Source organism: Mesoplodon mirus (assembly GCF_964341445.2).
Source record: "Mesoplodon mirus genome assembly, chromosome: 13".
NCBI classification, from domain to species: Eukaryota; Metazoa; Chordata; class Mammalia; order Artiodactyla; family Ziphiidae; genus Mesoplodon; species Mesoplodon mirus.
The window spans coordinates 38,583,645-38,727,823 of NC_138989.1; the positions used below are offsets into that span (position 1 = coordinate 38,583,645).

General features: G+C 37.6%; 1 protein-coding gene across 1 annotated transcript; it reads left to right on the top strand.

Annotated features, from left to right (window-relative positions):
- Positions 1 to 1,758: 1,758 nt before the first annotated feature.
- Positions 1,759 to 112,568, top strand: MIB1 (MIB E3 ubiquitin protein ligase 1). Its single transcript, XM_082640413.1, has 21 exons — positions 1,759 to 2,077; positions 18,508 to 18,679; positions 20,481 to 20,610; positions 26,651 to 26,755; positions 28,879 to 28,945; positions 30,254 to 30,458; positions 37,058 to 37,241; positions 43,691 to 43,835; positions 45,466 to 45,599; positions 51,881 to 51,988; positions 63,187 to 63,384; positions 65,511 to 65,662; positions 89,583 to 89,715; positions 92,818 to 92,904; positions 94,644 to 94,805; positions 97,058 to 97,239; positions 98,646 to 98,838; positions 103,733 to 103,811; positions 107,529 to 107,642; positions 109,058 to 109,158; positions 111,655 to 112,568. The coding sequence occupies exons 1-21, from the start codon at positions 1,849 to 1,851 to the stop codon at positions 111,793 to 111,795; spliced, it is 3,021 nt and encodes a 1,006-aa protein (XP_082496539.1). The 5' UTR covers positions 1,759 to 1,848; the 3' UTR covers positions 111,796 to 112,568.
- The last annotated feature ends 31,611 nt before the right edge of the window (positions 112,569 to 144,179 follow it).

Consider the following 144,179-nt stretch of genomic DNA (forward strand, 5'->3'; position numbering starts at 1 on the left):
AACATTTATTTCACTACATAATCATTCAATGGTTACCCTTTTTTTTTTCCACTGGTTACTCTTTAACACCCCCTTTCTTTCCACTTGATTATTCGATCCTGCTGGAGTATTCCTTGCTCCCTTGACTCTCAGGAAAAGCAACAGTATGCTAACAATGCATCCGTGTGGGCTGTGAACCAATGATTTTAAATCCTACACACCATGATGTCATTTAAGTAATAGCAGCCAGAAACCACTCTGTGATTGGGGGCCGAATTATGTAATGGATGGGCAAGATGTTGTTAAATGGGCAATATGCTTGTAAAGTCTCGCTCATGAGCTTGTGCTGTTTGGAGTCTACTTACCACCTTGACTCCACATAAAGGCAAAACACACATCATTCAGTAACATTCTGCTCAGTTTAAAAACACATCACTACCCACTGTGGTCTGAAATACTTTCAATTTACATATACAGAAATACAGGTTGCCCTTAATCTGTGTCATAATCTGTCCTATTCCCCACTCCGTTAAAAAAGAAAACTACATAAACACACTACTATATATATAATAGGTAACTAATAAGGACCTACTGTTATAGTACAGGAAGCTCTACTCAATACTCTGTAATGGCCTATATGGGAAAAGAATCTAAAAAAGAGTAGATATATGTATATGTATATGTATAATAGATTCACTTTGCTGTACACCTGAAATTAACACATTGTAAATCAACTATACTCCAATAAAAATTAAAAACAAAAAGACTAAAACGTTATGTAATCCCAAATTTACACTTAGTACATCCAGGTACTCTAGAACTTGTTTAAAGACTGACCTCACCAGAGGTACCCGCTTTCAGCAGCCCAGACCACATCCGGATCCTCACTGTCTCCAGTCCCACCTAAAAATCGGCCAGACGCACTTCCTTGCCCCGCCTCTTCCCTCACAGCCAATGGGACGCGCGGCACAACTGGTCCGCAACAACTCCAGGGAACCGCCCCTCCATCGCCTCAGACTGGGTCTGGGCGTCTGCCCCTTAGCTTTTCCAGGACGTGCGCATGCGTACCCTTACAGGGCCTTGGCAAGGCGCTTAGGGAACGATTTTCCTCTGCCTTCTTTCTCCAGTCGTGCGGCTCTCCAAAATCCTTCCACCGTACTGTTACTGAGGAGCCCTGTCCTAGTCCCTCAGAGAACGTGCTGCTGCGGCCTTCGGTGCGCCAGTACCCGGATGTGGCGCCGCTCTCGCCCGGCGGAGACTCTGTTGCTGGGCGGAGCGCGGCGGCGTGCGCGGGGGCAGAGAGAAGGGGGCTCCTGGGCCCGGGCGCTCGCCGGACGCCGGCAGGTACCATCACTGTCCACGGGGGAGGAGGCGGTGCCGGCGCTCGGGCGTCCACCCCGGAGCGAGGGCCCGGGCGAGAAAATAGGCCGACAGTTAAGCTTGCTCTCGGCCGCCCGCGCCGTCTCCCCGGGGATAACCTCCCCCGGCCCCCTGTGCTCCCCGCGCTCCCGGTCGGGGGAGAGCGTGGTCTCCTGGCGGCCGTCGCTGTAGCCCGGCCGGGGAGCCCGGAGGAAGCGGGGGAGTCCCCGCCCACGGCCCCCTCCTCTCTGCCCGCCCGCCGCCGCCGCCTCGGAGCTGCTGCAGTCCGGCCTCCAAACCGAGCGGGGGGCGCGGCGGCGGCGGCGACGGCTGGGGAGCGGCTGTGGGCTCGGCGGGGACCGCGCCGCCGCCCCCGTGAGTTATTCTCACGTCCCCCGGGGCTCGCTGCCGCCCCCGCCGGCGCCGAGAGTCCGGCCCGGGCCCAACTCCCTCACGGGTCCCCCGGCGGCGGCGGCGGCGGCGGCGGCGGACCCCACCGCTCGGGCCCCGATGAGTAACTCCAGGAATAACCGGGTGATGGTGGAAGGGGTCGGGGCCCGAGTGGTGCGCGGCCCGGACTGGAAGTGGGGGAAGCAGGACGGCGGCGAGGGCCATGTGGGCACGGTCCGGAGCTTCGAGAGCCCTGAGGAGGTGGTGGTGGTGTGGGACAACGGCACCGCCGCCAACTACCGCTGCTCCGGGGCCTACGACCTGCGTATCCTGGACAGCGCGCCCACGGGTAAGCGGCGGCCACCTGGCCCGGGGCCTGTGCGCGTGGGGGCAGGGGCGAGGCGGGGTGCTGGGGCGTCGGGAGGCCTGGGAGAAGCCCGTGGTGGAACGCCTACCGTGCAGCGCCTGGCTGGAGGCAGCGGGGAAGGAGCCAAAAGGAATTTTAGGTTCAATACCTGGTAAACAAAAACTTACAAAAAAGACCCCTCTTCTCTTTCCTCCGTCCCATCCCCAAGGGAAATGATGGCTGCACCATCACGGGGATGCTTTCAAGCCTGGAAGGCACAAAGCACCGCGAAGACCGCAGACACTTCCCCTCCTCCTCCTCTAGGGAAGGAGTCTGGAGAGGCCTGTCTAATAAGCCATTGAAATTAATCAGCCACGGAGTGATGAGTGTCTGAAGGGAGGCTTGCCTTGCCATATGGTGTTTAGTTGACCGGTTACAATTGCCGACCGGTCGTTGGTACCTCGGATTTGTTGCGATACCCTTTTTTCCTCCTCATCTAACACATAGAAAGACTTGGAGTTCAGTAGCTGAATGCTGCTACTTAGTACCCTGTGGAATGATTTTTCATTTTAATTGTTTCGTTGTATATCTTTATACCAATAGAGGGAAAAACAGCCTAAGCTGTTGAACCCTTTCTTTGTGTTAAATACTCTTTTCAAGTGGAAGATAGGTATAGGGGACACCTGATATCTTTTAACATCTCAGTTCATTTGTAAGGTTATGTCAGAGACTTATCCATTAACACAGCAATGAGTCAGTGTCCTTCCTGATTCACCAAATTTCAGGGAACTTTTATATTGACTAGAATTTTTATATAATATGATAAACTGAAAGCTTGCTCTCAGAATAATTTAATTGAATTCATTTTCACATAGATTTATCCTTGGTACTCTGTTCAGTAGAAACTAGTTTCAAATTTAAAATTTGATAATTTTCAGAATGCTTAAATAAGCTATTTTTAAAGCTTTATGACTGAGTTTGGCAAAACCTAACAAATCCTGAAATTGTTATTGTTAGCACCAATAAAAAGGAAATTAACACAAGGCAGTTCAGTTTTTGAATAGATAATTCATAAAATTGTGTTTCTTTGCTGGCTTTTTAAACATTGCAGAGGATTTATGTGCAGGACCAACACAGTACAAAAAGGGGCCACCATTGTTACCAGTTTCTTGTGTGTTCTTACAGAATACTCATTGCAAGCATATGTATTAACGTATTGTAAATCTGCAACCCTTTTAAGGCACAGTGGTAATAAACTACTATATTCTTTTATGTACTTTTGCTTCTTAACTTAATAGTACCTATTAATGATTGTTCCATGTTAGCACATAGATGTCTGCCTTATTCTTTCATAGCTGCATAATATTACAGTGATTGAATGCAGTAATTTATTTAACCAGTGCTTTGTTGATGGGCATTTGTATTCTTTCAGGTTTTCTTATTTACAGTGATGCATTGAATGACTCCTTGTACGTATATCCTGTGCATGTGTACTGAGTACTTTGGAAGTGGAATTGCTGCATCAAAGAGTGCACATATTTAATATTTTGAGAGATGTTGACTGAATGCCTTGGGAAGACATTTTACCAATTTACCCTCCTACAACACTGTATGGGGCATATTCCTGTTTCTGCACACTCTTAAAATTTTATCCTGCTAGCTCAAGCTAAAGTTTGAGCTCAATAATTTGGAGGCATCTTGGGATCAGTAATTGTAGGTTTATGGGGAATTTTAAATATCTTTCCAGGGTAAAGGTAAAGTGTAACAAATCCTGTACTACAGCAATTTTTGAAGGGATATTCATGTTGTCTCTATGTTTTCTAGTATGGAGTATATCTGTCGTGTAAATAGTTTCGTTATCTTATGTAAAAACAGGTATTTTTCAGAGGTTTAAAAATCTTAGTTTACAGGATAATTTTACACATTAATTTGTTGGTATGTATCAATTCATCTTGTTCATCTGATTGTGTTAGCAAACGTTTTAAAAACACTTCTGGAGAAGATTAATGTTAAGCAAATAAAGCAAGAAAGTAAAGTTTCTTTAAAAAGAAAACGTATGGTATGTTAAAATGTAGAACAGTACTGTGTGTTGTTTAGGACAGGGTTTCTCAGTTTTGGCACTATTGCTGTTTTGGACTGATTAGATAATTCTTTGCTGGAGGGGGCTGTCCTGTGCACTGGGGCCAGCATCCCTGGCCTCTACCCACTGGTTGCAGTTATGATAACCCAACATTTTTCAGACATTGCCAGGTATGATTGCTGCGGGTTGGTACTCATTGGTTTGGGGATATGTACCTATGGGTAAAAGTATACCAAAAAATAATAATAAATGCCAAGTTCAAGGGAGTGGCTATCTTTACACTGAAGGAAGTGGAGTGTAGTAATTTTTTGGGTAAGTTTTATGTCTTAAACTGGGTGGTGGTACATAGGTGTGTGTTATATTTTTATGCCTTTTGTGTTCTTAAATTTCATAGTTAGCTTTAAAAAGTCTTGTAATATTTACCAGGACAACTGAGATTGTCTTTGATTATTCATTCTTTGTTCCTTACTTGTTACCCACATTATATGAACAGAAAATTTATTGCAGTCTGTTTGGGAATTAAGAAATGGGTAGCTTTTAAAATAAAATTCTGTGAAACTTTCCTGAGAATTAAGGATTCTGGAATGGTTGAGTCATTTTGAATCTTTCTGATATTTCTTTACTGTGTGTTGGAGATTTGGTCTGAGGGTTGTATGTGTGGTCTGTAACATTTTGGCACAGAAGCTTTGTTTTTTTTTTTCTTTCAGGTGACACATGATAAGTTTGAATTTATGGTCTAGGATAGTAAAACCTTGAGAAGAGGAGCATTTAGTATATATTTGAATGATATAACTTCTATTTTGTATCCAGATATATTTGGTTAATTTGTCGTGAGCAAGAAGATCGTGAAAATATATATGTTATTGGTGAATTAGTTTGGAGTTAATTTTGTGAAGTCTGTAATCAAGTAGGTATAGTTGACCTTTTATCAGTTAGGTACTGATTTTATAGGATTTGGGGAGAAATGTGTTTTTACTTAATGCTTGTTTTTTGGTCACTTGACTACAGTGTTGTATTGTTACCAGAGAAAGAGTGGAGAAAATAAATGTGGGTTTCCTATTAAAATTCTTTCTACCCTCCTGGGTATGGATAAAGAAAGTTAGGAGTATAGATGATTAGGTTTATTTAAAACTAGTTTCTGGTATTTTTGGTCTAGGCTGTTTGGGGGGCAGTTCTGTGTACTTTTCTTCCACTCCTAGCAAAGAGTGCTTCTTAGGTCATTTGTGGACCAGCTCCTTAGATGTCATTATTCAATCGAAGGTCTAGAAGTGCTGACCCTGGATAAAAAGTGAAACGGATTAATAACCCTCAGCGTTGCCTTTCTGAGGCCTCCTGTTTCTCTTCTGATCTGTTTCTAGAACTACAGGAGAAAAGAGTGTTATCAGGGGACAGAGTCTTAGGAAAAAACAGGACTTGTGTGAACAATGTTTGGGGAATAGGATGCCAGACCTGGAAAGGATGAGATTTTGTGAGAGGTTTTTTACTAATGGCATCTGTAAGGAAAACTTGATTTTCCTATAGATCCTATCTATTTTAAATACTTATGTAAAATGTCTTCTTTTTTATCTTCATCTGCTAAAACAATGTTTTAAGTGATGAAAGTCCATCTAGTTTTAATACTCCTTGTAAATTGCAGCTTGGTTGAACTGAGGACCTCAAGACATCAACTTCAAGATCTCAAGAAATAGTTATCCCTCTGTCAGTACTTCTCAAACAGACAGTAAGCATGCAGATTAACTGGGAACCTTTAAAAGTAGACATTCTCATTCAGTAGGTATGGGATTCAGCAAGAGTAGTTTAAAAGCACCCAGGTGATGCAAATGATGCTGGCTCATGGACACACTTTGAATAGCAGGATGCTAAGGGACTGCTTGTCTTTTGAGATGTCCAGGCTCTTTGTTGTTTCCTTTTCCCCTCAGCTGATTCCAAGCCTTCATTGTTTGTCAGTAATATATGTCTTCAGTTTTGGAGACTGACATTATTGGGCAGGAAGAAGGGGAGGAAATAAAGAAACATGAAACAGCTTTCTTTTTAAAAAAGAAAACCAAAAAACACTACTCCTTTTCTTTTTTTAACTACTCTTTTTTAAAAATTTATTTATTTTATTTTATTTATTTTTGGCTGTGTTGGGTCCTAGTTGCTGTGTGCAGGTTTGCTCTAGTTTCCGCGAGAGGGGGCTACTCTTCGTTGCGTTGCACGGGCTTGTTGCGGTGCACGGGCTTATTGCGGTGGCTTCTCTTGTTGAGGAGCATGGGCTCTAGGTGCGTGGGCTTCCGTAGTTGTGGCACCCGGGTTCAGTAGTTGTGGCTTGCGGGCTCTAGAGCGCAGGCTCAGTCGTTGGGATGCACAGGCTTAGCTGCTCCGCGGCATGTGGGATCTTCCCGGACCGGGGCACGAACCCGTGTCCCCTGCATCAGCAGGCGGACTCTCAACCACTGCGCCACCAGGGAAGCCCAAGGCAGGCAGATTCTTAACCACTGTGCCATGTAAGTCCCCGCCTCTTACATTTTAATAATACTGTTTTTCATTGTTTCCCCATTTTTAGAAGTGGTGTGGTTTCCTGTCTTCTGACTGGACCCGATTAATACAATGTGTTTACCAAATCTCAATCTTATTTTTCTATCCCATTTACCAGTTAAGTAAACATTTTTATTGAAATTTAGCTAGTAATTTTCCATCTTTTCTGATGCTGATCATTTCTAACAAACGAATTGGACAGTGTTTCACTTTTACATTGTGAATAAATAAATTCAAAATCCACTGAATTTAAAATGAAATAAAAGTGATTTTCCTTTATGGATGCAGATATTAGAGTTTATTGGTGATACACATTGTTTCAGCATTAAAGACCATATAATGATGGAAGTATCTCCACATGTCAGTTTTCACCGTGCTTACTCTAGTTTCTTTTGGATTGCGTTTATTTTCTTATTTATTGTCAGACATCACCTTTACCTGGAAGGGATAGATTAAATGGTATTATTTAAAAATATATGTATCTTCTAGGGAGCACACCGTTAACAACCACTTTTCATTCCAGAAAAGATGTGCAATTTGGGAATACTTATTTTATTAAAAAAAAAAGGAACTATTCTTAATTTTAACCCTCAAGCACTTTGTTGCAAGATAATCAACATGTTGTTTTGTATCATTAGGAGGTGCTCCACAAGACTGCTTAACTAGGCACAAAATAGGTGCAGCCCGTCTTAATGTGCAAGAAGTGAGCAACAGTGTTAGACCCCCCAGGCTGTCAAATTCCCACTCATTAGTACACCTTGTATTCCGTGTGTGATTTTTTTCTTTTTTTTTTGTGGAGACTCACTGAGGGTGCTAGTATCAGCTGAATAATGTACAATTAATAACCTAATTTCATTCATAGATTTTTAGCAAAATAGTAAATATAGGGAATTCCCTGGCAGTCCAGTGGTTGAGACTCCGAGCTTTCACTGCTGAGAGCCTGGTCAGGACCTAAGATCCCACAAGCTGTGTGGTGTGGCCAAAAAAAAAAAAAAAAAAGGAAAAAAGAAAAATAGTAAATATCGAAGTATTAATGGAGGTCCACAACCCTTTATTCAGAATGCTTGGGCCTGAATTTATAAACTTTTGTTAATGCCCACTTCCAGGTCCACAGCAGCACCCTGTCATCAGATACACCAATATTTCTGCAGGAAGCATATGAATGGTTATACTAAGGGGGTAAATAAAGACTACACAGCCTCTTGTTTGTTCAGATCAGGATTTACCACTGAGTGAGTTTCCTGCTCATTTACAAAAAACTTAAGAGTTTTGGGATTTTGGAACAGATAAGAGATTGTGGGCTTATCTCTTTAATTTCAGAGGATCATCTTTTTTATTTCCTGGGTCATATACTTCACTTTGAAAACCATTGCACTGTCACCAGGCAGGAGCTTATGCATTTTAACTATCTGTAGGAAAATGGCTTTTTTAGAGCACTTCTCATTCTCTTAAGCCCGTTTCTTTACTCTTATACTTTCATATGTCCCCGTACCAATTTAGCTTGCCTTTTTTTATCACCATGTTTGCATTACAGCGATTAAACCACCTCCTCAGATGGAATTAGGAACACAGGAACAATTTTGATCTTTGCCCATAGATTAGCTCTATGTAAATAAGTTCTTGTGAAATAGTCTAGTACCTAAGTTATCTTTAAAACTTTGTTTCTGAGGGAAAATGGTTCTGAAGTCTAAACAGCCAGCTTTTAAATGAACTTGTAGGACACAACTAAGATAAGGTGGGGTTTAAATTAATGGAGGAGTTAATGGAATGCAGCAGGTAGTCCAGACATTCATTTCTGGCTTTGGAGTGCCTTTGGGAGCATATTTACTTTTGTAGATGCTTGCTGTGGTTAGGGTTAGTTTATATTCTTTAAGCACACTCATGATAAGAGTATATAGCTTTCTCCTGGGATGGATTTATCTTCTTGATGATAATTTTGTTCTGAAAAAATCAAGAAATGGGGTAGAAACGTTTTGATATTAAAAAAAATCACTATTTGAATTTTGGGAGTTTTGCAGGGCTAGTGATAATAAATCATAAAAGCTTGAGATTGTAATATTTTACATTGTGGTGCCTTGCTCACCTCTCTTTCCCAGTCTCTTATCATGGAGTAGTGGAAAATGCACGAGCTTAGTAGGGAAGTCAAGGTACTTGTTCATTCTAGATTTTCTCATGTGGCCTTGTTAACTAGGGGAATGGACAAACATTTACTGAGCTCCCATCATGTGTCAGGAACTATGCTAAGCTTTTTATATACTTTATCTCATTTAATCCTCATAAAAGTGTTGTTTGATAGCCTTCATTTTACTTATGAGAAAACAGGCTATGAGAAATGAACTAATTTGCCCAAGATTTCATAAGTAATTGGTTGATGGTTGAGATTCAAATCTAGGTTTGTCAGTCTTTTTTTCCCCCTGCCTTATAACATTAGTCTCTTTAAAACTTTAATTCTTCACCTGTAAAATGAAGTTGGAGGAGGTCAAGGTACACAGGTGTTTTGCTTGTAAAATGAAAAAATGAATTTTTATCTGTTAGCAGGAAAAAAATAAAGTGGGTAAAATTCTTATTTTTGTTTGACCTCATTAATTTTCTACTCTTGTGTAACAAGTGCTAAAAATAACAAATATATCACTAAAATTGCCAGTTATATGCCTAATTTGACACCTTGTTTCTTTTGTTTGGACCGTGTAAGGCATGATTGTAATTTTATTATGCAAGCTTATAATAAAGTAGAGTAGCAGAGGCTGCAAAAATAGATGAGAGAAAAACTTGTCCAACAGAAAAGATATGAAAGAGTTGTAGATTTTGGGTGAGGCACTTTCAAAGACGTCTCCTTAACTCATAACAGGAGTTGGTTGGAAGTAGATGGTGTTTCACTCTACAACACTTGTGAAATTAACTAAGAAGTAGATAATCTTTTTAATTTTAAAAATGTATCTCTTTGAAATTTATTTGAATATTAGAATAGGATTTAATAACTTATATTTTGAGCGCAGAGGTTGAATGGGGAACATGATGCCCTAGATATGTAATTATTCTTCAAATAAAATCAGAGCTAAGTAGAGGGGAAAACCCTGGTAGGGTAAGCGCATAAGAGGCCAAGCTTTGTAATCAGACTCCTCACATGGGTTTGAATTTGAGCCCGCCACTTACTAACGTGTGCCTTCATATCCTCAATTTCTTCATCTATAAATGAGGATAATAATGCCTACCTTTTCGTATTGCTGGGAAAGTTAATAAAATATATGTGCAGCACCTAGCTTGGTACCGATTTACGTAGCGGTTAGTATTATTAATAATAACAATACTATTTTCACTAATTTACTGTTTCTCAAGAGTAAGGAATGTGGAGTGGCCTGCCACCAACCAGCTGGCAGGTCACAAAGGCCTCACCCTCAGTAGGAATTTTAATTACATTTCAGCCAGTTTCTAAACCATAAGTACTTTGACGGTTCAGGGAGAATAAGATGCATACTCAAGTTGGTTAACCCTCTTTAATCTCTGTAAACTTTTTGTCACATTGATTTGGGGTTAAAATTGAATGAATCCATAAATCAGAAATAGGAATTCTTGGTTGGTTGAGTGACATCAGCAAACGGTTATGCCACAACAAGTAATTGCTTTTAAACACTGGTTAATGACTTGTAAATTATTTTTTGAGGTTAGGTGAAATCTTTTAATTAGGGCAAAAGTTTAGAGGATTAACTAGGCACTATACTAGTCTACTAGGAATGCTTATTTTTTATTTTAAAAAAGTTTTTTTGCGGTACACGGGCCTTTCACCGCCGCGGCCCCTCCTGTTGCGGAGCACAGGCTCTGGATGTGCAGGCCCAGCGGGCACGGCCCACAGGCCCAGCCTCTCCGCGGCACATGGGATCCTCCTGGACCGGGGCTCGAACCCGCGTCCCCTGCATCGGCAGGCGGACTCCCAACCACTGTGCCACCAGGGAGGCCCTAAAAATGTTTTAAAATTTATTACATAGTATTTAAGATATCCAAGTGGATAAGTGATTAATAAATAACTGTGAACCTATCTAGAAATAAAGCATTTCTAATGTTTAAAACACTCTCTGTACTTCTTCCCAATTTCATTCCCTTCCTCTCCTAAAGTAACCACTGTGTAGAAATTAGTAATTCCCATGGGTTTCTTTACATTTACGCTGTGTTGTATATATCTGTAAACAGTGCATAGTACTTTATTTGCAACATTCTGTATTCTTGAATAATTTTAAAATTCAGCATTATGGTTGAAGGATTCATCCATGTTGAATTGTGTGGCTCTTGAGCGTTCATTTTAGGTATTCCATTGTATTACCTAATACATATCTTCACTCTCTTGTTAATGAATATTTACATTTTTTACTTTTTCTTTTGCTCTTATACAAAGTGATAATTCACATATTCTTGTTCCATGTTTAAGTGCTTCACATAATGAACTGCTTGTAGGGAGAACCTTCTCTCTCAATCATTTTTTCTCTCTAGAAATTTAACATTTTACTTAAATAAATCAGTGCTTTATGAATTTGAGCTGTTTTTCTTGGCTCTTTTAAGAACTTGTAGTTATTGATCTCGACCATAGTGTTTTACTGGTCTCATAAAATTTGCCAGCAAAAAGACTTAAGCTATGTAAATTCTCTAAGTTATTGAATTTAGGCGAGATGTCATTAAAATGTAGAGCAGATGGTCATTTGAGTATTAGAATGAGTCAAAAGCTATCATCAGGTGGTTCATTTAACGGTGGCAGATGTCTTCATAAAGCTTAGCAAAGGGAAAGAGTGTTAACTCTCTAGGGTGGTATGGTATTCTTTAGGAAGGAGAAAAAGCATTCATGGGTTTAGTTAGGGAATTAAATTTTATTGAATTTTTAAGGAATAACTCTTGCCAGGGCTAAGGAGGTTTAGAGTGGAAGGGAATGCTTTTAGTTGAGAATGAATTGGGTGGATGAAGTAAGGGGAAACAAAAAAGCTGCCAGAGTAAGAGACCAGTAAAATGTTGGCCTTGTTCATTTAATCCTTTTTCCTTTTTTATGTTTTCTTTAAATGTCATCTTTTGTTTTAAAGTCAATTAATTGCATTCTCATTAAAAATTCTGTACTGCTCATTTTGGTAGTGGAGTGGGTTGCTTTGTTTACTTTTTCCAATTCTCAGCCTTAGTCTGTTTCACAGCTGTTCAGTAGCTTTGTTGGCATTTGAACTGTGGGAACCAAGAAAGGATTTGGATGTGCTTTTGTGTGCATTAGTGGTTTTCCTGAAGTATTCTTTAAAACTGTGAATTGTAGAAGTTTTTAATTTTTTTTAAACCAGTTATCATTGTATGTTTAAATGGTTGCTTTTAAAGAAAGCCTGTACTCAGATTATGAGCTCATGAATGTTATTGTATTTTGGAGAAAATGAACTTAGAGATGAAAAATATGTAAATAGGGGAACAGCTGAAAACTGGGCTTTTACTTTTCTTGTCAAGTGAGGAGGTTGGGATACATTTTCCCTATGCCTTTCATCAGTCAGCACTCATTTGAAGAGCTGTGCAGATAAATTAGGATATACCTCTTAGTGTGTATTGGATACCCATTTGTTTAGTGTATTTGACTTTTTGTGATGGCATAGGAGACCTATTTTAGACCTGTTCAGAAACTTAACTACTGTGTGGACATTTACTGTTACTGCTATTTGTTGTTAATTAGGATGTTTTTGGTCATGATGCTTTCCTGTGGTAAGACAAATTAGACTCTTAAGGCACGTGGCAATAAGGAGTGTACTTATTAGCTATATATTTTCTTTTCATAAGCACAGAATAGCTCAGTTAGGGTAAGGGTTAAAAGATGTAAAAACGTCTGAGTAGCAGTGTACCACATTGCTAAAGTAACTGAAAGTTGGTTTCTGTAAATACTTGGAGTTCCTCATGTTTTTGTTTATTTTTAGCTTTTATTTATAAGTGACATATACCAGCATTTCTGATGCTTATACTGCATATTAAATGCCCCTTCTCGCCCAGCTGCTTCCTAGAATTAATACATACCCAGTGTAGAAAATTTGGAAAACCCCAAAGGGCGATCCCGTCAAGCACATTTTGGGGGTTATCCTTCTGGTTTTTCTGGGCACATGTATTATATGTATAATGTAATTTATGTACCAAAGTGCTCTATTGTAATTCTTTGCATACTGCTTTATAAAATAATAATATAGTTTACCATCTCAGTAGCATTTCTTCTACAACATGGTTTAATAACTGCATAGAATTTCTATGTATTACCTTAGTTTACACATAAATAGCCGCATCCCCATCTTTTCAACATGTTATGTTAAATTTTTATTTACTGCAAACAATTTAGTGTCACGAGATGTACCTTTAAAAAAATTTGAAGACAGGGTCAAAATCTTTTAAAGCATTTGAAACATTTTGCAAGTACCTTCCATAGAGATTGTATCAATTTCTGTTTCCTTCTCAACAGTATGACTGGCCCCCTTGACACCATCTTCATGTACACTGACATATTATTTTTAATCTGTTCCAATTTAAGAGGATAAAGTTGGTATCTCTTGTTTTGTATTTTCTTTTTAAAATTATGAAATTAATATACTTATAATAAAACTAAACAATTGAAAAGTGTATGTAATAAAGCTAAACAACTGAAAAGTGTATACAGAAAAAATGTGAAGGTGCCCTCTCCTTCCTCATCTGTGTATCCTCAACCACTGTCAGCAGTTTGGAGGAGTTTCCAGGTTTTCTCTATTTATACACTTCCTATATGTGTGTGTGACTTCTAGGTTTTGTGTCATGCTTAGAGAGACTTTATTCAGAATTGTAAAAGATGCTGTTCAACTATTTTTTCTAGCACTTTTATGGTTTTCTTTTTTTCATATTTAGCTCTTTAATTTATCCACATTTTTGCTATGCTGTACTGCAGGGAACTGTAATTTAATAAAGATTGTAACTTATTTTTAACTTGCTTTGTTCAAGTTGCAATGGTTACACAACAAATACCCCCAAACTTAGTGGTGTGAAACAGTTTATATGCTCAGGGCTTCTACCCCTCAGGGATTTGGAGAGGCTCAGTGGGGAATGGCTTACCTCTGCTCCACAGTATCTAGGCCCCCAGCTAGGAGAGTCAAACAGTGGAGGGGCTGCACAGCCAGGCTTCCTCGGGCATCTCCTTATACTATACCTCTTTATGGCCTCACCAAGTGGTCTCCTCTCTGTGGCAGCTTCAGGGTAGCCAGACCTAGTATGAAAGAACTGCCAAGGCATGTGGGGGCATGAATCCTCAGGGGGAGAGAGAGACATGGACAGACAGGTGGCACAGAAGTCATATGGTGTCACTTCTGCCACCTTCTATTAACCAAGGCAGTCGCAGATGTCCCCCTAGGATCAGTGGGGAGGAAAACAGACCCGCCTCTTGATGGCCACTTGTCATTCATTGTCCTCTTGTCAGAGGAGCACTTGGGGTGGATATAGATCGGTGAGGCTTTCTTTGGAAAATGCAATCTGCCACGCCTTTCCTCCATTTTAAGTATACACTCAGTTTTTCAGGAATGTGCCTGATATAAAATGCATAAATAAAGTAGGGGTGTACCTGTATTTCAGTATTTAAATTGATGAATTTAAAAAAACCTCATATTGTGATTCTTGCAATTTCTTATTAAAAAATGCAATTTTATGAAAATTTAAAGTTCATTTTAGTAGGATTGCATCAGACAATTATGACAGTTCTTCAAAAATCTTTGTCTGTTGATAGGTTTTAGAATTTACCTTAAAAAATATCTTTATGTGAGCTAGGATAATTTCTTTCTTAACTTTGTAGACTTTTGCTGTTTGTGTTGGGAGATAATATCAGGAATAATTACAAAATTATGTTTTCAAAGTGAACATTATAAGGAATGGTTATATATTGATTTAAAGCAAAATATAGCAAATTCTTAGTAACCCATGGGATGATTAGCCAGGTTATGGATTATTTGGTACTTAAAAAAAAATCCTTCTGTGATTGAAAAACACCAAACAAATCCTTTTCTGTGTATTCATTTATACACCCCAAAAGGAAGAATAGATTTGGCCTTTTGATTTATATTGTAAAAGACTGAAGCATGCATTACTAGTGAACGCTGGTAGCTCTGAGTTGTGCAGCTATAAATTTGTTTGTTTTTTTTAATTTGGTTTTTAATTTTAGTTTACAGTCTGTTAGACTAGAGTATAATTTCTTTTGGGCCTATGGCTGATGATAATTTTCATGATCGATGCAGTCAGAATTAGCCATAGGCTAGAATGAGAAGTGGTGGATGAACTACTCTTGTGTAGGACTGTCTCACATGGCAGTTGTGTCCTCTGTTGCTGTTCTGGAGTGAAAACAATTAAAGGAACAAAGAGGACAGGTACAGCTGCAGGGAAGCCACAAACTTTGGGGGAAAACCTGAGATAAAAGAGTAATTAGCAAATGGAGAGGGCGAGTAATTTGCTAAAATAAAATGGGGGTAATCCACACATGAATAATTTAATATTTTCTGTATGCAGTCTCTGGGAAATTGAGAAATTTATTGAGTTCTTTAATTTTTGTATAAGTATTGCTGAATTTGCCTGGGGTATGTGATGACTTTGATCATTAAATTATTTAAATAGATGACTAGTACATTTAATATATCTATATTAAGATTAAATTAATTGCAGTATAATTCTTTATACTTACCTTTTATCCTAATGCCTTTCAGAGTATGTTTACCTCTATTATATCACTTTAGCTTCACAGTGTCCCTTTCCATATTGTCTTAGTCTGCTTGGGATGCCATAACAATCTACCACAGACTGGGTGATTTAAACAATAGGAATTTATTTCTCACAGTTCTAGAGGCTGGATAGTCCAAGTTCAGGGGGGTGGCCACTTCGGTTCCCTATTGAGGGCTCTTTCCTTGGCTTGCAGATAGCTGCCTTCTTGCTTTGTTTTCACATGACAGAAAAAGAGAGAGAGAGACACTCTGGTCTCTCTTCCTCTCCTTAGATAGACACTAATCCCATCATGGGAGTCCCACCCTCATTGCCTCATCTAAACCTAATTACCTCCCAAAGGCCTTACCTCCAAATATCATCACGTTGGAGGTTAGGGATTGTGGGGGGAACCTCCCAGTCCATAACATCTATGAAAGGAAGTATTTTCTCAATTTATAGATGAGAATATTGGTCCCAGAGTAGTTTACAAAGCTTGATTCTGAACATTACCTAGCCAGTAAGTTATGTAAGTAGTTTCTGAAATCGCATACCTTTGTTTTCCCCATTTAATGCAACAATTTAAATATACAGATCAGAGATTATGTTTTATCTTATTATCTCCCAGCATGACTCTAAAATTTATCTCTAAGTCTCTGACTATATTTCATAATCCTGCCAAACAAATAAAGCTGCTCCTGGTTCATTGAACATACTCTGTGCTCTTCTGAGGTTTCTTTCTTCCTTTGAAAGGTTTACTCATGCACCATTTCTAAACAACGTTTCCTGATTTTTTTTTTTTGATTTAGTTTCTTGAATGAGTTTCTCAGTGGAGCCCTGAGCTTGCATTATTTGATAAGCATGTGCTTATGTATGTTTTTGTTGGCGGCTCCCTTTCTGGTTTCTAAGGGAGCAGTTCTAGGTTTCAGTTTATTGTGCTGTTTGTTCCTAAATATCTCTAATACTTACCTATTTGTATTCTCTTTAATGATCTTATTTATACTTTTTTTTTGTTTTTCTGTTACCTTCTACATCTTTTATTTTCTAACCCATAGCCACCAAGACCTAAATCTCTCTTGACTCTTTTTCTCTCCACTTCCACTATCGTCACCCTGGCTTAAACTACCGTTATCTCACCTGGACTACTGTGTAAGCTTCTCAGTACTTGACTTTGTTTTTCTAGCCCCTTTTACTTTCTTCCTTTCTGTTCTTCCTACCATAGCAAGAGTGAAATTTGAAAGCAGCAGAGGGCCTGCCCACAGTAGCAGTAAAGACATAGTTACTGAATGAATCAGTAGGTACTGATGTCTGCTGTCTTCTCTGTCTCTACAGCCAAGCATTTGTGTGGTAGGAGACTGCAGAATGATTGCATGCAAAACATACTTGGTGTTGGTGTCATGCTCTTTTGTAGTTTACTAGACATCCCAGCTTCCTTTCAGTGTTCATTCTTCCTCCTTCCCTCCCTCCCTTTTTTCTTCTTAACCATCTCAGCTAGGGTACTTTATTTAGAATCTGGTTTCCTTACTCATAGGGATTTTAAACCAGGATATAGAACATGAATTATGTAGGATTTTTCCCCTTACCGGGAAGTAGCAATAGTGTGTTAGTTCTTGCAGAGTTTAGCTACACTATTACTACTGTTGTATTCTAGTTCTTGCGTGTACTTCACATTCTCATTTTATTCTTAGAACATACCTTTCATTGAAAGAACATATTACCTCCTCCAAAGGAAGTTGAGGTTCTGAGAACTAAAATGACTCATTTCTTTTATTTAATTATTGAGCATCTCTAAACGTATACAAAATAGAGAATAGTATAATGAACCCCCATGTTACCTGTTACCCAACTTCAACACGAGCAATCTTGTTTCATCTAAACGCACCTTACTTCCCCTCCCTCTCCACCAATTATTTTGAAATAAATACTGTTGTTTTATATGTAAGTACTTCAGTTAAAATGACTTTTTCATGGACACAGAGATAGCTATTGACAGAGCCAGAACTTGATCTAGGGGAGTGTCAGTATTGTACAGACAACTTAGCCCTTGTTTGTAGTTCAGCATATGACCATACAGCATGTGTCATGAAATAGTGACACTGATGTTCACAGGCCACACATTGTTTTAAAAAAACTCCTAGTTTTAATTTATTGAATAAGTGATCTTAGTAGAATAGTAAAGGTACATTATTCCCCAGTCTTATTAGCCTATAATGTCAGTTATTTTCATTAATTTATAGTGGTACTTTTATAGTTCTAACATGTATCTCATCTATCCATGTGAACATTTTTAGTATAGGTTATATTACCAAGTGCTTGTTTTCTTTTTCTAGTGTTAATTTCTTCTTGTTCTTTAAGGAAAAAAGAAAACCCACGACAAACTCAAGTTTGTTTCCCAAACTGGGAAACTTGCTTGCTAATCATTGTCTAAAGTTTATTGTTGATGGGAAAAGGTTGTCAATACATAGGGATAAATGCTAAAGTTAATTGATAGTTTGTTTCTGATATCATGAGGATAAAACTGTCTTTTCTTTTGGAATTTTTACCTGGAGAATAGGTTCACATTCCTCAAAAGATTTTTGTGTGTTTGAAGTCTGAAACATCTACTTGGTGATAAAGGATTCTTCTTTCTTTCTCTGGATTGAACCTAAATTTCAGTTTGTGGACGAGAGCAAGGAAAGTGCTACTGAGAAGTGTTTTTTTTTTTTTTTCTTTTTGCGGTATGCGGGCCTCTCACTGTTGTGGCCTCTCCCGTTGCGGAGCACAGGCTCCGGATGCGCAGGCCCAGCGACCATGGCTCACGGGCCCAGCCGCTCCGCGGCATATGGGATCCTCCCAGACCGGGGCACGAACCCGTATCCCCTGCATCGGCAGGCGGACTCTCAACCACTGCGCCACCAGGGAGGCCCTGAGAAGTGTTTTTACTAATGAAAAAAGAAGGGATAGAAAATATTTAGTCTATAATTTGTACTGGTTAAAATATTTGCAATCTGTTATCTTGAAACTATATATGGTACATTTGAAATATTATTTCTTGCTTTATTGAACTATTTTATAAAATGCTGTGTTCTTATTTTTTCCCTTAGGGAATAATATTCAAATAAATAATACTAGTAATTAATGTAAGCGTGTATCCTTGTTTTAATAGGCATCAAGCATGATGGAACCATGTGTGATACCTGTCGCCAGCAACCAATCATTGGCATTCGATGGAAATGTGCGGAGTGTACAAATTATGATTTGTGCACAGTTTGTTATCATGGAGATAAACATCATTTAAGGCATCGCTTTTATAGAATTACTACACCAGGAAGTGAGCGGTATGGAAATCCATTTTTTTTTTCCAATTGCTATTCCTTGTTTCTATTGAATTTTTTATACCATTCAGCGTTAAAAATAGGATCAGGAAATAGCTTCTGACAGCTGGTTTAGTCAAGAAGTAGTAATTACCAGGCTAGATGTGGACCAGGCCTACCACATAGCGAGAAAAGAGCTCTGTGAAGATAGAGATACATGTATTTTTCCAGGATAATCTGAGCTGTTCTTTCTCTAGTGTAGAGACTTGGCACTGCTCAGTGTTTGGAAATGAAAGGGTGGCCCAAGGGAGGCTGATTGTTTTCTCTGTATGCATTCTATCTTGTGAACACTAGAGCCCAGTTATTGAATCAAGAGACATTTATTAAGACTAAAGAGCATTAAGACTATACTTGTGTAAATTTGAAGATTAATAAGACATGTTATTCTTAAGGAGTTTACGAATTAAGGTATTATTTGATCAACAGTGATTTTCATGTGATGTTTCAGTCTGTATATAGAGATGCGTATTAAGTGTCTTAGGAGCAAAGAGAGAAGGATGTTAATTGTGAATGGGTGCAGAGTTTCAGGTGATTGAGTATTCTCATGTAGCTATGACTAATGCATAGGAGCAAGAACCAAGTCAGTGACAAGGAGGCAGCAGGAGTAATAGGAAAATGGATTTTTGTGTCAGACTGTCCTGGTTCAGATCCTAGTCCTGCCATTTATTAAGTAAGTAACTTTCAACAGATTATTTATTTTTGTCTTTTGCTTACAATTTTTAAAGTTAGGGTGTAATAAAGATATTCTGAAAATGAATAGAATAATGAGATAAAAGCAGAGCAGAAGAAAAAACCCCGAATCTTTTTGATTTTTAGGAATGAGAAGGATGTAGAAGAATAAGGGATAGAAGGCCTTGGAAAACCATGCTTGTCTAGATAGTTGAGTATAGAATCTTTTTCAAGGTCTGTAGTCTCTTGTAGGTATACACTACTTTAGAGACAGTTTAGTGTAGGTCAAATCCAGGCCACAGATGTGTTTTACTTGACTTACACAGTGATCTAAATTTTTGAACAAACTTTTAAAACCGGGTGATTTCACAGAAAAGTCAGGTTTATGAATTCTCACCCTATTCTGTTCCCCCACGCTCCAAAGACTGTCAACACAGGTCCTGCATTTTTTCCTGGCAGCAGTTGGCTGAAGCACAGGAACACCTGTACCCTTTAGACAAATCACACTCTGGAGTTCACCAAAGTCCCTACCACTCCCTATTGTTTTCCCCAGCCTAAGGTCAAGTGCCATTTGCCATTTGTCATTGCTGTGGTGCTGTCTTTCTTAGGCCCTCATTTGTAGTACTTGCCTGACAGTTGTAGGGTTTTGAATTTGCCATCTCTAAAGTAGTGAAGAGTGTGGTGATACCCTGAAGTGGTTCAACTGGATTCATGTGTTGATTCCATTCCAATTTAACTTTTGTGACCTTGGGCAAATTACTTACCTCTTTGGGACTTAGTTTCCTCATTTGTAAAATGAATAATAATACGTTCACCTTAGGGGCTGTAACAGACTTTATACCTCTGTAGGTGCTTTTATGTATAGGAAAAGCTAAGTAAATATTAGCCGTTATTATTATTATTCCAACTACTAATGTCTTCATCATCATAACCTATGTAATGTGGAAAGTGTTCCTGTACCGTGCTGTTATGGTATTAATCAGAACAAAGAAAAATCTTTTATATTTTCAGAATAACCTTTTTTATAATCTTATTTTAAAAAATAAACTGCTGTTACCTATTTTTATATAAATTTGAAAATAAATAATTTTTTTAGGGTTCTGTTAGAGTCTCGTAGAAAATCTAAGAAGATTACAGCCAGAGGGATCTTTGCAGGTGCCAGAGTGGTACGAGGAGTGGACTGGCAGTGGGAAGATCAGGATGGAGGAAATGGACGTAGGGGAAAGGTAAAAATTGTTTTTGATTCATCATGTTATTCTGGAATATTGTATATTCAGTAGATTTTATAATTACTGTAGTTGAATTTCTTGGCCCATTTTTTTAATACCAATAACAATTTCTTAAGTTTTCATTTTTTTTCCCCCGGAAGAAAAAAGATTGTTCCTGCTCTGTTATACATATTGGCGTTCCATGAGAAGGTTGTAGGGTAGATTTTACCTCCACTTTTAGGCTTCATGTGGCCGTTTTGTTGCCCAGAATGCCTTTCTGAACATCCTGTTTGGGCTAGTCGTCCCTAAGCAGTATCTCATGCTCTTGATTTTCTTGTTATTAAAACTTCATTTGAATGTACTTGTTTTATATTCCATTCCCCCAAAGGTCTGTTTCTGAGGGGTAATAGACAGCTACTTTGTTATTCAGTCCACTTAACTCCTTACCCTTCTCAGGAGGCGTGTAGAGCTGTCTAGGGGTCAGTTATAGCAGTTATTCTGAAGGGAATTTTGTACAGCTTCTTTAACGGGCTGGGATAGCCAGAGATATTAGGGTGAATGGGTTGTTGGTTTTACTTATTTGGATTTCATGTTGCTTTTGCTGATGATGCATTCGTTGATTCAGTCAGTCACATGTTAAAAGTGTATTCTCTGTGTTTTGCTAATGTACTGAAATGAACAGCATTTCACATTTGAGATTTTGAAGTCAATTAATATCAGTTCTGTTATCTTCTTTAAAATATTGTTTTTAGCATTAAGGAATGATGATTTTAAAGTCTCTGTCATCTGAGGAACTCTTCCTAGGAACTAGAAAGCCTCTTTTGTACAACTTGGTGCTATATAGATTTTTTTTTTTTGCGGTACACGGGCCTCTTACTGTTGTGGTCTCTCCCGTTGCGGAGCACAGGCTCCAGATGCGCAGGCTCAGCGGCCATGGTTCACGGGCCCAGCCACTCCACAGCACGTGGGATCTTCCCGGACCGGGGCACAAACCCGTGTCCACTGCGTCGGCAGGCGGACTCTCAACCACTGCGCCACCAGGGAAGCCCTATATAGATTCTTTTGAATTTGAGATTTTTAAACATTTTGTCAAATAGATGTTTTCTAAATTCAGAGTATTGTTATATTGATTTAATTTCAAGTAATAAGGTCTAATTTTAATGTTTGGAAGTCGGACAGAAATATTTTGGCCTATATGTTTTAAGTACTTTGATTTTTATTAAGGAAGCCATGTTTTTTTTTTTAATTTAGTAAATATTTATTGAACACTTAGGTGAAGGATTCTGTTCCAAGCATGAGGGTTATGGGAATAAACAAAAGAGGCAAAGTTCCTACTCTTCTGAAACCTATATTCTAATTAGGGGAGATGGACAACCAGAAATATAAATCTAAATTCTGTGACTATAGTGTGGCCTGTTGACCAAGCAGCATTGGTGTCACCTGAAAGCTTGTTAGAAGTATAACAGGTAATAGTTACCCTTCCTCCTAGACTTTCTAAATTAGGATCTTCATTTTAACAAGAGTCCTAAGTCATTCAGGTGTACATTAAAGTTTGAGAAGCACATTTCTAAAAAGAAAAATAGACCAGTGTGAATTTGGGAAAGGCACCACCTCTGGATGGATGGAGTGATGTGGGGACATGCTTGGCAAGCCAGTGGTAGAGAAAAGGTACCCCTTTGAGCATGGACACAGGAACAGCCTTGTCCCTGTGCATAAGGTCTTGGTAAGTGGAGCTCAGGCTGGAGGTCAGCCTCTATTCTCCTCCTTGGCAAGGCCCTTTGTGCAGTTAACAACTACTGTAATCATTTATAGCAATCCTATGTCACATAGGATGTATAAAACGTATGTTAAAGCTTAAAGAATAGTAATAAAACTTGAAAAAGCAAACTTTTTTTCCTGCTATACAGATTAAAAAATAGAATGTTATGAATACCTTTAAAAGCCTTCTGTTTACCCTTTCCCAATTGCAAGCCCTGCAAGAACTCATTAGTGAGTCCTGGGAAACACAGGGCTCAGCACGGTCAGGACATCAGGCAAGGCAGAAGTATGGGCCAAGTGCAGGACACTGGACAGGAATATGGTCAGAGGACATGAGTTACTATGCATTTTTTGCTTCTAAGCTTACCATGGTCCACCTCAAAGTTTTAGGAGTGGGTCAAAGCAGAATATTCTGTGGGGTAAGATGAGAGACCTCAGTTGATTTAGGTGGCAGAGAATGGGAGGTGGAGGGGAGAGTGGGAACCTCATCATTACATAGTCCAACAAGCCAAGTACAGTGGAGAATTTGGGTCAGACTCACTCAGGCAGTGTGACCTTAGGTTGATAAAATGGTGCAATGGCAGTGGGCATCTGGGTGATAACAGCCTTCAGCATGTCTGGCCTGTGAATCACATGGCTACAGTTCAGACAGATTGCCCTTGATGCCTGGTACCCAGCAGTCATCCTGGCAGCTCCCTTTGATGGATCCCGTTGCCACTTTCCTGGCTGGATCCCATGTTTTCTTTTCTAAGCATTAAAAAATTTATTTATTTATTTATTTTATTTATTTTTGGCTACATTGGGTCTTTGTTGCTGCATGTGTGCTTTCTCTAGTTGTGGCAAGTGGGGGCTACTTTTCATTGTGGTGCACAGCCTTCTCATTGTGGTGGCTTCTCTTGTGGAGCTCGGGCTCTGGGCACATGGGCTTAAGTAGTTGTGGCACGCGGGCTTAGTAGTTGTGGCACGCAGGCTCAGTAGTTGTGGCTCGTGGGCTCTAGAGCACAGGCTCAGTAGTTGTGGTGCACGGGTTTAGTTGCTCCACAGCATGTGGGATCTTCCTGGACCAGGGCTCAAACCTGTGTCCCCTGCATTGGCAGGCAGATTCTTAATCACTACGCCACCAGGGAAACCCGGATCCCATGTTTTCTGTATCCCATTACATCATCTTACTTAGCTTACTCTTTCCTTTGGTGGTGTACACGTTCTGGTAATGTCTTTTGCAAGAGTGCACAAGAAGTAAATATTTTAATACTTTCATTCTAAAATTGTTTTTAACTTTATATTCTTCCTCACGCTTAATTTTATGGTCAGAGGGTTGGAAAAAATTTTTTTCATCGGCTTTTCAAAAGCAGTTGCAGCTAAAGTCTGAAGCCACATAAATGGAACTTTCTGGATTTTTGTTATATTGGCACTTCTTAGGGGGATGAAAAGTAGGCATTCTTGAAGCTTTGAGTCATCAGTATTACATTTTTGGTTTGTTATGATTTAATCCTTGTTACATTTTAAGAAGAAAATGAAACCATCTTACACATGTGACTCTAAGTGAGGGAACTTACTATAATAGGAAGTCTCCAGGGTAACATTATTTAAGCACATGTTTGAGATGAAATGTAATTTTTATCTGACTCTTTTTGACCATGTGTGTGAATGAAGAAAGTTTTTAAGCCTTCCTATGCTGGCCAGTCTTCAGTGCTGGCTGCTCTGTCCCAATCCTCTTTTCTTATCTTTTTTTCCCCTTGAGGTTCAAGGTTTCCACCCCATTCTCATAACTACATGTTCTAAACAATATGGCTAGTATGAGCCATATTAAGGGGTATAAACCAACCTAGGCTGATGTTGTAATACTGATACAACCTATGGCTTACCATGTGCCAACATGTACCATGGATTTTTGCTTTGCACCATGGCTTTGGCAAGCATGATACAAAGTCATCATGGAAGTGTGTAGTGTATTCTTAACTACCTACATTAGTATTTCAAGACTTTTCATTTTGCAAATGCTTTCGAATATATGTTGATTATTTCATACAGGTACGCTAGATATATTTTCTTCTTTTTAAAAAACTTTATTATGGAGAATTTCAAACATACACCAGATTAGAAAGAGTAGTATAACAAATTCCCATGCACCCAACATCCAACTTCAAAAATTATCAACATTTTAAAAAATGCCATTTATTTGTTGAAGAAATCAAGGTTCTTTGGATTTGGCTGATTGATTCTTTATGATATTCTTTAACTTCTTTCTCTGACCCTTGTATTCTTATAAACTAGGTGTTAGGTGTAGAGACATGATTAGATTCAGGTTCAGGTTTTTTTGTCAAGAGTTCCTCATCAGTTGTGTGTGTACTTCCATTGCATCACATCAGGAGGCACATAAAGTTTGATTATCCTACTATTGGTGACGTTAAGATTGATCAGTGCAGGTTTTGTCAGTTTGATCCTTTACAGAGTTTCTCAGCAACCTTTTACCTACTGGTTTTAGCAGCCATTCCGCACATATTTCTTAATCAGAATTGAAAGTATGAAATTAATGTAGTTATTTTCTTATGCCTTCCACTTTCTTCCTTGATTAACCAAATCATATTAACAAATGAAGGAATTTCATTTAGTGATTCAGAGCTTAAGTAATGAATTTGCTTATATCCCAAGTAATTTGAAATTTAGGATGAATTTGATTTAAAGTTTATAGTCTTTGTTTTTTAGTTGGTCACATGCTTTTTTGTCCCTCTCATAAAAACACAGAGTTATTTAATCTAGCATTGTATTTTTAAAAATGAATGAAATAGAATCTGACTATATTAGAATCAGAAGGGATTTTTTTTGCTAAAAATTGCATGTTTCACTTTAGAGTGTTAGAAACTCTTGCTTTGGAAGGTTATACAGTGGTTCATTGTGAAAATCAGAAAGCAAAGCATGGCAGTGATGGACTCTGCATTCTGTATGATAGTTACCTCTGTTGGAAGGCAGGAGGGTGGGATTGATGAGAGGCATGCAGGGGAATTGAAAAGTGCTGGTAATATTCTTTTTCTTAGTCTGATGTTCATTTTGTTTTTTATTATTCTTTAAAATTTACATATGATATATTTTTATAATGTATAATTTATTTTAAAATTAAAAAGAATAGGTACTCTCTGGCAGCCCAGTGGTTAAGACTCTACGCTCCCAGTGCAGGGGGTATGGGTTTGATCCCTGGTCGGGGAACTGAGATCCTGCATGCTGCACTGTTTGGCCTTTAAAAAAAAAAGAAAAATTAAAAAGAATAGATAGACTCATTTACTAACAATTAGAAATATTGCTCAAATATTTGATTAAATTTTAAGCATAAGAACTTTTTATCTCTACAGAAGCACCTTAAAATACGTAGTTTGCAAAACTATTTCTTTAGTACAGGGTGAAAATTAAATGGTCATTATGTATCTTATTTGAAATAGTCTGTTTTTAAGGGCATGCCTTAAAAATTACATTTAACATCAGCCTGGCATTCTAAGTAACTATGTAGCGTGGTTGATTATAAGTGTCAGGGTGTAGAAGAGTAATGAGTTGCGCATGTGCGACTTCCCATTCTGAGCTGTAGACTGGTTCACTTGAGAATACCCAAGTTTAGTGCTCGTTGTGCGTCAGTTTTGTGTAGTTGATTCTTGGCCCTTAAGCAATAGCAACTCCAGTATTTTTTTTTTTTAAGTATTAAACGCTCTTACTAATCAGCCTGCTGGCATGTGGGGCCTAGAGATTGTGTCTGAGTCTCCACTGCAGTCACGGTGTTTCAGCTTAGATGGCCTGCTTTTTGGGGCAACTGAGGGGTGCTGCTGGAGGAGCCAAGTCACTCAAGTCTTCTTTAAACTTGGCCTTTGAGCCTCATGCTTATCAGCGTTTAGCTGACCAGAGAGCGGGTTTACCTTGAATTTTTCAGGGTATTCGGTCAAAGATTTTAAATTTTGTATCAAAGAATAGGTTTAAAAGAATACACTGTTGTTAGAGGGAACCCTTTAAGAGTGAAGATTTTAAATTTTGTATTGAATTATGTATTTTCTGATAATCCATCACTGTAATAATCACTAAGCTTCTCTATTTAAAATTTCTACAGTGGTTTTAGAAATTACCTTATAATATTCTGGAAAATTGTCTGTATAATTCAGTTATATGTTAGAAGTGACATATATTTGGTAAATAAGTATTTTTCATGATCCTGTTACACAGGATTGTAGCTGAAATATTTTTAAAGATTTAAATATAATTAAAAGAACCAACTTCTCCTCTCCTCTTCAAAATTTTTTTTTTCCTCAAAAATTTCCCTTAGGTAACAGAAATCCAAGACTGGAGTGCATCAAGCCCACATAGCGCGGCCTACGTTCTCTGGGACAATGGTGCTAAGAACCTTTACAGAGTTGGCTTTGAGGGCATGGTAAGTGTAAGAACCACAAAAGATGAAAATATTGGACGGGTGAAAGAAGGGAAGTAAAAATAGCCCTTATTGTATTCTTCCATTTTTTCTTTTGTCATCTCCTTTTGTCAGAATACAGCCATCTGAATCATGAGTATGCAATTGGAGGGAACATCTGTAAAGTGAGAATTTAATACAATAGGTGTTAAAATTATTTTTTAAGGAGTTTTTTCCTCTGTATTTTTAAAGTGTAGTGTTGATGATTGAAAATGACTGAACTAGAAGCACTTTTTTTTTTTTTTTTTTTGCGATACGCGGGCCTCTCACGGTTGTGGCCTCTCCTGTTGCGGAGCACAGGCTCCAGATGCACAGGCTCAGCGGCCATGGCTCACAGGTCTAGCTGCTCCGCGGCATGTGGGATCTTCCCGGACCAGGGCACGAACCCGTGTCCCCTGCCTCGGCAGGCGGACTCTCAACCACTGTGCCACCAGGGAAGCCCTCCTAGAAGCACTTTGAATTACTTAAGTGCTTAAGGAGCATAATGGTAGTTTATTCAATGGATTGTCCTATATTTCTGCATGTCATGGATCATTGTTCAAATGTTGACCACAGCTATTTAATTTATAGAGTGTAATTAAATATTATATTAATGCTAAAATATTAATGCCTTTTATATCCTTTACACCTTGAATACATTTTTCATTCAAAGAATTCTTAAATTTCATTTTTTTTCCAACTCTTTTATGCTCATTAGGAGGGGAAAAAATATCCCACTGTCCCTTTGCTTTAATCTCTTCCTTTTATACATAAAAGTGAGCCTTGTGAATCTAGACAGGTAGTTTACTCGCCAATTTTTACAGTTGTATATAGCATTGGTCATTAGTTTTTCATTATTATCTTCATGCCTTTCCCTGTTTTTAAATTGGGAATTTTTGTAGAATTCCAACTGATTATTAACTTGCTTCAAATGAAGCTTTACATGCTGTGTGTGCTCAGGTACTTATTGAGTAGTATACATATAGATTGATCCCATTCTTTTTTGATGGCTGAGAAGTATTCCATTATATGGTTATGCCATTGTTTATATAATGAGATTTCTGTTGATGGGTATCTGGGTTTTTTTTTGTTTTTTTCATTGTTGCAAGCGGTGTTTCAGTAAGCATCCTTGGGCATATGTCTTTGTACGTTTATGGGTATATTTCCTTAAGATAGATTCCTAGAAGTGGAACCACTGGGTTAAAGTATCACATTAAAACTGCTTGACCCATGTCTCTTTGGCTAGGATTGAACTAAATGTGAGCTATAGTGGCAAAGGAGGCTGTAAAAGAGAGTTGGATTGGGGTGTGTTTGTGTGTGTATGTGTCTGTATAAAGGAGCTCCTTTCCTTAATATAGTATGTATATACTGATCACTTTATACATGTATATGGTACTGTTAGGCACTTTTAGGTAATCTATTTCTGAATTTTCAGTCACCCTCAAGGTTGCTCTTCTAAGTTCACATTTTCTGTACTTTTCATTATACCACAACTGCCTCCCCATTCAAATACTTAAATACTTTCTTATAAAAGCTAAGTGGGAAGGAACTTGAGTTAACGAAGTTATGGTAAAGTAAGGACTAAAAGTGATATAAATAGGAAATTAACTGGACAAGGAATCAAAAGACTGGATTTGGTTCTTTCCTTTTCTACTTTCTGACTATTTAGTTTTGGCTGATTTCCTTTATACAATACCTGCCTTGTATATATCATAAAATTGATTAGAAAGATCAAATGAGTTGAGCTCTTTTTTGGTAAAAATATCTTTAAAATGGAATATGTTATGTACTTTTGAAATACGAGATTTTTGTTTTAGTTCTTTTTTTCCAGCATGTGTTTTTGAAAGTATGATAATGGTAAAGATCCAGGCATTTTAATGTTGAAGTTTAAAAGAAATCTTAAAGTAAAGTGTGACCTATCTGAAGGTCAAGTTTATAGTTTTTGATGGGTGTTTTTGAAAGCAGTGTTCAGTGTGACTATTACCCGAGAGTTACTCTTCACTTCTGCTGAGGATATGTTCTGAATGAACATTTTTGCGTATTTTAGGTTTTAAGCTCTAGTTGAAGTTTTCAAGGGTGATTTTTCTGCTTTCTTTTCTTTTTCTTAGTCTGACCTGAAGTGTGTCCAGGATGCCAAAGGAGGTTCTTTCTACAGAGATCATTGTCCTGTGCTAGGTGAGTTAGCAGGCTAGAGAAAATTTCTAAGTAATGGGTCAGAGTTCATGGAATCAGAAAAGTGTTTAAATTGGGCTTTAAAAAAATTAGTTACCATTAAAGCTTTTTAAAGACATACTCTTTTGGTTTTATTTTGTTTTAAAGCATTTGTTCTTTTTAATTTATTTAAACTCTGAAAGAATTGTCATGATTTGATAATTGATATACCATTTATATAGCATACTATATTTGAAACTTTTGTCTTTTAACCATAAACTTATATTGTTGAAAAATTTTGTGTTATATGATCAATGTTATATCTCTTATACTACTGAGAATAGGACCTAACAATTTAATGCTTATAAATTCCTTAGAATTTCTGTAAAATTTCTTTGAAAATATAAGAACAGCTCTAAGATTAAGACAATATGATAAATATAATTTCATGTATCATTAAAATAAAAAAAGAACAAGAAAACCAAAACTAGTTTCATTTTATAGATTCTTCATTGTTGGCAAGATGAACATTTACCACATTCTTTTGATTAAACCTTTAGTCTCTGAATGCTTTCCTTTCTCATGTGAACGCTCTATTCCTCTTTCCAAATCATTTGATTTGCCTTATTGCCCAAAAGCGCTGTTCTCTTCCAGCATACATAATTTTTTAAAAAAGGAGAATGTAGAAGAAAATCTTACAGTTTTGAGGAGATCATCTCTTTCTCTTGCTTTCAGAAACTTTGTTTTGTATCTGGGCTTTACAAGGAAAGTGTAGAATCAGCATACCCATTTCAGATCCCTCAGCATAGTGTTTTATGATCATGAATCCTTTATCCCATAAGTAGTTTTCAAAATAATCTCAGAAATGGGCTTTGAAATATTTAAAAATGCTCTTTAGGCAAAAATCACAAGAACTATTTAGTAACTAATAACAGTAAGCTCTTCAGAGGAAAAAAAATTCCAGGGTTCTTTTTCATATACTTTAGTTAGTTATGTTGGCTCTTCAGCAAGTCATCCAGGCAGAAAGGTGAATATTGTCAATGCCCAGAACTTTGTGTTCTGATAGATGGTTGCCTAGTCTTCTGTAGATTCTGCCCTTGTTCAGTCATTGTTGTAAATCATTACATTATTTCTGGTTTTGAGTCTGTTTTCTTTTCTTTCTTTTTTTAAAGCTCTCTAATTCTAGAATTTGATACATAGTCTCAAAACATTTTAAGATTAGATAGTAACTAAAACTCAAATATCTTGGGCTTTTTCTTATTTAAAACAGTGCAGTTGCCTATTGTTGCTGTGATTTTCCTTTTCCTTTGTCAACTCCCTCTGCAATTATAGGTGAGCAGAATGGCAACAGGAATCCTGGTGGATTGCAGATTGGTGACCTGGTCAATATAGACCTTGACCTAGAAATTGTACAGTCTTTGCAGCACGGTCATGGAGGATGGACTGATGGCATGTTTGAGACTTTAACTACAACTGGAACTGTTTGTGGCATTGATGAAGATCATGACATTGTAGTACAGTATCCAAGTGGCAATAGGTTGGTTATATTTTTTAATTTTCAGTAATGGCAAATAAAGTTAGTATATAGAGGAAAGAGCCTTAAAGAAAGCAACTAATGTGATATAATAAAGACTTCTTACAGCTAACTCTTCAAGAATAGATGAAAATCCAGAATATGTTGGTAAAGTGGAGGGAAACAAGTAAGAACAGTGTGTATGTGTGTGTGTGTGTGTGTGTATGTGTATATATTTATATGAATATATTTATGATTCAATGTTCTGTGCACTTTTTTTTTTCCTTTAGGGGGCAGAATACATTGTATCAGTATTAGGTCCAAGTATAGCTAAAAAGTTCTGTGTTCTGTTGGACTGCATCAGTCTACCCTGAATGAACGGGATAACAGTAAAACTCCTCTGGCCCATATCTCCAGCGTCATCTCATGGTAACACAGCTCTCCCTTGCCACAGACACCTGTGCACACACTAATGCTTATCAGCCACACAGCACTGCGTGTGTTTCCTCACTTCTGTAACCTTTGCACACACCACTCCTTCCATGCAGAACACCCTTTCCTCCTTGTCTCCCTCCTTCTCTGAATTAACTCCTTTGCCTCCTATAAATATTGAACTTTTATGCTTACTTCCTCTCACCTTCCCCCCTCCCTGGTACATGCATACGCCATTTATCTGTTTAGGTCTCCTGTTATCTACTAAAATGGTTATTTATTTGGTCTCTGGGTTTCGTGTTTCTTGGAGACTGGGCCTGTGTCTTTTATTTATTTGTCCCTAGGGGCCAAAATATTTCCAGTTTACTAGTATGTTTACAGTTTTTTAAAGAAAAAATTCGGTAGTTAAATTGAATAATTGTCAAAGCTTTATTACTGACATGTACATAAAGAAACGAACTCTCTGAGATTCTTTAGGGGACGGATTATATATGAAATAAGAAAAATTAACATTAAGTTGTTAACCACATTATAGAATTAGCTCTAATTGTGTTTAAATCTTAAGGATACACATGATAATATCAAGAGATACACAAAAAGCATTTGCCAAAATCTAACATCCTTCATGATAAAAATACTAAATAAACTAGGAACTGAAGGGAACTTCTTCAGCTTGATAAAGGACATCGATGAAAAACCCACAGCTAACAATGTACTCAGTGGGAAAGACAATGCTTTCTCTTTTAAGATCAGGAACAAAACAAGAATGTCTGCTCTCCTCACTTTTATTCCATATTGTCCTAGAGGGTCTAGCTGGGGCAATTAGGCAAGAAAAAGAAATAAGAGAAAGGAAGAAGTTAAACCCTCTCTGTTCACAGGTGACATGAGCTTGTGTATAGAAAAATCTAAAGAATCCACAAAACTATTAGAACTAATAAATGAATTCAGCATAGTCACAGGATACAAGATCAGTATAGAAAAATCAGTTGTATTTCTGTATACTAGCAATGAACAATCTGAAAATGAAATTAAAAAAACAATTCCATTTTCAATATCATCACAAAGAATAAAATACTTAAGAATAAATTTAGCCCAATAAGTACAAGATTTGTATACCAAAAACTGTATAACATTGTTGAAAGAAATTAAAGATGACCTAAATGGAAAGACGTTTCCTGTTTATGGATCAGAAGATTTAATGTTGTTCAGATGGTATATTAGTTTCCTAGGGTTGCCATAACAAATTACCACAAACAGCAGCTTTACAACAGAAATTTATTCTTTCAAATTCTGGAGGCTAGAAGTCCAAAATGAAGATGTTGGCAAGACTGTTTTCTTCTGGAGATCTGAGGGAGAATCTCTTCTATGCCTCTCTCCTGGCTTCTGGCGGTTGTTGGCAATCCTTGGCTTTCCTTGGCTTGTTGATGCATCACTCATTTCTCTGCCTCTGTCTTCACACGGTCTTGTCCCCTATGAGTCTCTGTGCCCCTCTGTTGTCACATGACCTTTTTTTCTTCTGGGTACATAGTTTATTTTCAAATTCATTCAAGTCAGTCTCTGATTAGTCAAGTTCAGACAGTTGTAGGGAGATTATTTGATACCGAGAGCCACATCAGCAGTCCTCCAGCCTGCTATTTTATTTTCGTCAAGCCAACATTTGTACCTTAGCCATCCATAAGGAAAGAACCCTAAGGAGTCATAGAAGAAAGTTAATTGAGCTCATGGAAATTCTGGAGTCTTTTACATAGAAAATGATCAAAAGATGATTTTACCTGACCTTATAAAGACACCAGTCATTGGATTTAGGGCCCATCCTAATCCGATATGACCTCATTTTAACTTGATTACATCTGCAAACACTCTGTTTCTAAATATGCTCACATTCCGAGGTGTTGGGGATTAGCATTTCAGCATATCTTTTGGGGGAAATAATTCAACATTTAACATATGACAGTATTCTTGAAACTAATCAACAGATTCAGTGCAATCCCTATCAAAATCCTTGCCTTTTTTTTGTTTATACAGAAATTGGCAAACTGAACCTTAAATTCATATGGAAACTCAAGGGACCCAGAATAGCCAAAACAGTTTAAAAATGAAGAACAAAGTTGGAGGACTCACACTTCCCAATTTGAAAATTTACCACAAAGCTACAGTAATCAAGACAGTCTATTACTGACTTAAAAATAAGCATGTAGATTGATGGAGTAGAATTGAGTCCAGAAATAAGCCCTTGCATTTAAAGTCAGTTGATATTTGACAGGGGTTCAGCACAGTTCAATGGGGAAAGAACAGTCTTTTCAACAAATGGTGCCGACAGTATTTACAGACATTCAGTCATTGTGGTGTACATCTAATTTAATGTTAACTGATTTCATGTTATATGTCAAGTATACAACAATCTAAAATATAAAGCTACAATTAAAAAATAAAAAAGTGATGCTGAGTCAATTGGATATTGACATGCAAAAGAATGAAATTGGACCCCTGCTACACACCATGTACAAATATTAAGTCAAAATGGATCACAGATCTAAATGCAAGAGCTAAAACGATAGAAGTCTTAAAACATAGGCATAAATCTTCGTGACCTTGAATTAGACAGTGGTTTCTTAGATATGACCTCCAAAGTAGAAGCAACCAAAGAAAGAGTGAATAGACTTCATCAAAATTAAAACTTTTGTGTTTCAAAGGAAACTATCAAGAAAGTGAAGAGACAACCCATGGAATGGGAGAAGGTATTTGCAAATCATGTCTGATTAGGGACTTATATCTAGAATATAGTATAAAGAACTTTTAAAATTCAACAATAAAAGATAAATAATCTAATTGAAAAATGGGCAAAGGATTTGAACAGACATTTTTCCACAGAAGATATAGAGATGGCCAGTAAACTCATTGCATTAGTCTGCTAGGGCTGCCTTAACAAAATACCACAGACTTGGTGGCTTAAACAACAGAAGTTTATTTTTTTTACAGTTCTGGGGGCTGGAAGTCCAAGAACAACATGCCATCAGGGTTGGTTTCTGGTGAGACCTCTTCCTGGCTTGTAGAGGATTGCCTTCTCACATGGCACCCTACCTTTATGACGTCATTTAACCTTACTTATGTCCCTAAAGGCCCAGTCTCCAAATACAGTTCCATTAAGAGCTAGAGAGCTTTAACATATGAAATTTGGAGGGGCACAATTCATTTTATATCACCCTTGAAGAGATGCAGGACATTATTAGTTATTAGGGAAATGCAATTCAAAACCATTATGAGATACCACTTCACATGCTAGAATGGCTAGAATAAAAAGGATAATTACAAGTGTTGCTGACGGTATAGAGAAATTAGAACCAAACCGTCATACATTGATGGTAAGTACGGAAAGTGGTCTAGATGCTTTGGAAAACAGTTCAGTAGTTCCTCAAAATGCTATGTATAGAGTTACCGTATGACCCAGCATATCTACTTCCAGGTTCATACCCAAGAGAATTAAACCATGTGCCCATACAAAAATCTGTACATGTATGTTTGTAGAAGTATTATTCATAACTGCCAAAATGTGGAAATAACCCAAATGTCTATTAACTGATGAATGGATAAAATGTGATATATCCATCCAATGGAATATTATATTTGGCCATAAAAAGGGATGGAGTACTGACATATGCTGCAACATAGATAAATCTTGAAAACATTATGTTGAGTGAAAGAAGCCAGTCACAAAAGGTCACATATTATCTAATTTTATTTATACAGAATGTCCATAATAAGAAAATCCATAGAAACAGAAAGTATATTACTGGTTGTTAGGGGCGGGGGAGAGAGGGGTGAATTCAGAGTGACTGCTAATCGTTATGGGGGTATCTTTTTGTGGTAATGAAAATGAAATCAGGTAGTGGTGGTTGGTTTATACAACTGAATATACTAAAACCACTGAATTACATGCTTTAAATGAGAGAATTGTATGATATGTGAGCTACATCTCAATAAAGCTCTTAATAAAAAAGAAGGAAAAAATCTTACAATTTAAGTTCACAGTAGCATGTACTAGCATATTTTGTCTTAAATAGTATCTTGTTTGTTATTTGGAAATGTTAAGTTAACACAGATTAGGATTATTACTTGCAGAATTCTTGGTCAAAATTCTTTCTTGGGCAGTAGTGTTATTAGTAACATGACATTTGACTTCTAGAAAATAATCTTTTTTTATTCTTTATTCAACACCAATTTATTAAATACTTATCCTGTATTAGGCCCTGTGATTAGTGTTAGGATTACAAACAAGACATGGTCCTCTGCTTTGAAGGAGTTTCTCTATTAATGTGGATAGACAAAGTCAGAAATAGCTGTATTAAAATGTTTTAAGTAGTTATGATAGGTGAGTATTCAGGCTATTCTGAAGGTACAGAAGAAGAGTGGTCATTTCAGCTGGGCAAATCCGAGAAAACTTAAGCGAGCATGTTACATTAAGTAAGGTTGAAAGATTTGGTTTTCACCTGGGCAAGGAAGCGCTGTAGGCAGAAGGAACAACTTGAGTAGATACTACTGTTCGGGCACTACACAGGTTTGGTAGATTTTGGAACTTTGGGAGTGAGGTAAATAAAGGTCACCATGATGGATAAGACTGAAAAGAAAACTTTTTGTATTTGAGTTTTATTCTTTTTTTTTTTTTTTTTTTGTGGTACGCGGGCCTCTCACTGTTGTGGCCTCTCCCATTGCGGGGCACAGGCTCCAGATGTGCAGGCTCAGCGGCCATGGCTCACGGGCCTAGCCGCTCCGCGGCATGTGGGATCTTCCCGGACCGGGGCACGAACCCGTGTCCCCTGCATCGGCAGGCGGACTCTCAACCACTGCGCCACCAGGGAAGCCCTTGAGTTTTATTCTTAACTGATACGAGGCACTTCTTTCTCTTTGTGGTTGTTTTAGAAAGAAAGTTTACATGGTTATAGGAATTTAGTAAGCAGGGTTTTGTGTTGTGACCTCTCAGAGCCTTTTATATGCTAAGAACCATTAGAATAAGGAAAGGAGGGTATAATATGCCATATTGTAAAAGTTTATTTGACTAGGGAACCTTTTTTCCCTTGGAGTACCATATGGGACTAGGAGAAATGTGTTATACACTGTGGTACAACTTTTCGATGGGATATTAAGTAGTCAATAAAATGGTGGTTGTGCAGATGGTAGCAGCATAGAAAAATGCTTATGTATAGGAAAGAAGAAATCCGCGTCTGAATTTGTTTTGATACAGTGATTACGAGGATGTAAGATACCCATACATGGCAATTTAAAACTAGATAATATTTTTATCCATGAGATTGCAGTGGTATGGGGAAATAGTGTAGTCTTTGTAGAGCAGTTCGGCTCTATCAGAATTGTAGACAAATATATACTTTGATTAGGTGGTTCCTTTAAGAATCTCTAATGAAATACTGACCTCCATGTGCACAAAGTTGTACATACAGTGATGTTCTTTATAGGATTGTTTGTAATAATAGTGAAAATGTGGAATTACTTTAAATGATAGTCAATAGGAGAATCGCTAAGTACATTTGTGTATATTGGTGCTATGGAATACTCTGTAGCCATTAAATCAAAATAAATAGATCTATATCTGAAAAATAAATGTTCCAAGATGCATTCTCTGAGAAAGAAGAAGTCACAGAATAATATATGTATGAATATTATGATCCCATTTATGGAAAACAAAACAACTCTCTTATAACCATCACTCTGCATATTAATAGAATATTTGCAGGACTACGCAGTGGAATATTAGCTGTGGTGTCTAGTGGGGTGGGGAGTGGTGATCCAGGTGTGTTTGTGTGAAATGGAACGTTCACTTCTACTTTACATGTTTATGAAATGTTTTAATTTTTAACGAGTGTGTACTACTTGTTTTTTTGAGTATGTGTTACTTTTTTTAATAACAATTTTATAAGACATGCAAGTGCGAAAAAATCTAGACAGAAGTGCTAGACAGAAGTGTATCATATTAGGGTGGTGAGATTATGGATAACTCTTTTCCCAAATCTGTATAATAAAATCATAAAAAGAAATACAAATCATTCAGGATGTAATTGTAAAGGATTGCTTTACACTGTTGATGTGTTATAAAGCTTTTTTCCCTGTAATGGTTAACTAAGAATTTGTGCTAAAATTAAGTAAACTTACCCATGTTGAATTTTGGCTTTGATTTTTAGGTGGACCTTCAATCCTGCTGTTCTCACTAAAGCGAACATTGTCCGAAGTGGGGATGCCGCTCAGGGCGCAGAAGGAGGCCCCTCACAGTTCCAAGTGGGTGATCTTGTACAAGTTTGTTATGACCTGGAAAGAATTAAACTTCTACAGAGAGGACATGGAGAATGGGCTGAAGCTATGCTCCCAGTAAGTACATATGAAATAATTTGGGACTAGGAAATACACCATGTTTATGTAGTTCTTAAAAGTTTTTAAAACTTTGATTTTAGAAACTAAATCAGCATAATCCTTTGAGAATTGTAATCTTCATTGGCAGCTTAACATACGTATGCCTTTTATTTTCTAACTTATTTCAGTTAGATTAGCCTGGGAAGGTCCAAAGAAGAGCTATAGTTAATATTTTTTGATAGAGCTTTTAGTGGAGAATGTAATGTTGGGGTGAGGCAAAGAAGCTTCCTGATACTTCACCCCAGAACGAGAGCGACGTGCTCATCCAGTCACCAGCAGTGCTGGACCACCGCTGCTCTTCTCACCTGGGGGCATGCCTCTCTAAAACTTAAGACTGCAAGAGCAGCTCAGAACGTGTGCCTTCTGAGATAGCTTTGCTCCCAAAGAGCTACAGTTTAATTTTTTATTTAGTCATTCAATACATTTTTCATCAAATGTTCAACAGTAACAAAATAATTTGTTTGTTCTGCCCTCTTTTCATTCATCTTTCTCTTTCTCTATCTTTTCCTTGCTTCTGTCCTCCTGTCTCTTTCCTTCTGTACTACCTGTTCCATCCTGCCAACTGCCCTTACTGCCTTGCCCTGTATCCCATTCCTTTCCACCTTGCTGTATCTTCCTCTTCAGCCCTCCATTTTGCCCACTCCCTGCTCCTGTCTCATCCTGTTCCAAATCCTGTCTTCCCAAGTCCCATCCCATTTAAGCACCTCCTTCCTGTCCCATGTATACCTCCCCTCCCACCCCCTTCGTATGACATCCAACCCACCCTGGTGTGTTGTCCAGTCCCCTGTCCTGGTCAACACCTTTTTCTCTTCCTGTCCAGCCCCAACTCCTGCCCCATTTGCCCTCTGCCCTCTCCTATCCTGTCCAGTCCCCCTTTCCTATCCTTCATGATGTCCTGTCCCTCCATCAGTCCATTCCTCCTTCCTGCCTTAGTCCTTCAGCAGATGTTTTAGCAGAAGCAGTGTGCCTGTTAGCCTTCAGGGATGTAATAGTGAACACAACAGAAAAAAATAATCTCTGTTGTTGTGGTGCTTTCATTCAAAGACATTTCATAGTTTGCACATGATGCTGACATTTTTTATTGCTTTAGTTAGGTATTGAATAAGTGATAGTTGTATTTCAGGACTATATTTTAGAATCATTATTTTTCTCCACAAAGTTGAGTTCTGTATAATCCCTCTTTGTTTTGTTTGCTTTTGGTATTAAAGTTGGTTAAAAAAATGTATTAATATACTTCAGGCCTCACTATAGTGTGGTGTTACTTAAAATGTCATTTTTTGACGTGTTTTATAGGAGCTATATATACTATTTAAAATTATTTTATAGTCAAGATGTTTTTGTTTTTTCCCCTTATCAGTGACACCTTATAGCATCTTCCGTCTGTTGAGTGCCCAGTTATACTGAGCACTGTGCTGAATGATGTATACGTACATATGCAGCACATGCTATATATATGTTTACACATATATACATAAACATACAGACTTCATTTGTCTTAGGAATATTACAAGTAGGTGGTAGTATGACATCCTTATTTTAAATATGAGGAAATCAGAACTAAGATAATGAACTGGAATATGAACCCAAATCTATATTACTTCAAAGCCTGTCTCCCATATTAAGCTGCTGTATAAGCAAAACCTCTAGGTAATTTGTAGAGGGCAGTACTGGGATTCCAGTAGTGACGATGTAGATTTGAATCTTCTCAAATCCTCATGATAAAAACAGTCAACAACTAGATTAGTTAGCATAACCGAAAAAGCTACAAACATCTGTAACAAAGCCAGGTGATAGAATAGTCTTTTGAATCTTAAAATGTGAACGAGTAAAGATAAACCCTTGACAGCTACTGGGTCTGCATCTGTGTGGCAGCAGAGAGAATTAATGGAGCATCAGGTGGACCTGAGAAGGGGGAAACTCCAGAATAGCTAATGAGTATTCATTGGTTAGTGTGGTAGATTAATGTGATAACAACAGCCGAACCTGGAAGGGCTCTTGTAGACTCCAGTTTGGGATGAGAGCAATTGGTCCATGCTAAAGTCTGAAGGGACTGGAGTAGCCTGGGGCTATAAACTCTCCAAACCAACCAGCCAAATCTCCCTTCCAGGGCAGAGCCCTCCATTGAGGAGAAAATGCTGGGAATAGAAGCCAGATTGAGTAGGGTAGAGACAGTAGGCACAAAGGAAGGAGTAAATCCAGGCAAAAGTTGGAAGGGATCATGGTCGAATCCCTATGCACTGTTATTATTGAAAAAGGAGAATAAGCAATAGAATAACTTCTCCACAGACAGATGAAAGTACATTAGAAAGATATGCACAGAAAACTAAAATCTAATAATTCAAAATGAGCTAAAAAATTAGGAAAATGATAAAAGACATGAAAGGATGAAATAAGTCATAATTAGAAATGAGGTAGAACTTAGGAAAGAATTTTAAAAAATTCATTTCAGAAATGAAATAAGCTAGAAGCAACATAGAGCAAATAAATACAACCGATAATGCCTTAAGAGAAACAGAAGGTAAAAAGGAGGAAAAATTTTAAAATCAAAAAGATAAAATGTATTTGAGATAAAGTGACAGATATAGAATATCTGATATATGTGTATTAGGGAATCCTTGCAAAAAGGAAAAAACAGAAACCAAAGTAATGTAATATAACAAATGCTAAAATTTGTAATTCCAGGAAAGTTTACCTGAAATTGAAAGATTTGAAATTAAATATTAAAAGGGCGCATTGCATACCTGGGAAAACTAACCCAGAACACCAAACACAGAGCCATATTCAGGTAAAAGAATAGAATCTTCAAAAAAAGAAAAAATTCTTTGGGTATCTAGGAAAAAAGACCAAGTTACTTGTAAAGGAAAGAAAATCAGATTGTTGTTAAGAAAAAAAATGTGATCTCAATGTTTTATGCCAGAAAACAATGAAGTAACATTTATTTAAGGTGCTCAAGGAAAGAAAACGTAAGCTAAGGATTTTATATACAACCAAACCGACTTTCAAGTACTTAAAGGCTGTAGACTGCTGTGAAATGTAAGAATCCAGAGAATCGAGTCCCCATGAGCCTTTTCTGAGTAATCTATTAGAGAATTAGTTTTAGACAACCAAAATGACAGAAGAAATGTCAACTGAAGGACTGGTAGTGATCATTAAATAAATATTTATTTATTGAACTAAGATTAAATGATAGTTATAAAGGAAACGGTAGAGTTTATAATGGTTATATGCTCTAACAACATAAAGTATGACTGTCAGAAAATGGGCTGGGAATGCAGGGGGGATATGGAAAGTTTAATGAGCTGTTTGATTGCATTTTAGTTATTAATTGGGACTATATAAAGTTTAATATAAACTTTATATTTAAAAAAGCAAACAATGGAAGGATTAACCATAAAGTTAAAGAAAAGTTTTCATGTATAGAAAGGTAATATGATATGGGGGACAAAGGTAGAAGGGAAACATCTTTGAGTATGTCTTATTTTATAGATTTGGTTTGAAATCACATGTATTTTATACAATTAGAAAACAAAATTAAGTTCAAAAAGGAAACTCCCAAAAGTGGAGAATAAAATGAAACAACTGAACCTAAGTGTGTTTCCTGTTGGCATAATCATACAGAGAGGAAATTCCAAGTGATTTCCAAACACAGTAATTTGTCCTTATATCCTTATAGGAGGTCTGTGCCCTTAAGAACTGCATGAAAAAAAATTTAACAATTTTCATAAATTTATTGTTTGTGATAGTGTTGATATTGTTACTCTGAGACTGTTGTGTGTGTAATATGACAAAAAATCAAATGAGCAGTTATATGATAATTCTAGTTCTGTTATTCCCAGTGACCCTGAGGACCAGAATTATCAGAGAGGAAAAAAGGAGATGCTGATGTAGTATAGAAGAGGTTAAGTAAAGACCCTGTAGTCTGGAATTTGAATTGGGAGAGTGTTTAAACTCACGACTTATTTTATCTTTGTTTTAAAACACACTGCACCCCCCTCCATTTCCTAGCTGTCCATGAAAAAGGTGTGGAAACAGTGACCATTCCAGTAACAGTAACCAACCTTAGTGCCTAGATTATGGTCTCGAAATAGCCTTTCCCTCTGTGAAGAATCAGGGCTCTTTGGAGAAATGGCTAATTCTAGTTCTTTGGCAGGAAGTGAACAAGATGAGCCTCATACCAGATAGCAAGGAAGCTATCGAAGATTTCTAGGTGATGTTAAAAAGATCTAGCAGCCAATTCGAAGGGTTTCTCACCAAATGCAAAGACAGATGAATCTATTAAACTGCACCAATTAGTAAAATTAAGATTGGAGGAATCTCTATAAGACGAATAACCCTGTTTCTTCAACAAGTAATTTACAAAGAAAAAAAATATGTAGGTTTCGTTAGGAACTTGATTTAAACAAACTAAAAAAAATTGTCATTTGTGAGGCAATCGGAAATTTGAACACTGACTAGTAGTTTATTTTATTATAGTTATTGATAATTTGGGATAGGTTGATAATAGTATTGAAGTTATATTTTAAAAAAAAAGAGTTTACATGACAAAATAATACAGGAGGGGAGAATGGATAGGGAAAACAAGATTGACCATGAGCTGACAATTGTTAAAACTGGTTGATGGGTACATGAGGATTCAATATACAATTGTCTATTTTTGTGTGTTTGAGATTTTCCGTAAAGAACAGTTAAGGAGGAAAAAAAAAAAGAATGCAGCGTCAAAGAGTTTGAGATGACGGTGGAAAATTCCAGGTGAAAATGTCTAATGAGAAGTTAAAATTGGTGTGTGTTTTGGGGCGAGGAGATGGGTAAACACTGCTGGAGTAGTACATTTTGTAGTCTTTGGAAGTAAGACGACAGTTGTCAAGTGGATTAAATTTCCAAGAAAATAGAGTAAAAAGCAAGGAATAAAGTTTGGGAGAATGAACACACTTAGGAATCTGAAGAAGGAAAAGGAGCCAGTGAGTGGAAAAAGGGAAGGAACAGGCAGAAAGATTAGGCTGTCATCCAGAAATCAAGGGAATATTTTCAAGAAGTTGGAGTCAGATGCTGTGGAGAGGTCAAAAGAGAAAACAAGTTTAAGGGCAGTCTCCTCTGTGTTAGGAAATAGTCAGATATTATCACTACTCTTCACCAGTTTTCTAGTGTTGTTATTGGCTATTCTGTTGTGCATAAGAGAATGGGTTTTGGACCTGAGTTTGAAATGGGGCTAATAAGGTTACGTAGCTTTCAGGATTTTATGTATTAGGTGAGTTAATACGTATAAAGCTCTTAGAACAGTACCCACCACGTGAGGGCTGCTGCTTCTGGTTGTGTTCTGTACCTCTTCTTACTCCATATATTTAATAAGCATGTTACTTCTACATACTTCTGTTTTGAAATCAGGCTTGATTCCAAAAAGGATTTAAACATAGATGTAAGTTTTGAGCCCTTTTTGGTTTAAATTGCTTTTTTTAGAAATCAGATTTTCTTTTTTTAGGCTAGATTGATGATGGTTTTGGACCACTTGCGTTACAAGTTCTCAAGAAGTATCTTGTGAGGTTAAAAAAGGATTGGGGACTTCCCTGGTGGTGCAATGGTTAAGAATCTGCCTGCCAATGCAGGGGACACAAGATCCCACATGCCGTGGAGCAGGTAAGCCCATGTGCCACAACTGCTGAGCCTGTCTGTGCTCTAGAGCCCGCAAGCCACAACTACTGAGCCCACGTGCCACAACTACTGAAGCCTGCGCACCTAGAGCCTGTGCTCTGCAACAAGAGAAGCCACCGCAATGAGAAGCCCATGCACTGCAACAAAGAGTAGCCCCTGCTTGCTGCAACTAGAGAAAGCCCGTGCGCAGCAATGAAGACCCAACGCAGCCAACAATCAATCAATCAATAAATTTAAAAAATAAATTTACAACAAAAAAGGATTGAATATCAGAAACCAAGATTTTGTGAACTTTTATGAATAAAATAGATTGTCATGATTGTTTTATATTATTGTGGAAATGTAGTTTTATTAAAAAATATATATAAATATATATATTTTTTGCGGTACGTGGGCCTCTTACCGTTGTGGCCTCTCCCGTTGCGGAGCACAGGCTCCGGAAGCACAGGCTCAGCGGCCATGGCTCACGGGCCTAGCCGCTCCACGGCATGTGGGATCTTCCCGGACCGGGGCACGAACCCGTGTCCCCTGCCTCGGCAGGTGGACTCCCAACCACTGCGCCACCAGGGAAGCCCTAAAATATTTTTTAAAGATACTCTTTGAAGTTTGTAACTAATAAACAACCATTTGAATATGATTATCCTTTAAAAGTTTTTTTATTAGGAGTGAAGTAAAATTAGTACTTAGATATGTAAAAACTGGTGATTGATTTTTACGGTATATACTTCAGACTTGAAACATGAATCTAATTTTTTTTTAAGACTTTAGGTAAAGTTGGCCGAGTACAACAAATTTATTCAGACAGTGATTTAAAGGTGGAAGTCTGTGGAACATCTTGGACGTATAATCCAGCAGCAGTTTCCAAGGTGGCATCTGCAGGATCAGCCATTAGCAATGCATCTGGTGGTATGTTTTGTTTCATGTTTCTCTAAAAGTAATATGGTTTACATTAGAACCTTTCCCAGTTCCCCAATTCTTGTATACAGATAATGTCGTATGTGTTCTTGATTTTCTCCTAGATCACATAACCTCACTTGAATATTAACTACCTTTTAAACTTTCGCTAAAGGTTTTTTGGGTTTTTTTTGCTTTTTTCATATGATGAACAATCTTTGTTCTGGCTGAGGTATGCCCTGGAAAAGTTCCATAAATATGTGCTTTTTCTTGGATATATCAAGGGCTTCTCCACATCAAATCTGAGATACCTGAAATTCAACATTCTTACTCCTAGTCGGAAGTTTTGTTTTCTGCTAAAGAACCATCACTTTCTTAGACTACTTTATTTTCTTTTTATTTCCAATATTATTGCTAGCCGATGGCTTTCTTTCTGGATATTTTTACATATCAGCTATACTTTTTCTCTTGTCATTTAATAGGAGTTATATACATGCCACAATGAGTAGAAAGCTGTGTTGAGATGTGAGTATGCTGGATGCTTGGGTAGACTCATACCCAAAATCTTTCCTTCTTATGCTCCAGCTTTATATACACACTCAGTTCACTCAACAGCAAATTACAACTTACTGTATGTGTATTGTTGTCATCCAGAAAAGAAGATAGAACCATAACTGTGAACAGTAAGAAAGTAAAGGAAAACATTGGGTGACCTCCAGTTTTATTTTGTACTGCTTTCTACTTCTTTGCTTCTGTCTTGTCTTTCCTGCTGTAATTTGCTAATGTATTTGAAGTTTAAATCGTGGTGTTATTTTTACCTTGAGGTTAGATGGCATCACAGTAGGCTGACTTTTAACAAATTGAAAGAGTGAAGGATGGTTAATATCCTTCTCTCAAGTAATGTGGACTAGGTGTTGGACCTCTGCCCCACTTTGTGACTTCTTTCCTTTCCAGTAAATAGATCCAAGAGTTAAGGAGTAGAACTGGGTAGATTTGCTACTGATAAATGCTATTTAGAAAAAAAATCATATTGAAAGGGTTTATGTAAACACACCTCTGGTTCTTTCTTGTTTTAGTCAAAACCAATCCATTGGCACCTTTGAAGTATGTTATTAACCCTTAGAGATCCATTTTTAACTGAAAATTGGTTTGTTCCTAAAATATTTCCCCAGACATTATAGAGATTATATTGCTTTTGAATCATAACCATTGATCTGTTGATCTAGTCTAAGATCTGTAACATTGAGCTCTGAGTGTTCATATGATATACTTAAGAGCTGAAAGACAATTTGTATCATTATGATACTCCCATTGTAGTGTGTTCATTTATAATATCTTTGGTATGACTTCTAAGTCTTGAATTATAGTTTGTATGTAACTCTTGTTTTTCTGAAATGTTAACTTGAAATACATGAATTGGAGTAAACTGGGAATAACTGTGGGCTCGAATTTAATGCAACTTTATATGGTAGTAATTATAACGTGCATGGGTAATATCTGTAGCATAGTACAAAAATAATACTAATGATAGAAGTAATAAAAAAGGAAAAGTATATATTATAGGCATGTGGGTAATGCTTGTCTATTAGTAGTTAAGGTTTGAGATCCTCCTATATTAGCAGTTTTATTTGATGCTTTACAGAAAGACTCTCCCAACTCTTGAAGAAGTTATTTGAAACCCAAGAATCTGGTGACCTCAATGAAGAATTAGTTAAGGCTGCTGCCAATGGAGATGTTGCTAAAGTGGAAGATTTGCTAAAAAGACCAGATGTGGATGTGAGCATTTTAAAAATTATTTTGAAGCATACACAAGAATGGAATAGTTATAATGAACCTTACACTTCAACAGTTATTATATTTTGCCACATGTGCTTCATGTATTCCTTCTTGCTTGTTTTTCTAAGGTATTTTAAAGAAGACACTGGGCATCACTTCTTCATTGTACATTTCTAAAAGATATTGACATTTTCTTAATACTGACTTTTTAAATTTTATGATTGACAAAATTTACTTTTAGGTTTTTAAGTAGTAAGTGTCCTTTTGGGAAATTCAGTGAAATTTTCTCATGTAAATGTTACCTTATTATGTTTAAAAAATATATTTTAGTAAATTTTATAAGCAATTTTCCATCTCTCTTTTCAAAACATTTAATTTAAACTTTTTCCCTCCCCTCCTTATGAAAATTGACTGTTTCATAGTTTATAATGCAGGTGAATTAGGGGTCATGCATTTTGTGAATCTTAATAGTTTATGTTGTAATTTTACCATTTACAAAAGCCATATTTTAAACGGGTTCAAAATTTAAATTTTGGTTCTCGCTTAGTCATCCATTGGCTTTGTCATTGCCACTATTGTGGCACCAGTATGATGTCAGTACCAGCCAAGAGACTGTAGGTTGAGTGTCAATTTGGATCATTGTCACTGTGTAGTGAGGGCTTTTGTTGCCACATTTTTTTTTTTTTTTTTTTTGCTGTACGCGGGCCTCTCACTGCTGCGGCCTCTCCCGTTGCGGAGCACAGGCTCCGGACACACAGGCTCCGCGGCCATGGCTCGCGGGCCCAGCCGCTCCGCGGCACGTGGGATCCTCCGGGATCGGGGCACGAACCCGCGTCCCCTGCATCGGCAGGCGGACCCCCAACCACTGCGCCACCAGGGAAGCCCCTTGTTGCCACATTTTTGTGTGCAAGTATGCTAGATAGTTTGACAAAGATCAGATCTGTAATTATAAGGTGTAAGCATCTTATTTCTATGATCTCATGTGGCATTTTAGGTTTATTAGAGATCAGTTGCAGCAGCATGACACAGTGGTTTCTTGATTGGTTATGAGCTATGTCACAAATAATTTGTTTCAGATATTAAAGTTTTTTGTGTTTGGAAAGTAGAGTCAGACTTCTTTTATATTCAGTCAAGCAGATTTACATGTTATTGTACTTAATTTTTTCCTTTATTTAATTACTAATTTATTTTAGTTGTTTTTAGTATGTCATACATTCTAAAAATTTCAAGGGAAAAACAGTTCTACAAGTTTGTTATGAAAAACAGCATCTCTTTCTCAATCTTATTTTACTTTTCTTCAGAAGCAGCTGTTTTCACCTCTTTCAGCTGATTTTCTTCATATACTTACCTCCACATCTTTCAGTAACGTATTTCTATTGTTATTTCTTGATTTTTATGTTCTAGGAGTTATCTTTTGATACCTCTCTGTGAAGGTGAGGATTCAGCTTTCTTTTGCCACCTCCAGCCCATCCCCACTACACACATACACACCTCTTCCAGGTTCTTAATGTGGTACTATATTGTATTGTAATTTTGTTAAGATTAAAATTAATTGTGCATGTTATTGTTCAAATGACATTCATATCTAAGCTATGGAGGATACTAGATTGTGTTTTCTTACACAACTTTCTGTTTTCCTTGGTGTTCATAATTGTTCTTTAAAAAAAAAAACTGAGGTGTAATTTACATACAGTGAAATACATGGATCAGTTTTGACAAATGCATATACCCGCATAATCCACAGCCTTATTAAGATGTAGAACATTTCCTTTGTTCCAAAGAGTTCACTTGTAGTTTTTCCCAGTCTCTCTTAATCCCAAGAGATAATATAAAATTGTTTTCACTTATTAGCAATCTATATTGTTATAATTAATTCTTCTCCAAAATTCTCTCTAATTGTGTAATCTGTCAAGAAATTCAGGCACATCAGGTATTCATTTCATCTTCTGAGAGAGATTTCTCTCAGTGCCTTCTGACCTGTTCCATTTGGCCAGGTTGCTCTCTGTGCCTGATGCCCGTTTGGAATGTCTCTCACCCATCATCCTGGAGGTGCCCTTCCCCTCTCTCCTGTGTTGGATTTTTTGTTTTCTGTATCCTCTGTCCTTCTGTTTCAAAGTTTATTCCCTCTTTTGTGAAGTATGGCTTTTAGTAGCTTCTTCAGAAAAAGAGTGCATGGGAAATAGACCTTCAATATATATATATTTTTAACCTTACTATAGGTTTTAGATGGGAATAGAATTCAAGGTTAGATATTATTTTCCTTCAGAATAATCCCATTTTCTTCCAGCATTCAGAATTGCTGTTGAGAAGACTTATTAAGCCATTCTGATTCCTGATCGATACTGCATGTGAGCTGTTTTTTCTTTTTTTCTTTCAAGCATGAACATCTCTTTTTGTCACCACAGTCTGAACTTGTACAATGTTGTGCCTTGATGTGGATCTGTTTTCATCCATTACTTTTAATGCTTGACCTTTTTATTCTGGAAATCATGTCTTTCATATTTGGGAATTTTTGATCATTTTTTGTTTTAGATTTTATTGTTAGAGCAGTTTTACAAACTAAAATTGAGAGAGGTACAGAGATTTCCCATGTATTCCCAGTCTATCCAAATGCATAGCCTCCCCCATTATCAACATCACTTGCTAGAATGGTACATTATTTTACTAAGGATGGCCTATATTGACACATCATAATCACCCAAAGTCCATGGTTTACCTTAGAGTTCACTCTTGGTGTTGTACCTTCTATGGGTTTGTACTAAGGTATAATCATATGTATCCATCATTACAGTATCATACAGAGTATTTTTACTGCCCTAAAACTCTTCTGTGGTCTGCCTATTCACCTCTTTTCCCCACCCCACCTCTGGCAACCACTGATCTTTTTATTGTATTCATAGTTTTGCCTTTTCCAGAATGTCATATAGTTGGAATCATACAGTATGTAACCTTTTCAGTTTGGCTTCTTTCACTTAGTAATAGGCATTCAAGTTTCTTCTATGTCTTTCCGTGTCTTGATAGCTTGTTTCTTTTTGATGCTGATTAATATTCCATTGTCTGGTTGCATCAGGGTTTATCCATTCACCTACTGTAGGACATATTGGTTGCTTCCAAGTTTTGTCAGTTATGAATAAAGCTGCTATAAATGTCTGTATGCAGGTTTTTGTGTGGACGTAAGTTTTCAGCTTTCTTTAGATTAGTACTATGGAATGTGATTGCTGGATCATATAGTAAGAATGTGTTTCCCTGATGGTATAAATTGTGGAGCATCTTTTCATATGCTTATTTGCCATTTGTATGTCTTCTTTGGTGAGGTGTTCAGGTCTTTGGCCCATTTTTTAATTGGGCTGTTTTCTTAATGTTGAGTTTTAAGAGTTCTTTGTATATTTTGGATAACAGTACTTTATTAGATATGTCTTTTGCAAATATATTTTCCCAGTCCGTGGCTTGTCTTCTCATTACCTTGATATTTTGTTTTGCAGAGTAGAAAATCTTAATTTTAGTGAAGTTCAGCTTATCAACTATTTCTTTCATAGATCATGTCTTTGGTGTTGTATCTTAAAAAAAAGTCATCACCATACCCAAGGTCATCTAGGTTTTCTCCTATGTTATCTTTTAGAAGTTTTATAGTTTTGTGTTTTACATTTAGGTCTGTGATCCATTTTAAGTTAATTTTTGTGAAAGGTGTAAGGTCTGTGTCTAGATTCATTTTTTGCATGTGGATCCAGCACCATTTGTTAAAAAGATTATCTTTGCTCCGTTGTATTGCCTTTGCTTCTTTGTTAAAAATCACTTGACTATATTTATGAGAGGCTATTTCTGGGCTTTCTGTTCTTTTCCTTTGTTCCGTTTGTCTGTTCTTTGGCCAGTACCACACTGTCTTGATTACTGTAGCTTTGTAGTAAGTCTTGGAGTCAGGTAGTGTCGGTCCTCCAGATTTGTTCTTCTTCAGTATTAAGTTGGCTATTCTGGGTCTTTTACCTTTCAATATAAACTTTAGAATCAGTTTGTCATTATCCATAAAATAACTTGCTGGGATTTTGATAGGGATTGCATTGAATTTATGGATCAAGTTGGGAAGAACTGTTAGTCCTTCTATCCATGAACATGGAGTATACTCCATTTATTTAGTTCCTTGATTTCATTCATCGGAGTTTTGTAGTTCTCCTCATGTAGATCTTATACATATTTTGTTAGATTTATACTTTAGTGTTTGATTTTGGGGGGTATAATGGTAATGTGATGGTATTGTGTTTTTTTCTATACATTTCCTTGATTATTAGTAATGTTGAGCATCTTTCTATGTACCTGTTGGCCATCTGTATGTTTTCGTTGGAAAAATGTCCATTCAGATCCTCTGCTCATTCTTTAATCAAATTGTTTTTCTTGCTTTTGAGTTGAATGGGTTCTTTATGTATTTTGGATATTAACTCTTTATCAGATATATGATTTGCACAGATTTTCGCCTATTCAGTAGGTTGCCTTTTCATTTTGTTGATGATTTCCTTTGCTGTGCCTTGATATTATGTTCTCAGTTTCATATTCTACTTGTTTGTTAGCATATAGGAATGCAATTGACACTTGTGTATTAACCTTGTATCCTGCAGCCTAGCTGTAATTGCTTATTAGTTCCAGGAGTTTTTTGATCTCTTTAAGATTTTCTACATAGATGATCATGTCATCTGTGAACAAGGACAGTTTCCTGTCTTCCTTCTCAATCTGTATACCTTTTCTTTTCTTTTCTTGCCTTGCTGTATTAGCAAGGATTTCTAGTATGATGTTGAAAAGGAGTGGTGGGAGTGGACCTGCTTGCCTTGTACCAAATTTTAATAGGAAAGTTTGGAGTTTCTCACCATTAAATATGATGCTAGCTGTAATTTTTTTGTACCTAGTCTTTTTCAAATTGAGAAAGTTCCCCTTTATTCCTTGTTTACTGAGAGTTTTTATGATGGGTGTTGGATTTTGTCACATGCTTTTTCTGCATCTATTGATACGATCATGTGATTTTTCTTTTTAACTCTGTTCGTGTGATGGATTACGTTAATTGAGTTTTGAATGTTGAACCAGCCTTCCATACCTGGGATAAATTCTACTTGGTTGTGGTGTATAATTCTTTATGTACTTTTCGGGATTTGATTTGCTAACATTTTGTTGAGGATTTTTGTATCTGTGTTCATGAGAGATACTGGTCTGTAGTTTTCCTTTCTTGTAGTGTCTTTGTCCGGTTTTGGTATTAGGGAAATCTGCCCTCATAGAATGACTTAGGAAGTTTTCCTTCAGCTTCTAGCCTCTGAAAGAGATTGTGGAGAATTGGTATAATTCTTCCTTAAATGTTTGGGAGAATTCACTGGTAAACCCATATGGGCCTGGTGCTTTTGGTTTTCGAAGTTAATTTATTGATTCAGTTTCTTTATTGGACACAAGCATTTCACGTGGTCTGTTTCTTCTTGTGTGAGTTTTGTCAGATTGTGTCTTTCAAGAAATTGGTCCATTTCGTCTAGCCTATCAAATTTGTGGGCATAGAGTTTCCAGAATATTCCATATTATCCTTTTAATGTCCATGGGATCTGTAATGATATCCCCCTTTTCTTATATTAGTAATTGGTGTCCTTAGCCATTTTTTATAAAAGGTTTTATGGATGGGAGTGAATGTAGTGGGATTAAGGAATGACACTTAGACTTGGATGTATCCATGAATAAGTAATGCATTTACACAACATCTGAAGTGAAGAAAAGGTTGGTTGAAAATTACTGCTTTATATTAGAACAGTTGTGTATAGCTACCCTGGTAACTCACTTATGTATGCTTCATGGTAGTTTGCATTTGTCAAACTACCATTAGCATTTGGCTATATTGGCTGAATTGAATTTCTTTATACTGTAGCAGACAGTATCTTTTCTAAAGGTTTTTCCATTCACCTCATTGCTTTTTCTTCTTTGAAACAGACTCTGAGATTTAATAATTCAAGTAGACATATACATACAAAACGAATGTAACTTACTTCCCTTTGTCCCTTCTTCTCCTCCTTCTTTTCTATTTTCACCTTTGCAGACTGCCTAAAAGTTTTCATAACTCTTTGAACAATGGAAATTTCAAAGTGCCTGTATCCCTCCCTAAATTAGAGAAACCAGTTTCTGGTGATCTATGCTAGGATATATAGAACACCAACCTAAATCGTTTTCATAGAATCATGTAATTTGCTGGCTTTAAACCTACACTGATGTATATATTGGCTCTTTCTGATTTGTGACATTCCTTCATCCTTTCTTTTTTTATTTAGGTGAATGGACAGTGTGCTGGTCACACAGCCATGCAAGCTGCTAGTCAGAATGGACATGTTGACATTTTGAAGTTACTTTTGAAGCAAAATGTGGATGTAGAAGCAGAGGTAATTAAAACTAAGCTTAAAGAATATTTTAAGTAAAAATTAATGTCCTAGAAATGGTACTTCTTATCATGAGATGGATTTTTTTCATTTTGAAATTTCATATTAACCTAAGGCTCTTCTGATTGAAAAGAAAAATTTGACAAAAGACAGCTTGAAGCATTTCGTGTTTTTCTGTGATCGCTCAGTACTCTAGGCATAACCCTAAGTGAAGATAGTTGAGTTTCCCTTTGCTATGGTAGAACCACCATGTTGTTGGGAGCCCAGCTGGATTTACCCATGAGTCACGCTGGGGAAATTGAGGGAATAGGAATGTAAATCCTGTGCGGCAAGATTTTTCCTGATATGTGACACTCAGAGGCCTTTTGTTGTTGTTGTTGTTGATCTCCTGAGGGAAAAAGGAAAACTAGAATTTGTTCAGTCTTTTTGTTTCCTGATCTTTTATGGGTTTTTGAAGATTTTTATAATGCATGTTTATTGTTCTATGTGTGTATATATGTGCTTAATTTAGAGTATATTCTTACTAAAGGAGAAATAAATGATTTTTACTATCATTGGAATTTCATTGTATGGCTGGTATGACGCATGGCTCCCTTTGTTGTAGTTAACTATAACCTCATCACTTAAAGAATATATATTAGAATTACATTTGTTTTAGTCTAATATAAGATTATTTAGGAATAAGCCAAATTCTATCAAAGTTTAACTAGGTAAAAGGTTGCAATTTTGTCCAATGACACTCTCATCTGAGGAAGCTATTTAATATGGATTTGAATTTCTGAGGGCTAAATTTGTTGACCAGCCTGTTTTTACTAATTATAAAATTTTAATGACATATTTGAAAAGAGAAGTCTTACATTATTTTTGCTTTTTTTCCCCAGTTGTATGTATCTTGAGTTGTTGGACAGCTACTAAAGAGCCATTGGTTTTGCAGGTGTAAATAAGTCATCTTTGATGTTGGAATTTTTCTTTTGCCTAGAGCTTGAATTTTAAATTAGTATATTATACGTTTGTAAACTATATGAGACGTTGTGTAGAATAGGGATGCAGCTGTGGTGTGGGGAACGAAGTTAGCACTATTTCTCAAGAGTAGGTTTTTTTTTTCCTTAATTGAACTCAAATACAAAGCAAATGGTTAGTTATTACTGTACACATAAGCTTGGAGTTGGAGTGAAGCTCAGTAGGCTAGGTGTTTGTAAATAATTTATCTTTCACTTTGGAAACCACATCTCTTACTAAAGCAGTAAGGTACAGGTGGCCTTCTACCATACCTCCTCCTTTGGATTTCCATTCTGTGCATTTTCTGTTTTAAAAACCATTGTAGGCAGATGTAATTTGTAGAAATAGTGTGAAAAAGGAATATTTACACATCAGGTTAAATCAATAACATAGTGTCCCAACTGGTAGAGGGAAAACTACATTTAAAAATTGGATTGAAATATAAATATAATTCATTGACTAAAAGTAAAACAAAAATTTATCAAAGTTTCATTTTTCTAGAATGTAAGAATTAACATTGTCTGTCATAAACAGCAATATAGTTTGTTTAAAACAGTGATTCTGGGCTTCCCTGGTGGCACAGTGGTTGAGAGTCCGCCTGCCGATGCAGGGGACACAGGTTTGTGCCCCGGTGTGGGAAGATCCCACATGCCGCAGAGCGGCTGGGCTCGTGAGCCATGGCCGCTGAGCCTGCGCGTCCGGAGCCTGTGCTCCGCAACGGGAGAGGCTGCAACAGTGAGAGGCCTGCGTACCGCAAAAAACAAACAAACAAACAAAAACAGTGATTCTTAATTGGGGCACATTTTTGTCCCACGGGGGCATTTTGTGGAGACATTTTTGATTGTCACAACTGGTTGCTGGGGAGCAGGGGAGTATTACTGGCATCTAATGGGTAGAAACTAAGGATGCTACTAAATATCCTGCAGTGTACAGGATAGCTCTCACAACAAAGAGTTACCTGGTCCAAAATGTCAGTAGTGCTGAGGTTGGGAAATCCTGGTTTAAAAGTTGGAGAAAATAGTTAATTTTATGAATGCACTTGAAATTGTGATTCATCATGCACTAGCTTGTTTGTAAGTTGATTGGTTGCTATTAATTTTTTTATTATTGGAAATTTTAAACATGTATAGAAATAGAATAGTATAATGAATCCTGTGTACCCATTACTCTACTTCAGTTATTTTTCCTGGTCAATTTTGTCTTATCTGTACCCTCTTGCCTCCCATTTCCTCCACTGACTTATTTTGAAGCAGATCCAGATATCATATTATTTAATCTGTAAATATTTTAGTATGTATCCTAGAAGATAAGTACTCTTTTCTAAAAACTTTGTTGTACCTTTAACACATGTAGACACGATAATTTAACAATGATTATTATTATTTTTTTTTTTGCGGTACACGGGCCTCTCACTGTTGTGGCCTCTCCCGTTGCGGAGCACAGACTCTGGATGCGCAGGCTCAGCGGCCATGGCTCACGAGCCCAGCCGCTCCGCGGCATGTGGCATCTTCCCGGACCGGGGCACGAACCTGTGTCCCCTGCATCGGCAGGCGGACTCTCAACCACTGCGCCACCAGGGAAGCCCAACAATGATTTTTTAAAAATCTAATTTTATTAAAAGTTTTGAGGTTAGCTGAAGAATAAAGAGAATAATATATTTTGTTGTCTAGCTATCTCATTCTGTATCTGTATTAATTTTTTTCATCTCCATCAGGAAGTGAGCTCAAGATAGTATAGATTACAGGTTGCAAACTATAGCCCGCAGGCCAAGTCCAGCCCTTCATTTGTATTTTAAAGTATTATTGGAACACAACACACCCATTAATTAATTTTATTGTGTATGGCTGCTTTTGTGCTACAACTGCAGAATTGAGTAGTTGTGTAGTTGTGATAAGAGATCATATAACCTGTAAAACCTAAAATATTTACTTTCTGGCCCTTCACAGAAAAGTTTGTTGGCCCCTAATATAGATAACTATTACAGATTTTAGTTGATTTAAGCTGTTATTAAACTAAATTATTTGCTATATATTATACCTTTCAAATATGTGATAAGGTTACATTTTTTTCCCTATTTCTTTTTCTTAGGGAAAACTCAGAGCTATTTTGGAAAGTTGGTTGTCTCCATGTATGACCTACTGAGTACAGTAGGATTACATTCTGTTTCCTTCTTAATGTGTAGTTAAAGGCACCAAGGACTGTGAGATCTTAGGTATGTTGATATGAGTGAGCTAATGTTTGCTTCTCCAGGGACTCAGGTGTTTTGTTTTGTTTTTTCCCCTACTGATGAATATAATAGGTAAAGGTGTGGAGGATTTATTTTAATGGAAAGGAAGCCCAGTTTTAAAAAGTGTGTTCTTTACAGTAAGTTTTTCAAATATAGTACAAATATATGCTGAAGATATCAGTAAACTTTAGGTGGTTTCATTATTTAAGGTTAATGAAAACTCTTTTAATGGAGAATATTAATAGTAGGGAACAGTACTCGACATTGTCAGAAAACCCAAGTTTTAATGGTATTGTTGCTGTCTAAAATGATATTGGGCAAAAAGTTTAATTGGTATAAGCTTCAGTTTCCTCATCTATGAAAATAACTGAAAGGGTTGGGGAATAGAGTAAGGGAAATAATTAAGATAACATTTATAATGTAGAACACAATGGGAATTTAAAGTGTCATTATTACCTGTGTTTGTTCTTTTTTTTTTAAATTAATCAATTTATTTGTTTTATTTTTGGCTGCGTTGGGTCTTCATTGCTGCACACGGGCTTTCTCTAGTTGCAGTGAGCGGGAGCTACTCTTCGTTGCAGTGCGCGGGCTTCTCATTGCGATGGCTTCTCTTGTTGCAGAGCACAGGCTCTAGGCACACGGGCTTCAGTAGTTGTGGCTCGCGGGCTCTAGAGCACAGGCTCAGTATTTGTGGCACATGGGCTTAGTTGCTCTGCAGCATGTGGGATCTTCCCGGACCAGGGCTTGAACCCATGTCCCCTGCATTGGCACGTGGATTCTTAACCACGGCCCCACCAGGGAAGTCCCTGACTGTTCTTATTAAAGATTTCTTTCCAACTAGTGGGAGTTAGCACAGTTTCTCAAAAAAACCCCAGATGCTAATTCCGTCTGATTCTGCTTGTCTAGTTAATGAAAACAAAACTGTGTAAACATTTTATTTAACTGTAATCTGAAAAGGAACAGGCAAGTGGACTTTAAGACTGGTCAGTTTAAGGAAATTCTTTTCTTAAAAACAAGTCAGAACTCAGAATAAGAACATCCAGGATGGCTCTAGGAGTTGGTATACATGGTTCCTGGGGATCCATGTTAATTCAGGTTGTGACTAGAGGCTTTCCCACCTCCCTACATGCCCCCCCTGAAATACTGGCACTATTAAAAACATGGGATGTCAAGAGAAAGATTTGATTTATAAGACCCAGAAAACAGTCGTTAAGGTGCCTTTTACAGGAAGGCAGACTGCAATCTAAGATTGCCCAAATAAAAAAGGTCAGGTTTTAAAAGGGGACATATCATAGTTTTATAGTTCTCCCTTATCAGTAAATTTAGTTGTGCAGGTTGGGTCTTAAGAATCGTCATTCATTGATTCCTCTTTATTTTCCCCATATTCCTCATTTGGTCTATCACTAAATTCTGTTGGCTCTTTAAAATATATCCAGAATTTAAACAGTTTTCATCTTTCCTGCTGCCACTGTGCTGGTCTCCTCACACTTCTCTTCTCCCAGATATCTTCATGGCCTTCTTTCACTTCTTTCAGGTATTTATTCAAACCTTCCTTGGGAGGGGCCATCCCTTAGCTGTCTTATCTAATCTTTTTTCCCTGCTGTTTTTTCTCCTTGGCACGTTTTACTACCTAACATTTACATTTTATTTACTTATTTCATTTATAATATTCTGTCTCCCCCACTACAATGTAAACTCCATGAGGGTGAACTTTATCTTGCCCATTGTTGTTCTCCAGTGTCCAGAACGGTACTGAGCTCATAGTAGGCACCTAGTAAATACTCATTGAAGGAATGAATAAATGAATGAACGAACAAACCAGAATACACCATTTCCAGACAATCTAAAGGTTTTAATATGATCACAATACCAGCATCTTGATTAACTGAACAAGTTTTAAGGAAAATAAGATGAAGTACAATACTATATTTGAGAATAATAAAATATTGACCTAATAATATAATAGTTGACCTAATTTACTGAAAGTATCAGTGAGTTCAGGAAATATTTAATTTTATTGATGGCAAAAATCATGGGGACTTCCCTGGTGGTGCAATGGTTAAGAATCTGCCTGCCAATGCAGGGGACATGGGTTCAAGCCCTTGTCCGGGAAGATCCTACATGCCGCGGAGCAACTAAGCTCGTGTGCCACAACTACTCAGCCTGCGAGCCACAACTCCTGAGCCTGTGAGCCACAACTACTGAAGCCTGTGTGCCTGCAGCCTGTGCTCCACAACAAGAGAAGCCACAGCAGTGAGAAGCCCACACGCTGCAATGAAGAGTAACCCCTGCTCACTGCAACTAGAGAAAGCCCGCGTGCAGCAACAAAGACGCAATGCAGCCAAAAAAAAGGAAAAATCATGATGGTTACCAAGAGGATTCTGGGACGGTGGTGGAGTAGGAAGTACTAGGAATCCATCTCCCCATCTAGACAACAACTTCACTGGCAGAATCTTTCTGATGTAACTATTTTAGAACTCCGGCTTCTGTTGAAGGCTTGCTACTTCCAAGGGAAGGCTTGGGGGTTAATTGTGGTTAATTTTGGTCAATTTCAGCTCTTAGCTCAGCAGGAGCTACACATACCCCACCCTCCAGCCCAGTGACAGGCAGCCAGGTATGTGTTCTTAGATCAGCTTGCAAGGTGTTCTACCTTGATTGCTGCTTCTGATTATGGAGGTGCAGGCACAGAGGTGGGTAGCCATTGTTGCACCCTCCCATTGTTGCAAGCCCTTCCTCATTGGCTGAAGTTACTTCCAGAGGATTTAAGCAGACCCTGCTTTTTTCTGCTTCCCCTCTCATTTTTCTCTTTTTCTCCTTTTGGGAGCCTGGCATTAAAGACTATGACATTCAAAAGCAACTGCATATATGAGGGAAATTAGAAAGGCATTGCACATACCTGAGGAAAGGTGCAGGCTCAGAAAAGACCCAAGGAGACCTTAAGTTTACACCTCAGGCTGTAAGCATGAAGACAGACTAAAACAGTCAAAACCAAACCAAAAACAAAAACAAACCCTGCAGAAGGAGAAGACTCTGATTTCCAGACTTATGGCATTATTAGATTCAAATGTCCAGTTTTCAACAGAAAAATCACAAGATAAACAGCGAAATAGGAAAGTATGGCCCATTCAAAGGAAAAAAAAATAAACCAACAAGTAAATATACCTGAGAAAAACCAGATGGCAATCTACTAGACAATGACTCTAAAACAGTTGTCGTAAAGATTCTCAAAGAACTAAATGAAGATGTGTAGAAAGTCAAGAAAATGATGTGTGAACAAAATGGAAATATCAGTGAAGACATAGATCACCTAAAAAGAAACTAAAAACAAATTCCAAAGCTGAAAAGTACAAGAACTTAAATGAAAAATTCATAGGGGAATTCAAGGAGAGATTTAACCAGGCAGAAGGAAGAACCAGTGAACTGGAAGATAGGACAATGGGAATTATCAAGTCTGAGAAATAGAAAGAAAAAAGACTGAAGAAAAATGAAGAGAGCCTAAGGGACCTGTGGGGCATCATCAAGCGGGCCACCATACACATTGTGAGAATCCTAGAAAGAGAAGGCAGAAAGAGAGAAAGGGGCAGAGAGGTTATTTGAAGAAACAATGGCTAGAAACTCCCCAGATTTGATGAAAGATATAAACATCCAAAAAGCAGAATGAATTCCAAATAGGATGAACTCAGCCCCACATTGAGATACATTATAATCAAACTTTCAAAAGACAAAGAGAGAATCTTGAAAGCAGCAAGAGAGAAGCGACTTGTCACTTATAAGACATCCTTAAGATTTTCAACAGATTTCTCACCAAAAACTTTGGAGGCCAGAAGATAGTGGGCTAATATCTTCAAAGTGCTAAAAAGGAAGAAACAAAAAACAAAAAAACCCCTGTCAACCAAGAATCATATATCTAGCAAAACTGTACTTCAAAAATGAGGGAGAAATTAAGACATTCCCAGACAAAAGCTGAGGGAGTTTGTTGCCACTGGACCTGCCTTGTAAGAATCCCAAAAGGGAGTCCTGCAGGTTGAAATGAAAGGATTATTGGACAGTAACCCGAAGCCGTGTGAAGAAATAAAATCTCAGTAAAGGCAAATACAAGGGCAATTATAAAAGAAAGCATTATTTAACAACAGTTTGTAACTCCACATCTTATTTTCTACATAATTTGAGAGACTGATGGATTTTTAAAAAACAGTTATTAGCTTGTGTTTTGGGGCATACAGTGTACAAAGATGTAATTTTGTGACATCAGTAACTTGAAAGGGGTGGGGATGGAGCTGTAAATAAGTAGAGTTTTTGTACGTTGTTGAAGTTAAGCTGGTATAAATTCAAATTAGATTGTTATAACTTTAGGAAGTTAAATGTAATCCGTGTGGTGACCACAAAGAAAACAGTTATAGCATAAAGGAAATGAGAAGGAAATTAAAATATTTCACTACAAAAGATCAACTAAATACAAAAGAGACAGTAATGTAGGAAATGAGGGGGGGAAATGGCTGTATGGCATATGGAAAACAAATAGCAAAATTATGGAAGTTTTTCCTTCTCAGTAATTACTTTAAATGGATTAAACTCCAAAAGACAGAGACGGCAGAATGGATTAAAAAAAATATTCTAACTGTGCGCAGTTTATAGGAGACTTATTTTAGATGCAGAGACACAAGTATGTTATTTGTATTTTACCACAATCAAAAATCATTAAAAAATGATTGAGAAAAAAATGCATGATTGTTATTAAGGCATATTAAGGATTCAATTCAACACCCATTTTGGTTCTTACTAGTAGTAGGTACTATGATACGTCTTGGGAATAAAGATGATTAAGACACAGTTGTAGCCTGCACGAAGCTCACAGTCAAATAAAACTGACAGACTTGCAAACAAATTATTATTCTGTAGTGTGATTAGTGATATGACAGAAGAAGAGTTAAAATAATTTTGTGAGAGTCAGGGCAAGTTTCATAGGAGAGGAGTTACCTGAGCTGAGTTTTAAAGAATGTGTATTTTCAAACCAAAAAGGTAATGAATAAGAGCATTGAAGTCTGAGAGCAGCACATGAACATATGGGGTGAAGTAAGTTGGTAAGTTAGTTTTATATATGAGGGAACATGGCAGCAGATGAGTCTGGAATGGTCCACAGAAGTAGGCTTTAAAAGAGGTTTGTTCTTGGGCTTCCCTGGTGGCGCAGTGGTTGAGAGTCTGCCTGCTGATGCAGGGGACACGGGTTCGTGCCCTGGTCTGGGAGGATCCCACATGCCGCGGAGTGGATGGGCCCATGAGCCATGGCCGCTGAGCCTGCGTGTGCGGAGCCTGTGCTCTGCAACGGGAGAGGCCACAACAGTGAGAGGCCCGCATACTGCAAAAAAAAAAAAAAAAGAGGTTTGTTCTTTATATAGTGGAGTTACGTTAAAGAGTTTTAAACATAAATTCTGTGTTTTACAAAGAGAATTCTGTTTTTTGTGTGAAGAATAGATTGGGGTAAGAATGCTGGGTGAGATATGACAGTAGGTCAAGTGAATGAGAATGAAGGAAGGTCTGAATTAATTAGCTGTAGAATTGGACAAGAGAGAATAGATAGCCATAGAATTTGGTGTTTGACCTAGGGGTTCAGGGAAAGGAAGTAGGTGAGCATGACCTACAGATCCTGATTTTGTTGACTGTACAGTCTGTGGTTTTATGAGCTAAGATAGGGAAGAGTAGAGCAAGAGCAGGTTTTGGAGGTTGAGAGGAAACAAAGGAGCAAGGGGATAGAAAGAAACAAGATCAGTTTAAGATTTAATTTGAGGCCCTTTGCAGATCTTTTTAGGTAACCTTTTGGGAGTGAGCTATTGTGTTGTCCCTCAACATCTCGTTTGTTGGCAGTATCAAAGACAGAATAATGACCTCAATGTTTGAGGTTTTTTGGAATATTTAAGATAAATTCGGAAGAAAGCAACAAAACCTGTAAATTAAGGTCTTTGTTCAACTGAGATTTTCTAATTTAGAATAAAAATCTGGAAATTAGGGCTTCCCTGGTGGCGCACTGGTTGAGAGTCTGCCTGCCGATGCAGGGGATACGGGTTTGTGCCCCGGTCCGGGAAGATCCCACATGCCGCGGGGCGGCTGGGCCCGTGAGCCATGGCCGCTGAGCCTGCGTGTCTGGAGCCTGTACTCCACAACGGGAGAGGCCACAACAGTGAGAGGCCCGCCTACCGCAAGAAAAAAAGAAAGAAGAAAAAAAACCCAAAACCCACAAATAAACAAAAAATCTGGAAATTAATTGTTTTCTAGTGTGTATATGTATTTTACAAAATCTTTAAACTTTCCTTATGTATTTCCCTTTGACATATATTTGGATTTTAAGGTTTTTTTAATGTAAACAAATTGTTGACGGAACCTGCATAAAAGTGTTTCGGTAGCAGTTTTCTAACAATCATAAATATATGGTACACTTCATAAATAGTTCCTGTTTTTATTCAGTGAGTGTTAGTGGATTCCCATTTTTAATGCTAGGAGTACCACTAGATAGGCTTAAAAATTATAACAGAAAATAAATCCAGATTGGAGGTTAGGAAGATCTTACATCTAAGATTCTGAAATACTGAAATGTGTTACTAGAGAGGTTAACAATACATACACACAAACATTTTTTTTTTTTGTAAGAAGCTTGTTTTTCTGGAATGTTTAAATATAATGCTACTCAGAGGCACAAGAGTTGAATCTTAAATCTTTCCTGTGGTAGTTTGCCAGTTCCTTTATGCTTAATGTTAAGAGGTAACAAAAACTCCTAACCTTGTTTATCTGGAATGTTAGTAAGGTAGAAGTACTCTTGAGTCTTGGTTTCCTACCTTTTCAAGAATGGTTGTCAAGTCGTCATGGACTTCTACTTGAGTGGTTTTACTTTTAGTATCTGTTTGAGAAAATATGCAAAGACCAAAATCTGTTTTGAATTCAGCAACTGTTTTGTTCATTTGTTTTAAATATATTTAACCACAGCGGTATTTATCTGTGTTATCTTTGAAAAGTAGTTCAGATAAGCTCGAGTGCCATGTGGAGTTTCAGATCACTTGCAAAAACTAGAGTCCACCAGGGGCTACCATGGGTTGGAGAAAGTCTGAGAGTATGCTTACATCTGGGTATTAAAATTTGAGATGTGTATGGAATAAAGACAATACCCTTATAATATCCTTCTCCATCTGCATCTAGCAAGGTAATGAGGCTCTTTTTGGTATGGACTGTGCATATTATCTTTATGGTGCAGTACAAGCATTTTTTTTTAAAGCAATTTCTTGCATTTGAAAAAAATTAAAGCAGTTGGGTCTTTTTCTACCTCTCATCTCCTCAGAAATATGCCAGCAGAAGGTGAGGCATTGCTACTGGATTCCTCTGAAATAGTTTTGGAATTTTGGATGTATAGAATTGTACTTGTTTATGTTTCATTTTTATCTTTAAGTGAAATACTTAATTTTTTTCTGTTCTTAAATATACAGAAAAGTGTATGCTCACCAGCCAGAGATAACCAATGTTAACATGTTGATATATTTCTCCCCCTTAAAGCTAGCTGAGATCATACTGTTTGGCATTCATTCTTTTTTTTTTAATTACTCAATCACTAGCGTAATTTTTATGTTATTAAAAAATCTGTGTAACATTTTTTAAAATGAAAAAAACTTCATATAGTTGTGTCGTGATTTAACATTTTCTAATGTTGGTTTACCATCATGGCTGATAAATTAGGAGTACTGAAGAATCAAGCTACTTCTGATATAACTATTGGTCTGGTATATGTGTGCATGATATAATGATCCAGATCATCATTTATCTTTGGAGTTAATCATGATTCAAGCGAATTTCTAGTTATTTTGTTGGCTCCATTCTGTTTTCTGTTTTCTTTTCTCACATTAATATGGTTCTTGATGAATTATTATAGCTTTGAGTTTTATTTTTCTTTCTAAAATATTCACTCACTGACTCAGATTTAAATGCTGCTGTTTAGGATAAAGATGGAGATAGAGCCGTTCACCATGCAGCTTTTGGAGATGAAGGTGCTGTTATAGAAGTGCTGCACCGAGGCAGCGCTGATCTGAATGCACGAAACAAGCGCCGGCAGACACCACTTCATATTGCTGTCAATAAAGGTCACCTTCAGGTGGTGAAGACTTTATTGGACTTTGGCTGTCATCCCAGTCTTCAGGTAAAACCTTTAAAGGAATATATTCTTCAGGTACTGCTAGGATTCTATTAAATGGAAGTACTAGGTTTTGTGGTAAGCATTCTTTTGTTTTCAGTTCTTTTTTGTATGATCAATCATAGTAAATGATACTGAAGGTATAGAATGTCATAAAATTGGCAATTATTCCTTCTTAGAAAAGACTTTTTTAAGAAAGTGTCAGTAAATCGATTTTGTTTGGGGGAATTGGGGATGGGGACTTGTGAAAATATCAGCTCTGAGTTGATTTGATGTAACTTTATTGATATGACAGTGAGCTTCACCATTTCATTATAGTTACTTCAGAGGTATCAAAAGTATTTTAATTGTAGCTTAATTTATCTTAGAGTCTGGGTCTAGTCATTAATCCAGTCTTGGAAGATTTTCTGATTTGGAAAATATATATAGGGTTTTAGGACTGATTTGTAGTAGGACCTAATTTTTGAAGGAAGAGTCACCTAAGAAATGATTCTTCCCATCTGAAGTTTTGGCAACCAGGTGAATTAAATTGGATAGATCTCAGAGAAGTAATGAAGAAGAAGAACCAGAGTAATGGGACTGAGGGTTTGAGAAGAACTGAAAGAATCAGAGATTTTGTTTAGCTAGATGGTTACTACAGACTGATATTTCTGAGGTATATCCATTTTGGAACTGATGGAGTAGGGAACCGACAGCTTCTGAGTGGATGGCTGGATTGGAGGATAGGGGGAGGAATTGAGGGGAGTTAATCTGTTGAAGGAGTGGGAATTTATACCTGCTAACTTTTTTTGTCTTGGATGGGAGGCAAAGTCATCTGTTGAGAGTGAGTGGGGAGTGGTAGGTGTAGAAAGGGTGACTGAGAAGAATGATGAAGGTTTGGAATAGCTACTGTGGGGAACAGAAGGCAGGATAGATGAGGACCTGTAGAAGCTTATGCCAGCCATGTTAAGAGCCCATCTCAAGTTGGAGACTGTGAATTTTTATTGCCACCAGATAGGCGGATAGAAGTTGGATTGTTGGATTGAACTTGTATTGGGAATTTTTTATGTGTGTGGATGAATAAATACCTGAGATTGGCAAACTTTTTATGTAATGGGCTGGATGATATTTTAGGCTTGCATATGATATCTATCACAACTATCCAACACTGCCATTGTATCCTGAAAGCTGCTGTAGATAATACATAAATGGATGTGTGTGGCTATGTTCCAGTAACACTATTTACAAAAATAGGTGGAAGACTGGGTTTGGCATCCATGGTATATGCCGTAGGATAGGCTATATATGTCTTTACTGAGAATAGTATTTATGACTGTGATATGAAAAAGGTCTAAATTACCCATTTATCCAGATGACTGATAGTGAATAACAACTTATTGCTAAATCATTGATTAACGAAAAAAGTACCTTGAGAAAAATGTAGACTGAGACTGTCAGTTTTTCATTTGTCTTCACTTTGAGTTAACTAGCCACTTTCCTGCCCTTTGAAAACATTTGGATTAATGATTCTCAACTGTGACTGCACAACATAATCATCTGGGGAGCTCTGAAAAACGATTGATGCCTGGCTTTCACCCCCCAGAGATTCTGGCTTAGTTGGTCTGAAGAACAGCCTGGGTATTCGGATTTTTTAAGAACTCCCCACAGATTCTAAAGTGCAGCCAAGGTTGATAACCACTGACTTTAAATGCGTTACTATGGGACTCCCAAGACTGGTGTAGGTTTGGTGTGGGATTGGAGAGTATAACAATTAATGGTAGGAATGTGGTATAGCAGGCCATTGTAAGCTAATGATGGGGGGCAGCTTTTCCACCTCATTAAATTTTGTTATTTGCTAAATTATAGTTGAGGGTACTTCTTTGATTTTATTTTTCATTTTCTTTGGAAAGCTACAGCATGTTTATTGTCTTTTCCATCTAGACTGAGTAGGAATTTCTTTACTATAATGAGGCTAATATTTCTTGCCTGCATTTTAAAATTTAACACACAGCATGTTTTATTAACAGGTTGTTGGATATGGCTTCTGCTTTTGTTTCTTTGTTCAGTAGTTCATTTATAAGTATTAACATTACATATATTGATTAATTGAAAAAGAACTAATGAAAGTCTCTTTAAACTTTAAAAAAAAAAAGGATTCTGAAGGTGATACCCCTCTTCACGATGCAATAAGTAAGAAACGTGATGATATCCTGGCAGTTCTTCTGGAAGCTGGAGCAGATGTTACCATTACAAATAATAATGGATTTAATGCTCTACACCATGCTGCACTAAGAGGAAATCCCAGGTAAAGATGTCACGTTTTACTATTTTATATGCAATTTAAAAATATTTTCCTGTTGCTGGTTCTCTTTTTCTGATACTTATGAGGAAATAATTTTGGTTTACTTTAATGTTTTAAATTGTTTTAAGGTCTGTGGAAGTTATGAACTTCATTAAATAGATCAGTTTTATATGGTTTTTTTTTGGTTAAACTAATACAAGTATTATGAAATGACTATTTAAATATATATTAAACATGGATATAAAGTATCAGGAATACTTGCTTATATTCTAAAGATTTAATTTAAAATGCATTCCATTTGGAGATTTATGTTTCTTCAAGATCATTCTCAGGTGTCCTCTAGCCCCATGTTATTTATTTGCATGGTAATTTTATTTTTAAACTTGTGGCTAAATAACTATTAAGTTACCTAATTTCTTATTAATAATATAATTACCTATAAACTTCTAGTATAGAGGTCCTCCAATCATTGTTATAGTAATAGGTGGTCTACTGAAAAAAGTGCTTGCTGGTTAAAGTTCGAGAAAGACTTTTGGGAAGTCATAGAATTCATAAAGGGTCTGCGAAGTCTCACAGAAAAGGAAAATGGTTATTAGCTTTGCTTAACCTAGAACTTTCTATGAATGAATTTTTTGGAACAACTTTACCTTGAGAAGCATTTTAGAAAATTCTACATTAGATGTCTTCTGTTTATAGTTGAATCAAGCCCATATATATTGATTGAGGGAGATGTTTACTTAGAAGTTTATTTTCATAATTTAATCTACCCTAAATTTAAAAAATTGAGATATAATTGACATATAACATTATATTAGTATCAGGTGTTACAAAATAATGATTTGATATTTGTATATATTGTGAAGTGATCGCCACAGTAAGTCTAGTTAATATCCATCACCACGCATAGTTCCAATTTTTTTTTTCTTGTGGTGACAACTTTTAAGACCTGTTCTCTTAGCAGTTTTCAAATGTACAATGCGGTGTTATTAACTATAAACACCATGAATTCTTATTCTTTGGTTCCATATTGCATTTTTACATCATGTTTCCTTTTACTTTTTTTTTGCTCTTTTTTAGCTTCTTAAGATCACCACTAGAGGGTGAGCACAGAGAACAAAAGGATTTTATTGTGATTGGTTGTTGGTAGCTGTAACAATCAGTGTATAATCTAGGATGAAATAAATGACAGTGTTTTAGGTTATATCTTGATTTGTTTTTTCAAATTACAAATATTTGAACACTTCATACGTTGGCACTGTAAAGGAGACACAGTAGTATTATATGTTCCCTGCCTTTCAAATAAAAGATGATAATGATAGCATTTACCACATGCCTGGCCGCTAGTAGTGTACATGCATTATCTCATTTCAGTCCTTTGAACAGCTTTTTGAAGCAGGTGTTAATATCCTCATTTTATAGATGAAGCATATGAGGCTTATAAAGAGATGAATTTACTTATTCAAGATCATGCAGCTGACTAGAGGAACAGTTGGAACTTGAGCAAGGCCTATCTGACTTCAGAATCACTGATCTTAGCCACTTTATATTATTTTCTGTGTATTACGGTCTGTATGTGAGGCAAGACTGGAACACGTGGACAGTGAATGATTTATCTAAGAATGTATTAATATATCAAGCTCACTTCTTGTGCTTCATGAGCCTGTCTTTCTAACTTTATCTCCTGCTAATTAAAATCCCTCTGCCCAACTTGCCCTTCAGCTACACTATACTACTCTCTCTCCCTAAAATTGTCTGTTCTCTTCCTTCATTTATTAAGCATTTTCTTTCATTAAGATGCCCTTTCCCTTCTTTTTCTTTTATGATTTCTTTCCTTCTTTTTCTTAACCAACTTTCTTCCGAGCTCCTATATATATCATCACTGAAGTTATTTTCTGTTTGCTCTATACTTCCTTGTTCTGTGTTTTTGTTTTGTTGCACTTATAATCTGCTTTGTGCTGTCCCTTAGTATGTGCATTTTTATGTTTCTTTCTGTTAAAATTGTGGGCACAAATATTTATCTGTGTATCTCCTGTAATGCCTTGACTATACTGGGGACTCAATACATGTTAGTCTTAATTTGACAGTCAGAACAGTGTTAGATATCATGGGAGTATATGATCAATTAAAATATAAATTCTGTAGAGAAACGGTCAAGAGTTGAAACAGCAATTATTTCAAATTAGGATGGTCAAAAAGAGATTTTCTTGAGGGAATTTAATTTAGGTTATAATATTTTTAAGTTATAAAGTTTGATAGACTGAAAATTAAAGTGTTAGGAAGTAACTTTTAAATATTTTGAATTGTTTAACTTTATTGAGAATAGGCATAGTATATTTAATAATGTTAAGCCTATACAAGGAGGAAAAAAAATTCTACTTCTGTTTCTTTAATTCTTGAGAATTCCTCTGGAAATTTATAACAGTGACTCCTCCAACCAGATAATTGGTGTCAGGTGACACAAAAAAGAAAGAAAAAAACTTCCATTCTACAACAAAGTGGTGCTTTAGTTAAAGGTACACAACTTCTTTATTCCTATTTCCTTAAGACATTTTATGCAGTTTTGACTGTACATTGCCCAATAAAGTGTGATTTTAATTGGACACGAAAGAATATCAGAAGATAACACAAGTTATGTATTGGTTGTAATTGTAACTTGGGTTGTTTTGAGTTCTTTTTTTTCTATATCAAGTTTCGTATTCTTAAAATTGGCTTTTCTTTCCTGGTACTGACCAGTGATGTTGTAAGACAGAAGAAACCATTTTAACTCAATTAGAAAAAAAAAAAAAGTCTTCTCATTTTACAACTGAGGAAACATGTTTGGAGAGGTGAAATATCTACATAAGTAAAAAGGTAGCAATGCTTATTAGTATTTTGTTTCTTTTTTGAGGATTAAAGTCTTTTGGTTCAGGGTCAGAAGAATTAGATACTTTCTGTTTAAGTCTGTCTATAAGGTGCTCTGCGGTGTCATCATCTCCTTTTCCACCTTACCTATCAATGTTCTATTAAATAGCAGTAAAATTAAATGCTAATCATATGGAAGGTAGTGACTCAACATTTCTGGGGTTTTATTTTATATAATGTTACATTTTTCTTTAATTTAAAAATGTACGTGCCCCCACAGTGACATTCCTGTTATGGTTTCAGGTGACCTTCCCAGATATTTTCTTCCTTTGAAGGAAGTTTTTTTTTTTTTAATTGTGTGGCATAGTCTACATTTCAATACCATTTCTTTTCTGAAGGATAAGAAATTTAATACCAAGAGACCATAAATGAATAAAATAATTTTATTTGAAAGCCTTATGTCATGCACACATTTTTCATAAAGCTGTTTATAAACATTATTTACCATTATGGCTCTTCCAAGTAGAATTAACAGTAACAAATTATTTGATTTAAACCACAATCTGAGTAATTTAAATAAGTTGAAATTAGTTGATGTGATTGATATTGATAAATGAAAACGCTGGCTGTCCTGTAGTAATCAATGCATAGCTACAGCTGGTTGAAGGGGACCAAATCCATTGAAGAGGCGATTTGGTTCCATTTTACCAGCTCTAGCAAAGCATTGCAGTGCTGCTAGTTTGGGTCCCCAGAACAGTTAAAATGTTTTTTATTTGAAAAATTATGGTTATGGTCCTTCCACAAATGTTAAGAGATTCTCATATCAGTATTTCAGCCATTGAATGTAAAACTTTATGTTTTGAAGGCACTTTTCCTATTATTCCCTACTCTAGTCGTGCAGAAATCTTTACCCTTTAACACGTCGTTAGTGCATTAAGGAGTTATCAACGTACGTCTTTATTTTTAACACTTTTGCTTAATTCTTAAATACAGACAGTGACCTGTTTCAAAACTCACACCATTTAAAAGAGCAAATAGATCTTGTGTATCAGAGTAATGTTATCTATTTATCCTTGGGCAGTAAACCAAATAAGTAAGCGAAATAGGTTAGGGAAGAGACTGCTAGTCATACTTTTCTACTGCCGCTGCTTTTTTTAGTATTATACTTAAGGACTAACAGCAAGTTGCTGACGGGGTGGAGGAATGAGTAGCCTTAAGAAAGTACCTCTGCACTTTGGTTTATAAATAGATGACACGTATATTCGGTGTGTTGCTTAGACTTGTGTTGGAAGGAACTGCCATGTATGATAGCTTATTTTTCTTTCTTTTTGCTTATGTAGTGTTACTAATCATAGGTTAATAATTTAACCCTTTTAAAGGTCTAGTTCCTTGACTGAATTCTCTGTCATTTTGGGTACAGCTTGCCTAGTTACTTCTCATTATCAGCTTAATAATACATTGACTTGTGGTTAGTAATAATCATGAATTTGAGTATTAAAACTAAAAACTCAGTAGAACAAATTTTTGTTATAAGGGGATTTCAGTATTGGGAAGGGATGTCTTCTGAAAATACTTGCTTGAAATAAAAGTTTGAGCAGTTATAGTTTGCCTATAAGTGCTCTCAGTGAAGTATAAAGAAATAGTTATCTGTTTTGAACCAAACTGGGAGAAGGTCAACACTAATTCAGGCAATATTCAAACAATTCTCATATTAAGTATATTCTCCATCTGTTGGTTGATGAGTATCATGCTGCTGGTGAAATTAATGTGACTACAATTATTTCCATCATTTATTCTAATAGAAATGAAACAGGTGTTAAATTGCGTGGACTTCAGTGCTGATGATAGCAATAAAACTGGCTTCTATTTTTACTAGTTATATGGGAGCCGTTTAGCAGATCCAGTTGCTCAAGTGTGCTTTTGGATGGCAGTTCATATACTGGCCATATCGGGGCAAGGAGAGGCCGTGGAAAAAAAATAGTACAGCATTTGATAATGTCAGCATCTGTTATCCCTGTCAGTGAGACAGTTGAAATGTTTGAGTTACACCAGTGTCAGCAGATGCCCAGAGTTTACTATGTACTCAGTTAAAAATGAACAGCTGATCTAAGTGATAGATGTGACATTTTAGAGTGATTGAAAATACTCTTAGGTATGTTAAGTTAAACTTGTAAGCACTAGAATCAGTGTATAATTTTATCTTTTCAAATGAATAACAGATACTGTCATTTTATTTTCTAGGGATTATATACTCTTAATATTGTAGCAACGAGATTCTTAGTTGCTGGGATGTTTTAAAATAATTATTAAAAACATTTATACCTAAAGAATGAGGAATATAATTGTTTATTATAAAACATGGTGTAGTAATACCCTTTGAGTAGTTTTATAGAGGAAACTCTATTTTTGAGGTATATATTGTCAGTTTTTGGTATTTAGGGCATGTACAGTTAAACTTAACAAATGGAATATGCAGCTTTGCCATTCTCTTTGTAGATGATCAGAAAGAAGGGCTATTCTTGAGTGAGTTAAGCTTTGAACTGATTTTTTCTTTGAAAATGTGGAATTTTAAAATTATGAACTTTTTGTAATTTCCAATAAATATTCAATAATTTATATGCTACCATATCTAATAGTCATTCTCTCATTCTTTATAATCTGCCGATAAAATGAAAATCATCTTTTGACAATTATCTAGTTGTTTTATTAAACAGAAAATTGGATAACCTTATAGCCATTTCTATTCAACTGTGACACAAAAAATTTATACATGTAATACGTCTGAATACTCCAGTCAAAATAAAACTTTTAGTAAGAAATGATTAGAATATATGAATATTAATATTAGTATTTCTTTTTTCAAATTCTATTATAGTAGCTTAAAGTAGGTACTACTTATAAATTGTTGCTAAGAGCTATATCATAATTTATTAGTATATAAATATATATTGTACAAAATAAATTTTATATAAAATACAAAAAAGTATTTTAATTATGTAACATACTATATATAGTAGGTCTATCATATTTATAAAAAATTGAATTATAATTGCATAATACTAATAAAAGATGGTTATTCTTTCTGTATAAATTGGTTTCTTGACTATAGTGTTTTCATTTTATGTGCCCTCTTTGGAGAAAGCAAATTCAAGGATAATATAGATAATAAATTAATTTATTTTAAATATTTGGCAGTCTGTGACCAATGTGCCCTGTTGACTTACAGCTATTTCCCAGAATTTTGTCATTTTTCATGAATAAATCTTATGTCTTGATTCATTGTAAGTACTTACACAGCATTGAAAGTGGAGACTGGATTAGGGAGAAGGACAAGGACCAGTTTTTTTTCCTTTGAGAGCAGAATTTTACTTGAAAGATAGCCTTTTAAAATCATAACTATGTCTGTAGCTTTCAAAAAGAAAACCTAAAACAGCAAAACTTGCTTCAGAAATTCCTCTGATATTATTAAGTTATAAATTTATCAAAATAAGAAGAAGAGCTGTTGAAATGCAAATGAAGTTGGCTTTTGTTAAATCAGTCAACACTACTGATATGATACATTTAAATTAATGTCAAATTGTGGAGACAGAAAATAGGTCATGTGTATCCCTCATTGTTTTGTACTAGTAATACTCTTTTCTCTTTTGTATTCAAATTTTAATCATGTGAATACTTAATTTAAAAAATGTAAAATGTAGTATGCTTAACTTAAAAGATTTAAAAGGAATTTCATGATAATTTTAAATCTACTTCAGTAAAACTTTTTTTCTTCACAAAATATAAATCTTAGCAACATTTAGTTTCCATCTGTAAGTAGTAGGTACATTTCTGGTATTAGTATTACCAAAGGTCATCTCTTTGATATTAGGTTAATTTACCATATGAAGGTCATTCACATAGCTGCATTCTAGTTCCCTCTTGGTGGTTTATTGCCTACCAAAAATACATACTTCTTTACATTCCATAGCATTGTATGTTCATATGGGTACATAAAGAAGTATGTACTCTGAGTAGGTATTACTAAGTTGTTAGCTGTAAAAACATGAAATGTTTTATTTTCCCATTTGGTTAGTAAAACATTCAGCTTACTGATGGAGAGAAATGGTAGATCATTTGCAGAGACTATCAAAGACTAAACTTTATAACAAATTTACCTGAGGCATGGCATTAGTGCCATTCATGCTTCCTTGTTCTTGGTGGACATACACTTTTAAACTTTGACCAGTTATCTGTTGAACTTTGTCCTGGTTTGGTTCTGCAAGAGATCCATAGTATCAGTGGGGATTTACAGAGTGTATTTCAGATATTGGTAAGATCAGCCTAGTGTTTCTTCATAGTCTTCAGAGGAAATTTCTTCTTATTTTGTAGTTAGCTTCTAGATCCTACAAGTAGACAATAATTAATTTGGTGCAAATTCTTTTTACAAACTAAATATCTTATTAAAAACTTAACAGCCAATTAGTACTTCTTCTGATATTAACTCTAAAGTTGAAAAGACAAGGAGAAAAACCAGATCTTTTTAGGGTGTGAATGAACTGAATTTTTAAAGATGATGATTTATTTGTTAGTTTTTTTAAGGCCATAGGTAAGAACTCATGATCATTTGAAAACTTCTTTGTTGTTCCTTTCTTTTTATTAGTTACTTACCTGAATTTTGCACTTTGGTGCTCCTTTTGGGTTAAATATAAACTTAGATAGATGAATTAATATCTAATTTTGGTGAGCTGAGTTGTTTTAATTCTTTGATTTTTTTTAATATAAAGGATAAGTACCAGAACAGTACTGTCCAAAGTCTCACTTAAAAACAGCTGAAAGGTATTAGCCTATGAGCAGTTGAGTTTTAGCTTGATTATTTAGCATGAAAAGAAATTGTAATTGGTGAGTTGCCTTTTATTATTGTGGTATTAAAAAGTTAATTTAAAAGAAAACCATGAGAAGTTTTCCTATTTGAGAAAGGAGGGGAAGAAAAGACACAGAAAGTAGGATTTCTGCAGCCTGTGATAAAAAGCTAGTGCAGCTTATAGAGAGCAAATCAGAATGTAGCAGCAGATAGCCCAGTACTACAGCAGTTTCAGCAATGCAGAGTTAGAATTTCACCATGCACATTCTGATTTATTTTTGTGCCCAACTATTAGAGTTGGCATTAAAAAGTATTTTGTGATCTACCAAGTATCTTGGTTGACTAAACCTTGAAATAGTTAATAGTTTTTAAACGATAGTATACTTTGGAAGCAGGATGTGATTTACTAGGGATGCAAAACCACCATTTAATCTGAAACAATAGAAACGAACTCTTTAATAATGTAAATGACAGGAATGGATTTGTGCAAGTTTGAGATCAAGAGTTACCTCTCATGATATTTAACAGCGTTCCTTTTTATACTACATAAGCTCTCTACTTGAACTGTGAAACTAGGCTGTGCCCAGATAGAATTTAATCTAACAATAAAATCATGTATCGAGGCAGTAATAGAAGCATGCAGAAAGTCATAAGCATCCTTAAAAGTACAGGCCTGTGGTGCTGTGTTACCTGTAAGCTTAGTGTCATGCAGCGTTAGCAGCAGGAAGAGAGATAAAGACCTAGAGAGTCACATCAGCAGCAGCCATCTCATCTTGATTGTTTCTTCACTCTATTTGCTGAATTAGCGCTTCTTTTCATGAGCCGGGTGAAGTAAGGGGGAAGAAACAGTGAACACAGAACCTCACCTTTTAAGATAAATTTGAAAAACAAATGAACAAACAAAAATAAGTCAGCCATCTTTTCCCTCTCCCTTCCCTTATGCTTAAGGGAAAAGAAAAAAAACTACAGTAAAATTGAATCAGCGTTGGCCATTTGATTTGGAATGTCGTATTACTAGTATTGCACAGTTATAAGCACCTTGTATCTGCTGGACAGAAAGTTAAGCAACGGAGGAAGGTTGCTACCACAGCCAAGAAAATGAACCTCACTTATTTCTCAGATGGAATGCTTCAGAATTGGGGAAAAAGTTGCAGAGGAGGTTAATTTTATAATCTAAAAAAGACATAAAAACCCAACAAAAACCAAAACACACCTTGCTCTCCCCCCAAGTAACTGTAGACATTCACCCTGTTTTCTTTGCGCACCAGAATACATTGGGGTCTTCTGACTTCTCAGGAAATATTCTGCATCTTTCTTGCTGTGAGATTTTTGTTTGTTTGTTTTAGTTTCCAGGATTAAATGGTAGATCTGTATTGAAGCTACCTTGTCATATCCAGAGGTCAAGTCTGCAAGCAAGGTCAGGACTTCCACATGGTCACTACAAAGGTTAACTTATATTCTTCCCTCAGTGGCCACAGGCTGAACTCTTACAGCTTTATAGGCAGCTAAGCATTTGAAACATGCACTCCCAGGCAAACAGGCTCTCTTGTGCCTCTCTCTTCCCTGACCATATTTAGTCAACCATAGCAAAAAATAGTCTCTCAGCTGTCGATTGTCGATCCAGAAGCTGAGGAAGCCTCTATCTTGCTTTCTGCCTATTGATTGTTCATCCTGCGGTCCAAACACTGCCTTGCCATTTGTCCTGCCTTTTTTTTTCCCAAAGCACTGCCAAATAAAGCGGTCTCTCATGTTTCCACTTACACATCCCAGATTTTCACTGAGCTTGCGCTGAGACTAGGAAGGCCTGATGCGGCTGTCACTAAACTTAGATGCACTGCAGAGAAAAAAAGAAAGAGGAAAAATATTACCCTGGCTAGTAGCAAGACAGTCTTTAGACAGATATGGAACAAGTAAAATCCCTCTGCTGCCAAAATATGTTTCATGACCTGATTTTTTTATTGGTAAAAAATCAGGATAATGATATTTTATACAGCTAAAGGCCTGAAGGGATTTTGTAGTGTTACCTTTTAGAGCTAACTGTTGCTATACACTCTTTTTAAATTTAATAAATAATATTTGAATGGCAAATTTGTAAAAATGGTAAGTAGAACCTATATATTGAGGGTGGAGAGAGATCACTAAGGAAGAAAGGAGTAACGTGTAAATGAAATCTTGGAAATGCTACTTAAAACTTAATTAATTGTCAATTTGAGTAGATTTCTTTGTAGTACTTAAGTGAGAAACAGTGTCTGGAATGCTTTTGAGTAATTGTGTACTTTTATATTGAAACTATAATATAACTATTAAAATGCATTAATTAAATTTTATGCTCAAATGTGAAGTGTTTTTTTCCTCCCTTCTACATTGCCATTCCACTTTTATTTTCTGAAATAGCATGTAGGCATGATCATGTCACACTTTACTGCAGACTTAAATAGTCATTAACCTGTATGTAACTTTGCCATGTAGTGTATGTTGCAGAGAAAGAATACTTGTGCTATAAAGTTAATAGCATATTTACCATAAATTTTAATATTGAAGTTTATTTTTTAGCCAAGGAGAAAAAAATATAACATCAAATTCCACAAACCTATGGAGATACAATTTAAGATCTTACAAACCTAAGAATGCCCAAGAGAAACCAGCTATACCTTGTTCTTAATTCTAAATTACCCCATATTTGCTGACCATTTTGTAGCAGTAAAAGTACCCCCCCTCCAAGCAAACACTCATACAGTGTATGAAGGTCCAGGTACTCTTCTAAGCCCTTTAAAATTTTCATAACGATCCTATGAAATAGGATTTGTGATTCTTCTCACATTTTATAGATGAGGAAACTGAGGCATAGAAGGTAAGTAACCTGCTCAAGTCATTAGCTCTTCAGTTTGCTGGTGCCAGAATGTGAGCCCAGGTAGCTTGGCTTCAGACTGAGATCTTCACCACTGTGCCTACTGTTGCGCTGGTTTATGAAAATGCAAGTAGTTAGGGAATGGACTCTTGGGGACTGGAACATAAACCAAAAATGTAGCATGGTGAGCATTCTTGCTCAGAAAGATGGTTGTTCATTTGATTGTTTCTTCTTTTGTTCCATTCAGCTAAACTTTGAGCACCTAATACTGGGTGCACAAAGCGGGTATAAAGATAAGTAAACTAGGCTTCCCTGCCTTACATCATAGAAGAGATCATTTTGGTTGTCTTATTTTAAGAATGATCGAGTACTCACCTGTGCAGCTCTCTTGTAGCCTGCCTGCATTGTCATTGCGTATCTCCCTCATTTTGAGCTAAATTCTACTACATTACCAAATTCCTAGTTAATGAATTTAAGCTAAATTAATGAATCTTTTAATTACTGTCTGTCAAAAAAGAGTTTGTGGGAAGAAAATTAAAGCACACCAAAGAAAAGAATTAAAAAACATTTGAGTCATGTCTATCACTATAAATAGATGAAAGAAAATAAAAACTATCCATACTCATTTACTAAAGTGATTATCACAGGTAGCATTTTGGTATATACCCTCCTAGACTTCTTGTCTCCATCCATTTAGATAGGGGCATGTATTGAATAAAAATGTATTCAGACTGTTACATACTACCATGGTTTTAGCATGCCCTACAGAACTTATACTTGGGATTCATCAACTTTTTTATGAAGTTTCTTTATGGATTCTGGACTAACATGCTTAAATTATATTTGAGGGATTGTTCATTAACTCAGCAAGCATTTATTGAACACCTAATATGTGCTGTTGTGCTGTTCTAATGTCTTTTTTACATTAAGTAATACTAATATGTAAGGCCTCCTCAGTTTAGCTACTATGGTTTATTTGGGAAAATGTTGCCCATCTCTGAAGAAAGATTGCAAAGCATGGCAGGTCCTAAAAATGGACCCAGCGCCATTTGACTGTTACATACCATGCAGACAGCTGCTTGTCCCCTCTGCTTCTTAGAACTCATTTGTTCATCATTCAGCAAACGTTTGAGTATTACCATGTGCCAGGGATTATGCTAGGCACCACTATTAGTTGTTCCGGAACTTAATGCTTCTTTGGCAGTATTCACAAATGCCTGCTTAACTGGTAGTAAGATCTTATCCTTAAATCATCCATGTCCTTAACCTTTGGAAAACAACCAGACTGAGAAATAAAGAAGAGTGTTTGAACATTAGGGAAAATATCTTCAAATCTCACACTGTGCTCCACAAGTGAGAGTCTATTGGATTAGTATAATTATTGATTTATTGAGCTGTAACACCCTTATCCCGGCAACTCTATGGGCCTCAGTTCTTGCAACCTAACAACAGAATCCTCTTAATTAACTAAGGTGCTGTGGGGAACAGCTGACCTTTGTGGTTATATTGTGGGTTCCTCAGATTGTCTACCCCATAAGAAGAAAGGAGACAGACCACTCAGAGCTGCTCTGGACATGAGGGTGAGGGGACCAGGGGCTATTCTGTTTTTTTCTTAGATCATCTTGCAGGCTAGGCCCAAAGATTGGCTCTTTTCTTGAGGCATCGTATATTATTTGTTTGTGTTTGTTTGCTTTTTGTGGGGGGAAGATCAGGAATGAACATTAATTAGCAGCTTTCTAATTAAGATGAGAGGGTTATAGGTCTCTTAAAATTAACCTACCCCAAATCTCCAGTGTAGAAGAATTATAAATAATTTATGTGGATATTCCACCTTCAAGGAAGTGGAGCATAACTTTCCACTCGTTAAGTTTAGGCTGGGCATAGTGACTTCTTTCCAAAGAGTATGTGGTATATTTTAGTGTTCTGTAGTATAGAAAAGGGGAAAAAGAGTAGCTCTCTGGTGGAGAAACCTCACAAACACTACCTCAGCCAGATGATCAAGGTTAACATCGACAGTGATAAGTCATGTTTATAGTGTGTACCCTTGATGTGACATGATGAAGAGGCACTACCTTTGAGACCTTCTTCTTCAAAACTCATAACCCCAGTGTAATCATGGGAAAACACCAGACAAATTCCACCTGAGGGACAGTCTACAAAATAACTGATTAGTACTCCTCAGCATTGTCAGCATCATCAAAAACAAGGAAAGTATAAGAAACTGTCACAGCCAAGGGGAGCCTAAGGAGCCTTGACAACTAAATGTAATGTGGTATTCTGGGGCAGAAAAAGAACGTAAAATAAAACTAAGGAAGTTGGAATGAAGTAGTTAATAGCAGTCAGTGCTGGTTCATTAATTAACAAATGTACCATACTAATGTACAATATTAACAGAAGAGGTGAGGAACTTTCTGCAGTATCTTCACAATTCTCTGTAACTCTACAATGGTTCTGAAATAAAAAGTTTATTTAAAAACAACAAAAACAAAATTTTACCCACTCCTGGCTAGTTGACCATTGACTTTTGCATTAATTTTGATTTGGGGCTATCTGCAATATTTTTCCACAACTTAAACCATTTAATCAGGAGTTGATTTTGTTATAATTCAGTTATCAACAAAATAATAAGTTTAGTCTCATATTCTTTTAAAAGTATATTAGAACAAAAAGTATATCTCAGAATAAATTTTATTGAGACCAATCATATCTTAAAAAGATTTAGTTATTTTAAAGGAAGCCTTTTAATTTGAGTGCTGATAATTTTGAATTTGTGAAAATTGTGAAATGATTAGATTTGTGTGGAAGGGGTATAGAGGATAGATTTGGAAGGGGGGCTGTTACAGATGTTCAGAGGAAAGGTAATGAAAGCCTATATAAAGAATATTGGGGCCCCTGGGAAAGAATAGTTCAGTTTTAAAAGGGAAAACCAAGAGAACAAATTGAACGCAGGAGTAAGAAGGGACGAAAGGGTCTAGAATGATTCCCAGGTTTCTGACTTGGGTGGCTGGTTAAACGGTGGTAAGAATAACCAAAATCAAGAATACAGGAGGAATTCTTGGGAAGGAGAAAAGGGAAATTTGTACAGTGTACTTTATAGGTCTATAATCTTAGAACTGTAATAAAATAACACTATTATATTGAAGAGTTTTAGACTCTACTAAAACATTTACCTACATTATATCATTTAATTCTTACAGCAATCTTACGATATTTTACAGAGGTTTCCATGGAAGTGTTGGTATTTGTTCAGTTAGAGATATGAGATAGAGCTGTTGTGGGTGAGAGTGTTTAGTTGAGGCTTCACAGGGCCTGAGTATGGACCTTGGCTTTATAGGTTCATAAAGATGACTAACACTAATTAACATTAATAAAGAATGCCAAATTACTATTTACAGAAAGAAATATTGCTAAGTGGATTGTAGTACTTACACCAGCTGATCAGCAGATTTTTTTCCCCTGCAGTGGGGAGAAAGAAATTTACTATGAAAAGCTAAGTTAAAATTGGGAATTGATTGGTGAGCAAGACAACTGGTTAGATGATCTTAATTGACAGTACCATCAACCTGTGATGACTTTGCATATGACGATGTACTGAAAACTAATAGCATTCTCCTGATTCTACTGGAGGGTAAATTAGAATACCGGGGTTGCTCATCAGGGACCTTTTTCTATAGATAACGCTGGTGATACACTGACAAATTATCTTTCTCATTCTTTCTCCAGGCTTTGTACAAACCATTTCTTCACTCTCTTTTTAACCAATCATTATTTTCCAGAAAAAGACATAATTTTCATCTTTTTAATAATAATTCCATCCTGGTGATTTATCTATCTATCTACCTATCTATCTATCGTCCTAATTCGACTTCTGGATCTCCTCTTATAAAAATCTCTTTTTCTCTAGTTAACCATTTGTTTTATTTACTTTATTAACTATTGTCTGGTGTATTCACCTCATTTGCCAATATAACACTGTTGCTATGGGAAATCAAAAATTACCATTTCTCTTTAAAATATATTGCTAATATTATAATAATTTAATCAGTTTAAAATAAAGCATTTGGATTAATTCAAATTTCTTTCAATTTATTTTTAATGATATATTTCTTAATGTTTCAGGATTGTGAGGAAAAAATATTTTAATATGGTTATTCTGTAGTGTAATATACAACATTTATGTCAGTGAGACTAATTAACAGAATAGATTTATTCTGAAATAAAAACTTGCTCCTTGAAAATGTTGAATTTTGCATTTTAATATTAGGATTTGATATACTTTGTAGAATGTGATCTAGAAGGGACTAGGGTTGTTTTTGTCACTGCCAACAGTAGCCTAGTACTGCCTTTCCCTTGTTCTGACAGTTCAGTTATATATACTGTACTGAGAGAGGAAAAAGCAAAAAGACACAAAGTAATAAGAGTGCAGGGAGGCAATGGGCTTTCAAGAATACATACATACCTATTTATTTTTATTTTTGTTTATTTTTATTTAATTTTTTTTGGCTGTGCTGTGCAGCTTGTGGGATCTTAGTTCCCTGACCAGGTATCGAACCTGGGCCCCGGCAGTGAAAGTGCCAAGTCCTAACTACTGGACTGCCAGGGAATTCCCTCTATTTCTTTTTAAATGCCTTAGTAACTTTCTGAACCATTGGCTCTTTTTTTCTGAGGGACCTCAGGTTTTCTACCTTGACTTAATGAATGCAAGAAGGAAGAACGAGTAAGTGAAAACTATTAATATCCTCTATTACCACCATTTCTCTCAACACAGTTATAGTACCATTTTTCTTTGTATCAATAACATGTGTTTGGGACTTCCCTGGTGATCCAATGGTAAAGAATCCACTTTACAATGCAGGGGACATGGGTTTGATCCCTGGTTGGGGAACTAAGATCCCACATGCCACAGGGCAACTAAGCCCGCATGCCACAACTACTGAGCTCACGCACCTCAATGAGAGAGCCCGCGTGCCGCAAACTACAGAGCCCACATGCTCTGGAGCCCACGTGCCACAACTACAGAGCCTGCCTGCCACAACTAGAGGGAGAAAACCCACGGGCCACAACTAGAGAGAGAAAAACCCACGGACCACAATTAGAGAGAGAAAAACCCACACGCCACAACTAGAGAAGAGAAAACCCACACGCCACAACTAGAGGGATGCCCACGCATCACAATGGAAGATCCCACATGCCTCGACGAAGAGCCAGCGTGCCACAACTAAGAACTGACAGAGCCAAAAATAAATAAAATAATTAAAAAAATGTGTTTATCTTATTTTTTTAACATCTTTATTGGAGTATAATTGCTTTACATTGTTCTGTTAGTTACTGCTGTATAACAAAGTGAATCAGCTATACGTATGCATATATCCCCATATCCCCTCCCTCTTGCATCTCCCTCCTACCCTCCCTATCCCATCCCTCTAGGTAGTCACAAAGCACCGAGCTGATCTCCCTGTGCTATGTGGCTACTTCTCACTAGCTATCTGTTTTACATTTGGTAGTGTATATATGTCAGTGCCACTCTCTCATTTCGTCTCAGCTTACCCTTCCGCCTTCCTGTGTCCTCAAGTCCATTCTCTATGTCTGCGTCTTTATTCCTGTCCTGCCCCTAGGTTCCTCAGAACCATATTTTTTAAAATTTTAGATTCCATATATATCTGTTAGCATACGGTATTTGTTTTTCTCTTTCTGACTTAACTTCACTCTTAACTTCACTCTGTATGACAGACTGTAGGTCAATCCACCTCACTACAGATAACTCAATTTCGTTTCTTTTTATGGCAGAGTAATATTCCATTGTATATATGTGCCACATCTTCTTTATCCATTCATCTTTCGATGGACACTTAGGTTAATTCCATATCCTGGCTATTGTAAATAGAGCTGCAGTGAACATTGTGCTACATGACACTTTCTGAATTATGGTTTTCTCAGGGTATATGCCCAGTAGTGGGATTGCTGGGTCGTATGGTAGTTCTATTTTTAGTTTTTCAGGAACCTCCATACTGTTCTCCATAGTGGCTGTGTCAGTTTACATTGCCACCAACAGTGCAAGAGGGTTCCCTTTTCTCCACACCCTCTCCAGCATTTATTATTTGTAGATTTTTTGATGATGGCCATTCTGACTTGTGTGAGGTGATACTTCATTGTAGTTTTGATTTGCATTTATCTAATGATTAGTGATGTTGAGCATCTTTTCATGTGTTTGTTGGCCATCTGTATATCTTTGGAGAAATGTCTATTTAGGTCTTCTGCCCATTTTTGGATTCGGTTGTTTGGTTTTTTGATATTGAGCTGCATGAGCTGCTTGTATGTTTTGGAGATTAATCCTTTGTCAGTTGCTTCATTTGCAAATATTTTCTCCCATTCTGAGGGTTGCCTTTTCATTCTGTTTATGGTTTCCTTTGCTGTGCAAAAGCTTTGAAGTTTCATTAGGTCCCATATGTTTACTTTTGTTTTTATTTCCATTTCTCTAGGAGGAGGGTCAAAAAGGATCTTGCTGTGATTTATGTCATAGAGTGTTCTGCCTATATTTTCCTCTAAGAGTTTTATAGTGTCTGGCCTTACATTTAGATCTTTAATCCATTTTGAGTTTATTTTTGTGTATGGTGTTAGGGAATGTTCTAATTTCATTCTTTTACATGTAGCTGTCCAGTTTTCCCAGCACCACTTATTGAAGAGGCTGTCTTTTCTCCATTGTATATTCTTGCCTCCTTTATCAAAGATAAGATGACCATATGTGTGTGGGTTTATCTCTGGGGTTTCTATCCTGTTCCATTGATCTATATTTCTGTTTTTGTGCCAGTACCATACTGTCTTGATTACTGTGCTTTGTAGTATAGTCTGAAGTCAAGGGAGCCTGATTTCTCCAGCTCTGTTTTTCTTTCTCAAGATTGCTTTGGCTATTCGGGGTCTTTTGTGTTTTCATACAGATTGTGAAATTTTTTGTTCTAGTTCTGTGAAAAATGCCATTGGTAGTTTGATAGGGATTGCATTGAATCTGTAGATTGCTTTGGGTAGTATAGTCATTTTCACAATGTTGATTCTTCCAGTCAGGAACATGGTATTTCTCTCCATCTGTTGGTATCATCTTTAATTTGTTTCATCAGTGTCTTATAGTTTTCTGAATACAGGTCTTTTACCTCCTTAGGTAAGTTTATTCCTAGGTATTTTATTCTTTTTGTTGCAGTGGTAAATGGGAGTGTTTCCTTAATTGCTCTTTCAGATTTTTTGTCATTAGTGTACAGGAATGCAATAGATTTCTGTGCATTAATTTTGTATCCTGCTACTTCACCAAATTCATTGATTAGCTCTAGTAGTTTTCTGGTAGCATCTTTAGGATTCTGTGTGTATAGTATCATGTCATCTGCAAACAGTGACAGTTTTACTTCTTTTTCAATTTGGATTCCTTTTATTTCTTTTTTGTCTCTGATTGCTGTGGCTAAAACTTCCAAAACTGTGTTGAATAATAATGGTGAGAGTGGGCAACCTTGTCTTGTTCCTGATCTTGGTGGAAATGTTTTCAGTTTTTCACCATTGAGAACAATGTTGGCTGTGTGTTTGACATATATGGCCTTTATTATGTTGAGGTAAGTTCCCTCTATGCCTGCTTTCTGGAGAGTTTTTATAATAAATGAGTTTTGAATTTTGTTGAAAGCTTTTTCTGCATCTGTTGAGATGATCACATGGTTTTTATCCTTCAGTTTGTTAATATGGTGTATCACATTGATTAATTTGCATGTATTGAAGAATCTTTGCATTCCTGGGATAAACCTCACTTGATCATGGTGTATGATCCTTTTAATGTGCTGTTGGATTCTGTTTGCTAGTATTTTGTTGAGGATTTTTGCATCTATGTTCATCAGTGATATTGGCCTGTAGTTTTCTTTTTTTGTGGCATCTTTGTCTGGTTTTGGTATCAGGGTGATGGTGGCCTCGTAGAATGAGTTTGGGAGCGTTCCTCCCTCTGCTATATTTTGGAAGAGTTTGAGAAGGATAAGTGTTAGCTCTTCTCTAAATGTTTGATAGAATTCGCCTGTGAAGCCATCTGGTCCTGGGCTTTTGTTTGTTGGAAGATTTTAATCACAGTCTCAATTTCAGTGCTTGTGATTGGTCTGTTTATATTTTCTGTTTCTTCCTGGTTCAGTCTCGGAAGGTTGTGCTTTTCTAAGAGTTTGTCCATTTCTTCCAGGTTGTCCAATTTATTGGCATATAGTTGCTTGTAGTAATGTCTCATGATCCTTTGTATTTCTGCACTGTCAGTTGTTACTTCTCCTTTTTCATTTCTAATTCTATTAATTTGAGTCTTCTCCCTTGTTTTCTTGATGAGTCTGGCTAATGGTTCATCAATTTTGTTTGTCTTCTCAGAGAACCAGCTTTTAGTTTTATTGATCTTTGGTATCATTTCCTTCATTTCTTTTTCATTTATTTCTGATCTGATCTTTATGATTTCTTTCCTTCTGCTAACTTTGGGGTTTTGTTGTTCTTCTTTCTCTAATTGCTTTAGGTGTAGGGTTAGGTTATTTATTTGAGATGTTTCTTGTTTCTTGAGGTAGTATTGTATTGCTATAAACTTCCCTTTTAGAACTGCTTTTGCTGCATCCCATAAGTTTTGGGCCATTGTGTTCTCATTGTCATCTGTTTCTAGGTATTTTTTGATTTCCCGTTTGATTTCTTCCGTGATCTCTTGGTTATTTAGTACGGTATTGTTTAGCTTCCATGTGTTTGTATTTTTTATGGTTTTTTTTCCCTGTAATTGATACCTAGTCTCATAGCACTGTGGTAGGAAAAGATACTTGATACAATTTCAGTTTTCTTAAATTTATCAAGGCTTGATTTGTGACCCAAGATACGATCTATCCTGGAGAATGTTCCATGAGCACTTGAGAAGAAACTGTATTCTGTTGTTTTTGGATGGAGTGTCCTATAAATATCAGTTAAGTCCATCTTGTTTAATGTATCATTTAAAGCTTGTGTTTCTTTATTTATTTTCCTTTTGGTTGATCTGTCCATTGATGAAAGTGGGTTGTTAAAGTCAACTACTATGATTGTGTTACTGTCGATTTCCCCTTTTATGGCTGTTAGCATTTGCCTTATGTATTGAGGTGCTCCTATGTTTTGTGGATAAATATTTACAATTGTTATATCTTCTTCTTGGATTGATCCCCTGATCATTATGCCATGTCCTTCTTTGTCTCTTGTAACAGTCTTTATTTTAAAGTCTGTTTTGTCTGATATGAGAATTGCTACTCCAGCTTTCTTTTGATTTTCATTTGCATGGAATATCTTTTTCCATCCCCTCACTTTCAGTCTGTATGTGTCTCTAGGTCTGAAGTGAGTCTCTTGTAAACAGCATATATACGGGTCTTGTTTTTGTATCCATTCAGCCTGTCTGTGTCTTTTATAGTTAGAGCATTTAATCCATTTACATTTAAGGTAGTTATCGATATGTATGTTCCTATTACCATTTTTGTAGTTGTTCTGGGTTTGTTATTGTAGGTCTTTTCCTTCTCTTGTGTTTCTTGCCAAGAGCAGTTCCTTCAGCATTTGTTGTAAAGTTGGTCTGGTGGTGCTGAATTCTCTTAGCTTTGCTTGTCTGTAGAGGTTTTAATTTCTCCATCAAATCTGAATGAGATCCTTGCTAGGTAGAGTAATCTTGGTTATAGGTTTTTCCCTTTCATCACTTTAAATATGTCCTGCCACTCCCTTCTGGCTTGCAGACTTTCTGCTGAAAGATCAGCTGTTAACCTTATGGGGATTCCCTTGTATGTTATTTGTTGCTTTTCCCTTGCTGCTTTTAATATTTTTTCTTTGTATTTAATTTTTGATAGTTTGATTAATATGTGTCTTGGCGTGTTTCTCCTTGGATTTATCCTGTATGGGACTCTCTGTGCTTCCTGGACTTGATTGACTATTTCCTTTCCCATATTAGGGAAGTTTTCAACTATAATCTCATCAAATATTTTCTCAGTCCCTTTTTCTCTTCTTCTTCTGTGACCCGTATAATTTGAATGTTGGTCCATTTATTGTTATCCCAGAGTTCTCTGAAACTGTCCTCAATTCTTTTCATTCTTTTTTCTTTATTCTGCTCTGTGGTAGTTATTTCCACTGTTTTACCTTCCAGGTCACTTATCCGTTCTTCTGCCTCAGTTATTCTGCTATTGATTCCTTCTAGAGAATCTTAAATTTCATTTATTGTGTTGGTCATCATTGTTTGTTTGCTCTTTAGTTCTTCTAGGTCCTTGTTACACGTTTCTTGTATTTTCTCCATTCTATTTCCAAGATTTTGGATCATTTATTATCATTACTCTGAATTCTTTTTCAGGTCGACTGCCTGTTTCCTCTTCATTTGTTTGGTCTGGTGGGTTTTTACCTTGCTCCTTCATCTGCTGTGTGTTTCTCTGTCTTCCCATTGTGCTTAACTTACTGTGTTTGGGGTCTCCTTTCGCTGGCTGCAGGTTTGGAGTTCCCTTTGTTTTTTGGTGTCTGCCCCCAGTGGGTAAGGTTGATTCAGTGGGTTGTGTAGGCTTCCTGGTGGAGAGGACTGGTGCCTGTGTTCTGGTGGATGAGGCTGGATCTTGTCTTTCTGATGGGCAGGACTGCATACGGTGGTATGTTTTGCGGTGTCTGTGAACTTAGTACGATTTTAGGCAGCCTCTCTGCTATTGGGTGGAGCTGTGTTCCTATCTTGCCAGTTTGGCATGGGGTGTCCAGCACTGGAGCTGGCTGGTTGTCAAGTGGATCTGGGTCTTAGTGTTGAGACAGAGATCTCTGGGAGAACTCTCGCTGGTTGATATTACGTGGGGCCAGGAGGTCTCTGTTGGTCCAGTGTTCCGAACTCAGCTCTTCCACCTCAGAGGCTCAGTCCTGACACCCGGTCGGAGCACCAAGACCCTCTCAGCCACATGGCATAGACAACTGTGGTGAAAAATCTTACTGGCGTTTTGGATTTTTCTTTGCTGGGCAATTTTTCCGAGCCGGGTTCCCTTTGTCAGAAACATAGCAAGCCAAAATGCTAAGATATCCGAGGTTTGCAGTGAAGACAGGCCTTATTCACATGGCATCCAAGGAGAAGACAGGAGAACAAATTTCAAATCTGGGTCCTATCTTATTATTATTATTATTACTTTTTTGCGGTATGCGGGCCTCTCACTGTTGTGGCCTCTCTCGTTGCGGAGCACAGGCTTCGGACGCGCAGGCTCAGCGGCCATGGCTCATGGGCCCAGCCGCTCCGCGGCATGTGGGATCTTCCCAGACCGGGGCACAAACCCGTGACCCCTGCATCGGCGGGTGGACTCGCAACCACTGCGCCACCAGGGAAGCCCCCTATCTTATTATTTTTAATGATTATATTTTGTCTTTATTAAAACTTTTTTCACATGATTTAATACTTGAATATTCAAAGCTCTCCAAAAGAATCATAAAGCTAAATTCTATTTCTCACATGGTCAAGTGTGTAAGGTAACAGATAATGTATGGCATTAGCATCATGATTATGCTAAATCCAAACACTCAGTAGTATATTGTTGTACCAGTACTTTTCCCCATTAAGAATTTGAGTCAAAATCTACATAATTTCTAGTATTCTATTTTAATCCACTGAATGAGGAGGTATAGAATCCTTATAATTACTGAAAATGAGCTAAAGCAGGAATCTTTAGCTTTGTATGAGGTCCATGGATGGAACCTTAGGGGATTTGGACTCCCTCAAGATTGTATGTAAAGATTTTTATGTGTGTTTTCCGGGAGAAAATGTTTCATAGATTTCTAAAGAAGTCTTGTTACCCGTAAACAGTGATTGTAACTTCAGTAACAACCACCAAAGGCTGTCTTAAAGTTTTGATTCTCAGTACACCTTGGGTCATAAACCTGTTTAAAAATATGATAAAAGCTATAAACTTCCAGATTTGAGTACAGTTTTGGAGATTCTTGGATCCTCCAAAGCTTGTTCTCAGATGTCTTGGATTTCCTGTTTGGGATTCGTAGACCACTGCTGTTAAGGAAACATGCTCTGGTTCATGTTAGGCCTTAGTCTCATTATTTTAGAGACTTACAGTTTTATTTACACACATTCTTATTCTGCATCTTCAGACTGTTTCTCCATACGTTTATAACATTTCTCTATTAAAAATTTTTCTCCCATATGTATCACCTTACAAAAAACTATCCTGATATGTATCTTAACTGTTATTTCTTGCCCTTTTATACTCTATTGGCACAATTTTAAAAGCTTTTCTTTTCTGTGTTTACTGCCTTTTTTAGGTGTGAGGGAAGATTCAATATCTAATACGTATATCAGTGTTGTCTGAGCCAAGTCCAATACTCTTTGCAAGAGCAGTTATCTTAGGTCTCACTCCTTAAAAAAAAACAATTAATTGATAGATGTATTAAGGGAGATTTTTTCCAAATTACGTTATGAGTTTTCCACACAGAACCTCTATGTTAAGAAAAGTTAGACTGGTTAGGCTTAGGAAAGTTGCTTCTGATTTTATTTTCATTTTTGAGTGGTAGGCTAGCTTTTTCTCTACAAAGCATGATTTCTTGATAATTAGTTCCCCTGATTTTTTATGGTTTAATCTTTGGTGCTCTTTAGCATAACTTTGTCTTTTTTGCTTTGGAGATACTTTGTTACCATATCTTAAATTTTAAATATTAAATTATAGTGACCATTTTGTGTGTTTTGATATCAATTGGATTTAGCACTGCTAAATGACATATATCACATTTTTAATTCTGCAGAGTTCATGATAATCTGCCAGCTACCTAAAATTTGTCTTATCACTATTTTTCCTTCTTAGCTGTTGTTACCTGGTTGTTCTTTATTAACTCTTCGTTAATACATACTATTCCAATTGAACCTAAGGGATTCCACAAAGCCAACATGTATCCTTATTAGGGTATATTTCTTTTACCTTTGGTTTTTTTCCTCTCATAATGTTTCCCTTTTGTAACACTCCCATTCTGTTTTGATTCTGTTCTCCAAACAGCAATAATTTGTTTACCTCTTACAATATCAAAAGGCTGTGTATTTAAGATTCAGAAATTTTTTGTTTTTTGCGGTACGCGGGCCTCTCACTGTTGTGGCCTCTCCCATTGTGGAACACAGGTTCCGGATGCGCAGGCTCAGTGGCCATGGCTCACGGGCCCAGTTGCTCCACGGCATGCGGGATCTTCCCGGATCAGGGCATGAACTTGTGTCCCCTGCATTGGCAGGCGGACTCTCAACCACTGCGCCACCAGGGAAGCCCGATTTAGAAATTTTGAATTTCTATTTGTCTCTAAGGGCATAATTTTCTTTAAAGAGGAGTATATTCATTTTATTTTAAAAGTTTCTTTTGAATATTTTTTCTAAAGAAAATAATAAAATATTTAATTAAATATTTGACTTTCAGTGCAATGCGTGTTTTACTGTCGAAATTACCAAGACCGTGGATTGTGGATGAGAAGAAAGATGATGGTTATACTGCCTTGCATCTGGCTGCCCTTAATAATCATGTAGAAGTGGCTGAACTGTTGGTACATCAGGTAGGGAAAGCAGTTCAGTAATTTTTAACAATTTTGGATCATTGCTATTTATTTATTTTTTACTTCATCAACTACTTATTTATTGATAATAAGTAAAATACCATGATGATGGGATCTTACAGCAAAATCCCATGATGATGCAAATTCAGATACAATATGAATTTAGTCTTCTGCCTAACACTGGTTTTTGTTTTTGTTTTTTTTTCCCTGGCTGTGCCATGCAGCATATAAAATCTTAGTTCCCCAAGCAGGGATCGAACTCACATGGACCCCTAAACACTGGACCACCAGGGAATTCCCCTAACATTGGTTCTTAAATGGAGGGAGTTAGTGGTGTGTGTGGGGAGAAGGGGGGGGTGGTGGTGGTGGGGAATCCTTCAGTCTCCAGTATTCTCTCTGCACAGTCTTCCTGGATTGGTCCAACGAAATAGGCATCAATGAAAAGGGATTTTCCAGAATCACTGCTACTATTGTGGAAGTATCACTCTGCTCTAGCACCAAGAACCATCATGTTGATATCTAAGCTGGTGTGGGCAGTTGCCACCAGGTAACACCAGGCTGCAGCTAGGATCTAGGGATGCAGTTCATGACTACTGCTGGACCCCTTGGATAGCAGCATAGGCTCACCTTGGTCATTTCATTCATCTCAGGAATAAGATGCTCGACATTTTTATGAGATTGGATTTTGGGGGAAACCTGTTTATTGCAATTTTATGATATTTTGGTATATTCAGTAAAATTTTTAAATGCTTCAGTCAAGCATATGCCATAGCTAAGCACTAAAGTTACTAAAGAATTATCTGTGATTCCTGACTTCAAGGAACTTACAGTCTAGTTAAGAAGATGAAACAGAAAAATTTAGTAGATAGTACATTATGTGTAATTAGGTCATAGATCGTAAGGTAGACATTCCATAAAGTACAGAAGTTTAGGTAAAAAAAATAGTTCAAAAGTTAAACCTTTCCCCTGCCATTGTAAGCCTTTATTATTAAAATTAATTTTCTTAGAAGTGTTGTTAATTATGATAAATTCCTTTTTATCCAAAATCCAAACAACTGACCTTAAGCCAGTACCACACTGTCTTGATTATTGTTGCTTTATAGTAAGTCTTGAAATCAGTTAGAGTAAGTCCTCTAACTTTGTTTTTCTTTCTCAGAACTACTTTAATGTTCTAGATCTTTGGAATTTCCCAGTACATTTTAGAATCAGGTTATTAGTTTCTATTAAAAGTCTTTGGGGGAGTTTGATTGCTCTTGCATATTAGATTTATCTTTAAGTAATTTTTTGATCCTATTGGTAAATTGTATTTTAAAATTTCAATTTCAACTTATGTATTGCTAATATATAGAGTTGCAGTTTTTAAAATATATTTACCATGTATCTTGTGACCTTGCTTTAATTACCATTGGTCATTAGTAAAACAGAAATTACACCAGCACTACTAATCACCAACTACCATGACTAAAATTAAAAATGCCAACAATACCAAGTGTTGATTAGAATGTGGAGCAGTTAGAATTCCCAAAGGTTGCTGGCGTTTTTCAGGGTAGCCATGTTGAAAAACAGTTTAGCAGTTTCTTATCAAGTTAAACATATATTCATCCCAGCAGTCTCACGTCTAGATACGTATCCAAGAGAACTGAGGGCACATTTCCACGAAATACTCCTACTAACTACTTGTAGCAGCATTATTTGTAATAGCCCTAAACTGAAAGCAAACCAAATGTTCATCACCTAGTGTCTGAATAAACAAATTATGGTATATCCATACAATGAATACTACTTTGGAAAATCTAAATGATGGCAAAAAGTTCAGGAAACTTAAAAAGGAGATCCCTCACTTTCTGCATTTATATGAGATCAGACATGATAAGAAAACAAGCTGAGGGAATTCACTGGTGGTTCATTGGTTAGGACTCAGTGCTTTCACTGCCATGGGCCATTGCTGGTCGGTTGCTGGTTGGGGAACTAAGACCCCATAAGCCACGCGGCATGGCCAAAAAAAAAAAAAAAGGAAAGCAAGCTGAGATCAGGAGCCTAATGATTGCACTCAAAGAAACATAAATAGTAAAAACAATCCAGAAACTCCCACCTTCCTGAACATGTCATAGCATGTTCAGACCAACCAAACTCCCATAAGGGAGTTTCAGCTCTACCTGATGCACCAAGCAGGTGCACAGGTAGGGGTGTCAGAGTTGTGATCATAGGGCATGAATGGTTCTAAGACACAAATGGAATGATACGTTTTTGTTTTTGTTTTTTTTTTTTTTGACTCTGTAGCCCTCTACTTAATTTTAGTATTTAAAAAAAATTATTATTATTCTTTATCATGCCAGACATGGTGCTAGGCATTTTGACATGTTATTTTTCTTAATCCTCACGTTGACCCCTGGAATAGGTTGTGCCCTTACCATTTTGGAGCTGAGGGAAATAGGCATGAAATGATACAGTGCTTAAACTCACAAAGCTCATAGCTGACTTGAACCTAGGTCCACTGACACTATGTTCATTGCTTTTGCTTCTCCATCCCTTTCCTCTGTGCTTGGCATCAGCTGTTCTCATGGTCCTTTGTCTATCTCAGGGCCCTGGTGGGACTTTCTGCTCTTCCTTCAATAAGTGTTTGTATGTACTAATTAAGCATTATCTTCTTCTCACCCTCCAGCAGAGTTCCTTTTCACTGAATGAGGAAGAGCTCAATTTTGCAGCAAGAGGAACTGACCTTATTAGGTCATTAAAAGAAATCTAGATCCAATGTGAAGACTCATTAATATACTTTCAGGAAATATTACAGTTAAAATGAGCTGATTATGTCCATTGCTCTATAATGGAGATTAAAAGGGAGCTGTGTTTGTACTGTACTTTGTCCTTTAACTGTTCTTAGATGGAATCACCATAATAATAATAATTATTTTAAACTTGCTGTTATACTTCAGTAAGTTTGCTGCCCTGTCCACTTCTTCCTATGTTACCATATGAGAACAAGGTCCCAGCCCCTAGGAAGGGGGTGTGGTCAGTAGTGTCCAGTGTACGGATTCTTCGCAAAGAGTTAGTTTAGTATGCTTCCCTCTTGTCACATTTAACTGTGTATGCCTTGTTCTTCAGGGTAACGCAAACCTGGATATCCAGAACGTGAACCAGCAGACTGCCCTACACCTTGCTGTTGAGCGGCAGCACACCCAGATTGTGAGGGTAACGTGTCTCCTAAAGTGAATCTTTGCTTATTAAATCATACTTTGTTAGATTTCTCAAAAGGCATAGCTAGAGGTAAAAATTATGATTTTAGGCTATTATTTTACATCAGTTGGGTAAAGAGTTTTAATTTGTAATAAGGAAAATCTTAAGATTCTGATATTCAAAGTCTTTATAATTTTGTTGCCAGATTTGTAAATTCCCAGAATATTAAACCAGAGGATTTCAGAGTAACTTACAAATTTGTTTTTTTAAAAAGTATACTCCCTTTTAATTTTTATAATTGAGAGTGAACTGTAATTAAAGGCTTCGGCTACACATTTGCCGAACAGATTCCAAAAAAGCTGACATGTATATTTTTATTTTACTAATCTGGTGATTCCAGTCAAAATACTTGAAAGATTATCTGTTTACAACTTTTTTGTAGAGCAGTGATTCTTAAAGTTTGGAGGCTGAAGCAGCAGCATCAGCATCACCTGAGACTTTGGTAGAAAAGTAAATTCCTGGGCCCCACCTCAGACCAACCAAATCAACCTCCAAGGGTGGGAACTAGCAATCTGTGGTTTAACAGGCCCCCAGGTAATTGTGGTGCATGTTCAAATTTGAGAAACTGTCCTGCAGAGACATTATATAATCTTTTTGAAACAAAGCAAGCAAAACAAAAGAAAACAGTAATTAGCCAAGACAGGTAGGACCATGTGCTTGAGATTGGTTTCTTTGTATGGTATTTTTCTAAAACTCTGATAGCATTTACAGAAATGATTAGGGAACTTGTTAAAGCACTGTAAGCAAAGTTTTATGTTTACCACTTAAAATATCGATTGAGGGCTTCCCTGGTGGCTCAGTGGTTAAGAATCCGCCTGCCAATGCAGGGGACACGGGTTCGAGCCCTGGTCCGGGAAGATCCCACATGCTGCGGAGCAACTAAGCCTGTGCGCCACAACTACTGAGCCTGCGCTCTAGAGCCCGCGAGCCACAACTACTGAAGCCCGTGTGCCTAGAGCCTGTGCTCCGCAACAAGAGAAGCCACTGCAATGAGAAGCCAGTGCACCGAAACCAAGAGTAACCCCCACTCACTGAAACTAGAGAAAGCCCTCATGCAGCAACGAAGATCCAACGCAGCCAAAAATAACTAACTAAATATATATATATATTTAATTGAGATATATTAATTATGCATTATATGTAAGAGATTGCAGTTTAGCAAACACTTCACGTTTATTATTATTTAAAATTCCTCTTGTCAAAAATTCTTCATTTCTCTGATATTTGGACTTACAACCCTTATAACCATACATTTGGAGAATATTAACCAAAGAGAATGGAAATAAATAACTTGCTTATTTAAATAATAGAAGAATTTTGAACGTTATGATTTGGTCCTATTGGAAATACTTAAAATATCCCAACTCACATATCTGAAATTAAAATGAGAAAAAAAATGTCCTAAATTTCCCCCAGTTATCTTGATCTTAGAGTAGATTAATTGAGCAACATTTTGGTTCTTATTTCTTTCTGCTTTCTCTAATTCAGTATATTTGAATAACCAGGTTCATCATTATTTGTAAGGAGTCACAGGGGTGGGTATAGAGTAGTTTAGCAAGCAGATACATAAGAATAATTAACTTTCGTGGCAGCCCCATCAGATAGGTCCAGGGCTCTCACACTGTTACTTTAGAGATGTTGTAACTTCTTGTGGGTGGAATACTTTAGCAAAATGAGATGTTTTTCTCTTCTAGCTTTTGGTCCGTGCAGGTGCCAAATTAGATATTCAGGATAAGGATGGGGATACTCCTTTGCATGAAGCTCTGAGGCATCACACTTTGTCTCAGCTACGTCAGCTTCAAGATATGCAAGATGTGGGGAAGGTCGATGCTGCCTGGGAGCCATCCAAAAACACCGTGAGTAAAGATAATCTTTAATTCAGTGCCAGTGGAAGCATCTTTTAATGCAGAGGCTTATATTTATGGCTGATTTAACTTGCACCTGATAAGATATTTCATCAGAGCTACAAATGTACAAATTTAGTTTATGAGCTAAATACTAGTCAATGCTAACTGTATTGTTTTGCATTCTTACTAAAAGTTGTTTGGTTCTCCTTTTATAACTTTAGCCATTCAAACAGGAGTATTGTGGTGTCTTTTTGTGGTTTGAATTTACACTTCCTTATGACTGCTGGTATTGAACCTCTTTTCATTTGCTTGTTCACCACTCATGTATATTTGATGAAGTGTCTCTTCAGACCTTCTTCATTATTTTGTTGAGCTGTTTTCTTACTACTAAGTTTTGAGGGTTCTTTTTATAAACTGAATACAAGTTCTTTATCAGATACGTGGCATGCACATACTTTCTCCCAGTCTGTAACTTGTCTTTTCATTCTTTTTTAAAATTTTATTTATTTATTTTTGGCTGCGTTGGGTCTTCATTGCTGCACACGGGCTTTCTCTAGTTGCAGCGAGCGGGTGCTGCTCTTCATTGCGGTGTGTGAGCTTCTTGTTGTGGTGGCTTCTCTTGTTGCAGAGCATGGGCTCTTGGCGCGTGGGCTTCAGTAGTTGTGACACATGGGCTTAGTTGCTCCATGGATTCTTTTTTTTGCGGTACGCAGGCCTCTCACTTTGCATTGTGGCCTCTCCCGTTGCGGAGCACAGGCTCCAGACGCGCAGGCTCAGCGGCCATGGCTCATGGGCCCAGCTGCTCTGTGGCATGTGGGATCTTCCCGGACTGGGGCACGAACCCGTGTCCCCTGCATTGGCAGGTGGACTCAACCAGTGCGCTACCAGGGAAGCCCTCTTTTCATTCTTTTAACAGTATTTTTCGAAGAGCAGAGGTTCTTAATTTTAATGAAGTCTGATTGACCAATTTTTCTTTTATTGTTTGTGTCCTGAGAAATCTTAGCTAAATCCAAGGTCACTAAGGTTTTCTCCTATTTTGTACTAAAAGTTTATAAAGTTTTAGCTGTTACATTTAGGTCTGTGATTCATTTTCAGTTAATTTTTATATGCATAATATGAGGTATGGGTCAAAGTTCTTTTTTGTTATTTGTTTGTGGATATACAGTCATTCCAGCCCCATTTGTTTGAAAAGACTGTTTTTTTCTACTGAATTGCCTGTTGTGCCTTTATCTAAAATCAGTTCTCTTCTATTGATCTGTGTCTTTATCTATGTGATGTCAACCCACTGGCTTGATTACAGTAGCTTTGTAATAAATGTTGAAGTCAGTGGTATAAGTCTCTTCTTCTTTTTCAAGGTTGTTTGACTATTCTGAGTCCTTCACGTTTCCATATGAATTTTAGAATCATTTTTAAGAATGTAAAGTGTTCTGAGACCAAAGTGTTTGAGAATTGCTGCCTTTCTGTATGACCATCGGTAAATACTCTAACTCCTATGTGCCTCGTTTTCTCATTTTGAAACGAGGGGAAGTGAGTAACTACCTCCATAAGGTTGTAAAGATTAAATGAGTTAATTCATGGAAACTGCTTAAAATAGTTCTTAGTCCGTTGTAGATGCTCCATAAATATTAATAATTATTATGACTATTATCAGACAAGATGTGTGAGTCAGAAGCTCAGATGACAGTAGAACCTGATCTGTCTCATTCTCCACTTTGTGGCTTAATTCCTGGTTCTTGGTTCATTTCTCAGTTGTCTCTCCCCTTTTTGTTTCACGTTGGTTGCTAGCAGTTCCAGAGACAAATTGAGTAGAAAAGGGAGACTGTCTCCTCAATATCTCAATCAGAAGTCTTGTTCTTGAGTTTTATTGGCCTTAATTGACCTGATTTAGGTTATGTGTCACCCCTGAACTAATCACATAGATGAGGTGGGTCTCTGAGTGGTTTGAGCCATCTTTGGTTCACCTCTAAAACTGGAGATGGGTCAGTCCTCATACTATACACCTGAGGAAATTGGGGATAGGTGTCGTGGAGGAAGGATACTAGGACTGCAACTCATAAGTATCCACCACATCTATATAGTCTTGCCAGACAAGTTTTTTACCACACATACATATTCATATATACATACATATATACGCAAGCATGTGCACACCACATACACATACACACACATTCTTGCATATATATATATATATATTTGGTGATAAGAATTGATAACAGATTCCTAAAGGGAAAATGATGACTTTTTTCATTTGATTTCAGTTAATAATGGGACTTGGTACCCAGGGAGCTGAGAAGAAGAGTGCAGCATCTATTGCCTGTTTCTTGGCTGCTAATGGTGCTGACCTTAGCATTCGAAATAAGAAGGGTCAGTCGCCCCTTGATCTCTGTCCTGATCCAAGTCTCTGCAAGGCACTGGCAAAGTGTCATAAAGAAAAAGTCAGGTTTGTATTATTATCATAAAACCTAATATTCTGTACATAAAGTATCATGTGGTTCCACAGTTATAGGGAAATTAATATAATGAGGTATATACATTTCTTTTTTATTCTATTCTGTTTTATTTTTTATTGAAGTATAGTTGATTTACAATGTGTTAATTTCTGGTGTACAGCAAAGGGATTCAGTTATACATATATATACATATCCTTTTTCATATTCTTTTCCATTATGGTTTATTACAGGATGTTGAATATAATTCGCTGTGCTATACAGTAGGACCTTGTTGTTTATTTTATATATAGTAGTTTGTATCTGCTAATCCCAAACTCCTAATTTATCCCCCCCCCCCCAACCTCTTTCCCCTTTGGTAACCATAAGTTTGTTTTCTATGTCTGAGTCTGTTTCTGTTTTGTAAATAAGTTCATTTGTATCATAGTTTAGATTCCACATATAAGTGATATCGTATGATATTTGTCTTTGACTCTCTTCACTTAGTATGATAATCACTAGGTCCATCCATATTGCTGCAAATGGCATTGTTTCTTCTTTATGGCTGAGTAGTATTCCATTTTATATAGAGGTATATACATTTCTTTAAATATATTCTTAAGGGGCATTTTATTAGAGCAAGGCAGAATGCATCTAAAATATATAGATAGAGGCACTGTAATTACTGCAGCAATAACTTAAACACTGGGATATAAGGGGAAACCACTTTGAATATGTACACGTGAGCCCACGTGTTCATGAGTTTTTGAAGATCGTAGTGGAAACAGAGTGTCCCTTTTCTGTCTGTACCTGTAGTTGGTTGTGCATATGTATTTTTATATCTTGTATATATATATTTATAGACATGTTCTGTCTTTCTGTAATAGAATTTTATGCTCCTTAAGGATACACTTAAAAGAAATGTCAAAACAGCAGCTGCAGTGACATATTTTCCAAAGTGCCCTGTCAGTTGTGGACTCTGATAATGCTTCATTCTGTCTGTAGTTAGCATAACTAACATGGGCTCTAGTTAGGATTTTTGTTTTATTCCTATATTCTGTGTCTTCCTCAACTGGTCCTATATAGATAAAACAGTTTCTGAGGGAAACTGTTTATGTTAATTTTTTTAAACTAGTGTTTTTGATTTCTTTGTTAGAAGAAGATTCACTCTTTTCCATTGGGTGAGGATTTGTTGAATTGAAATTTGAATTGTACTAGAAGTTTGTAAAAATGCAGAGGAGTAGAAAAATATAGTATACAATGTTTCATATATAGATGTTAAAGCTTAATTTTTAACATAACTAAAGTTGTTTTTTACCCATACTAATGATGCTCTAGATGTTTTAAAAAACATTTAAATTAATGAATTTGTAATATGAATATTCTCATAGGCTTAATTAGAAATATTTTCTTTTATTAGTGGTCAGGTGGGTTCTCGAAGTCCTTCTATGATTAGTAATGATTCTGAAACCTTAGAAGAGTGTATGGTGTGCTCAGATATGAAGAGAGATACTCTTTTTGGCCCATGTGGACATATTGCTACCTGTTCTTTGTGTTCTCCACGAGTCAAGAAATGCCTCATCTGTAAAGAACAAGTTCAATCCAGGACAAAGGTAATATGTTTTAAATATAGCATTTTATTATTTTTTGAAGTTCTTCAAGACTACAGTTAATGATAAATAAGATTATATGATGCCACGTGTCTTTTAATTTTGTTCTTCCTAAGACTGATCTAAATATGGGAATGTATAATTTATACATTTATCAAGACACCAATTGAAATACGTAAACTACAGTACTAGTTAAAAATAAAAGTAATCTACTGTTTTACTTTCAAAGCACCTTATAACCTAAAGATGTATTTAATTCCACTTTGTGTTGTAGTTACTTGTATATTGCACCTTTTTTGAGTACATGGATTGTTTTGTAAAAGACTAGTTGATTTTTTTGGTAGAATATCACACATTCTGGATTTATTTGATTTTTATCATGGTATTCTTTAATTTGTTTCTATATCCTTTGTGTTTTTGTAAACTGGAAGTTAGATCTAACTGCTTGATTAGGGTCAGCTTAGACATACTGGGCAAGAAAGCTTCATAGACGATGCTATTCATTTCGTACTGTATCCCACCATTAGGCAAATAAAGTCTGATCATCCTGCAGTTTTTGGTGGTCAAATTCTGTATCTCCTCTGCACTTTTTATCTCATCTGACTCCTTTTGCTTTTTGAGAAGCAGTATTCTTTTGTGGGTTTCTGGTTTCATTTTTTTTCCATGTAACTTAGTGCTTTTGCATCTTACTCATTTTGGTTTACTGAAATAGTTGAAAAAAGCAAAGCTCAAAGAAGTACACTGACAGTTGGGTCTTCAACGCAGTTTTCTTGATTCTTAAGTCACTATTCTTTCCTCTGTGTTATGATACACAGACAGAATTAAAACCAGTGTCTGCAAGGGAGGGTTGACAGAACAGGAAGGTAGAAAGGAAGGATTATGTTGTCACTCCTTTTTAGACCATTTCAGAATTCCAAGAATTAGTAAGGTATCTGTTTGTATTTTAAGTTATGGAATTTTCAAACCTGTACAAAAGTAGAAAAACTTACATACCCACCAAAGAGATTTGCCAGGTTCGTTGCAGAGCCTTCGAATGTAAAGAAATAGCGACCCCAAGTGGTTAAAGGATCGTGAACAACTTCACTGAAGATAAAACAAATTGTAAAACTAGTATTTGGAGGGAGGGAGAATAAACAAGCTTGGTCTCTTTAGCAATTAAAGAAATACAAATTAAAAATTATGAACTATTATTAGCCATTCTTGTCAAATTAGCAAAAATAAACTTTAAATAATGCTAGCTAGGAAAGAGAAATGAGTACTCTCTTAATACTGCAGTTGGCTGAATAAATGGGTTTACATTTTTTTGAGAGACCATCCTGACAATATATATACAAACAGTTACAATAAATATGCTTTGATATAGTAATTCCACTCCTGGGAATGTAATCTGAGGAAAAAAATCCAGAAGGGGAAAAAGTTATGCTTAGAAAAAATTTTTTTAATAATAGCTGAATGGGTAAGTAAATGATTATTAGATTGGTTTGTTAGATGATTTTAAACTCTTTATCAGCAATTCAGATATGTAGACAGTTGCATCGGGAATCATTTTAAAAACCAACACATCTTTTATATAGAGAGGAGAAGAGAATCATCATGTATTAAGTGCTGATTTTATATTAGGCATTGAACTAGACACTGTACACATAATATCTAATTTACTTTTTTTAATTGTCACATTTTAATGTTTGACCAGTATTTAGCACATACAGTTCTTAAAATATTAATATGAAGATGCTCCTTACATGCAAATAAATGGCTAGATCAGTCAGAGTTTCACCTCTGTGTTGTCATTGCTCTTGAGACTTTTGTCTGTCTGTCTAGTTGCTAAAGTTTGAGATTTTCACTTCTTTCGCCCATACCGTGCCTACTTTTCTTTTCAGCTTATTAGCCAGCCAGATAGCTGACTCACACACCTTTGAAATTTAGCCATGGTCCTCAGCCCTTCCTTTATTTTGTTTTTAATTAATTTTCGTTGGTTGCTTTACAATGCTTTACATTGCTTTACAATGTTGTGTTAGCCTCCGCTGCACAACAAAATGAATCAGCCATACACATAGAGATAACCCTTCCCTTTTGGACTTCCTTCCCTTTTAGGTTACCACAGTGCATTAGGTAGAGTTCCATGTGCTATACAGTATGTTCCCATCAGTTGTCTATTTTATACATAGTATCAATAATGTATATGTGTCAATCCCAGTCTCCCAGTTCCTCCCACCCCACCCCTTTCCCCCTTGGTATCCGTGCATTTGTTCTCTGCGTCTGTGTCTCTGTTTCTGCTTTGCAAATAAGATCATCTATACCATTTTTCTAGATTCCACATATATGCATTATTATATGATATTTGCTTTTCTCTTTCTGACTGACTTCACTCTGTATGACACTCTCTAGGTCCATCCACGTCTCTACAAATGACCCAATTTCATTCCATTTTATGGCTGAGTAATATTCCATGGTATATATGTACCACATCTTCTTTATCCATTCCTCTGTTGATGGACATTTAGGTTGCTTCCAGGTCCTGGCTGTTGTAAACAGGGCTGCTATGAACATTGGGGTGCATGTGTTTTTTTGAATTATGGTTTTCTCTGGGTATGTGCCCAGTAGTGGGATTGTTGGGTCATATGGTAGTTCTATTTTTAGTTTTTTAAGGAACCTTCATACTGTTTTCCATAGTGGCTGTATCAATTTACATTCCCACCAGCAGTGTATGACGGTTCCCTTTTCTCCACACCCTCTCCAGCATTTATTGTTTGTAGATTTTTTGATGATGGCCATTCTGGCAGGTGTGAGGTGATAACCTCATCATAGTTTTGATTTGCATTTGTCTTAATAATTAGTGATGTTGAGCATCTTTTCATGTGTTTGTTGGCCATCTGTATGTCTTCTTTGGAGAGATGTCTATTTAGGTCTTACACCCATTTTTTGATTGGGTTGTTTGTTTTTTTGTTATTGAGCCATATGTGCTGCTTGTATATTTTGGAGATTAATCCTTTGTCAGTTGCTTCATTTGCAAATATCTTCTCCCATTCTGAGGGTTGTCTTTTCATCTTGTTTATGGTTTCCTTTGCTGTGCAAAGGTTTTAAGTTTCATTGGGTCCCATTTGTTTATTTCAGCCGTTCTTTTAGAGAGAGGAAAAACTTTGTTGGGAGCTATGAAAAGTTAGTGTACCTGCCTCCAGGCTATGGGTTCCTTAGTCGCCCATTTCCAGGGTCTTCCTGTCTCTGCTCCCCGCTGTGGTTCTGGTAGTGTACTGCTTAGTGTTTGCAGTTTGTGGGCTGGATTTGTGTACTGAAGGTGAACATTCCCTTCGTTATAGTCTAACCTTGATTAGGTCTTAAAGCCTGTATGTATAATCCTAGAGTTGGAAAGAACACCCTGGTCTTGCATCCCATAAGCTGTAGGCGACTGAAATTTGTTTCTTTCAACTGTTTTAAATCAAGTCAGAAACTTAGCAGATATCTTAGATCTCTTCTTCACCATTCTATACATTTTATTAGTTACCAAGTCTTCTTAAATATTTCTCAGAACTCTTTCTTGTACTCTATATTGCTATGTCTTAAAATATGCCCTCCTATCTCATAGTTAGCATTGTTCTAGGATATACTTGAATAAGGGCCACCTGAGTCCTCTCCTTGTCTTCTAATTGACAGTTTACCGCCTGTGAAGAAGGATTGTTCTTTATTGTTCAGATTTTTAAAAAGCTGCAGCTCTACAGTGTTAGGTAATTTGTTAGTATTGGAGCTGGAATTGGAATGCAGGAACATAAAGATCCTGACCAACCATGTCTTACTGCTTCCCACTAGATTACTACGACTATGTAAATTCTATGTACATAGCAAGGTCTAAGTGGGGAAGGTCCAATATTTTGGTTGTTTGGGTGAAGTGGTGGTCATCATTTTTGGACAGTAATGTTAAATGACACAGATAGGGGTGAATGTGTGTCAGAAGGGAGGAGAATCAGTGAAAGATGGATGTGGAGCCAAGGGCAGTAGGCAGATGGGAGTCAGAGAACCAGAGCAAAGTTAAGAAATAGTTACACACGCAGAACTCAGATTAAGTGGAGAAGAGGAGGAAAAATTGAGGGAAATTATGAATAGGTGTGGAGGACTTGTGGAGATCAGGCGAAAAGAGTAGTCCAGAGCTCTGGGCTTCAGCCAGTGTGGGGGAATTCCAAGTCCTGGGAAAGGATGGGTTAGGTGGAATTCCTTGGATGTGGGTAAACAGAAAAATCCCCCTTAAGCTTTAGCAGTCTGGCTAACGTGGCTAGAATTTTATGAATATTAAAAATCTATCTTATCTCAGTCATTTGTTCTTTTGATTTTTCTCTCCAAAATAGTTTTTTTTAAGGTATTTTGTTTTGTTTTGTTTTGATGTGGACTATGTTTAAAGTCTTTGTTGAATTTGTTACAATATTGCTTCTATTTTTCGTTACGGGATTTTTTGTTTTTTGTTTTTTGGCCCCCAAGGCATGTGGGATCTTAGCTCCCTGACCAGGGGTCAAACCCACACCCCCTGCATTGGAAGGCAGAGTCTTAACCACTGGACTGCTAGGGAAGTCCTCAAAGTAATTTTTAAAAAAAAAAGAAAGAAAGAAAATTGAAGTCTAGTCTGTTCTCCCTGACCTCAGAGGAAATGGAGTTTTTCTGTATCATTCTTTAGGACAGGTAGGGAGACTAAAGTGGAGCTAGACCAGTTTAGCTGGGGTCTTCAAAGATGTGAAAATGAGTAACCAAGAAAGTAGAGGACAGAGGAGAAGTGTGTGTTAAATTCTTCTGTGCAGGAGTGTTTCCTTATAGAGGAATAGAGGAGAAATACATTTGGATACAGAAGGAACTGTTAGAGTCATTAGATGTATTTGTAGATGTTTACGCTTTTGCTGTAACCTCTTTTTTGCAGATTGAAGAATGTGTGGTATGCTCTGACAAGAAAGCAGCTGTTCTTTTTCAGCCTTGCGGACACATGTGTGCTTGTGAGAGTAAGTAGCCCATACAAAACTTCCTCAGAATTATTATAAAAGTAGAAAGTGAAACAAATTATGTCTTTGAATTACTTTTTTAATAACTCATGAACAGAGGAGTTGGTGGGCCTCTAGAACCCTCTTATCTGTTCTCTGTACAAGAGTGTCACCTCTTTCCCTCCTTAGTCCTAAGTGTTAGGGAAGACTCGATGTGCTGCATTCTCCCAGCTTAGCCTTTTCTTTCTTTCTTTTTTTTTTTTGGAGTATAGTTGATTTACAGTGTTGTATTACTTTCTGCTGTACAGCAAAGTGGGTCAGTTACACACATATCCACTCTTTTTTAGATTATTTTCCCATATAGGTTATTACAGAGTATTGAGTAGAGTTCCCTGTGCTATACAGTAGGTCCTTATTAGTTATCTGTTTTATATATAGTAGTGTGTATATGTCAATCCCAGTCTCCCATTTATCCCTCTCCCCCTTCCTTCCTTCCTGGTAACCATAAGATTGTTTTCTACATTTGTAACTCTATTTCTGTTTTGTAAATTAAGTTCAGCAGTATCAGACAATACTTGTCCTTCTCTGTCTGACTTACTTCACTTAGTATGACGATCTCTAGGTCCATCCATGTTGCTGCAAATGGCATTCTTTCCTTCTTTTTTATGGCTGAGTAATATTCCATGGTATATATGTACCACATCTTCTTTATCCATTCCTCTGTCAGTGGATATTTAGGTTGCTTCTGTGTCCTGGCTATTGTAAATAGTGCTGCAGTGAACATTGGGGTGCATGTATCTTTTCAAATTATGGTTTTCTCCAGGTATATGCCCAGCATGGGATTGTTGGATCATATGGTAGCTCTATTTTTAGGGGTTTTTTTTTGTTTGTTTGTTTGTTTTTTGCGGTACGCGGGCCTCTCACTGTTGTGGCCTCTCCCGTTGCGGAGCACAGGCTCCAGACGTGCAGGCTCAGCGGCCATGGCTCATGGGCCCAGCCACTCCGTGGCATATGGCATCTTCCTGGACTGGGACACGAACCCGTGTCCCCTGCATTGGCAGGCGGACTCTCAACCACTGCGCCACCAGGGAAGCCCTAGTTTTAGTTTTTTAAGGAACCTCCATACTGTCTTCCATAGGAGCTGTACCAATTTATATTCCCACCAACAGTATAAGAGGGTCCAGCTTAGCTTTTTATTTCATTTGTTGTATGAGCACAAAGTGACCACTTCTCACACACAGGAGAAATTTATTTCCAAAAATGAGTGTTGATACATTTAGTCTAGCCTTTTTTCACATATGAAATGAACACATCTTCATCTTCACCTTTATGTTGCCTCTCCTGTATACTTTCCCCCCTGCTGAACCACCCACAGCAACCATTTGGGGCAATAATTTCTGGCCTTCTTAACCTTCCTTAACCTTTATGTCAAGAGAGCTTATAGAAATCTTCTTTGTGAGGATGATATTAAAGTTTAAGAGGAGTTTTAAACTTTGCTTTTATATATCTCCCTTGTTCTTTTCAAGTTAATATACTTAGAATTAATATCCTCCTCTTCTTTTTGCTTTTTACTTGTCAGTGAAGAATTTTAAGTAAGTTTAACAATTTATACTTCACTTAAATGGACCCAAAGTAAAGCATGGTGTTTCAGTGAGTTAGGTGTTGGTTTTTCATATAACATTTGACTAAAGTAACAAACTGTGTAATAGATTAATCTCATTGGCACAGATTTGCTTTAAGCATTGGTGTTTTGTTTGTTTATTTGTTTTTTTCATTTTGGTAGGCAGCTCGTCAACTAAGAAAGGATCAAGGTTTTCTACTGTAACATTCTGCTCCACGTAATTGTTTCTGTTTACCAAAGACTGGTATAATGGCTATTATCAGCTGTCAGAGGGCATGAAGAAAGAGAATTCTGTCTTAAGTAATAAAGAGCTCAGGTTATGTAAATTTTCATAGCCCAGGAGTTAGCAAACATTTTCTGTAAAGGGTCAAATAAAACATATTTTTGGCTTTGTGGGCCACATGATTTCTGTAGTAACACCTCAACTCTTTCCAATTGCTTACCTCTGCCATTGTAGTGCAAAAACAACCACAGACAATATGTAAACAAATGGGTGGGACTGTTTTCCATTAAAACTTTATTTATAAAAACAAGTGACTGGTTGGGTTTGCTGACCCTGTCAGGGACCAAAGTGACTTGAAAGCTGATTATAGTTAGTAGTTGGTAATACAGATTCTAGAGCCTTAAAGTAATATTTTCCCGCAGGAGTTTCCCAACGTTTTTACATTATTTTTGCTTTAGAATGTAACAAAAGCAACGGCTAACTTTTATTGAGCTCTTAATTTGTACCAGGCATTTTAATCTCTTTTTGAGTGTTTCCTCTTTTATCTTTACAAGAAACCTAAGAAGTAGAGTTTTCTCCATTGTACAGACCATTGGTAAACATTTATTTGCTAGGGAAGATGAAATCGAGGTGGAAAATGTCTGTTTCTCAAGGAGTATACAGTACAGCAGGTGGTCCAGTCCCCACATCACAGTAATCAAAGGAAGGAGAAATTACATCCCTTTTGGAGGGATGGAAGAAAGATTTTATATAAACAATATAACAACCTAACTTAATAGCTACAAGAATTTAAAATAATTGTGGTTACATATTATATACTTAGGCAATTAAATTAATTCTTTAAATTCAAGAAAAAAAACCTCTCAGACTGAAGACAAACCCCAAACCAGGTATCTACTAACATTAGTTCCTACCTAGTGCATCTTGCCTAGGCCAGCATCAGACCCATCTCTATTTAGGCCTCGGCACAGGATCGGCCTTGACAGAGAATTGTTATTCTCTGTCCACCAGCATAAGCACTGTTGGGAGTGTGTGACCCCCTTGTCCACGTTGGTGGTTTTGTGCTTTGTTAAGGTTTACTGTCTTGTCATAAGACATCCTGCCACAGTTTTTGCTATTTTTCCTGTTTTTGAAATGACAAAGACACTTGGTATATAAGCTAAGATATGGAGTATACTTTCCATAATAAATGCTAATGGGAAAGAATGTGTTGAAACACTGTGTTATTTTATAATTAATTAATAACTTTAGGTGTAGTATTAATAATCCATAACATAGAATTTTGCCTGGGTATTTCTTCTTGGAATGGGGAAGCATTCTACCGATATATAGGTATTAGAAAGATAGTCCATTATGATAAATTTTTGATATCTTCCTGACTGCTACATTAAAAAAATAGTCACTAAGCAATTTCCTTGTTAGATTACATCAGTCTGATAGAAGGGAGAGAATTGTTCAACATACTTTAGGAATTTAAGAGATAAGCGATTTACAAAAGGAAGTATTTTTTTAAAAAAGTATCATGTGAGCAGCCTTATAATTCTTGTTGTAGTAGTTAAATTTATGAAGGGTATCTCCCTCCTTTATTCTCAAGCCTTAAGATCTTGAAATATTTACGTTACGTATTTTAAAAAAACTTAAAACCTCCTCCTCCTCACAATTTATTCCAATGTATTAGAAAATGTCATTAGTTTCATGATGATGGGCTCTGTATTCTAGAGGCTACCAATGAAAAATGTACATTCTTAGGTTGATAACATTTTAAGAAGGTAGAATTATGTATTGATATGACAGTGTTTATCTCAGTGTTAAATTTAAGTTATGAAAAATGAGCAGAGGAAGGCAACCCTGTTCATGTTCTCTTTTGTGAGAAGTGTCCTATTGCTGTTTCCAGACTGTGCTAATCTGATGAAAAAGTGTGTGCAGTGTCGGGCAGTAGTTGAACGAAGAGTGCCCTTCATCATGTGTTGTGGAGGGAAAAGTTCAGAGGATGCCACTGATGATATCTGTAAGTGGATTTTCTTACTTCGCTTTCTTATTGGGACTTTCATAGACATGTCTTCTCATAGTACACTGTCTCCTTGTAAAACAGAAGGTATGTGACTTGAATCTACAAGGAACAGGTAGGGTTTTGCTCTTGTTACATTATTAGAAACCTGAAATTGTATTTTTCTAACTTGTAATATGATTATGGACCTTTTAACATTAGTCTTTTAAGAAACCTCCATGTGCGTTATAAAGAGTATTCTTGCTTAAAGAAAATTAGCTGGCTATTTTTAAGATGAAATTTATTGTGTCTTAGGGTGGGAGGACATCATATTATAAATTATTTTCTCAATTTACACAAGTATTAACCTCATTATTTTATGAAATAGGTTTACCTCATGTGTTTAAGTATTTTATAGAACAGTAATTCTTTGTGACGGAGTAACTGTAGATAAACTGAAGTGTAACCCAGTGAACAAGTGGAAAGATGAAAAGTAAATTATTTACCTTCAACCTTTTCAGTACAGTTGACCCTCGAACATCACAGGTTTGAACTGCCAGGGTCTGTTTAAACTTGGATTTTTTTTTTTTTTTTGGCCATGCTGCACAGCTTGCGGGATCTCAGTTCCCCAACCAGGGATTGAACCTGGGCCATGTCAGTGAAAGCCTGGAATCCTAACACTGGGCCACCAGGGAACTCCCAAAACTTGGATATTTTTTAGTAGTAAATACTACAGAACTACACGGTCCGTGTGTGGTTGGTTGAATCTGGGAATGTAGAGAAACCATGGATGTGGAGGGCAGACTATGTTATTTGTTGATTAACCCCTGCATTGTTCAAGGGTCACCTGTAGTACAGCTGTATAAAAATATTTTTCATCTCTGCACTAGACATAAGCTGGATGGTCTCTTTGATTTCTTTGTTCTGTGTACAGATGAGGAAGAACATTAGCGTAGCTACTTAGGCCCAGAGCTCTTTTTCTTCATCACCGATAGGGCAAGATAAAAATCCTGGGGACAGATTAACTAGAGTAAAAGACCAAGAATCTAGAGAGTAGGAAAAGGGAAATAAAAAATTTCCTTCCATTTAGTAGAGCATGACCTTTCTTTCTTGGAGTTCCTCATCTCAGATCAATAACAAAACAAGGAGAGCCTTGGAAAACCCAGAAGTCTGCGTGTGGACTATTGTCTAGCTGAGTTAAATATAATTAGAAATTAATGTGTAAACCTATTTGTTTTCCAAAGATTATAAATGAAGGAGTATAACATGAATGTCACTGCTGTTTCTGTTGTCCACTTGGGAAAATAAATTTTTTAAGAGGATTCTAATAATAGTCCTGTGTTTTTAATAAATAAAACTAATGATTTTAGAAATAAAGAATCATTCTTGCTTCAAAACAGTCAGTAACATTAAGATTCTTTATCTGTACTATATAGCAAGTGGGAATATTCCGGTGTTACAAAAGGATAAGGATAACACCAACGTCAATGCAGACGTGCAGAAGCTGCAGCAGCAGTTACAGGACATTAAAGAGCAGGTAACGGTGATTTCTTCATGGTGAACAGTGACTCGAAGAACGGCATTTCATCTTTTTCTATAAAATTACTAGTGTTTTCTGTAGTAAGCGTGGTGCATATTAGTGTATCAACTTGTAGTGTTTGAATATTTGCAATCAGCAAAGTCTGATGAGAAGAGTTCATCAAGTACTTTACAAAATAGGAAACGCACCAGTGACCAACATGAAAAAATGCTACACCACACTGAGGTATCTTTTCCTACCTATCAGATTGAGGGGAAAAAATGTTAGAAACTGTCAATATCAAGTGTTTAGGCAAAATACTTAGCAGCTGTAACTCATACAGTGCTGGTGGGAATATAAATTAGTAAAAATACCTTGGGAAAGTTTGTCACTGTCTCATAAAACTAAATAGGATATTGTTTGGGGATCCAAACTTGGAAGAAAAAAATCACACAGATGGTGATTAAAATCAAGGGTAGTGGGTTTTTTTTGGCTGAGATGGCTGGGAGGGGGCACGAGGGAAATTTCTAGAGTATTGATAGTTCCATTTCATGATCTAAGTTGATTACTTGCATTTGATCGGTCTGTGAACATTTATTAAACTATACATTTATGATTTGTGCACATTTCTGTATAGATGTGATACTTCAGTAAAAAGGAGAAAAGGACGCGCATGCACACACACACACACACACACACACACACACACCTATAAAGAAAAGCAAGGGAAAGGTAAATAAATGCAAAATTCAGAATAGTGGTTATCAGTGAGGGGTGGAGGAGGATATATATTCCTGTGTTAAGCTGGGTGGTGGTTATATTGTTCTTTGTATCTTATACATACCAACAGAAGTACTCTTTCGTATCTGCTTAATATTTAATAAAAGCAACAGTAAAATAAAGTTACCTAAAATTTTTAGTTATCTGGTAAAAAAAGTCTTTTTTCCCCCTTAGCTTACCATTTGACCCACCAGTTAAATCTGATTTGATTCAAAGGATTGAATCAAATGAAAGGATTGAGTAGCAAAGGGTGTTCTTTCTCTAGTTTGGCAGTCACATCAGTGTTGCCATGCACTTGTTAAGAGTCTCACTCTTGTCTTTTCTAGCTGAAGTTTTTTCTTTCTTAAATAATCTTCATGGCCATATTTCATCACTAAAGTATTTAAACAGTTAAAACTTATTTTCTGTGGAATGTTGGAATTTCTTTCAGGGACCCCTTCAAGGTTACCAAGAGAAGGCATCTGAATAAGTCTCTTTTTAAATTTTAAATCTCCAATCTTTCTGTTACCCCAATGTCTCTTTAAAAGACAAAGATTAATTTTATGTGCTATTAAGCATATATTAATCCAAAGTAACTTAACCCAAACTGCACAGATGTGTTTACTTTTGGAAGTTATTAATTAACTACTTAGACCTCTAGAAAGTTTAATGAAAAAGAAACTAATTTAATTTTAAAAAGCTGCTTTGGCTTTTTAAAATAAAAAGTTATGATTTTTCTACAGCTTTGCTTCTCAAAACTTCAAGGATAAATGTGAAAATTTACTTTGGAAGAATGGAGCTAGCAAGTTAGACTATGGTTCTTTTTTTCTGTTGTTTTCTTCACAATGATTTCTGGTATTGTCAGAGTTGGTTGCCACATTTTCATATAGGCTTTAGGCCTGGTTTATTAATCTAGACATTTTAATTTAATTATTTCATTTCTATGTTATTTGGGAAAGATCTAATTCAGAATGAAGTATTATGATATATTAAGGTAAAGTATGTTTTTATAAATATAAAATGTGCTTTGTAAGTAAATATGTGATTTTCTAGAAAACTTCACAGAAGTATCCTCCTTAATTCTTCTAAGTTGATTAAGTTACATTTAACAATATATAACTAAGGTTAATTGTTTTTAACTAAGGGGGTCTACATTGAAAGTATTACAGTGCAGCATCATTTTTAAAAGCAAGAGCTCTGGGGCCACGTGGACCTGAGTTCACATTATAGCTTGCCCTGAGAAGTCTTTAACCCCACTAAGCCTCAGTTTCCTCTTTTTTGAAGTGGGAGTGATGTAGGCCTTGAGACCGTATCATATCCAGCATGGTGCTTGGTATGTGTGTGTTCTCAGCAACATCCCTTCACTGCTCCCCACCCGCCCCTCCCATATACATTGTGTTATTTTCATGCAAGAACAGCATAGTACCTAGGGTTGGAGAATCTGAGTCAGACTGAATGGGGCTATTTTCATCCTTTTCCTGTTAGATTTTGGCATTTGAATTTTTAATTTTATATACTATTTGTTTTATGTAATATTTATTTTAGATAGTACCTTTTATACTGACCTGACAGTACAACCAATATTTCTGTTTTATAAGGATGATATTTTAACTGTTTAAAAATTTTAAAGCAACAAAAGATTATTTGACTAAAACAATAAAAGAAAATTAATGATGTTACAGAGTTGTTACATTACACTTTTAAAATAGAAAATGTCTCAGCATTTATTACTTTATTTGTTATCTCACATTCCAGACAATGTGCCCTGTGTGTTTGGATCGTCTGAAGAATATGATTTTCCTTTGTGGCCATGGAACGTGCCAGCTCTGTGGCGACCGAATGAGTGAATGTCCTATTTGTCGAAAGGCTATTGAACGAAGGATTCTTTTGTATTAACTTAAAAACTCAGTGTGTTTTGTTAGCTAAAGTATTTGGTCATGAGATCTTAGTGAGCTAGTTGGAGGTTCTAATGAATTAATTTTTAATATCATAGTTTCTTTACTAGAGTGTAATTAGACTGTAAATGTACCAGAACAACAACAACAAAAACTCTACAAAACAGTGTTTGAAGCTGTGTTTTTTGTTTTTTTGGTTTTTTCCTTTCAATCTGAAACATCGAATCCATGTAATTCATAGGTGATTTACCTTTGACTTCTAAGGGGGAAAATCCTTTAAGGATCTCCTGTTATTTTTGTTTTTATTGCATTTTCTCTTATAGTTTATAAATTTGTTAGACCTCAAAAGATATACTTCCTTATGATCAGCTATCTTTCAATTTATCATGATTTTACACAGTGAGCTGATACAGGTACTCAGAAAAGTCATGCATCAAATGAAAGGGGGAAGTCAAACCATTATGTCATGTATGTTAAACGATAAAATTATAGTACAAGTTCTGCATGGTTAAGGGAATACTGAAGAGAGGATTCTCTTTTTAAGATAAAGTTATCAAGTGATTGTTTCTAAATTCTTAGAGTAAATGGAAATATAGAATGAGAGAACATTAAGTTTGCATTTAACTTATTTTCTGGATTCAAAGGAAAATTGTTTAACTTGAATCAAATTGCCAGTTTCAAAATGACTGATAGACATGAAAAAGAAAAACAAGCAATCATAGTGGGGAACTGAAGGGGGTGAGGGGAGTCATCCAATAAAAGAGCACCTATTAACTGACTGTTAACGGTTGCCTTTCTTATATTAATTTGTACACTGTTTTGTTCAGCCAGCTTTTAAAAAACTGTCTGTGGAAAGTGTGCCTCAGTTTCCCCAGTGGTTACTTATCCAGGCTTGATCTGACCAGTGAAATGATATTGCCCTGTTTGAGTCTCTGAAGTTCAGTTTAGCTTCTCTAATGTGCTGAGTAGCAGTGATCCGAGAAGGGTAATGCACTGTCCAAAGGCAGCAGTCCTTTCTCCTCTGTGTCTGTTAATTCTGCCAGTGTTACTGATTCTACCTTCATCGTAGGCCTCACTTCCACTCTTTCTCAGACAGTAAAGCTTACTATAAAGAACAGGGTCTCTCTTCATACCTAACGATGGGGATGTTATTTCAACTGCCAGCAATATCCAAGACCTAGTAAATAACCAGTTGATAGATACTTACTTTAGAAAGAATGACTAGGACATTTACAGAAATATGTCTGATTACCTGTGGTTTGGTTTTGTTTACTCTAGAACATCTAATTATTTTTTCTCCTTGGAATGAGTAATCTTTCAGCGTCTAAAATGAATATACACATAAATAAGTGTTTTGGGGTTCATTACTGCTAGATTATAAATAAATATATATTTATAATTATATAAATAATCAGCTGTTTACAATAGTATCTACTATATACTGTGTATAAGTTAACTCCTAAGGATAGTTATCTTTTTTGTAAGTTTTTTCCCCTTTGAATCTGGTTCTTATTTCAGTTTTTCTGCTGCAACAGCTAAATTTGAAAGTACAAAGTCTCTAGCCCTCACAGCATTGTATTTCTGGCTAATTTCTGGCTGCCGCCTCTGCAAGTCCTGATGAGAACAATGGTGCGCTTTGCTGCCTGGCTTTATAGTCTCGGTAATTCCGTATCTGTGTTTAAGCTGAGTGGCTTATTTAGAACAGTAAAATTTTTATAAATTTTAAATTTGAAAATTTATATTGACTCTACTTAGTTATCTAATAATGAGCCACTGAAGCTGTTGATTAAGCCATATTTTGAAGTTATAAAAAGATAGAATATCTGTCTGATGATGTTCACATAAAGAGACAAACAGACTGTTTTCTTTCAGATCTGAAAACAACGTAAGTCAGGGTTTTCCTTCTCTTCCATGCCAGAGGCTGCCCATCTCTTTTCCAGTAGATCAACTTGTAAGGAGGGAACATTTAGCTGACTCATGCTTAGCTTGGCCAACCAGAGAAATTGTATGGTCAGGAGCTTTACTTCACTTAAATTCTTGTTGTTTGTCTTCTGAGCTGCAGTGCTTAAACTTACATCCCTAAAAGGCAGTTTCATCTTCCAGACTAGTTTATTTCCTCCATACTAAAAATATAATAACTTATAAACTATTACAAAAGTCATAGTCAGTATAATTATAGTGCTTCTTTGTACCACATTGAAATTTGTCTAGTGAAAAGAAAATGTTTCTCTATTCATGTTTTTAAGCACCAAAAAAATTATTTTAAACTTATTTTCAGTTTGTGAGTGAGAATAAGATTAAGAACTTAATTGTTTAATGACTTTGCTCTAACTCTGTGAAACTGCTACCTCTTACTATATGTCTCAGCAGTACTTTCCCAATTAGGATGTTTCCTTGTCATTATCATCTCTTTACCTTGTGCCTCAAAAGAGCTTTTTCTTTTCCTAGATTCGTTTAAAAAAAAAAACTGACATGCTTTCATTCAAAAACATATTTATTGGGCTTCAGGGGCAAGGTACACAACAGTGAAAAAATTGTCAGCTTCTAAGCACATACAGAATTTATCATGCAGCCATTGTATATTTGAAGTATTCCCTTCAAAAAGAAGGGATCTAAAGACACTGATAACATTTCTTCCTAATGTTTTGGAAGACTTGTCATTAAGTAGTATTTGGATTCCCTCTCTGTACCCCCTCACTCCTACCACATTTTTTTTTCTCTTATTCTTCTAACGTTGTCAGCTCTGTTACCCAAAACATAGATACAACTTACCGAATGGTGCTATTCTAATAGCTTTTCTTCACATAATTTAACATTCTTACTGTTTATACTATATACATATTTAATTTTATTGGGAGCAAGAAAGTTTTTCAAGAGAAGATCATTTTGTATTAGTATAGGAATATTATATTACACAAGTGTTTTAGTTTAGCTGGCCAAATTATGCTTTGTTATTTGTAATTTTAAACATTGCAGATTGACCACCTAGCTACTTAGGCATAAAATTAATTGATAATGTTGAAAATAACTTTCTTAAATTTATATATTTGATGGCTTTAGCCTGTAAGAGCATTTTAGCATATTGCAATGCATGCTGCTTAAGTTTTATCCAATTCAAATTTCCGAGCTTGCTAGGTCATTTTTACATGGTAGAAATAGACTGACTAGTTATGTGTTGCACAGTTGCTGTTCTTTGTTTATTATGAATTTTGGACCCCTTTGGACTAAGAAATATTTAACCTTACGAACTAGGACAATTGGTGATGGAGTTGGATAGGGAGGATGGCAGGGGTTGCAGTAAGTAAGAAAGAAAAGTCAGTTTCTGAGTTTAGAGAAAAATGGGGATCATGTAGATTTTATCAAAGCAGTAAGTTGTAGAGAGTATATTCAATTGAATGAAGGGTCTTTCAGGCAGTTTTTAGTGTAGTTTAATTGATAATTGCTTTGGGAATTGTAGACTTTAGAACAGCTTGCTTAAAAAAAAAAAAAATCCGAAAGGAAAAGCATTTATCCACTTACCCTCTCAGAGTATCTAAAATATTTATAGGAATAATTTGTGTAAAAATTGAATTTCAGCATAGAATTTTTTGCATTTTTAAAATTGTGGTTAAAAACACAAACCATAAAATTTACTATACTAACAAGTTTTAAGCATACAGTTGAGTAGTGTTAAGTATATTCACGTTGCTATGAAACAGATCTCCAGAACTTTCTCATTTTGCAGAATTGAAACTCTGTACCCATTAAGCAACAACCCCCCTCTCCCTCCTCCAGTGGAATAGAATTTTGATTAAGTATAAATCAAGAAACACCTGAATTATTAAGAGTTTGTTTGTGTTTGCAAGATCTAAAGTGATGGTAAATATCAAATCTGAGGGAGACAGAATTTCTCCCCTGCCTCCCGATTATCATCAGTTGTAATTGAGTAGGTTTTAAATATCTTTTAATTAGAAGGGTTTGTTACTTCATTTTGAGCCAGAGGAGAGAAACACATTTTAAACATTAGAATTAGGTTAGCTTTGAATTTGTACTAAATTGGGAAGGTAATAGATTTTCGCAAATTTTGTGTGCCTCTTTGTTGAAAATGTCAGTTTTCTTTAAGTCTACTTGTAACTGTTTCAAAATGTATTTTTCTCTCAAAAAGGCAACCTAATTTTATTTGCTTGAATATTATGATAGGAATGCTTACTGATATTACTTGATAATCATGTATAGCCTTGGAACTTTAACATATATATAAAACTATAACAGTATTAATTACAGTTGTACTTCTTCAAAACATTAAATTTGAAGAAAAAAAATTATTTAATGCTGTCTCATGTATACATTGCTTTGCTGCAGTGAGGGGGAAAATTTTTTAGATTTAGCCTCAATTTGCTGATAAATGGTTTGTAGTGGGTGAAACTAGAGTATAAAAATATGAACTAGTTAGTAGAACTGGTGAATTAAAATTGTAAGTTGCTACCTTGGCATTTTCTACCTCTTTTTCTGTCAGAGTATTAGTTTTCCAGCATTTATTCATATTTGTGACTAAGGAGGAGATGGAAACCTGAGGTTAAAAATTGAGATTTTTATTTTGTTGAGGAAGCAGTAGGTACAAGAAAGGTGACTTGACACATCAGTTTGGTGCCTAAATCCGTAACTACAAGTTACAATTGACACAAAACGTGTAAGAAAGATAATATTGCCGAATATTTTACTTTTCTTGTGCAGTCTGTCTGATTTTGTTTCATAAACATTACTTCTTTCCTCCACAAAGCAAAATGTTCTTGTAATTTTCTATACAATAAACAAATGTGCCATTGTGTCTGAAATCTGTAATTTCAGGAAGCTATTGAAAGTTCTGACTCAGGGCTTTTTAACAATTTAAGCAATTGTTAGTTATATTTTGGAAAATCCCTCTACATAATTCTTCAGTGCCTTGAAAGAATTATTAACTTGGCAACACTACTAAAAGTTTATAGAAGGTGGTCTTTAGTGTGTGTTTATCATCATACACACGTTCATAAGTTGTACTTCTTAGCTCGTGTAATAGCGATCCTGCTTGTGTGCTGGGTTTGGGTAATTCTTTAAAGGAAGTTTTCTTAGATTTGCACTTGATCATTTGTTTTTTTTTAAATGGATTATTTATGGCCATGACACTGTTAACAGGAAAGTGCTTCTATGTTAAGTCATTATGCAAAGTCATGTATAAGTAGCACCTGGGAAGAGGAGCTAGAGTTCATACAGTTTGCTATTTTCGTATAAAAGGAGAATCTGTTTGGAAAACAGATTGTCTTCCCCTCAAATGAAAAGAAGACCTTTTGTTCAAGAGATTTGGTTTGAAAAAAAATTTTTTTTAAGAAAATCGTGAACTGCATGACACTCTTAACGCTGGTCTTACTTAGACTGAGTCCACAAAATTGATTTTCTGTTCAATATGCTTGTGTCATTCTAAATATATTTAGCGATAGAAGGCGGTTTAATCAACTCAGCAGTGTTTTGTATTTTTTCCAGTGTTTTTTAGCTTTCACTTGATTAAAGTCTTGTTTGTGAATATAGTTTTTTTATGGCAAATGATTCTCGTTTATTAGCTTTTGCTTAAAAATGCTTGGCAAGAGCTAATCTTTTAAAAATGAATGCAAACATTTACCATAAATAAAGCCTATGATATAATACCATTATATAATGCTTTTCTCTGATCTTTTGAAACTGTTCTTTATAGATGTATACATGAATTTTGATTGTTATGGCATTTGAAAACAAATCTCAGTACATCAAATCTTTTATTATTGGGAAGGAGATTATCATGTCTTTGAGAAACAAGGAAATACATCTCCAACTCTGTACAAGACATAGGTGCCCACATCTAGAAGGCTCTCATTGCAGTTGTTTACATTTAAGGTACCTCTCTATCTATAGGGCCAAAGAAGGTTTTCCTATTTTACCACCTCACATTCTTTCAGGATTAAGAGATATTGTGAAAGTAGTCTGAATATAGGGTACACTTGATAGAAAATAAATTGACTAGTCATGAAGGTTCAACTTCTATAAAAAGTTTATTATGCTTCACAACTCAGATGTAGATTTCATTTTCAAGAGGTACACATTTTAAAACAATGATTTACTTGGCTTTGTTAGCATTTTGTGACTAAATCAGTAATTGAAGGGTTTGGGGGTTATTTTCTTTTTCAGGTTAATAGAAACACTTATTTGTGAAGTTACTGAGAGGTTGTCTGGTTTTAGTTCAAAAGATTAAATATGTGTAGCCTGGATGTTTTAAGATGAAAACCATCTGAAACAGTTTTAAAATTGTTTATTTGAAAAAAAGCATGTGTATTCCAACTTTAAAATCGTGAATTTATTTTTGGATAACCTCTAATTAACTGTATTTGGGGGTTTATTTCTGTTGCTGTATAATTAGATATTTCATGGCAATATTTTTTATTAAATCAAAGCTGTATAGGTTTTTAAAATAAAGCCATTTTAGAAAATCTGCTTTCTATTTTTTTATCATTGATAGTTATTCATCCTTCACAGAAGTTAAAACTGTTAGTCTTATAGTGTAGCATTTCCCAGACTTAACTAATAATGAAGACTTTTAAATGGTGCATTGCAGAGCAGTGATAGGGGTTTATAAGACCGAATGAGTGCACGGATTAAAGTAGAACACCAAAAATGATCTCAGATAAATTAATTGCTAAAGAATGATCATTTGGCTAATAGTTTTTCTCTTTATAACAAAACTAATTGATAAATTTATTTTTATTTTAAGGACAAAAAGATGATAAACATGATACGAAAAGACAAGGCCTGGAACAGTGACCATCAATCCCTGAGTTGATGATGCATCACTGCGACCGCTGGGCAGTGCTGCCTTTGCACTGATGCTCTAATCAGATGTCATACGTTCATGCTTAAAATACCCCTTCATACCAGGTCCTCTCATTCTTAGATATGGCAACTTTCTGAAAGGCAGATTTTCAATCAATATATAAATAATATTTCTCATATATTTAAGACTATTGATGTCACTTCCTTTCTCTTTTCTTTACTTCCACAGAACACCAATTTATATCTTGAGTGGAACATTGACATACAGTTTGGGAAAAGCTTTTTATAGGTGAAGTTAACCCCGATTTAATACAAAAATAGAGAAACAATCTAATCAGAATGCCTTTGGCTGCTGACCATGGCCAACCCATACTGAAGAAAGACTGCAGTTCACAAAGATTATATGCCCTTAGTATGTATGCAATAGTACAGGAGTATTGTGTTAGTTTCCTATTGCTGCTATGTCAAATTACTGTGAAGGTGGTAGCTTAACACAGTAAGGACTTTGGAGGTCAGAAGTTTGACGTGAGTCTCCCTGGGCTAAAATCAAGTTGCTGTCAGGGCTTTCTGGATGATCTTGGGGAACATCCATTTCCTTGCTCTTTCTGGTTTCTGGAGGTGGCCCATTTTCCTTGGTCCCCTTTCATCTTCAGTGCCAGCAACGGCCAGTTGAGTCTCACATTGCATCACCCTGACAATGCCTCTTCTGCCTCTGGAAATTTTCCACTTTTTAGGATCCTTGTTATACAGCAAGATGGGTCCATCTGGATAATCTAGTATAATCTCTTTATTTTAATTTTAGTTGATGAGCAACCTTAACCCACCTGCACCCTTGATTTCATTTTGCCATGTAATGTAACATCTTCATAGGTTCCAAGGTCATCTTTTGGGGGATGGGGTATTATTCTGCCCACCAAGGTATAGATGGGAATTTGGGCCTGTATTTACTACATGTTGAGAAAAATGTTCTCAACAGTAGATTTAAAGAACTGATAAGATCTCATTGAAAGGTCAACTTAAATCTGCCACGATTAACAGAATTGGTATACAGGCAGTTCCCATATGAATATGGGATGAATCTCAAAGGAAATAATTTGCTCAAAATTCTGAACGTTTTCTAGAGGAAAGCGTTAATGATAACCCTAGTTTATGAAAATGCTATGTTACATGCTGTTCCTTATTCATCTTCATATTCTGTATCAATGATCTCATCATTACTGTGGCTCAGTTACTATCTATATGTTTGGAAGATTCCTGATTCTATATCCTAAAATTCTTATTTTCAACTTACTTTGGGCATATTTTAATAGATATCCAGGCACCTCAAACCTAATATGTCCCAACCTTAAATTGACTATGTGCAATACACTTGTGTTAATTAATAGTATTATCTTTATTATCCAGTTTCTTAGACTAAAAACTTCAGTCATATTTGACTACTTTTGTCACATCTAATTATTTGTTGAATCCACTGCTTTTGTCAAGGATTCATCAACTCTTCATGGATAATTTCAGAAGCATTCTACCTGGTCTCACTATGACAGCCCCTTCCCACTTCAATCTTGCCTACGTGTTACCTCAATAGTTATTTTCCTTTAAAAAACAAGTTTGGACTTGCGGTTTCCAGTCTGGCATGTTTGGAGCTCTCAAGTTGACACCCCTGTCTTCACAACAAGAAAAAAAACTGAATGAATAGCAAATTAACAGCTCTTCTTTGATCCACCAGAGAATTGAGGTCACAGGACAAGCCACTGCTCCAAAAATGGTAGACAGGCAGGCTGATGCAGAGAATCACAGCTTCCTGAAGCAGAAAGCCAGGTGCTAAAACCACTGCTGGACCCGGTGTCAGGATAGGAAACCCTAAACTCTAATTGTTGAATTGCTGGAGGCTCAGTGTGGACAAACTTAAGAATTAAAATTCCAGGATGGTCCCCATACTTTTGTGAATTTTACAGCCAGGAGGCCTATGAGATTTTCCCAATGAGGATCAGAGAAAAAGCCTCTTGTGCTTTTGGTAGGGGGAGGGAGGAAGTAACCCTACATCCAGAACATTCTGCTAGCCTTAAAAAGGCCCGCCCTTAAGTGAAACTATTTGCCAAAGCCTAACTGACAAAATACCCAACTCCAGTCCACTCCGGGCTTCTACTTGGGGGAAGGCGGATAACCAACTCCAGCCCACTGTAACCTTCCTGGCTCACCTAAAGGGGAAAAAAAAAATGCTGAGAATCTCTTGTGGAGATGACACCTTGGGGCAGAGGCTCACTGAAAGATTGAGACCTAATCATAGGACTGTCAAATGCATTCTACCCCCCCCCCCACGCATCAAGAGGGCTCCTGTATAATAGCAGGACTACAATGGAAAGAGCAGCACATTTCAGACCTTATTTAATAAGTCTCCAGGGAAACCCAAAGACAATAATGGAGACCAAAGCAAGGACGCCAGAAATTTTAGCCTCTGGTACAGCCACAGCAAACAGTAAACACAGCCTAACTCCTAGACAAGGGCTCTAATGGAAAAAGTAAATAGCGTCCAAAAAGATAAGTAATGTAAGCAGGGAGATGCAAACTCTAAAAAAGGATCAAAAGTAAATGCTTAAAAAAATAATAAAAATGCTAGAGATAAAACAAAAACACCAACAATGACCAAAAAAAAAAAAAAAAAACACAAACCACTGTGACAAATGAATGCCTTTAATGGGCTTATCAGTAGCTTGGACATGGCTGAGGAAAGAATAATGAGTTTAAAGAGAGGTCAATAGAAACTTCCAAAACTGAAATGCAGAAAGCAAAAGAGAATGAAAAAATGGAACAGACTATCCAAGAACTGTGGGAAAATTTCAAAAGGTATAACGTGTTTAATGAGAATTCCAGGAGAAGAGAGAAAGGAACAGAAGAAATATTTGAAGCAATGATGACTGAGAATTCCTCCAAATTAATGATGGTCACCAAACCACAGATGGAGGAAACTCACCAAGCGGGATAAATACCAAAAATAGACATACAGCCATATAATATCCAAACTACAGGAAATCAAAGATAGAAAATCTTGAAAGCAGCCTGGAGTAGGAAGGGGAAACCTTACCTATAAAGGAGCAAATATATTACATTAGACTTCTCTTTAGACACCACTCAAGCAGAACAGAATAAAGTGTTGAAAGAAAAAAACCCATCAACCCAGAATTCTGTATCCAGTGAAATTATCCTTCAAAGTGAAGGAGAAACAAAGACTTTTTCAGAGAAATAAAAATGGAGGAAAACTGTTGCCAGTAGATTGGCCTTGTGAGAAGTGTTGAAGATTTTCAGAGAGAAGGAATAAGTGAAACACATACAAAAGAAGAGAAATCATACACAGTATTCTCACAGACCACCATAGAATTAAGAAATCAATGATAGCTGGGAAATCCCACAGTTCTTGGAGATTAAACAACACACTTCCAAATAACATGGCTTAAAGAAGTTTCAAGAAATTAAAAGATATTTTGAACTAAATGAAAACAAAAACACAACTTATCAAAATTTGTGGGATGCAGTGAAAGCAGCTCTCTCAGGGAAATTTTTTATAGCATTGAATGTATACATTAGAAAAGAAGATCTAAAATGATTAAGGTTCCATCTTAGGAAACTAGAAAAAGAAGAAAAAATTAAATCCAAATTAACCAGGAGAAAATTAACAAAATTAGAGCAGAAATCAGTGATACTGAAAACAGAAAATCAATACAGAAAATCAAGGAAACCAAAGCTGCTTCTTTGAAAAGATAATAAAATTGATAAAATTCTAGCCAGGTTATCTAAGACAAAGAGAAGACACAAATGACTAATATCACAAATGAAAAAGCTGCCATCATTACAGATCCCATGGACATTAAAAGGATAATTAACAACACTATGCCCACAAACTTGATAACTTAGATAAAATGGACCGAATCCTTGAAAAGCAGTCTACCAAAACTCACAGTCTACCAAAACTAGAAAACAAGGAGAAATAGATAGTATGAATAGTTTCATATAAATTAAAGAAATCAAATCAATAACTAATAACCTTTCAAAGCAGAAAGTAGTAGGCCCAGATGGATTCATTGGTGAATTAAAATGTTCAGGGGAGAAATTATACCAATTCTCTACAATCTGTTTCAGAAGATAGAAGCAGCCAACATTACCCTAATACAAAAACCAGAAAAAGCCATTACAAGAAAGAAAAACCATAAGCTAATATCTCTCATGAACATAGATGTGAACATCTTCAACAGAACATTAGCAAGTAGGACCCAACAGTGTATAAAAACTATACACCATGACCAAGTAGGATTTATTCCAGTTATGCAAGCCTGATACAACATTTGAAAAATAACATAATCCATCACATCAATATTGCTAAAGAAGAAAAAATTATATGACCATATCAATAGATTGATAAAAAGCATTTGACAAAATCCCAATTTATGATTAAAAAAAAACATTCATGATGAGGGAATTCCATGGCAGTCCATTGGTTAGGACTCAGTGCTTTCATGCTTTAACAGCTGTGGCCCAGGTTTGATTCCTGGTCAGGGAACTAAGATCCCACAAGCTGTGCGGCGGGACCAAAATAAACAAAACCAACCATCTACTTCAAATTCGGGACCACTGGCTGTTTATTTAGCCTTATCGATTTTATATCTACATCTTGCTTCAACCATTTAATAAGTGTATTTGCTTTATTGCACCATCACAGTGTTATCACCAACAATATGATTTCTGAAAACAGTTAAAAAAATGTTTGCAGTTTTTTTTTAACGTTAAAGTACGTTTTCAACGTTTTTAAACGTTGAAGACCTTGTAGTAGCTTTCTCTGTGTAGTTATGCTACCAACTGGGTACACAAGTTTACTTTCACTTTTGGATATTAGGAATTGCCTTATTCATTAATTTATTTAATTTCATTTTAAATTATGTAAAATATGTACATTTTTCCAAAGTCAGTTCCACAAAGCAAGATATATTCAAAGAAATCTAGCTTCCATCCCTGTCCCATCCTCCATTCCCCTATAAATAATATTATGGTTTATTTATCCTCCACTGTTTTTATTTTAATACTAGAAAATACACACACATATATATTGGTACCCTCTTCTTTTTTTTTTTTTTTTTTTTTTTTTTTGCGGTACGCGGGCCTCTCACTATTGTGGCCTCTCCCGTTGCAGAGCACAGGCTCCGGACGCGCAGGCTCGGCAGCCATGGCTCACGGGCCCAGCCGCTCCGCGGCATGTGGGATCTTCCCAGACCGGGGCACGAATCCACGTCCCCTGCATCGGCGGGTGGACTCTCAACCACTGTGCCACCAGGGAAGCCCCCCACCTTCGTTTTTTTTTTTTTTTTTTTTTTTTTTTTGCTGTACGCGGGCCTCTCACTGCTGTGGCCTCTCCCGTTGCGGAGCACAGGCTCCGGACACACAGGCTCCGCGGCCATGGCTCGCGGGCCCAGCCGCTCCGCGGCATGTGGGATCTTCCGGGATCGGGGCACGAACCCGTGTCCCCTGCATCGGCAGGCGGACTCTCAACCACTGCGCCACCAGGGAAGCCCCCACCTTCGTTTTTAAAACACAAATATGCATACTATGAGTGTGGTCTCCACCTAACCTCTCACATTTTAATAACTATGACTTTTAATACCTTACTATATAAATAACTTAATTTAAAATTTATTTTATTTTATTTTTTAAAATAAATTTATTTGTTTATTTTTGCTGCATTGGGTCTTCATTGCTGAACACGGGCTTTCTCTAGTTGTGGCGAGCCGGGGCTACTCTTCATTGCGGTGCGTGGGCTTCTCATTGTGGTGGCTTCTCTTGTTGTGGAGCATGGGCTCTAGGGTGCACAGGCTTCAGTAGTTGTGGCACGTGGGCTCAGTAGTTGTGGCACATGGGCTCTAGAGCACAGGCTCAGCAGTTGTGGCCCACGGGCTTAGTTGCTCCGCGGCATGTGGGATCTTCCTGGACCAGGGGTCGAATCTGTGTCCCCTGCATCAGGAGGTGGATTCTTAACCACTGCGCCACCAGGGAAGTCCCTAGAATAACTTTTTTAAAAGTTGCTCTGTAGAGGGAGACAAAGAAAGGAAAAGCAGGAGAGGTTATCATTCCAGAGCTGAGGGACCTTGGGAGAGTGGCCTAGAAAGTCATCTTCTGGGCTGACCTGGCTTGGTGAGTGGGAAGCCAGGTGGCCTGGAAAGTTGTGGGCGTCATTCCAGGGCTCTGGCCAAGTTATTCTAAGCCGGGCAGGCTGGTTTCCTCTAACCCAGTCTCTCCAGTTTAATCCAGTGTCTGTTATCCTCCAGTCCTCTCTCCCCTGCTCTGGGAAGAAAGGGCAAGAGTGAGGAGACATTGTTCAGCTCCTCGTACCTTCTGTGGGGAAGAGCACACCGCTTATGTCCTGCACCCCCTTCTCCCCATCTCATTACCTCCTGGGAATGCTGAGGGCTTCTTAGTCCAAAACATAAGGAACCTCAAACTGCAGGTTGGGAAAATAAGAATTGTCTCCTTCCGGTCTCAGCAAAGAGTATTTACTTCTGAGTGGGACCTTAGGCATTTCCTATGGGAAGATAAACAAAGACACACACCAGAGCCCAGGACGGTCCTGCTGGCCCTGCTGGGGACGGGGGGTGGTTTCGCTGTGCCCCCTCCTCTGGAATTCTGCTCGCACAAGGGAAACCAAGCTTCCTGGACAAGAAATGTTTTCTGGGTGCATTGTCAGAGGCTCTGGTAGACCTGGTCCCAAATGAGGAAATTGATCATTGAGGAGAAACTTCTAGATTTTTTCTCTTTTTAAAAGATGTTCTAGGGGACTTCCCTGGTGGCACGGTGGCTAAGAATCTGCCTGCCAGTGCAGGGGACATGGGTTCGAGCTTCTGGTCTGAGAAGATCCCACATGCCACAGAGCAACTAAGCCCGTGGGCCACAACTACTGAGCCTGTGCTCTAGAGCCCACGTGCCACAACTACTGAAACCCATGTGCCACAACTACTGAAGCCCACATGCCACAACTACTGAAGCCCGTGTGCCTAGAGCCTGTGCTCCGCAACAAGAGAAGCCATCGCAATGAGAAGCCCGCACACCGCAATGAAGAGTAACCCCTGCTCACTGCAACTAGAGAAAACCAGCACACAGCAATAAAGACCCAACACAGCCAAAAATAAATATATAAATAAATTAATTAATAAAAAATAAAGATGTTCTATACAGGAGTGTGAAGTAACTGTCCAATGAGCATCAAGATGATGAGTAAAATGACATCCTTATGTTTAATGATAGCAACATAAACACCAAGCCCCTAACATGCACGTCGCTGACAATGAGTTTCATTTTACCTGTGAGGATGGCGAGACCCAGATAGATTAAATGAATTGTTCACAGTCTTTCATTTAGTCAGTAGCTGTGCTAGGATACAAAATTGGTTTTCTTTTTCTTATCTTCCTTGCCTCCCTTCCTTCCTTTTTTTTTTTTAAACAACCAAAGGCATCACAATCTGACGTCACACACCTCCTGCCTTTGATGAGAGCTCTGAAGTGTGTCAGGAAAAAAGCTGATGTGAGAAATAATTGTAAATGAGAGTTTCAAGTTGAATGGGGAGAACCCCGGCAGTTAATAACATACCTCACCTTTCTGCTCCTTGAATTTTTCCCTGAAGGATGGTAGAAAAATAAGTATCCCTTCGTTGGTGCACCAACTTCTCTCTCCCACAAGGGGTCAGTAAAATCCTCTTAGTGAATTGAAGACCCGTTACTGCCATTAACCACCCCATGGCTTAGCACTGGGCCAGGAGGATCGTTCTGGTACCGAAGGGACCTCTGACCTTCACCCCCTCAGTATCTTGACAGGAGAGCAGACCATTGACTAGGTGTCAATGAGAACCAAATCTTTGGTTTACCATTTACATGTCTGATGATTGGAAGAATTTTTCACAGGCTAGCTTCTGGCTGCGTTCATTTCAAACCTCTTTTCTCCTCCACCACCCATGTATTTCAGGTACCAGCTGCCATAGGACACAAGCATACTGAGATACTCCTTTTGGTCCTGTCTTTTCCCATCACACCACCAAGTGGGGAGAGTGATGGGAGTGGTCCTAGAAGCCTTGTCCATACCAGGATGGCTCAGCAATAACTTAAATATACAGAGAAGTAACTGCAAGCCACCAGGATGTATCCAACTAAACTAAGTGCATCCTTAATGTATCCACATCTGCCTCATCTCAAAAATGCGGGGCTACCCCATCACTACCTGACACAGAGAAGCGAAAGAAAAGTGGGAGTGGAAATACTAAGTGGTATTAACTGATTGCACTTAAAATATATTACTTTTGCCTATTTTACAAACAACATGACCGTATGAACACACTCCCAGACCCTTCCCAGGGCTTGGAAGAGCCTGTCTGGTAGGGCCTGAAGCTCAAGCTTCTTCAGGATTAGGAGATTTAAATGCCCCTGTAGACGTCCTTGTGGAGCTAACTCACGCCCAGCCTTACCACAGCTGGAAGAGAGTGTGCCAGCAGATGGTGAAGAGTGACCACAGCCCGCTGCTGACAAGGACAGCTTCTGCATCAGTGACAGGACCTCTCCAGTGGTAGGCAGGCAGGTCACAGGATTTTCCAATACCCCCTAATATTGCAGTCTCTGCTTTGAATAAAATATAATTTGGGGGAGACTGTGGGTCATTGTATCAGTAAGAAAGACCAGGAGACACCCACAGCACAACAGAAGTGAGTGTGCAACGGAGACCCAAGATATGCAGCCATCTTGCATCGTCTACTTTCCCCAGGACTCGTGGTGTAAAAGCTTTGCTCACACTTCTCTCTTGGCCTGAAACTTCGATCCAGCACACCTCCCACATCCTGACCCTGAGCTCCAGAGCTTCCCAGGAACTCCAAGGCCCTCGGATCTCTCCTCTATCTGAACTCCTACAAGTTTTAATAAGCAATTCCCACAGCAACTATTTGTTAAGGACCCATTCTGGACTAGCCTTTGGGTAAACCTTAGTGCATTGCTTACAAAGCATTTTATGTGAGTCCATCTCTGTTGAGCCAGATTATAAACAAATTGGTGACAGGAACCAGGGTTTCTCGCTGGCATATCACAGTGCTGGGCACGTCAGCACTGGATACATACTCATTTGATTGATGCAGTTCTGTCTTCTCTCTGAGGACCAAACCTCTTGGCAGCTTCCTCCAAGGAGACTAGAGACTCCCTCACCGGGTGGAGAAGGTGGAGTTATCTCCTGCAGAAATTCTAACGGGATTCCCCCATCCTTGCTAATGGGCCCTTATATACTCCGCAGCTCAGATCGGAAGCAACTGTTCTCCAGTAAACTGGTTAGAGGTTTGATTTGGGGCAAGATGGCAGTCCGAACCTAGTTACTGATGCCCCCTGACCCCAGATTTCTTTCTTTGTGAGGTGGGGAGTTTGGGAAGGGGGCACTTGAAGCTGGATCAAATTCAGTGTCCCCCCCATGCAGTGGTCATGCTGCGTCTGGGCACGCCCGACCCTCCCTCGTCCCGGGTCTGTCCTGGGAGGCTGCGTGGAGGTGCCTCCGGCCCTGCTTTCCTCCCGTGGAGATGGGGTGGCGGGGGGAGCTTGAACATAATTCATGGCACTGGGGGCTGTGAGGATTCCACACGACTGTAGGAGCTGAGTGGATGAGTTTGTTCTCTGTACAGCTTCTCTTTTCTGTCTCCCAAATCACGGGCCTGGGGGTTTCCTCCTGCAGACAGACTCCTGCATCCCCACATCCACCCGACCAGAGCCCCAGAGTTGCTGAGCTTTCTCCTTGATCCCAGCGCCAGGGCTTTGGCAGCCTGGCTGGTACAGGAGTCCAGGAATGGGTCTGGTGTTTTTAGGAAGAAGCTCCATCGATTCCTTTTCCACAATGGAAGAGTGGCCCTGCCAGGAGACCAGGAAGTGCCAACTTTCGGGAAGTTACCTTTCCTCCCAGAAGGCGGTGGGCAACTAACAGCAGTGAGTAACCTTCAGAAATTGAATAGCATTGCCTGCTTTTTAAGAAACTTAATTTTAAAAACTTTTACTTTGCTAATTTAATTTAAGGTCTGATCTTCTGAGGCCCTGCCATTTGTTGAGTCCTTATCTATGTCTTAATGTGGTGAGGATCCCTTTATCTGGAGCTAATCAGGTTTAAACTCTCTGTGTCTCAGCGTCCTCATCTGTGAAATGGTCACATTCGTGATATCTGCCTGACAGAGGAGTTTTGAGTAAATGTCTTCCCATCTCGGTAAATGGCAACTCTACCCTCCCACTGTCAGACCCTAAAGTGCGGCCTCTGTCATCCTTGGTTTCTCTTTTTCTCTTTCCTTAACCCCAACTCATCAGCAAATCCTGTCGGCTCTGCCTTGAAGGCTGATCTAGAATCTGACCTCTTCTCCCGGCCTCCACTGCTAACCTGGACCAAGCCACCCTTTCTTGTCCGGATTCTGAGGATGGCGTCCTCCGTTGTCTGGGTTTGCTCCTGCCCCACTTCAGTCTATTCCTCTCATACAGCCAGAGTGACCTCTTTAATGTGTAAATCAGATCAAGTGTCTCCTGTGCTTAGGACCCCACAAAGGCTTTGCATCTCACTCATGGTAGAAAACAGAATCCTTCCATGGTCCAGCCCCACAGCATCCTCCCTCCCCAGCCTCTCACTACCCCCACCCCCTCGCCTGGCTGCAGCACATGGGCCTCCTTTGTCTTTCTTGAACATGCCAAGCACCTTTCTACCCCAGGGCCTTTGCATTTGCTGTTCCCTCCACCTGGAATGCCCTTCCCATGCACATCCACGGGGCCCACCCTTCACTTCCTTCAGGCATCTGCTCAAATGTCTCCTTAGTAGAGAGGCCTTTCCCGACGAATCCACATATAATAACAAATCCTCATCCTTACCTACCCTGATCTCCTCACCGTACCATATTTTCTTGTTTACTGTTTTTCTCCCCCAATTGGAACATGCATTCTGGGAGTGTATGGCCTCTGCCAATCTTGGTCACTATTGTAGTCTCAGAGCAGAGTCTGTCACATTGTGGTGGGCACTCATTAAATATGTGCTGAAAGATTGGATTAAGTGCAATAATATGAAATTGCTTCATAAATTAAAGGGGATTATCAAAAGTGAGTTGTCACCAATGCAACAATAGCTAACTAACAATTATGGATTGTTTACTACTACCAATCACTGTGAAGGGTTTACCATTCATTATTATCTCATTTAATCTGCACAGCAGTGTGAGAGATACCTATTATTATTTATGATTTTTAGTCTAATAAATTGTTTTCTTAGTAACTTAGGTATTGATAAGGAAGAAGGAAGATAGAGTTCCCAGTGGGTTAAAATGCTACAAACCCACACCTGGAGTGACTTTGTCGTTTTTTTTTTTTCCTAACATGACATTGTGATGTCAAACTTGGGTCTGTTTCCCCAAGGCAGCTCCTCTGAACTCAGCTGGGCTCTGCATAAGGACAAGACATCGGGTAAAGTAAACGAACCCCTCAAAAATACGCTGACCTGTCATTTTACTTGCGCTTCTCCCCTCCTAATTTTCTAATAACTTTATCGCTGGGAAAAAGGCCAAGTAGGGAAAACCGTGCTGGCAGGCTGTGAATTCTTACTCCAAGGGGGCCTTCAAGGTCATTGGCCTGCCCCCTTCTTTTGACACAGGAGGACATTCAGTCCTCAGGAGAGCAGTCTCCCCATGGGACGGCATTGCTTTTCTTAACCAAACTTGTGGAAAATCAGAAGGTGAACCGTACACTTCATCACTACATCTTGAACTTTGCCAGGTACATGATGATTTTAAGGGAGAAGGGACCACACTTGCTCTGTGTTTGCTGACTTCTTCCTGCAAAACTGACCCCAGGTGTTTTAGTTGGATCCTTTAAAAAATATTTGGGACCTCATTATTCTCTCGAGTGATACATGGGCATCTGTTCTGATGACAGCAAAATAATAGCATACTCACCTAAATGCAGTGCTGGGGGTTCACTGTATGGTAGAGATATGTCTTCCCCAAACCTGCTGCCAGAACCTATCACCGCAAATCTGAAATCCCAACCTGGAGTGAAAAGTATTTCTGGAAAGACTTGTAAGCGACGGCAAGACAGCTTTGCTCTGAAGAGCAGTTAATAAACTTTCTTCTTCCCTATTTGTGAATTGTATAAGAAAGCAAGAAAAGCAGAGTGAAGACAAAGTTCTAATATTATTTTCTTGTTTTCTTCATTTTTATTAACTCAAGAAATATTGTTTTATTTCAAAATATGTGCTCGCCATTGCTTTCGTTGAATAAATGAAAACAATGATAAAATGTAGCCTGTGTCTTTCCAGAATTCTTGCTGATCGTCAGAAACAGGAAAATATCCTAATTTCCCATGAAATGCCAACATCAGCATAGTGCGGTTGGTACCATGCAGTGCCATGCCATTGTGCATTTCCCGGGCCTCTCACTAAAATGTTATTTTAAAAAGACATTCTGAATGCCTCTAGTGCCAAGTGGATGCTGCCTGGATATTCTGTGATGATGATGAACAGCCTTCTAAGTGCATGTACTGAATTTCAGAAACACAACACCACAGCACGTAAAATCACATGCCAGATCTCACATAGCCGCCAAATCACATCCGCCCCTATCTCTCTGGATGATCCTTCCCCAAAATATAAGCCTGGCACCTTGCCCTGAATATCAGCCAGCTGGACACTAGCAGACCAGTGTAGAGAGGGAAATCTAGCTATGTTCCCCTATAAACCTCAACCAAAGCCAAACCTTGATTGTCTGTGGTTGAGGCGGCAGAGGAAGGGTGCCGTGGGGTGTGAGTAGGTAGAATTTGCAGATAAACTCAAACCTTATTTTAGGCAATCAGAGAAAAAAATAATTTCCAAATTCTCTGTTTTTGAATGCACTGATGAAAAGGGTAACAAGTAACAACTATTATACTCGGAGTCTTTTCAATCTAACCACTTGACTTTCTGGGTGAGGTGCAAATGAGAGGTAAAATAGCCAAAACACGGGACCCAAGTAGAGCTGGAAAAGCAGAGAGGGCTCAGGAGTTCTAGACTGGAAAACGAGTCCCCAGGTAATTGAGAGTTAACTACAGAACTGATTTCTTTTGTAGTTAGTTAGCTTCTGCTGTGTAAATGGCACAAACTATCTGCAGAGATTAAATTTTAATCTGGAGATTCACATTAATATTTTAAGTGCCTCAGGTCAAACACCTTAATCCTTGAGTAAGAAATTGTATATTTAAAAGTCTGATAGTATATGCACATATACACGCAAATGCCCTGAACACGGCCCATCAGGACACACAGCAAACAGCTAAGAGGAATTACATTTGGGAAGACAGGAGAGACCGGTAGAAAAATAGGTATGGGAGCGGGGTGTTTTAAAAAAACTTCTTTGTTTAAATTTTTAAAATGAGGATATATTCATACACATAAAATACCATTATGCTTTGTGACCACCTAGAGGGGTAAGATAGGGAGGGTAGGAGGGAGATGCAGGAGGGAGGAGATATGGGGATGTATTTATATGTATGGCTGATTCACTTTGTTATACAGCAGAAACTAACACACCATTGTAAAGCAATTATCCTCCAATAAAGATGCTAAAAAAAATATACCTTTATGGAAGTGAGGTTTTTTTTTTTTTTTGGCCCCATGGCTTGCGGAAACTTAGCTCCCTGACCAGGGATTTTTTTTTTTTTTTTCTTTTTGGCTGCGTTGTGTCTTCGTTGCTGCACACAGGCTCTCCCCAGTTGCGGCGAGCGGGGGCTACTATTTGTTGAGGTGCGTGGGCTTCTCATTGCGGTGGCTTCTCCTGTTGTGGAGCACGGGCTCTAGGTGCGCGGGCTTCAGTAGTTGTGGCTCGTGGGCTCAGTAGTTGTGGCGCATCCGAGGCATGTGGGATCTTCCTGGACCAGGGCTCAAACCCGTGTCCCCTGCATTGGCAGGCGGATTCTTAACCACTGCACCACCAGGGAAGCCCCCTGACCAGGGATGAAACCCATTCGCCCTGCAGTAGAAGCGTGGTGTCCTAACCACTGGACCGCTAGGGAATTCCCCAAAAGTGAGGTATCTTGAGTTGAAGCTTCTAGAGGGCAGAAATGTGTCCTGCAGCCCCATGTCCCTGACACATCGATATACTTGTGCTGACCTAGCCTGAAAGCCCTCTTGACAAGTTTCCTTTTGAAGTTGTATTTGTCTAACCGGGGTAATTTTATTTGCTGAGAAGTAAATCATTTGCAGTATCCTTTGTGATCTGATATTTATGCAATCCTTAAATTATGACTATGCTTTAAAATTACTTCCTGTTTCAGTACTCTTGAGTGGAAGCTGCAGCCTTTGCTCTTTTTTATAGGTATTCTGACAGAAAGATGAAAAGTATCTTTGCAAGGTCTTATAACAGCAAAGAGTTAGCAAAGGATAGAAATTGCTTACGATTTCAGGTTCTTCATAATGTATTGCTTTTCCAAAAGTCGTTACTGTTGTTTATTGTTTTGTTGTTGTTTGCTTTTTTGGCCATGTTGGGTCTTCATTGCTGCACGTGGGCTTTCTATGGTTGTGGCGAACGGGGGCTACTCTTTGTTGCAGACCATGGGCTCTAGGCACCCGGGCTTCAGTAGTTGTGGCTCGCGGGCTCTGGAGCACAGGCTCAGTAGCTGTGGCGCGTGGTATCTTCCTGGACCAGGGCTCGAACCTGTGTCTCCTGCATTGGCAGGCAGATTCTTAACCACTGTGCCGCCAGGGGAGTCCAGTCTTTACTGTTGTAAACCCGGACGGGATCTGGGTAAATCTTTAATTTCCTAAATGTTCCATAATCTAAAGTAAAACCTCTTCACTAGTCAGGACTGGGGACAGAGTCATGGAGAAGTGGGTCCTTCCTTTCTTCCAGGGCCTTCTCAGAAAGATTCCCTGTGATTTCCTCTGGGTTCCTCACTGGAGACTGACTCAGGGGCCCCAAGGTCACAACCAAAATTGTGGTGTTAGGGACTTGGGCAAGCATTTGCAGTTACCTCTCGTGGGTACAGAGGAATGACTTCCACTGTGGGGAATATTAGAGAGAACCTGTTGAATTTTTGGAGGGGCCAATTGATACGTCTCATTTCTTGACAACATGGACTTTGCTTCCTCTCTCTCCTACCCAGCTCAAATCTGGAATTTATGTTCCAAGAGCCGCCAACAATGCTTATAAAGTTAAAAGAAATTGAGTTGATATGTTTTCCCCTCAACTAAGTGGTCTATATTTTCTTTTATGAATTAGGGTTTGGAATAATAGAACAGCAATAGTAATATGCAGAGGAGGTTATGCCAGTCAAATGAAGAGGATACATTTTCTTCTTCTTCTTTTTTTTTTTTTTTTTGGTTGCTCCAATGGAGAAGGAGAGAGAATCTCGGTGGAGAGAGGCTTTGACAGGTACAGTATAACTTATCAGGCTTTCAGGTAACTAGCTGAGGTTAGCCTTAGTTCAGATATGTCAGAGTTGTCAGAGACCAGCCCTGAAATCTGTAAGACATTACAGACTGAAAACCCAGCGAGGACGGCTGAAGGTCTCAGTGGGAATTCCAACGCACAGAAAGAGTCTGGAGTGTCTCCACGCTTGGGCCTGACCCTTGATAATACTTGGAGTTTGCTTTTTTTGTTGTTGTTGCAGGATTACTGAGTTCCCTGGGTTTTTGTTCTTTTGGTTCCTGAAATTGGTCCATCGCACCTCTGGGACAATTCATCATTGTGTAGGGAGAGGCGAGGGATCACCTCTGCAGGGTCCACCCCCGGGGCAGCTTGAGTATTAGAGATTAGCAAGCGGAGCTGACACAATCCTCCACGTTAGCAAGGGAGAGAATGGATGCACGAAAGCAGAGATAAAGTTTTCAGACGCCTTAAGTTGTTAGTCCTGGTGTTAGAGATGTTCTTGGAAGCCAACAGATGGTAACAAGACGAGCTTTGTGAGACGCGGCTTCTTTCTCTACCCCGATCACCCCAGCGTGAGCGAGAGAATTAAATGCTCCCCAAAGAAGCAGAAAAAAAAATACTTTAGTGGAGAGAAGGGAGATTTAGAATGGGAACTTTGTGCCAAATTTACCAGTGATCTTCAGCCCTCCATGTAACCTCTTTGACCCTTGGTCTTCCTGCAGGTAAAATGGTGAGGATGAGGATGCTTTATTCATAAGGTTACTAGAGGATCCCGTAGAGACGTTGTCGCCTATGATGTGAAAGTCCAGTGCTGGTTATTAATAGAGGCTTCGGGGTGACCTACAAATTAGCACAAACTTTGGGAAATAAACGAGGGATTGGACTGCCAGTGGATTACTTTAATCAAAGTGCGATGATAGAAAAAAATGCAGACAGCAGGAGAGGATGGTCGAAGGAATGCAGATCACCAACGGAAAGAGTGTCTCACCCGGACATATGCTGGTTCCCTCCTCTCCACCCCTTGCCCTGTGGAGGGTCTTACACATTGAAGGAGCCTGGAAAATCACTGTCTAACCAAACAGGAAATGCCTACCTGTCTAATCCAGCCTTGTGTTGGGGGGGTGAGGAGAGACACTTGGGTTTCCCTGGAATAAGGCTCAATGAAGCATTTTTATCTTAAAAATCCTCTGGTGTGACATGATGGGTATATTTCCTGCCTGTATAATCTTGGCTTTTTCGCAGTTGTTCCATTTCTAGATAACACCCCAATTCGGTTCTCTCTGAGAGAGAGAGAGTCTGCATTGCACGGGGCCATGTTTTGATTTTATTTTTGTAACTTAAAATCTAATTATCTCTCTGTCTCTGTCTCTGTCTCTCTCTCTGATTGTTTTTCTTTTATTCTTGTTTATCCAAAATCAAAGTGAAGATTCCAAAGTGCTGCTTCCAGGTTGATGCCTGAAAACTTGCTGCTGGTTTTGTAGGGAACACAGCAGAGATCTGGAGATAGGAAAGGCAAAATGGAAGGAATTTACTCAGATCCACTCTTGTGTTATTTTCCATGGAGTTTCACTGCAGCTTGCTTTATGAATATAGTCAGTTACACAAAGCCCCATGAAGTGAAAATGTAGGTCGGCCTGCTTGTTTATGCCTAGGAAGCCACACATAAAAATGTTCCCTTTTTTGGGTGAATGTCCCTTTCAATAATACCTACAGGCTACAGAGGACAGACTTGTAAACTACACATAGAATAAAAACAATTTGCTTTACATTTAAATTTGTTCATTCTTCTCTTTGTCCCCCATCCAAATGTGCACACTCTACCTCAAGCACTGAAATTCTCTCCTTTGCATCATGGAAAGCCCTGCTTCTTGTTCTTTCTGAATCCCACCATCCTTCATGGTTCTACCTCAAGTTCATCCCCAAAGAAGCCGTCCTGGACCAAACCAAGTCATGGAGCTCTTGGTACAACACTCAGGACATAACAAATGCTCAAAAAATCTTCACTGCTACTCTGTTACTGGGTATTGCAAAGGCTTTACAGCCTATTCATGTACCATTCACTGACAGGTGAAACACTTCTTTTATTAATGTTCTGTGCTATTTGCCTTACTCCTAGAAAGTCTCATTTAGTTGGTAAGTGGTAGGTCCCGGATTTTTTTCTAAAGTTTTTCACATGGTTCTGATATGTAGTCAGAGTTACTAAGCACTGATTTTTAAATACTCATATGGTTCTTTCATTTCCAACCATGAATGTCTTCCATCCTCCACTTACTGTAAAATTCCCTAAATTTTTACATGGTTCATGCTTTCTCAGTGTCCTGCATCTGGTGGCCACTTAGTGAGTTGAATGAATGAGGTGAGTGTTTTGTGGACTGAGCTACATCTACAGTGAGAAAAATCACTATAAATGAAATGGTTACGTCAGAAGCACATGGCTTCTGTGAATTACAGTAACACATAGGACTTCCTCTGTGCCAAGCACATAACATATACTGACTCATTTAATCCTCACAGAATCCTAGATGGTAGTTACTTTATTATCTCCATTTGATAGATGAGGAAACTTGAGGCTCAGAGTAGCTGGTGCTGTACTCAAGGTGAAGGCAGGATTATAATCCCAGTCTATGCATCACTATATTACAAGCACCTTGAGGATACTGGCAGATACCACAGTGCCTGACACATAGCAAGGGATCAATAAATATTTGCTGGAGGAAGGGATGAATAAAAATTATAATTGTCCAGTCCTGGACATATTGAATTTTCATAAAGAAGAGGAAAATCTGGAAAAGTAGTCTAGGTTAAGTGGTGTGGGGAATGACTTCTAAGGGCTAGAAATGAGTGTCCCAGGGTCCTTTAGGTGTGTTGATAGGGTGACCAGATGTCCTGTTTGCCTGGGCCAGTCCTAACTGATGCCTGCTGTAATTACTAATAGGGTCCTTATTTCAAAATGCCCTGTTTGGATGATAAATTATATCAGCACCCTAAGTCTAAATTATATCAGCACCCTAAGTCTAGAAATGGTGTGGAAAGAGGCAAACCCTCTGGATGCAAGGAGGAGCATAAGGAAATAGTATGAAATAGTATTTGATTAACTGGTACTCCCACAAGGTTGACTTCTTTCCTTTTTTTTTGCGGTACGCGGGCCTCTCACCGCTGTGGCCTCTCCCACCGCAGAGCACAGGCTCCGGACGCTCAGGTCCAGTGGCCACGGCCCACGGGCCCAGCAACTCCGCAGCACATGGGATCCTCCCAGACCGGGGCACAAACCCACGTCCCCTGCATCGGCAGGTGGACTCTCAACCACTGCACCACCAGGGAAGCCCTGACTTCTTTCCTTTTTTGACGTATGAACATTGTGATGCTCCAGTACATGAGTATGCTGACTTCCCCTGTGTCTCTGCTCTGTGGATCCCAGGATCCAGCTCCCAAGAACTCCTGTAGTTTTGATGACTACATGAGATGGCCCCACACAGTTGGGGTTTTAGCTATTCTGTCCCATTGCCCTCAAAAGCACATCCATGGTCATCACAGCTCATGGCTAGTTTTGGGTTTGGAAAATATACACAGTGTACTGATGTGTATAAGATTATCACCCATAAGACCAGAATCCTTGCCTTAGTATTTGTTAATTTTGTCACTTCACTTGCTTTTCTCTCTCTCTGGGCGTAAAATCCTTTCTTTGTAAAAAACAAAAAAATCACTAGTAGTATTAACCGTAGTGTTGTTGGGGAAATGTAGACTTATGGCAAAATGATGGAAAACCACTTTACAAATATAAAATTCCACATAAATGTTCAAGGGAAATTGCTGGCATGGAGCATGTACCGGGTATAGCTCCAAAGACAGGTTATTATCCTAAAACCCAGTTTCCCTAGGGATGACCTTGCTTCCTATTTACCTCCTGGGTCGAAAGCGCTTGAGTTCTTTTGCAAACTCATCTGAAGATACAAGTCCCTGAATATCACAGAGGCCAGGTGTTTTCCACAGAGCAGTGGAATTTCCCAGCTAAAAAACTTCCTTCCACTCTTGTTCTGCCAAAGCTCTAGGTTCCTGACCTGCAGGAAGACATCTTAGGGGTCAAACCTCATTGGAGGCTTGTCCAATGTGCAGGGAGGGGCGAAGGGAGAAGAGGGGAAATTTTATTGTCATCCATGTGTTGGAGGCTATTGTGAAAACCCATATCTTAGTGATGTAGGAAATAACCTACTGTACACTTTGCCCTGACCTCTAAGATAACCCACTGTGGTAATTAAATGTTATTTTAAAAAATGGGCGAGAGGGAGCTTAGGAGGGAATATGGAAAAATGCATTTTAATGGAATCTTTTCATTTTAGACCTGAAAAGACATCTGAATGAGCTTTCAGTCCAAGGGTCTCTGCTTTCAACTGAAGAAAGAGAGACCAGAGACGTTATAAGCTGTCCTCAGGGACGGCCAGCTAGTTAGAGAAGGATGGGACTAGATCCCAGCTTCAGGCATTTTCTGCTACTGCACGGGAAGCGCATCTTCAGGCGCCTCACAGGTGAATGTCCTCCTGCTCTGCTGAGACCAGCTCTCCACAGTTTTGCAGAATTATAGCCTCTCCCACCAAGGTGCTGGCTGCCACAGCCTGTGGGGATCACTGTGGCCTCTGGACTGGGGAGGCTGGAGCGCAAGGGGTTGGGATTGAAGAAGCCAGTAGTGATTGGGTGTGTCAGAGCATTAAAGGAAAGGGCCGTAGGAATTAGACTTGAAGCTTATTAGCAAAACCCCATGGCTCCCGATTCTTTTTAGATGTCTGTACCTTGCCTGCATTTATGATGCTGGTGGAAAGAAAACCAGAGCTGACCATTCCCAAATCCTTTAAAACCGGCCCTTTGGAGTTCTCTGTGTTCGCAGATGTAAATGCTAAAGGTCACGAGGGCTTAAAGCACCCTTTTCCCTCCAGTGTTTTCCTCACCCCCAGGTGCCAAAGCTGGTTCGGGAGAAAGTCTTCTTCCAAGAAAACCAGGGGGAAGGGCCTGCACCCACCTACCCATCCCCGAACCCTCACCCCCAAATAAACCAGCTGCCCAGAGCTGCGGCGTTTTGCCGCTCACTGAGCCTAGCAGGCTTGACTCTGGGTTTTGGGGAGGACTTTTTCCTGGCTGGTTGCTAAGGCCGGCACAGACTCCAGGCCGGTTATCAGGAGGAGCACAGTTTAAACAGGCCTTATCGCTATGTGTTCAATCAAGGTTTATGAGGGCTGATAAAGATGTCACCTAGATGCTTCGTAGGTTCATTAAAACTCTATTCCCTGGTGGGATGGAAACGTAAGGGTGTTTGTTTAATTTTATTTTTTTAAACACAATTTTGGGGATAAATACATGTTGTTCTTGTTTAAATATGGCACTTGTGGACAGGCTCATCTGTGTAGTCAAATCCATTTGTGCCAGCGAAGAGGGGGTGAAGGTGACCCTCTCAGGCAGTGCCCCCTGAAAACAATACACCAGGCTTTACCGACACAACAGTCTTTAATATCATAGGTTATCATAATTGCTCATTTAATAATTCAGTAAACATCACTCCCCCTGGCTTAGGAGTACCAATAAGCCATTGTGTGCTTTTAATTTTGTGTCCTTTTATGTTACTGGATCATTATAAGAAAAAAGATGTTTGCTTTAGTCTTTCATGTTAATAAGAGATTTCTAACCAAATGTGTTTGACATCATTCCTCTTTCTATGAGTTTTTCCACTTCTGTTAGAAAGAAAAAAAAAAAAGCAAAGTAGCCTGTGTTACCTTTATTCACCTCTAATTGTGTATAAGTAATCAGAGCTGCAGCAGCATAAAACAAGCATAAGAAACAGTCCCAGCTCAGAAGAGCTTCGTGCTCTGTGAGCTTTATTACTGCTTCTACTGAGACCTAAACACTGGCCCAGAACTTGCACAGAGAATACCTCATGGCTCATTTAATATATTTTCTGTCTATTAATACTAGAGCACAATTGCAGAATAGAGGGTGAGAAATGTTTTAACTTTTCATGTCTCCCCTGCCCCCACTTCCAGTTCAAAAAGTGCCACTGATTTTTTATTTTTATTTTAAATTGTGGTGAAATACACACAACATAAAATTTACCATCTTAACCATTTTTAAGTGCACTGTTGAGTAGTGTTAAGTGCATTCATATCATTGTGCAGCCAATCTTCAGAACTCTTCTCCTCTTGCAAAACTGAAGCTATTTCTCCATGAAACAATAACTCCCTATTTCCCTCTCCCCTCCTGCCCTTGGTAACCACCATTCTACTCTCTGTTTCTGTGAGTTTGACTATTTTAGACACCTCATAGAAGTGGAATCATGCAGTATTTGTCCCTCTGTGACTGGCTTATTTCACTTAGCATAATGTCCTCAAGGTTCATCCACATTGTAGCATGTGACAGGATTTCCATTCCTTGTAAGGCTGAATAATATTCCACCGTATGTGTATACCACATTTCATTTATCCATTCATTCACTGATGAACATTTGTGTTGCTTCCATGTTTTGGTTATTGTGAATAATGCTGCTATGAACATGGATGTACAAAATATTTGTTCTAGTTCCCACTTTCATTTCTTTTGGGAACCCAGAAGTGGGATTGCTGGATCACATTGTAGTTCTATTTTTACTTTGTTGAGGAACCATCATACTGTTTTCCATAGCAACTGCACCATTTTACATTCTGACTAATGGCGCACAAGTTTTCCAGTTTTTCTACATCCTTGCCAACACTTATTTTCTGGGGTTTTTTTTGATAGTAGCCATCCTAATGGGTGTGAGGTGATACCTGCTATGGACTGAGTCTTTGTCCTCTTCCCCACCCCCAAATTTGTATGTTGAAACACCTAATCTCAATGTGATGTTATTTGAGATGGGGCCTTAAAGAGGTAATCAGGTCATGAAGATGGAGCCCTCATGAATGGGATTAGTGCCATTCATAATAAGAGGCCAGAGAGCTAGCTTACGCTCTTTCTACCATGTGCAGATCAGATGAGAAGATAAACATCTGCAACCTAGAAAGGTGAAAACCTCACTATAACCTGACTATGCTGGCACCCTAATCTTGGACTTCCAGCATCCAGAATGGTGTGAAATAAATATTTGTTGTTAATAAGCCACCCAGTCTGTGGTATTTTGTTATGCTAGCCTGAGATGACTAAGGCAATACCTCTTGTAGTTTTGATTTGCATTTCCTTAATGATTAATGATGTTGAGCATCTTTTAATACACTTGTTGCCCATCCTTCATATCTTCATGCCTTTTGATAACTCTGATTGACCACTGAAGGAGATTTGTTTGCTAGCAGGCTGCACACAGCCTGAGACGGTCTGAACATCTCTGCTGCATAATGACCATTTAACCTGAGTGTCTTTGGGATAAAATCACTTGTTCATTTAATATTAATTAATAAAATTTAATACTTTTAAAAAAACTTGTGGACATACCTCTTCTCCACCACAGAGGGTCAGACTCTATATAGAGAATTTTCTGCTCATCATATCCCACAGTGCAGTTTTTGGAGGCACTGGAGGGAAAAGAAGCAAAGTCGAGTTTGTGATGAGGAGGGATGAGAAGATGGCGGTGGTAATGGGAAAGAGAGGGGAGAAGTTGAGAGGTCAAAGGGAAGACTGGGCAAGGAACGCAGGGACAAGGTAGGAGGAGGTGACTTTCGGGTTCAAATCCCAGGAAAGAGAGGTCTACTCCTGGCGAGGACTGGGGAGGGAAGCTCATGAACTTTTTGTGCCTGATGATGGCCACATGCTACAAGGTTTTTGGATAAGATTTGTTCACTATCTTAGGTTGCATCAGGCACTGAAGCGAGGGTTTGAATCCAAGTAGTTTATTTGGGAGGAGATCTCAGGAAGCATCAGTCAGAGGGTGGAGATGGGATGCAGAGAAGAGAAGGAAGCCACTCTCAGGGATGTATGAGCAGGCTGCTGCTGGGGCAACTGGACCTCAAGCCCCCTGGGGAGTTCTGGGAGACGATGAAGAACGAGCCTCAGAGCTACTCCCTTGAAGGGTGAGGAAGCTGAGCTTCTTGTCCTCTAACGTTTTTGGCTGACAGCTGCTCCCAGGAGTGTGAGCTCCTCACCACTTTTGGCCTGCCATGTGAGCAGTCACAGACTGAACACAGAATACGTCAGGAGGCGTGTTCTGGAAAGCGGAGGGGAGGGAGCAATGGGTGCAACACTGACAGCTTCTACCACGCTTAAAACTTCTACTGATGGGACTTCTCTGGTGGTCCAGCAGTTAAGACTCTGCACTTCCACTGCAGCAGGCGTAGGTTCGATCCCTGGTCGAGGAACTAAGATGTCCGCACGCTGCATGGTGAGGTGACCAAAAAAAAAAAAAAAAAAAAAAGCTTCTACTGAAAGCTTCAAAAAATTTTTACGTTATTATTATATAATCATATTATTTCTTTATTATTAATATTTTACTGTGTTCATCAATTCTAAGTAGACACCCCCACACACACCATTCTAACACTTCTAAAGTTAGAACCCCACTCATCAACCATGGGCCATCTTTCAATTGCTCTTGGCCAGCTGGTGGTTGTGACAGAGTTTTCCTTGCCTGTGCATGAATGACCTTGAATATTATTCTTGGTGGAATGAGTGGACAGCTGCAATCTCTTGATTCCAGTCAAGAAGGTATTTGAGAACCACCTGAAAAAGTAATACCCTGATTACTGTCTGGGGAAAAAAGCAACCCTTCCATTGATCTCTTCTGGGGAGAACAAGAGAGCACCAGTGTCAAAACTTGCAGAATGGGTGTCAGCAGCTTGGAAGAAAGTTCTGGCTCTCATGTATTAGGTTGCATTGTATGAAACTGCCATTTTTTTGGTCACAGTCAAAGGTCAGCAATTTCATTTGGTTCCTTTTATAAGAAAAGTTGCATCACTAACATTTTTGATGAGGATGAAACTGTGTGCAAAAGTATGGGCAGTGATGAGTCTGAATTAAAAATCTGGAAGAGTAACCAATTTATTTCACTTATATTTTCTTTCTCTTTATATATGACAAGGATAATATTTGTTTTTTAAAAATATTTTATTTATTTATTTATTTGGTTGCACCGGGTCTTAGTTGTGGCAGGTGGGCTCCTTAGTTGCAGCATGTGGGCTCCTTTATTGTGGCTCGCCAGCTTCTTAGTTGTGGCATGCGAACTCTTAGTTGCAGCATGCATGTGGGACCTAGTTCCCTGACCAGGGATCAAACCCAGGCTCCCTGCATTGGGAGCAAGGAGTCTTATCCACTGCACCACCAGGGAAGTCCCAACAAGAATAATATTAAAAAAAAAATCATAGGGAATACTCTGGTGGTCCAGTGGTTAAGACTTGGGCTTTCACTGCCATGGACCCAGGTTCGATCCCTGGTCTGGGAACTAAGATCCCACAAGCTGTGTGATGTGGCCAAAAAAGAAAAAAGAAAAAAAGAAAAAAAAATTGTCCCAAGTAAGTCTAAAAGCACTTGCCAAAATATAAAATAAAATTTTACATGATAACAAAACATTGTGTCCTAATGTAAATTGGTAGTTTTCCTTTCCTTTCATAAAATGTTGGGACATCTTACAATCTAAAAGTGTCTCAGATCTGAAATATTATATTTTTTCCCATGGACCTCAGATGCAGAGAGTGAGGTTAATCATAATTCTCAGTCCATGTCACATTTTCACCAATGGTTTGTAGTAGGCCCATCTCTTATTTTATTATCTAATTCTTCCCTTTTATCATCTCATGCTTACAGATATTTATCCTTTTGTTGGTTTTAGACATTGCAAATATATTCTCCCATTTTATTATTCTTTTAACTTTGTCTATGGCACCTTTGAGCAGAAATCCCTAATATTGAGGTAATTAAGTTGATTTTTTTTGTCATTGCCTGATAGCTCATGGTTTTGAAATTTTGTTTAAGGAGTGCTTTCCCTCTAGGTTACAAAGATTTTCTCCCATATTTTCTTCTGTTGACTTTATCGTTTTACCTTTCATACCTAGGCTTGTGAATCCACCTTTGTTTGTGGTGTTAGGTGGGGACTGAGTTTTGTTTTTCTCTCATAGTGAGCAAGTTTTCCCCAGGTATGTACCTAACAATCAGATGTTCCACCAATGATTTGTGGTGCCACCTTTATCATATAAGTCCCCACATATGCATCGGTCTAATTC

Bases quoted from the DNA above. Each gene is read 5' to 3' on its own strand.
- MIB1 (XM_082640413.1), top strand. From the start codon at position 1,849: ATGAGTAACTCCAGGAATAACCGGGTGATGGTGGAAGGGGTCGGGGCC. The intron at 26,756-28,878 runs GTAAGTGTAAGA...TCTTTTTCTTAG, and splicing joins GAGTTGGCTTTGAGGGCATG to TCTGACCTGAAGTGTGTCCA. The intron at 28,946-30,253 runs GTGAGTTAGCAG...CTGCAATTATAG, and splicing joins AGATCATTGTCCTGTGCTAG to GTGAGCAGAATGGCAACAGG.